The sequence below is a fragment of the Silurus aristotelis genome (assembly GCF_946808225.1).
Source record: "Silurus aristotelis genome assembly, chromosome: 24".
NCBI lineage: Eukaryota > Metazoa > Chordata > Actinopteri > Siluriformes > Siluridae > Silurus > Silurus aristotelis.
In genome coordinates, this window is record NC_139597.1 from 4,469,583 (window position 1) to 4,613,761 (window position 144,179).

The 144,179-nt window shown below is 39.9% G+C and overlaps 6 protein-coding genes and 1 long non-coding RNA gene across 13 annotated transcripts in view; 3 read left to right on the plus strand and 4 right to left on the minus strand.

Annotated features, from left to right (window-relative positions):
- The window catches only part of nup37 (nucleoporin 37), a 25,728-nt gene extending 8,915 nt beyond the window's left edge, over positions 1-16,813 (minus strand). The window contains exons 1-5 of one of the 2 annotated variants that reach the window (XM_083527748.1): positions 16,666-16,813; positions 15,146-15,345; positions 13,072-13,196; positions 12,234-12,306; positions 8,971-9,065 (exon numbers count right to left, since the gene is read on the minus strand). In XM_083527748.1, the coding sequence (XP_083383874.1) occupies positions 8,971-9,065; positions 12,234-12,306; positions 13,072-13,196; positions 15,146-15,304 (452 nt within the window). In that variant the 5' untranslated portion in view covers positions 15,305-15,345; positions 16,666-16,813. Of the gene's footprint in view, positions 1-8,970; positions 9,066-12,233; positions 12,307-13,071; positions 13,197-15,145; positions 15,346-16,662 lie in introns of both variants that reach the window. The other variant, XM_083527747.1, reaches the window with a different exon arrangement.
- A 508-nt stretch (positions 16,814-17,321) lies between these two features.
- Positions 17,322-34,585, plus strand: parpbp (PARP1 binding protein). 2 transcript variants are annotated; one of them, XM_083527992.1, is made up of 11 exons: positions 17,322-17,471; positions 17,576-17,741; positions 21,142-21,375; positions 21,471-21,581; positions 23,275-23,445; positions 24,473-24,627; positions 28,603-28,780; positions 29,077-29,258; positions 30,312-30,393; positions 33,298-33,496; positions 34,016-34,585. In XM_083527992.1, exons 1-11 carry the CDS (start codon positions 17,359-17,361, stop codon positions 34,336-34,338), a joined length of 1,914 nt encoding a protein of 637 aa, XP_083384118.1. In that variant the 5' UTR covers positions 17,322-17,358; the 3' UTR covers positions 34,339-34,585. The 2 variants fall into 2 exon arrangements, with proteins under 2 accessions (XP_083384118.1, XP_083384119.1); XM_083527993.1 differs by lacking the exons at positions 17,322-17,471; positions 17,576-17,741 and adding an exon at positions 19,597-19,748.
- Positions 34,553-38,460, minus strand: LOC310718925. Its single transcript, XR_014531309.1, has 3 exons — positions 38,356-38,460; positions 36,077-36,248; positions 34,553-34,726 (listed from the first exon to the last, which is right to left on the minus strand). It is a non-coding gene; the product is annotated as an uncharacterized lncRNA (long non-coding RNA).
- Positions 38,461-48,376: 9,916 nt separating this feature from the next.
- igf1 (insulin-like growth factor 1) lies at positions 48,377-74,730 on the minus strand. 5 transcript variants are annotated; one of them, XR_014531304.1, is made up of 6 exons: positions 74,370-74,725; positions 73,213-73,381; positions 59,158-59,339; positions 58,774-58,809; positions 53,456-54,086; positions 48,377-52,294 (listed from the first exon to the last, which is right to left on the minus strand). XR_014531304.1 is itself a non-coding variant. In XM_083528059.1 (6 exons), the coding sequence occupies exons 1-6, from the start codon at positions 74,397-74,399 to the stop codon at positions 54,023-54,025; spliced, it is 492 nt and encodes a 163-aa protein (XP_083384185.1). In that variant the 5' UTR covers positions 74,400-74,730; the 3' UTR covers positions 53,146-54,022. The 5 variants fall into 5 exon arrangements, 4 of the variants coding, with proteins under 4 accessions (XP_083384185.1, XP_083384184.1, XP_083384187.1 ...); XM_083528059.1 differs by lacking the exon at positions 48,377-52,294 and adding an exon at positions 55,320-55,372 and having other exon boundaries at positions 53,146-54,086; positions 59,200-59,339; positions 74,370-74,730; XM_083528058.1 differs by lacking the exon at positions 48,377-52,294 and adding an exon at positions 55,320-55,372 and having other exon boundaries at positions 53,146-54,086; positions 74,370-74,727.
- A 12,971-nt stretch (positions 74,731-87,701) lies between these two features.
- On the plus strand, positions 87,702-103,836 carry dnai7 (dynein axonemal intermediate chain 7). Its single transcript, XM_083527988.1, has 15 exons — positions 87,702-87,751; positions 89,038-89,125; positions 91,153-91,244; positions 91,343-91,447; positions 92,579-92,716; positions 92,811-92,945; positions 95,926-96,029; positions 96,177-96,486; positions 96,577-96,694; positions 98,407-98,558; positions 98,648-98,825; positions 99,679-99,893; positions 100,512-100,670; positions 100,773-100,886; positions 103,389-103,836. Exons 1-15 carry the CDS (start codon positions 87,749-87,751, stop codon positions 103,662-103,664), a joined length of 2,187 nt encoding a protein of 728 aa, XP_083384114.1. The 5' UTR covers positions 87,702-87,748; the 3' UTR covers positions 103,665-103,836.
- A 3,642-nt stretch (positions 103,837-107,478) lies between these two features.
- On the minus strand, positions 107,479-139,884 carry lrmp (lymphoid-restricted membrane protein). The gene is made up of 37 exons (XM_083527926.1): positions 139,744-139,884; positions 138,345-138,981; positions 137,927-138,037; positions 136,250-136,430; positions 136,024-136,082; positions 135,820-135,895; positions 134,876-135,034; positions 134,523-134,640; positions 134,121-134,171; positions 133,516-133,593; positions 133,369-133,425; positions 132,524-132,583; positions 132,385-132,449; positions 131,719-131,815; positions 131,322-131,456; positions 130,711-130,812; positions 127,950-128,101; positions 127,027-127,135; positions 125,554-125,872; positions 123,431-123,480; positions 122,375-122,474; positions 121,659-121,767; positions 121,185-121,251; positions 117,760-117,806; positions 117,495-117,565; positions 117,291-117,394; positions 116,238-116,322; positions 115,980-116,019; positions 115,303-115,330; positions 115,078-115,218; positions 114,107-114,241; positions 112,771-112,912; positions 112,528-112,568; positions 112,064-112,132; positions 111,936-111,973; positions 111,593-111,679; positions 107,479-108,341 (listed from the first exon to the last, which is right to left on the minus strand). The coding sequence occupies exons 2-37, from the start codon at positions 138,961-138,963 to the stop codon at positions 108,056-108,058; spliced, it is 4,188 nt and encodes a 1,395-aa protein (XP_083384052.1). The 5' UTR covers positions 138,964-138,981; positions 139,744-139,884; the 3' UTR covers positions 107,479-108,055.
- A 3,896-nt stretch (positions 139,885-143,780) lies between these two features.
- Positions 143,781-144,179, plus strand: part of bcat1 (branched chain amino-acid transaminase 1, cytosolic) — a 21,724-nt gene continuing 21,325 nt past the window's right edge. The window contains exon 1 of the mRNA XM_083528017.1: positions 143,781-144,004. Within this exon, the coding sequence (XP_083384143.1) occupies positions 143,975-144,004 (30 nt within the window). The 5' untranslated portion in view covers positions 143,781-143,974. The remainder of the gene's footprint in view (positions 144,005-144,179) is intronic.

Here is a 144,179-nt window from a genome sequence, read left to right on the forward strand (position 1 = left end):
TTCGTAACGAAGTATCCACTATGAGCGCGAATGTCAAACGCCTAATCCCAATGAAAATAAAGCTTTCGGCAATGAGTACTTCAATAAGGAAATGGAGTTCGGAGAAATAGCCAGCGGTGAATCCCGGCGTTTGAGCAGCCACGCGATTTACCTGCATGACAATACAACGACCGACAGCCTGTGACTCAAGAACGTGAGTTTATGTAGTCTGATCTTTCATGAGCCACAGCTGTCGGTAATCTTGGGAAGCAGCGTGACTGCTATCGAGGGGGGCGTGGCAGGGTGGATCTCTGACAGCTACAGACGGGGGCGTGGCAGGGTGAATCCCTGACAGCTACAGAGGGGGGCGTGGCAGGGTGAATCCCTGACAGTACCCCCCCCTCCAGGGGCGACACCTGACGCCCCAAAACCCACCTATGCCAGGCGGGCCAGGGCACTCCGAGGAAGGCCTCCTTAGACGCCTGGGAGCAACGGAGGCCTGGTGAACATCCTCTGCGGAGAGCCGGCATGGAACAACACCTTGCAGGAGGATCCGGAACGGAGCCACGCCCTCGGTGCTGACGGGAGGCTGAGTAAAGCCCCTGGCGGGGATTGAAGCCGGAGTGATATCCATAGCGGGGAACCGGAACTGGACGCCAACCATGACAATGACCGGGGAGTGGAGGACGTCCCGGGCGGAGACCAGGAACGTCGTACCACCCTCTGAGGGACCTGGAGGACCGACGTCGCCGTCAGAGGGACCTGGAGGACCGACGTCGCCGTCAGAGGGACCTGGAGGACCGACGTCGCCGTCAGAGGGACCTGGAGGACCGACGTCGCCGTCAGAGGGACCTGGAGGACCGACGTCGCCGTCAGAGGGACCTGGAGGACCGACGTCGCCATGCGGGGATCCTGTGGGCGATCCGTCGTCCTGAAGAGGACCTGTGGGCGATCCGTCGTCCTGAAGAGGACCTGGGGGCGAGACGTCGCCCTCTGTGGAGCTTGGATGCGATCCTTCGCCCTGCGTGGAGCTTGGATGCGATCCTTCGCCCTGCGTAAAGCCTGGATGCGATCCTTCGCCCTGCGTAAAGCCTGGATGCGATCCTTCGCCCTGCGTAAAGCCTGGATGCGATCCTTCGCCCTGCGTAAAGCCTGGATGCGATCCTTCGCCCTGCGTAAAGCCTGGATGCGATCCTTCGCCCTGCGTAAAGCCTGGATGCGATCCTTCGCCCTGCGTAAAGCCTGGATGCGATCCTTCGCCCTGCGTAAAGCCTGGATGCGATCCTTCGCCCTGAAGAGGACCCGGGGGCGAGCCGTCGCCTTCTGCGGAGCTTGGATGCGATCCTTCGCCCTGCGTAAAGCCTGGATGCGATCCTTCGCCCTGCGTAAAGCCTGGATGCGATCCTTCGCCCTGCGTAAAGCCTGGATGCGATCCTTCGCCCTGCGTAAAGCCTGGATGCGATCCTTCGCCCTGCGTAAAGCCTGGATGCGATCCTTCGCCCTGAAGAGGACCCGGGGGCGAGCCGTCGCCTTCTGCGGGCGCTGGAGACGAGCCGTCGCCTTCTGCGGGACTGTGGGGTGAGCCGTCGCCGTCGGTGGAACCCGGGGGCAGCCGTTCAACTTCCCTTTCGCAGTCCTGGAGCCGGGGTGAGTGCACAGGGAAACCCCTGGGCGTAGGGGCGCTCCTTGGGACCCTTAGGAGCAGATCGGAGTCTACTGGGCAGCCTGGAAATGAGGTGAAGCCTGCCTGGAGATCCACGAGCAGAGAAGGGCTCGCCTGGAGGTCCACGACATCAGTGGAGCTCTCTTTGGGACACTGAAGCGTAGACGAGCTCGTGGGGTCGCTCGGAGGCGGAGACGAGCTCTCGGGAGGAGCCTGGAGCGGAGTCGTGCCCTCTGGAGGAGCCAGGAGCTGGGCGGAGCTCTCTGGAGGGACCTGGAGCTGGGCGGAGCTCTCTGGAGGGACCTGAAGCTGGGCGGAGCTCTCTGGAGGGACCTGGAGCTGGGCGGAGCTCTCTGGAGGGACCTGGAGCTGGGCGGAGCTCTCTTGGAGATCCTGAGGCGGAGCCGAGCTTTTCGTGGGCATGTCGCCTTGGAAGGGGCTCTGGGATGTGGCGTCGTCTGGAGAGGGACTCGGAGGAGTCACTTCGCCTTCTGTGACCGGAGGTGGCGGCGCGGCGCTCTCGTGAAGACTCTGTGGCGGCGCGGCGCTCTCGTGAAGACTCTGTGGCGGCGCGGCGCTCTCGTGAAGACTCTGTGGCGGCGCGGCGCTCTCGTGAAGACTCTGTGGCGGCGCGGCGCTCTCGTGAAGACTCTGTGGCGGCGCGGCGCTCTCGTGAAGACTCTGTGGCGGCGCGGCGCTCTCGTGAAGACTCTGTGGCGGCGCGGCGCTCTCGTGAAGACTCTGTGGCGGCGCGGCGCTCTCGTGAAGACTCTGTGGCGGCGCGGCGCTCTCGTGAAGACTCTGTGGCGGCGCGGCGCTCTCGTGAAGACTCTGTGGCGGCGCGGCGCTCTCGTGAAGACTCTGTGGCGGCGCGGCGCTCTCGTGAAGACTCTGTGGCGGCGCGGCGCTCTCGTGAAGACTCTGTGGCGGGAAAGCACGCTCCTGGAGACACTGTGGCGGCGTGGCACACCCACGGGAACCTCGGAACAGAGCGGCACGCCTGTAGAAGCTCTGTGACGGCATGGTGTGCTCGCCGACGCTCGGAGATGGTGTGGTGCGTCCACGAGAACCCCGGAACACAGCGGCACGCCTGTAGAAGCTCTGTGACGGCATGGTGTGCTCGCCGACGCTCGGAGATGGTGTGCTGCGTCCACGAGAACCCCGGAACACAGCAGCACGCTGGTAGAGACCCTGAGATGAAGCAGCCCTTTCATTAAAACATTGGGGCTGAGCTGCAGGCTCATGGGAAATCCGGCACGGAGCCACGTGCTCTTGAGAACCTTGGAATGGAGCACCTTCCTCCTCAAGGGAACTGTAGTGGAGATCCACCACCTCTATCCCCAACTTCCCCAGAAGCAGCCCGCTGAATTCGGCGAGTGAGCCGAATTTGCCCCCTTTGGCGCTCCATAGTGAGCTGGCTTTGGCAAGAACTTCACCAGACAGGAGGGAAATACAGAGGGCAATCTTGGCTCATTCGGAAGGAAACCGGGAAATGTTAACAGCCACATACTCGCCGATGCCTTGCAGAAATCCGCCTAATTCGTCTTTTTTCCCCGAGTAACGAGCCGGTAATCCCCTCGCGCTCTCTGAGGGGCGTGGCGCAGCCGCGCTCTCATGATCCGGCTTCTGTGGATCTGATCCGCGAGGAGCGGCACTGAGCTTCCGGAGGAAATCCGAAGCCGGGTTCAGCTGCCGATCCATCGCGGTCGGAATCGCGGAATGGCGAATCCGCGTTCGGTATAGGTCGGTCGTTCTGTCAGGCTGCAGACGCGGAAGCAGATAAAGTCCAATCATGTTCTTTATTGCGGTGCAAAAAACAAAACACTCATACACCAATGAAAACAAAAGCAAACCCAGACATCCGCTCGTAACGAAGTATCCACTATGAGCGCGAATGTCAAACGCCTAATCCCAATGAAAATAAAGCTTTCGGCAATGAGTACTTCAATAAGGAAATGGAGTTCGGAGAAATAGCCAGCGGTGAATCCCGGCGTTTGAGCAGCCACGCGATTTACCTGCATGACAATACAACGACCGACAGCCTGTGACTCAAGAACGTGAGTTTATGTAGTCTGATCTTTCATGAGCCACAGCTGTCGGTAATCTTGGGAAGCAGCGTGACTGCTATCGAGGGGGGCGTGGCAGGGTGGATCTCTGACAGCTACAGACGGGGGCGTGGCAGGGTGAATCCCTGACAGCTACAGAGGGGGGCGTGGCAGGGTGAATCCCTGACACTAGAAGCCACCTGCACAAAAGATTTTTTATTCATTGCATTTTATTGTAATTACGTCATCATTTCTTTTGCATTTTCATTACCAAAAATTGTTTGTTATATATATATATATATATATATATATATATATATATATATATATATATATATATATATATAAATAAAAATATACAAAAATATTGGTTGCTCATTAGCCAATAAAAATACACATTCTTTTATACAACCTTATAACTGCTTTATCTCTGTAAAGCTGCTTTGAGACAATGTCCATTGTAAAAAGCGCAATAAAAAATTAATTAATGGAATTAAATAGAAGTAAAAATCCCCTCATTAGCGTTTTGTATTGCGAAACTCCAGACCACATGATTCTGTCAAGTGCCTGAATACAAAGCAGCGTAAAATTCTATTGCTAGCAAAACTTCTAAAACGTTTCTAGAAATTCTAAAAACAGATGCAAAAACTAAAATTCACTCTTTGTCTACATCAAATTAGTCTTTCTAGTGGATTCGATCAGTTTCTTCTCCGGTTTGCATTAATGCACATAAAGCTTGTCAAGCGTCATACGTCGTTGCTTTTTTATCCATATAATGGGACTTCCAGGCCATGCTCACTGGAGCTCTGACCTCCCAGCTCCTAGCTGATGATTATACGATTTGTCCACCACCGAAGTCGAAAGACTTTGTAATTTTCTGGAACGGAAAACCGGCGCCTCGTCGTGCACGCCTTTGTATCGAGCTCGCCTTCGTGGACACGCCCCCACAAGCCAATACCAACCTTTTTTTTTTTTTTTTTTTTTTATTGCTCCAGTTACTTCTAGTCTAGACACAAATACACGTCCAGGACTTTGATCAGATGACGGTATGTGAATGAAAAGTGCATTGTGGTTGCGTGGGATGAATTAAAAAGACATCTGTCCCTCGTTTCCACGCAGAATGTGTCAGAACCGAAATCTTTCTGCAGATGGAGATGTTTTCTCTGGCCGGAGAGGGACACGGAGGCACGAGGCCGCGGCTGCAGATACGTCTTCTCTCCCACGCGTCGGTTCGAAAGTTTCGCGTCTTTCCAATGCCCTCTGAGTGTTTTCCCTAAAACTGCTGACGTGCTCATCCGAGTCAGCACTAATAGCGACCTGCCCTTGATCACACGCTGAATACCAAAGCTATCAAAGTGTGCGCGTCAAGGCCGGACGAATAAATCATTCAGCGAGCTCATCAGAACGGAGAGAAGCCTTCAGAGATCAGAGACTTTTCCCCCCTAATCCGACAGCTCGTCCACATTTATTCGTATCTGCCCGCTGTGGAACGTTTGGCCCCCCGACTGTGATAAAGACTGATATTCTCCATACTCTTTCATCCCGACCTCGAATTTGAACTTGCACCAACACCAACAGGGAGGCCGCAAGCAGGAGGAGGAGGAGCACGGAGCTCCAAGAACACACACTGGGGTGATGGGTGTAGCATAACATTAGCGTAGCGCTCCGATGAGAAAGAGCGCTGTGTCTAGACACATGCTGGAGTGGACATGAAGTGGAGGAGACAAGTATCCTGAAGAGCAGAATAACAAAAACAGTCACAAGACACACTCACGCATACAGTAGAGTCGGCCGATACGGTGTACTAGCCCCTCACACACATATACACACACACACACGAAGCAGGGTGGGGAAAAAAAAAACACGAGTGCGGCAAGTGCATCCATCTTTTATTAAACTAACCCGGCACTTCCAAATCAATCACACTGAATAAAAACGATCTCGAATGCAAGAGCAATATATCTCGCTTTATTGTTCTGATAGAGAATATTACGCTTATAAAAGTTCATAAAGCACACTTGTCTCCGCGTCTTATAGCTACATAATTATAAGACATAATCTGTGCTCTGACACACATAGTTCTTCAGTAAATATAATCATTAGATTTGCTTTTGAAACATCCCCATTCCACATGTAGTTCCCATTTGCTGTTGTAAAAACCTCCACTCTCCTGGGAAGATGTTTCACTAGATTTTGGAGTGTGCCTGTGGAGATTTCTGGGATTTCATGCAGACAGGAGGGTGTTAGTAAAGTCAGGTACTGATGTAGGTGAGAAGGCCTGGGGTTCAGTCAGTGTTCACGTTCATCCCAAAGGTGATTAATAGGGATGAATTTAGAGCTATATTAATGATCTTCCATTTCAAGCCATGTAAAGCACAAGTCAGCATACAGAGAGGAGGTGCAACAGTTAACAGCCTGGTGTGGAGTTGGATGTGTGTGTTGGTTGTTGACTTCAGGAGAGCACAGAGCGACCATTCTCCACTGATCATCGATGGATCCTCCGTGGAGATCCTAGTGGAGAACTTCACCTGGTCACTCAACACCAACTACATTACCATCTCTACTTCCTAAGAATGCTGAGGAAAGCCCATCTCCCTCCCCACATCCTGACCATGTTCTACAGAGGGACCGTTGAGAGCATCCTGAGCAGCTGCATTACTGCCTGGTTTGGGAACTGCACCGTCTACAAGACCCTACAGAGGATAGTGAGGACGGCTGAGAAGATCATCGGAGTCTCTCTCTCCCCTCTATCACAGACATGTACACCACACGCTGCAGCCGCGAAGCCAAAAGCATTGCGGACGATCACACATACACACCCATCACAAAGCATTCGGGTCTCACATCCAGACTGTGCAACATTTTAAACCCTCAAGCCATCAGGTTCCTCAACACACAGGAACTCAACAGAACTGAACTGGAACTCACACACTCACTCAACTGTGTGTTACTAAGCTGCTACAAATCTTAACTCAAACACACACTCATTCTTTCACACATCCATGTCTTCAGTACCACCCATATTCTATTCTTTTAAATTAAATTCAAATTGCATGCTACCGCATCCAAAGGCTTCTTATAAAAGATCCATGAAGTTACTGAGCAACTCAAGAAGGATGGATTTTGCCACAGGTTGCATTTTAATCACTGCACACCTTAACAATGATTAAACTGTATTGAATGGACATTTGGTGCCACATAGATAAGGATGGCTTTTCTTTTGAGTCCGGTTCCTCTCAGGGTTTCTTCAGGGAGTTTTTCCTTGCCACAGCAGCCACTGGCTCGCTCATTAGGGACTAACTTAAAATTATAAGGAACAAACATATACATTCTTTTATAACCACTTCATCTGTGTAAAGCTGCTGTGAGACGATGTCCATTGTTCAAAGCGCTTAACAGATAAAAATGAATGAACAGAATACAAAATTGTGCGTCTCCATCTTTGTTGGAACAGTTCAGGGAAGAACCACATATGGCAGGAAAAGTCAGGTGTCCCAATACTAAACTAATACTTATACTACATCATATTACTTTACTATGGTCATATAACCAGTAGACAAAATAAACTGTGAGTAACCTCAGAAGCTGAGATTCATTATGCTATTAATTACATACAAAACAAATAATTGCACTTATTAATTGCATTTTGTTATTTCATTTATATATTAAAAATCAAATTTACTTTGACCAGAAACAAATTTAAATTATATGCTTTCAATATTTCAATGCAATGCTAATATCACAGTGAGGAGTTTTTTTTTTTTTGTCCACCTCAACATAATTTGCCATAATATCGATATTTTCTTCATACTGCCCTAATTACGGAGGAAAAAATATTATAACACCAGCATCCCACAGGGCTGTGTTCTGAGCCCACTACTCTACTCCCTGTTCACCCATGTCTGTGCTCCTCTGCTTAACTCCAACATCTTCATCAAGTATGCTGATGACACCACCATGGTTGGCCAGATCAGCAACGACGACGAATCTGCCTACAGGGGAGGGATGCGAAGACTGACAGCATTGTGTTCCACCAACATCCTGGCCCTCAACGTTATAAAGACTAAAGAGCTCATTGTGGACTTTCGGAAATCTAACAGCAGGTGACACTCCCTAGTCTACATCAATGTAATGAAAGGATCTCCAGCTTTAAGTTCTTGGGAGTTTACATCTCTGGGGATCTGTCCTGGCACCAGAGCACTTCAGCTCTAATTAGGAGGGCACAACAGTGCCTGTACTTCTTGAGGAGTCTAAAGAAAGCTCATCTGTACCCAGTGCCTTAGCCTTATTACTATTTACTTGTACTTTTTCAACAGTGTCTGCATATTTTTCACTGCTATAGACTTCATATTTATTCGCTGTGGTATTCTATATATTACATGCTGTACATATACTTACATAATTATCTGCACTTGTCAGTTTGCATAATTGCTACTATTTGCACTTCTGGTAGATGCTAAACTGCATTTTGTTGCTGTGAATTGACAAAGTTCTATCTATCTATCCATCCATCCATCCATCCATCCATCCATCCATCTATCCATTTAATTTAAAACTAAGCTTCCCATTACTTTCATTATTACTTAAAGTATTTAAGCAATAAAGCCATGAAATATAAAGTTGATCAAATTATCAAAATAAGCTATTAGTGACAAATCTAAAAACAACTGCTGATCTGGACTTAATATAGATTCTATTATCGTCTATGAGTTGAAATGTTGTGCAGATATTCGCTATAAATGAGTCTATTTGAAACTATATTGGAGCGTTCCAGTTACCGGCCACCTTGAAGCCATTACGGTTGCTTTCATTTCCTGGATTGCGGCTTAGGAAAGGGGGCGAAAAAAAAGTGTGCGGCGGCGTCCAGGTGTGTCGGTTACGCGTCTCTGACGTAAAAAAAAAAAAAAAAAAGGCTTCTGGAGCGCTCACTTGTGTTACCCTGAGCTGGCAAGGAAACCGCACCGTACCTCTGGGGTGCGCTGGATTCGGGCCGCTTGTTAAGTGTCACCAAGGAGACAGGAGCGTTTATAAAAAAAAAAAAAAACATATTTTGGGCTGCTGATTGGATTTCCACGTTTAACCAATCACAGAAGGAAAGTGTGGGGGTCGCACTTACGCACAGCGGCCCTGTTGTGCTTAGGGTCGGGTTTCGCACTGGAAAGCGCGGTCATGACTTTCTGGACCATTAACAGAGAACAGAACATAATAGGGCATGCTCTTTCTCACACACACACACACACACACACACACACACACACACACACACATTGCGATTCCACTAACCTGCAAGTGTGATCGTCACTGACCGATGCTATTTGATTTCCTTCTGTTGGCTCGAAGATGACATGATTGATGTAGCTGGTGTGTCCCTCCATCACCTAGGCAACATAGGAAACAGGAAAATCATATACATTTGGACGGTCGAAATATATACGCTTAAACTTCGGTTCCCACCCGGTCCCAGAAACAGAGAGCCCGCAGGTACCGCGGAGACGCCACGTCTGCCTTAGACATTGTTTTAGACTGTGTTTTTGTTAGGGGGAAAATATGATGTAAAAACCATTACCATGGTCTGACAAATATATTAGCAATTCCATTCTCTCTCTATTATATATATATAATAGAGTTCGGTTCAATTTCGGTATGGTTGGGGGGGGAATTATTATTATTAGCGCAGTTTATTATTATTCATATTTGTGACCAACATCAGAAGAGTTTAAATTTTTAAAACAATTTTAAACAAATTGCCTGCTTTGTTAAATAATATACGAAATAATACTTTATATTTTATAAAAAGAGAATAAATCAAATGAATCCAATACACTTTTCTTATTATATTGCTTAAATTGAGTAATCAATTAAATTGATCAAAAAAAAAAAAAAAAAAGGAAACAATTAAATTAAATAGTTTATCATTTGTAAGACCGCAATTGGGTAATACAGATGTTTATATAAGTGTGTGTGTGTGTGTGTGTGTGTGTGTGTGTGTGTGTGTGTGTGTGTGTGTGTGTGTGTGTGTGTTACATTTTCATTTTTCAGAGCAAGAAACCCGATGAACTCGATTCAACAAGTCTCCTTTCACTGCAGCCACAGCTGCACCGCCACATACATCATCTCTCGCAGAAGCATCGATATTACCTTCAGAAAAATTCGAGTTTGCAGTGCATTTTTCTGCATTTTTTCCAGTGCATTAAGATTCACTGGGGGATTTCAAAATAAAAGAAAATCGCAAGTTTTTGTTCAAATTCTACAAGAAAGAAAGTATAAAAAGGTTCATGTATATTGCAGCGCAGTGAAATTATTTCTTCGTGTATCCCGGCGATGTTAGGAAGCTGGGGTCAGCGACGATACACAAACTGTTAAGGGCCCTGCTCAAGGGCCCAATAGTGGCAGCTTGGAAATACTGGGGCTTTAACCCCGGCCCTTCCATTTAGTAATCCAGAGCCTTAACTGCTGAGATATAAGAACCGAGAGAAACACTATGAAATGAAAAGAATATTTAATTTAATATCAAAACAGCTTAGTGGTTAAGGCATTAACCGTTGGCTCTGAAGGTTGTGATATCAAATCCCAGCCATGCCAATCCGCCACTCTTAGCCCTGAGCAAGACCCTTAACTCCATAGCTGCATAACTTTTATTGATTATAAATTTCTGCCCTTTTCAATGTGACGTGCAAATGAACGGATAATTGGTCATTAAACATGGCTGCCCACAAATCACACTAAATTTCTTACATATTCTGGGGAGAACAAAAAAAAAAAAAAACCCTCTCTCCAAACAGAGCTGCAGTGTCACGGCCTGTTCCTTTTCAAGAAATGCCTTCCACACAGAACACCACATTCCCACTCGGAGTAATCTAATAAAAGCCCGATGGGAGCGCGCTCCAATATTTTCAAACGCATGATCACTCAGCATTTGGCCTTTATGCTAAATTCCACAAATGTCTCCAATAGACAATACTGCATATTGCTCGAATCTCCATAATGTGCAAAGCAAAACAACATTCCACCAGTTTCTGTGATGGGACACCAAACAGCCCGGGGTTTAAAACGCAATAATCATACGAAAATTATTTGGAAGGAATAAACACAGTCCACGACTGCGCTCTGAGTTTTATTTGAAGTAAAAGCGTGTTGTATATTCTGCAAAAGTCAGACAATGAAATCCTGAAGGAAGGTCAGAGTGTTCAGAGTCCTAAATGAATGTGCAGCTTATAAACAACTGTAGCCACTGGAACATACAGTTCCATTTCCATACATCTGTTTTATATATTTCCTAATGACTTTACTGAGCCAAAACAGAGGAGTTTTGATTTTTATTTATATACATGATGAATTATATAGACTGTATTACCAAAAGTACCATTTAGTCCCAATTTGCTCTTATAATTCCCTCCACTCTTCTAGGAAGATGTTCCACTAAATGTTGTGATGATTTGGTGCTCATTCAGCTACAAGTGTTGTAGTAAATTCAGGTACTGATGCAGGTGAGGCGCGAAGGCCTGGGGTGCAGTCAGTGTTCACATTCATGTTTCACTCCAATGTAAAGCATATATTAATGGAGCTGGCTTTGTGCACAGGTGCATTGTCATGCTGGAACAGGTTTTGGGTCTCCTAGTTCAAGTGAAGGCATAATTTCATGCTACTGTGTCCAAAGACGTCCTGTGCAATTGCACGCCTGCAGCTTTGCGATTACAGTGTTTGAAAGAACCACATATGACTGGAAAACTCAGGTGTCCCAATACTTTTTTCCAATATAGTGTATACGGTGAATTTTGATAAATGGGTCGCAAGAATCTGAAAAGAGGGTCGGGAAATATCACGAATAACGGCGCCAGAACCCCAAAAACCTTTAATATTATTAGAGAGCTATATTTAATATTTCAGACACGTCCTGTCTCATTTTCTCAAATGTGACTGATATGTGAATGTGAATGAAACAGCTATTTACAGTACCGTACAGTATAAACTATACAGTATATGCTGATAAAAAAAGAGAGAGAGAAGCTAGAATTGGTCTTTGAAACAAAAAAAAAACACAGAAAAATTGTACAATTGAATTGGAGTGCTGAGAGAAAGTAGGAAATCTCACGAAGCAGGAGATGCCTACATCCTGGCACAATCCCAATGCATCGTTATACGAAAATTTATATATTGTATTAAAATAAAAAAATCGCAAGTCGAATCATCGTTTCTTAAACATGACTCAATTTAATGTCATTTTTACGCTACTTCTTTATCTCTTTCTTCCAACAAGTTTTATAGAAAATCAGTGATGAATATCAAGTGTTACTTTGATCTATTTAGTCGGTTTTGCACTGCAGTCATCAATAACGGCTTTAACCTGTTGACGCTGGTAACGGCGTAGGCCATAAGGTGATAATTTACGGCTAGGTGTGAGGCATAACACCGTTTTAATGCAAGCCTTTAATTCACCGCAAGCAAATGTCATGCCTCACATTATGGATTCTCACTTATACATACAGCATGTCCACAGAAATGCACACAGATACTGACTCTACTCCTGGAGGGGAGAAATAGCTCACCGTCAGTTCATCCAGCTTCTGAAGATCTGAAGTATTGAGTCTCAGTTTTCGGTCGGCTGATGCGGTGCAGAACCTGCAACCAAAACAGCGAAGGGAGCTGGTCACATTGGGCAGTGCGGCGCACGAGAGGACTTGTGATATATGTTGCGCATCACGATACATAATTTACCGCCATCCGTCCAGTGAATCGAAATTGACGCCAAAACCAACAGCATCCATCAGCATTATATATTTACTTTTTTTAAACATTTTAAAATAAATATACTGAACAAAATTTAGAAACCCAACACTTTTGTTTTCGCCCCCATTTTTCATGAGCTGAACTCAAAGATATAAGACTTTTTCTATGTACACAAAAGGCCTATTTATCTCAAATATTGCTCACAAATCTGTCTAAACCAGCACTTGTCCTTTGCACAGATCATCCATCCACCTCACAGGTGTGGCAAATCAACATGCTGATTAGACAGCGTGATTATTGCGCAGGTGTGCCTCAGGCTGGCCACAATAAAAGGCCAAGATCTAAAATGTATATAATTCCCTCCCTCCCTCCCTCCCTCCCTCCCTCCCTCCCTCCCTCCCTCTCTCCCTCCCTCCCTCTCTCCCTCCCTCTCTCCCTCCCTCCCTCCCTCTCTCCCTCCCTCCCTCTCTCCCTCCCTCCCTCTCTCCCTCCCTCTCTCCCTCCCTCTCTCCCTCCCTCTCTCCCTCACACAGACAGACAGACAGACAGACAGACAGACAGACAGACAGACAGATTAGATAAAAAACTGAATTAGACTTTACTGAGTTCTAACCTCTGGAACTCCAACCGTGTAAAACGGGAGGGAGTGGCGTGTACCTGATCATCTGCGGCAGCTTGTCCAGTCGGGATTCTGGACTCCATGCCAGAGCGTCCACACGAACACCGTGCATGAAGACACGCAGAGCGTTAAATTCTACTCCGTCTACGTCCTTGTCCTCTTCCTGCACACGCACAAACAAGCACATGTATTGCATAATACCTAATCAAACTCCAGAATTATTGGCACCCTTTATAAAAACTAAAATGAAATATATATATATATATATATATATATATATATAAAAAAGGAGGTGATCGACATTATTGCAGTTCTTTATAGATGAAACCTAATTCAGAATAACAACAGCAAAGAGTGTGTGGAACCGCATCTTCTACACCATGCAGAACACCTTAATCTCCTTTATATATATTTTAAAGATACACTATATTAAATATACTGATATACTAATACAGTGGAACCCGGTTATCTCGCCCTCGGTTAACTCGACAACTCTATTAAGTCGACGTTTTTGAAGTGGAACCGCCAAATTCTCGCTTTTTCTCAGCATTTTTTTATCGGTTATGTCGACTTTTTTATGTCGCTGAACCCTGATATCTCGAGCACAAGGGGGGAAAAATTTGCCATTTAACGTTCAGTTATCTCGCGCTGTGCAGCCGCAGAAGAACTCGCGGAAGTGGCGGAAAAATCAAACCTTACAGCTGCTACAGGTGTTGTATTGTATACTGGTGAATCTCTGCTGTTAGTTAGTGCACACATGCCTTTTATTGTTAAATGTTATGCGATGAACAGGAGGCGAAAGTAGAAGTGCGGCGCTGAACAGCACACGGGAGAACGTGGGATGAGCAGCAAAAGCATAGAATGAACACGGGCAGGATCGGGGGGGGGGGGGGGGTAATCCGCGGTGCGCTTTGGGAAGAAAAGAGCAGCCGGTGAGAGAGTGCCGGTGGGAAGACACGTACCGGGATACGCATGCGCGATAACAACGACCGCCGTGAACTAACATATAGCAACAATAACGGACAGTGAGAGTGTGGAAGTTTAAATAGGAGCTGGTGATGATGATAAACGAGCACCATATGTGCGCGATTGAAGCCGGGAGCTTCAGAGAAAGCGGCCGAGAAAACACCTGACATGCTGAAGGGGGCTGAAGGGGGCGTGGCAGGTGGATTCATGACAGATAAACATGTACTGTATGTATTTTTATAACATGACTTCATCAAACAAATCGCGGCAACGCTGTTGTGTAAAAAAAACCCTTCAGAAACACGTGCATGCACATTCTCATTTATTAACGCACATCATGTGCATAAAGAAATTTCAAGCACGTTAATATACTGCCCCCATTTTGATTTTCGTTTATCTCGATCATCGGTTATCTCGATGCTTTTTTGGCGACCCCCTAGGACATCGACATAACCGGGTTCCACTGTACTAACCATTATACTACTGGAATTCTTATCGATTCAAACACCAATAAGTAATCAAATAAATAAAATATAATAAAAATGAACAAACAAATAAGTACATATTAATGTAAAATTGCATAATACTTGTATATATTTTTTTAAACTATTTAAATCGCAATCTTTAATATATTTAATTCTAAATGAATAATTCATACTGAATAATAATAATATATTAATTATTTATTATATATATATATATATATAGGGATGCCAATTATTTTGTCACTTGATTAAAAAATCCAATAACTAAATTAATTGTTTATACCAATTATTTATGTCTTTGTGAACCTTAAATAAATACTAATTCATCATCATCAACACATCATGATAAATCATAGATTAAGACGCACACTATTTTGCCAAAAGTATTGGGACACCCGACCTTTCCTGCTACATGTGGTTCTTTTCCAAACTTTTACCACAAATCTGAAGGCACTCAATTGTACAGGGCATCTTTAGATGCACTCTAATAAAATATACATTTAGTTTTGTAATTTGTTACGGAATAATTTGAACTCTTAATGACATAAATAGAATGGAAAAACCCTGGCACATGTTTCACGATTCAGGATTTATAGGATCAGACATGAAACTGATCTCTGATTGGACGGTGACGCTGTGCACCGTGTCCCATTGAGGTCACCTGAAAGCGGCACGTTCCCACCACCACGTGCTGGTTTTCGGCGTAGGCAAGGAGAGAGGAGGCAGAGCCGCAGTCGTACGGACTGAACTCCACCACGTTGACGCTGCCGTCGCAGGGCAGTGAGTATGTGGCCGAGTGTCCCGCCTCCTCCTGCATCATCAACACGGATACTGCTGCTCACAACGTCACTACAACTCCACCTGCAACAAGTCACAAGAACGTCTTCAGTTATTGCACTAATGCCAACATGTCAATCAGGTATGGTGGTTGGATCGCATTTACACCATTAACCAGACCCCCTCATCCAGGGTGACAAAATCGATAATTTAATAATTTATCAATAATACAACTGAGGGTTGGGGGCCTTGCTCAGGGACCCGGGAGTAGGAGCAGAGTGCAGAGTGGTCAGTCATGATACAGCACCCCTGGAACACAGAGTCAAGGGCCTTAGTCAAGGGCCCAAAAGTGGCATCTTGGCAATGCTGGGCAAAGCTTGGCAACCTTCTGAACAGTAACCCATCGAACTACCACTTCCCAAGTTTTCATTATGAAACGGGTCAGAGCGCAGGGTCAGCCATGGTACAGCACCATGCTATGGCACCCCTGGAGCAGATAGGGTTAGGAGCCGTGTTCAAGGGCCCAACATTTGATCAGTTTTACAAAGTCTTAACCAGTAAAACGCCACCTCAGCTTTCAGACCGGAACCCGTTTAAAAAAAAAAAAGAAAAGTAACGTCCTACGTACGGAAACAAATTAAAATAAAAATTCACCTTTAAATGTTGTGCAACATGTAACGTTCGTTCTTTTACTAATTACATTATAGCAGCTATAAACAATCGCTTCCCCACCAGACGTTATTTCGTACACAGATGGAGACATTCTAAAATAACATGAAATGTGCTTAAATTGTTCTGGACTTATGTGCTTGTCTATAGATAGTATGCTTTATTATCAATGTTTTTACTGAGTTTGGTCTTTTTTTGAAAATGTCATCGCATCAAGCCACGTTAAGCTTTTTTAGAATGTCCCCCTGAGATGTCCATCCATGTGAAATAAACGTCTCCTTACAGGAAACGAGATGCAAAATACAGCATCAGTCGGACAACGCAAATCACACGTGCACCCCCGCTGTAGCGTGAGCGCGCAGCACACCCGCTGTAGCGTAAAAGGCGTGCTGCCATGGAAACGATGACGTATAAGAACTTTAGGTTTTCCTTAAACCTGTGAGCTGAACCTCAAGCAAAACTGACAAAACACTTTACCTTCCTATTCTGAGTAATTTATCTGAATAAATGAATTAATAATAAATATATATATATATATATATATATATATATATATATATATATATATATATATATATATATATATATATATATAGCAAATAAACTAACAATGACCAGCAACCATGCGCGTGCGCCCAGCTCAGCGTTAACATGCTTAGCTAAAGATAACGGCGCATTAAACCAATTTAATTATTTAAAGAAAAATTACTAAATAAAACGTATATTTTATACCACCTTCTCTAATTGATCCGAGTACAGCTGTTGTTTTTATAAACCCCGAAAGTGCCCTAGTGTCATGCTTGTCAAAAAAAAAAAAAAAAAAAAACCGTCTTTCAAACTCGTTCAAAATGATTGCAATTTCTTTTATTTCCGGATTGGCCCTTTTAACTTCCGGGTTAAGGCGGAAACTGATGGCCATTGATTGCATTTATAAACTGAGTACTAATATTAATTTAGAATACATTTCTTATACTGTATAACATTTCTCATATTAGCCGGAAAATACAGCTAAAAATAGTAATTATTATTATTTTCCTATTTAGTATTTAGTTAAAAACTTTTTATGAAAAAGTAAGTTATAAAAATGTTACAAAAAACAACATTGCCTAATTTTTGACATTTTATTTGTGTAAAAATGTAAAAATTAAGACAAATAAACTAAGTTTGTTGTCAAAACGATATTTTTGTAATATTGAAACGAGTGCATATTAAACGGCCACGTGTCTAATTTGCATATTGGCAACCTAAATAAATATTTTTTTCTTATTAATTAAATAAATGATTTAACTAAAATTATATAACTAATTTTTTTATTATTTATAAATAATATATTATAAAAAATAATACTATAAAATAACTCGCCATATCAGAGAGCGCGTACTCGTGGAGGCGTGGCTTAAATGACGTATTTCAATGTGATTGGCTAAGATGTGTTTTCATGTGGATTTAAATTTTGAAGCTGGCGTTCAGGCTGGAAATCACACAGAGATTAGAGTTGAAATATTCCTGCGTATTTTTGTGAAATTTGGCTTTACTCGCAGGTTGGTTTCTGTTCCTGTTCTTATTAGATGTTTCATTTCTGTAATCTGATCCCAAAATCTGTTAGTTGATCTTGTAGATCCTAATCGTCTGCTGATTGTTCCAGGTCTAGAGGCAGAACAATGGGGATCCAGGAGATCAACCTAAAAGCACTGATTAGAGTTTTCAGGAGAGACTGTCACAGGGTTTTGGACTCTGAGAGGACCACAATGCATGGAGCAGACAGTATGCTGATGGTCCTCCAGCTGGCTGCTGCTGAGGTCCACAAGCAGGTAACAGCAACATGATGAAGCTGTGACAGCAGGTCAAAATATTCCAGTGCTGAGACCTACAGTACAGACCAAAAGTTTGGACACACCTTCTCATTCAAAGAGTTTTCTTTATTTTCATGACAATGAAAATTGTAGATTCACACTGAAGGCATCAAAACTATGAATTAACACTTGGAATTATATATGGAATTATATACATAACAAAAAAGTGTGAAACAACTAAAAAATGTCATATTCTAGGTTCTTCAAAGTAGCCACCTTTTGCTTTGATTACTGCTTTGCACACTCTTGGCATTCTCTTGATGAGCTTCAAGAGGTAGTCACCTGAAATGGTCTTCCAACAGTCTTGAAGGAGTTCCCTGAGAGATGCTTGGCACTTGTTGGCCTTTTTGCCTTCACTCTGTGGTCCAGCTCACCCCTAAACCATCTCGATTGGGTTCAGGTCCGGTGACTGGAGGCCAGGTCATCTGGCGCAGCACCCCATCACTCTACTTCTTGGTCAAATAGCCCTTGATGCCTTCAGTGTGACTCTACAATTTTCATAGTCATGAAAATAAAGAAAACTCTTTGAATGAGAAGGTGTGTCCAAACTTTTGGTCTGTAATGTATATTACAGTGTTAAGGGTTGCAGTACTGCACAGACAGTGATGTGGTTTAACTCTGGTGCTTATATTACAGCCCTGTGCCTGACTCATTACTCGTTATAGCCCTGAGCCCGACTTCATAACAGCCCTGAGCCCGACTTCATAACAGCCCTGAGCCCGACTTCATTACTTGTTACAGCCTTAAACCTGACTCGTTACAGCCCTGAGACTCAGGCTGCAAAATTGTAAAAAGTGAAGGGAGTATAAATACTTTTCTGAATATGCTGCATGTGTGTGGCAAGATATATATAAATTTCTGTGTATGTAGGGACTAAAATTCAATTACAATTTCATTTTATTTCTATACCACTTTTAACAGTTGACATTTTCCTTCCGTAAAGCTACTTTTGGACAGAGATTACTAATATATACATTTGAAATGTTTAGAATAGTCTCCAAGTTTATCACTAGGTTTATCCCTAATGACTAAGCCAGTGGAGACTGTGGCAAGGGAAAAACTCTCTCAGATGGAATGAGGAAGAAACAATTTATCAATGTCCGTCTATAACCGGGAAACGCCTTTATGAATGTGCTGGAAAACATTCATGAACTGAAAGGTCAGATTAGACTGTTGGAAAACTTTTTTAGAATTATCGGAAGAAAAGCACTTGGAGAAGGACAGGAAGTGCTGATGAGCCAAACACTGAGGCGTAAACGCTGCTTACATATATTTGGTAGAATCTCAGCCGGCGACTTATTTCTGTATAGCGTGTTCTTATAGTGAAGTTTACTAGCAGCAAAACACAGTTCATTTTACAACGATTCATTATTTGAATATTATATAGTTGAGAGTTGTTAGCCGTATATCGCATGAGAATGCTCATCCTATCTATGTAAGATGAAAATGTATAAATTCACGGTAATCTGGGGAAGCTTTTGTAAACAGCAAGGGTAATGTGATCCACCCATTGGCCATATTCACACAGTTATGGCTAATGGTGAAAAATGCTTCATTTTATTTATTTGCCCTTATCAATTACAATGATCTCATTTGTACAACTGAGCAGTTGAGAGTTAAGGGCCCTTGTGTCGAGGTCCTGGCAGTGGCAGCTTGGTGTTGCTGGGATTTGAACCCATGACCTTTATGCAGTTGTTGAACCTCTGAACGAGAGTCTATTGCATTGTATCCAAACTGTGGGGAACAATCAAATTAAAAAGACTTTGTATGCATTTATTAACTGCTGCATGTAAAAGAACATTTGCTGTATCAGATCACAGGTGACGGCACAGACAACAGCTGGCAAACTTCTGTGTGTCTCTAGATGCTCCAACTGATTTTCAAACCACTTCTCTTGAGAAATAACAGCTGATCAATAAGAGCTCTGAATGAACAATGGCTGGCAATCAGAAGTTAATTAAAGATGTACGTCATCCCAGGACGAAACTTGCGCAATCCCTGAGCATGTTTGGAAGCTTGTAGCTACCAGTTAAACATCATGTCAACCTCATGGCTAACTCAACACACATTTTTTTCACCAAAAAATAGATCCAGGTGAAACCAAGATAATTTGTGCAAGATTTATAGGAAAGGAAAGGGTATGAAGAAGGAAAGGAAGTGCTCATGATCCAAACACATAATCTGTCCAACACTGCTGCAATGTTATGACATGGGCATCTTTTGCTGGTGTTTATTTTAGATTAAATTGTCTTGGATTAGATTTGACTTGCCTATCATTGTGCAAAGTATGAGGACAATGAAATGCAGTTATCATCTAACCAGAAGTGCAAATAGGCTTTTATATAAAATGTATTCATATACATTGCTGTGTGCTAAAAATGCACACTGGACATTGGAGCACATTTGCACTCAGGGACTTTTAATTGTTTACTATAAACCTCCATCCATTCTGCTGTAATATGCACACTATACATTAGGGATAAAATGATTCCTTGTAACTCGAGTTATTTTCCTCGATGCTCTGTTTAGTCAATTTAACCACACAAGGAGAACTGTGTTTCCCCACGGACCATTATTACCAATGCACCCCCCGCTAAACTCTGGGGCGCCTTAGACAGGTAAACGCAGAAGATGCTACAGAATGAAAAATGTTGGTTATTTTTAGAATTTTCTATTGTATATTTAGTATCGCTCTTTAATAAAGAAAAAGTATGACAAATGTTTACTCTTGCTGTTTAGCTTATGCACCTCGGTCCGTTAGTAACGTCATTTTCGTTTTTTTGTATACTGCGTGTGGAAGAATGACACAACTTGATTTGAGCTTAAATAATATAGCAAATATAAATAAATAAATGTATTATGGGAGTGCAAAGGTACAATATTTTACGAATAATACTGTATAAGGTGCAAATGTGAAGTTATTCATTTATCGACGTGACTGCTGATAGAAGTAGCAGCATAAATTGTCTAAAAAAAAAAAAAAAAAACTTTTTACATGTCTGAATCGTTTACCTCACCCGGACCCACCCGAGCATGCTTTTCAATTACCGAAGACGTTTTTTGTTTAACCTTTTTATAATCCGAGCTGGAAGTCAATTTTCAATCGCATCTTGATGGTTGCATTTCAAACTGTATGCAGGGGCAGAATTACACAATTTGTGTTGTCTGAATACTTATGGACCTACTTGTAATTGAATGTCTAAGAATGAAATTTTTTGTCTTGTTGCCCTATGAATTATACGTCATATTACCAGTAGGAATTCTTTTCTTTTTTTTTAACATAAGATGTAAGATTTTCCGTTTCTTGGCCTGCAGCGTTCTTCCATATGACAAGCGCACATTTCTGGTTTTGCTCTAGGAAAGAGGAGAGTTCTGCGTGGCTTTGAGCGACGTGCTGGAGGCTTGGAAACGCTTGCTCCTGGATAAGCTCGGCCTGTCCCCTGACGCTTCTCCGCTCCCTGAGAATTATGAGCTCATCCGGAAAGAGTACGAGTGCTTTTTGAAGCGCACCAACACCGTGGACTTGATTGATGTCTATAACATGTACAAAGGGCTGAAGCGAGATAAGGACCCCGAGGATACCCTGACTGCAGTGAGTGTTTTTTTTCGCAGTCTGGGGTTCTGGTCAAATGAACTGAGCTTCCAGTTTTCCGTATTTATCTATCAGGTTTTGTTTTTCACGCTTAGATGCAGATGTTCGAGTTCCTGCTGGGCAGCACTCAGAACACAGAAGATGCCGAGATGATTTCTCCAGTTCCACCTACGCCTTCGAGCCGGGTCAGAACCTGCAGTGCACAGGTGGAGTCCTTGGGGAAAGCTTTTATTATTATTATTATTATTATTATTATTATTATTATTATTATTATTAAAGGGACATTTTAGCCAAAATCTAAAGTAGAGAAGAGGAAATCAATCAGGTGTTTTATCTTTCTTATACCTGATGAACAACAAATCATAACACTTTTGATTTCATATTTAATACAGTGCCTTTTAGCATTTTTGAGAGACATGTACTTGTTTTTTAATGCAGCAAACTAGGTGATGGTATGAAAATTGACTTTGACCAAACGGATATATAAATGAACCAGTGGAGGGTCGTGCATTTGGTACCTGGGCCTTCAGTGAGGACTTACCCGACTTAATCCACCTCTTAATACCACCACTATCATGTCACAATTATAGAAACCATCAATACAATACAAAAAACACAATATAACAACGCGTGGCATCACAGAGAGAGAGGAATTTCACATATGGAGGGTGAAAACCATTTTACTAAAGCAAGAAACCCAGTTAAGACTCCAAACCCCTATCCTACAACCACAACTGTGCACCTACATCATCTGGAGCAGTCCAGAATCAATATTTGTCTAATAACATAACGAAAACATTAAAATGTTAATAAAATACAACCTACTTAACAGAGATGCAGACTCATAATTTGCAGCGCCCCTCAGAGGCTGTAATCCAGTGGTACCGCTCGTATTCACTGGTCTGTAAATGGCTAATAAACCCTTTCCCGGGCTGAGACACGCTAGCTAGCTTCAGGGTTGGCCGACCTCCTCACGATGTCTAGCTTTTCTTCAAAATGTATTTTTATGTATGTCCGAGACCAAATTAATTTCTCTTCCTCAGTCAGCCATTATGGGCGTAAACAGAAAGTCTAACTCGGATGTTTTAATGTGTGCACATTGCTACAGATGTGTTTTGCTAGTCGATCTTGGCTGTCAGTTTAACTCTGACCAACCAATCAGAGGACGGAAAAATGCTGACACTATTCTGGGCCGTTCTGGGCGAATATGAAATCTGATTGGTTAAAGAAACAGACCCATTGCTAATAGAGACTAAGGTACATTGGCCAGCACTACTGTAAATGTAAATTCACTTCCTGATATTTTGTGTAATACAAGGCTGTCAGCCCCCAGATTTATGAGTGTCAATGCTGGGATTTGCTTCTGTAATACTGAAGCTGAAGAGGTTTACGTAGGCACGTAGGGGGGGGGGGGGGGGTGATTCCTCAGATATGTTATATGCTCATGGACTAATGCAGTCTGACACATTTCATAAAATATTAACTGACACCAACATAAAGTAACATCACTGCCTACGTTTCTGTTCCTTCACCCTAACAACACTGTGACTAAGACCGAGAGATATAATCTATCTGAAAGCTCAGACCTCAATGTGATTGCAATTCTGATGGATCTTGAGCAATTTTTTTGGCAAAACATATAGGGATCCAGATGTGCAAAGCAGAGTGAGACCTTTTTTCACAAGATTTGTGCTCTTTTATTTTTTGTAAGAATTCCTTATAAACTAATGCCTTAGTTGTTTTTTTTCCCTGGCTTTCGAGGAGAGTAGTGGTATTATTCTAATAATTCTACTTCGGGCTACACCCAAAAATCAGAATAAAATTTACAGATATTTAATGCATTGTTTCTCTCTACTAATTTGCCCAATTTCATATTCTTTCCCATTCCCCTTCCCCCAGGTGCAACGGGCAGTCCGGAGGCTCTTTTGCTCGTATCTGGGTATGCTGGTGAACACGAAGAATGACTTGGCTGTTGCACATGCTTTGAACACCCCGAACCGCTGTCTAGGACGCAGTGCATTCACTGACCTCAAACACGCAGCGCGGAAAAGCAACACATCTCTATTTCTGGTAAATGTGTCACCTAGAATTCACTGAATATATTACAATTGTAGAGTATTGTCTTTCTCATTTATTTATTTATTGTTTTATTAAAACTCAACATGTTGCATCATGCTCAACATGGCTGGTTAATCAACTAACATGACTGAATAACTTTTGAAAAAATTTTACTTATAAATAATCAAAGTTTGTATAGGTTACTTTTAACTATATTATGCTGTAGCAAAATATATAACAATATAAATGGCATCAAAATCTCTTGCCCATCAGTGTACCCATATCAATGCCAGTATCCCCCACACTGGTACCACCAAAACCACCACTCAACACCACCAATATCTACACTCACAGCAATAGCACCAATACCACTACCTGCACCAGTACACCTCAACACCCAAACCAATACAACCAGTACTAACGCCCTTCTCAAATTACACCAATTCTATCACCCACTCCATTAACACCACCCACAGCAAAACCACCAGTACCAACACCCACATCAATAACATCCACCAATACTAACACCCAATAACTTTATTACAACACCAGCACCCGCATCAATAACACCAGAAACATCAATACCAATACATGGATTTATAATCTAATTCCAGAAAACACAAATGGAAATGTTTTAGAAAAATTTATTTTCTGTAATTTTGCATATACATTTTAAATAATGTTGATGTAGCCATTTTTAAACTATGCTACAAAACGAACTTGTATGAGAACAAGGCTCAATTCCGGCTTCCAAAAAAGTTGGAAGTGGTTGTTCTTTGTTTCACTTTGATGCTTCTTAACACAATGGACGAAAAATTTGTATTTCGAATTTGACTTTTCGAGATCGTACAGTTCATACACGCTAACGAATTGTCACCCTAAATAGTACACCATACAGTAAACAAGAAATGACAACACGACGATCTTATCTGGATCCATAACAGGGCCAAACCTTTTCAGATAGATTTAATATGTCTGCCTATTCTCAGCCTGACCGTGAGCAAGGTTTTAATACCATGCTCATTTCTGGTCTCCTCAGGCAGCAACTTCGTTCATCCGGGCGATTGAGCTGGGTGGGAAAGGCTACGCCCCTCCGGAGTCTGACCCTCTGAGGAAGCACTTAAAGGGTTTGTCTCTGTTTGTCCATTTCATGGACCAACTGGATGAGATTCTGGGCGAAACCCCTAATCCCAGGTATTGCCTTTCTGTCACCATCTCCGCTAAATTTCTTTTATCATTTGACTTATCAAGCCTACTGTTATTGATTTAGAGCACTGAATAATATAGTTTTTTAGAAACACTTGTACCCCTGTTTAGTTGTGCTATTATCCAATCAAATTATTGTGTGATTTGACAGTTGAAGCTTGGAAAACATCTGATCTTTTGCAGTCCAGTTTGTGCGAATCAGGTGCAGAACTTGACGTGGTCTTCTGCTATTTGTCACCTGTTTACCCCACAGTTTGATTTGTTTTGCATTTAAGATGCTTTTCTGCTCAACATGGTTGTTGAAAGTTCTTGCATTTTAGTCAGATCATACCAGTCTGGATCCCCCACCCCATGTCTCCTGTAGGATTAGTGCTGAATTTGTGTGTGTGTGTGTGTGTGTGTGTGTGTGTGTGTGTGTGTGTGTGTGTGTGTGTGTGTGTGTGTGTGTGTGTGTGTGTGTGTGTGTGTGTGTGTGTGTGTGTGTGTGTGTGTGTGTGTGTGTGTGTGTGTGTGTGTGTGTGTGTGTGTGTGTGTGTGTGTGTGTGTGTGTGTGTGTGTGTGTGTGTCTGTGTGTGTGTGTGTCTGTGTGTGTGTGTGTCTGTGTGTGTGTCCGTGTCTGTGTGTGTGTCCGTGTCTGTGTGTGTGTCCGTGTCTGTGTGTGTGTCCGTGTCTGTGTGTGTGTCCGTGTCTGTGTGTGTGTCCGTGTCTGTGTGTGTGTCCGTGTCTGTGTGTGTGTCCGTGTCTGTGTGTGTGTCCGTGTCTGTGTGTGTGTCCGTGTCTGTGTGTGTGTCCGTGTCTGTGTGTGTGTCCGTGTCTGTGTGTGTGTCCGTGTCTGTGTGTGTGTCCGTGTCTGTGTGTGTGTCCGTGTCTGTGTGTGTGTCCGTGTCTGTGTGTGTGTCCGTGTCTGTGTGTGTGTCTGTGTGTCTGTGTGTGTGTCTGTGTGTCTGTGTGTGTGTCCGTGTCTGTGTGTGTGTCTGTGTGTGTGTCCGTGTGTGTGTGTGTGTCCGTGTGTGTGTGTGTGTCCGTGTGTGTGTGTCCGTCCGTGTGTGTCCGTCCGTGTGTGTGTGTCCAGTAGACCAATAGTATAAATTCAGATGTTTAATATGGAACATAAACTGAAGCTGCAAGATGATTGGCTGACGATATGAGCAGGTGTAAATGCGTTCCTATTAATGTGAAATGCATTAGAATTAAAAATGTATTTTTGTTTTTTCAATTGTATAATCAGAGTTCAAGTTATTTATTTATTTCCATTTGGAAATTCTTGTTCTTGCAGGGTCAGGATTTGTAACAAAATAACCTTGAAAAGGAATTTGAAACCTTGCATATGAAGGCAGGATGAAGTAGTTGCGGTAAAATCTGAAATCCTTTTGTATAATTATTGTTTTTGGATCATAATTATAATTTTTTTTCCTCTGGCCCGGTTTGCGAGATTGCGAGAGCTTGCAGAAGTGTTTTCATGCCGTGCACGCTCGAGCCTAGCACCTTCTAGTCCTATGAAACTTATTCAGCAGCACGTTTTCTGTTCCAAGGAATCGAATTGGAAACAAAAGGCATGTTGTAGGCAATCAGATCTACACACAGAAAAGCTGTAAAGCTGATCAAGGCCAGGTGCGTTTCTGGGATCGGTATTGTTCAGCTTTTAACGTACAAGTCATGAAGAACAGAAGTGAAAAGAGAGCGATTGTTGGCAGAAAAACCTGAACCTGACAACACTTGTGGAGGCTTTTTTTTTTCTTTTCTTTTCTTTTCTTTAATCTGCTTTTGAAAACAAGAAGCAGACTCAAAATGAAGAAAAAGTATTTTATACTGAATCTTCTCAATTATTTGAGAAATTAACAAACTATGTGAATGAACCAAAATTATCAGGTTATCACTAAAATTAAACTTCACTGTTAGGTAAAGAAAAGCAAAAGCAAGTTTGATTCACACTGTAGAAAGCTAAACACTTTATTACACAATACCTGAAAAAGGCTAACACTCGGAACTTGGCTCATGAATCATTCCTATCTTGATTTGGAGCCCTTATCTGCCTTTATTCATCTATGGGAACTCCTTTGTCCTGCTCAGGGTCATGGAGGATCCCGTTGTGAAAATACCTTGATTTCAAAGAGGAAGTTATTTTTCAGAACAAGGTCTGTTATCGAAAAGTAGTTTCTCTAAAGAAAATTAAAAATCGCTTTCCTTTTTTTTTTTTCTTTTTTTTTTTTTTTTAAACCCCCTACCTCCTCTCCCCTTTTCACATGCAATCCGTCCCATTCAAGCCGCCAATAATTATGCAAAAGCCCATTATATCGTATTATGTTTATTATTCGGCATCTCTGAAGGTTCTAGCACGGCATGTTTGACCTTGTCCTGTTCGCTGTAATCGGCTGATCCGTATGCCGTGAAAGCCATGACCTCACCTGACATTAACTCCATCAGGAAAGCCTTTGATTCCTTCTACAGATCTTTATTTAATCTGATCGAACTGCGAAGCCCATGTTCCCTTCACCTTATCCAAATACACCTGCAGGATTTATCTGTAAAAATCTTTGTTTCCTCCTCTTCCCATGATAACTCCACACACACACACACACACACACTACCACTTTAATGATGTCACTATTAATGATATGGCTTGAATTGCTCGAGCATGTTTATCTGTGGAATATCAAAGCCTGCTTTACTAAAAAGCAAAAGGCAATTCCGTGGTCTGATCGCTGATTAGACATTATACTTTGTTTGAAACTTTTTTTTTTTTTCTTTCTGATTGTACTTGCTTTAAAAAAAAAAAAAAAAAAACACTCCACGGGATGCTTTACCAAATACGACATAACGCGTTCACTGATCTCATGAGTGCATCAGTGTGTTAAGAAGCAAGTGCCTTGAACCTGCAGTCTCCTTTTCACAGCTTCGGGGCTTCTCCCGAAAGATGGTATGATTCGTCTCGAGCCAAAAGGGTTCTTTTCCCAGCTGCACCTCATGGAGTACTGTGTTACCACACACAAACAGCCCTTCCTGCTGGATCTGGGCCTCTCGTACGTCAAAACATCTGTTTTCCCAGATGATTCTGTTACTGTAGTTCCCTTGCACAAAAGCTGGGTCAGGGATTCGGGCCCGGCTCATTTCCCGGCTTCTCCCCAGTGTTTACATTCGCTAATACGTCCACGCAGGCATGTATGCTGCCCTGCTATAGCGCCACTTTATACTAACCTATTAGACCGGTTTTCTTTTCTTCCCATTTTTCCCACGTTACCTGCTTAAATTTTCGGTTCAACAGGTTCACTTTTTTTTTTTTTTTTTTTTTTTTTTTTTTCTTTTTTTTTTCCCCAAAAAGTTATTTTCCATACTGTTGTAGTTCTGCTGGAGTCGTCAGGGTGTTAAAGGGCTCAGTTGACGGGCACTTCTTTATAGCATCTTTGCCAAATTTTCATTTGCATAGAAGATCCGTTACAGGACTTACTTTCTGTTCAGAGGTTCGGTGTCCATGGCCCTTTCCTCTGGGTTCCTTCTACCTTCTAAAAACTAGTGGTTTGCAAAAATCAGGCGTCCCTTTTTTATTTACGAGTGGATAAAAACTTAACTGGTCAAACACGCAGCAAGCCACCAATCAGGGACGAGCGCGCGCTCTGTTTAGAACTTGTTTTGATTGGCGCTTGGTGGCATCTACTTCTCACCAACATGCAGTTCAACAGCAAGCAGAAACTTGTGAGAAGAATAAATGCTGGAAGAAACTCACCACAACACGTGGCCTTATTTATGCGATTATTTTATATATATTTTATTTTATTATTTTTTTTTTTTTTTTTTTTTTAAACACGAATTGGTCAAGTGTGTACAGGAAACACCGGATGGGTCAGAATTCCTACAGGAACAAGCCGGAATGGGATTTTTAAGATGTTTGACAAAATACCTTTTACTGTGGCTACATTTCTTAATCGGAAATACGTATTGTGAATTGATTTATTATTTTTCTTATAGTGCTGCTGGAGGCAGGATGCTGTCCACCATTAGAGCAGCCCTCCTGAAAGGTCTGAGTAGCGCAGATCTGATGTACACTACTGTTGAAGACACGGTGAAGGACCTGAACGAAAGAATCCAACAAATCCACACTCTTCGGATAGAGTCTGCTTGTGGCACAGGGATCAGTCCAGCCCGGGTAGAGTTGATTTTATTCCGCGCTTATACAGTTCAACTATCGGAGTGCAAATGTTTGTGCACCCTTAAGACAAAATAATTCGTGTCAAAATGGTATATGATGATCAGTAATGAGTAATTGACTACCACCTGCAGTACTACCATCATTTGGCAGTCTCTAGTGTGTTTGAGTGTCCACTAAACCTCCTTTGGATTGTTTGTAAATAGTCTAAACTGATCTTTACAGAAATCTTTTGTGCATTGGCATCATTTTCGGATACATCCTAATATCTAATTCCTAATTTGATTCCATTACAGCCCAAAACATACACCATCAATCATGCCACTGCCTATGCTGGCAGAGAGACCATTAAAGTCCTTATCACGATGTTGGATGAAGAAGCTCTGGCGCCGCCCTGCAGGAACAAAGCGCAACTGCTTACTGATGATCAGACCGTTCTGAATGAAGCTGAACCTGTGTGTCTCCTGTCGCTCTACAAGTACGTTCTGGCTAATTCATAATGTGCAGCACTTCTTTACTTGTGTATATCATTTATATAAAATACATACAAATAAAATTCTAAACTAATGCACTACTTTAGGTCAATGGAGTGAAAAAACAATTATATAGAAATTTAAAAATGGATCAACAGATTTAATAAAGCCAATCCGTTTACTGTATGGTATGGCCTGTATTTGTATCAGCTCTTAGACAAAAAAAAAAAAAGCTCTAAATATAAGCATATTTATATTTCAATATGTATTCTGATCCTATAAATAATAATAATTACAAATAAAAAAATTTGTATTGTATATATTGTTTTGTTTTTTTTTAGTTAATGGACATATGACTATTTTGGTATGTGATTTTTGAACATCCTGTTCTTTATTCAGACCCCAGTTACTATTATAAGACCCTCCATTTTTCTAGAAAGATGTTCCACTAGATTTTGTGGAGATTTGTGCTCATTCATCCACAAGGGTGTTTGTAAAGTCAGATACTGATGTTGGTGAGGTGAGGAGGCCTGGGGTGCAGTCAGCGTTCACATTTATCCCAAATGTGTTCAGGTTTTAGTTTAGAGCTCTATAGCAGGAGATCTTCCACTCCAACCCATGTACAGCATATATTCATGGAGCTGGTTTTGTGCACAAGGGCATTGTCATACTGGAGCAGGAACCATATATGGCTGGAAAAGTCAGGTGTCCCAATACTTTTGCCTATAGTCTGTGGACATAATTGTACTTATTTCCAATGCATTCCATATAGTTTTCCATACGTATTTAATAGAGGATTTTTCTTTAATCTCGAATTATATATATTCATAAGCTTGTTTAAAGGGGGGGGGTGAAGTGATCCAGGCATGAAGAATAAATATCGCTTGTATAAAAGGCGAGCCGATGCATAATAAACTTCTGCTGAGTCATAAAAGTCTTAAAGATGCGTCCTGTTTAAGTCTGTTTATGTTAAAAGTGAGATGCGTGGAAACTTGAGAGCTGGCGGCGCAACAATATAATCACCTCACTTCTGCTTTCTTTCATCTGTACGCCTGCAGATCTCCAGAGGTTCCCACAGGACTCTCTCCAAAGGCCTTGCGCGAGCGCGTCCAGAGCCAACAAGAACACGTTCAGTCTAAGGTAAAGAGTCGTCGGGACTGTGGAAGGAAACAAAGTACTACTTTTAATGTCCAGATTCCATATCGCCGCATAGTTCTGTTGCAACATGCTCAGCCATGCAGATATGAGTGGAATATTGATGTGATGTGTTTTTATTTTACCTTTTTGAACTTGAGCCAAAGGACAGAGCTGCAGAAATGCATTGGAGATTTTTCCCAACCATTCACTTTGTACTTTTATACCTGTTTATAGATTTGTTTGATGTTGTGTAACATACAAGTTATAAGCTATCCATATTTGCATTATAGCAGCTATAAACGCACTTTCCAGCAGCTTCTATTCTCTCGCTTTCTCTGTCTCGGATAATAAGACAAATCGAGAAAGTCCTCAAATTACAGCTTTACCTCTCAGTCTTACCCAACACCATCCATTGTGACCTTTAATGGTTAACAGCATTGCATTATAAGTAGGATAAATTAACTGTTACTATGGAAACGATAACATTAGAACAAGCGCACTATAGTCAGCGATGCCGTTCTGAAATATTTGTTCTTTGTGCCCAGACGTTTTTGTGACTTCTAAGCACCACACACTGCTAACCGAATAAAGAGGGAGAGAGCGAGAGAGAGAGAATTACAAGTTTGTTTTCAGCCCTTGGCTATTTGAATTTATTTATTTATTTTTCAGTGTCGAACTAAAGCTAACCAAATAACAATGAAACAATCCAGCAGCGTCGATTTGCTCTGTTTTTGGGTACTGCAGATTGATTCATAGGTGTGAAAGCAGATTAGGTCAGGAAGGCTTACAGTTCCCATGATCGATTCCCAGAGCTGTTACTTTTTGCATATTATGCAAATAAATAAATAAATAAATAAAAGGCTTCAATTAAAGTCTCTTAATGCATACATCTAATTTTTTTTAGTGTTTGCTAAAATGTATACATTTGACTGTTCTCTATATACGGACCATAAGGATGTAGAGATCAGCAGCACCCGAATTCTCCTCAAGTGTGCATGCTAAACACATTGTGTCAAAACAGCATCTTTATTTGATTGTGCTAGCAGATGTCACTTTAGCTGCCTCCACTCCGGCCTTCCTGTGAGTGAGCGGTAATGGTCCCTGGGTAGCTCGCTGCTTCCTGAACTCTGGGCGGGCGGAAGCTTTTCCGCATCCATTTCGCTTTGAAGATATCATATCGCTCGCGTAACCTGACTAACAAGGAGGTAACTCCGAAAGGTTATTGCTTCCTGTTGTCTGCAGAACGACTTTATCCCACTGCACAATCACGAATTCAGATCTAGGCTGACGTCAGCGAGTGCAAGCGCAAGCACAGATCTCGGCAATGCTTCTGATCCAAAGCCTGGGGATTTTGATGGATAAAACTTTAAGGATAGGGATTTACACACGTGTGTGTGTGTGTGTGTGTGTGTGTGTGTGTGTGTGTGTGTGCGCGCACTGTGTGAGCAAACAGGTCGCTTGTATATAAGCTATGTCACATAAATATAGTTTTAAATGCTGATTTTATTGTTTTAATTTGTATCATAGATTCATGAACAGTATAAATAGGGGGGGAAAAGGGATCGTTCTGGCTAAATGGTTTGCTGTGCAGTAACAGCTTACTAGATTTAAACAGATTCTGTTTACATATAATTTAATGTGTACTAGGTTTTTTTGTGTGCGCGCGCGTGGGGGGGGGGGGATACTACATTTGTCACATTCTTTAGAGTGCTATGGATATCTATCTACTGAATATATTATGTAATGTTAGGAATAAAGGACTCCCCGATTCTGTTTTAAGAACACAAAACATGTTCTTGCATTACTTTCACTTCCCTTCATTCCCTCGTACGGTTTGAGGTTGTTCTCGCTTTAGCACACCAACACGTTTAGAGGCTAATCATTAGCTTTATTACTGATGACTATACAATGTTAATAGTATGTCCTGATTGAGTTGAACGCAGTGTTAACTGCAAACCCTCTAAATGTAGGTAAGGGAAGATGCTTTTACTCGTCACGTAAACATAGACACACAATAAATTCTTTTTTTAGAAAGCTGAGGATCTGCCATGATGCATCTCCCTTGGATCAGTGTGGGTTAAGGGCCTTGATTAAGGCAGCTTGGTGGTGTTGAGGCTTTAACCACTGACCTTCCGATCAGTAACCCTGAGCAGCTACTGCCCTTTAATCTAGAACTATTGGGGGGGCACTTCCTTGTTTTTAACACAGGTGGACCCGTAGTTACAATGGTTTGATTATTTGATCTTACGATGTATATAAAAAAGATAGATAGATAGATAGATCGATAGATAGATAGATAGATAGATAGATAGATAGATAGATAGATAGATAGATAGATAGATAGATAGATAGATAGATAGATAGATAGATAGATAGATCTTCTTGCTAACAGTGATTAGCTTTTGGTGTCCATATTGTTATAGCATGAATATGTAGAATTGAGAATATTTTACTGTACTGAGAGTTAAAAAATTTGCATATGATCTGCTGCTTCAAGTGTTCAGAGTGTGCTCTATTGGCATGCGTCTTAAGGCAGTTGTGTTTCTCTCTGCTAATCCTTTAGGTTGTTTTCGGCCTTTTAAGAAATCGCTTTGAAAAATTTCTTTGATCTACTATCGCTTTCCCAGTCTCAGCCAACTTTGCTTGAAATATATGCTTTTTTTTCCCCCCTATCCTTTTGGCTACTTTTCTTTTATTGAGGGTCGTTAGCTCAGAAGACTCCCTGATCCTGCTAATCCCTAGCAGGCGTGGATCAAACGGGCACAACAGTGTTGGTTCAGCATTTCTCTAAGGCCGTCGAGATTTCAAACACAGCCCATGCTTTCTGGCTTGGCCCTGGTATCCCCAATCTCCCTCTCATCTCTCAGCTGTCTAATCTTGGAGCTCTTTTTTTTTTTGCTTTTGCAGGTAAGGGAGAGAGGCATCCGTTCACAGTTTGCCTGCACGTACACTGACGATGGTCTCCCCCTGAATCGCGTGCTAGACTTTCCCAGCACGAGCCAGCTCCCGACCTGCATTCATCCCGCTCCTAAGCTGACTGTCCCCTCAGCCGTTAACGTGCCCCCAGAGGACGAGTCTGACCCTGCAGACCAATGTGAAAAACAAGGTACGGTCTTCCAAGATGAGTTCCAGTCCTCGGGTTTTTTTTTGTGTAGTTCATAACTTTCACACATGGTTTATGAGGGTCTCGCTCACTCTCTCGCACACATACACACAAACGCACAAAGATAGGAGTGTTCCAGGTGCCTCTGACGCCACACAGTCGGCATCATGCCCAGGTTCACCTCCCGAGCCAAGGCCTCAATTTCTGCCTAATTCCTGCTCAGGGACTGGAACTTAAGATCAACCTTTTAAATGATTCCCCTTTCCATAAAATCTGGCTGGTTCGCTTGTGTTGTAAAAAAAAAAAAAAAAAGGCATTGCTCTATGCAGGAACTCGGCTGCAGTACATGACAAATGTCCTGCTTCGGCTCTATAAAATAAACATGCTCGCCTGTTAAATTGCATGGCTAACGTCAGCAATTTCACAGCAAACACCCCCTCATCTTTTTTTACCCACATTTTTTTTTCCCCAACCTCTCTCAGAAATGTTTTTTTTCTCTCCTTATTTACGCATGCTCTTCAGTTGAGGAGGATAATCGGGCGCCGATTCGGGCCTGCCGAATCTCAGGGAACAAACCGCCCCTCGAGCAACGAAGCACCAACGGCCCGAACCGAGCAGGTGTTTCAAGGAAAGGAGTGGCAGAACTCCAAATCGTCACCAAAACTTCCAAGAGGAAGCTGTCAAACAGAGGGTGTGTGGAACAAGAAGGTGATGAGAACCAGCCGCCCCAGAAGAGACCTCCTGCCAAAGCGTGTAGCTCAGGGCCAGGGAAGAAGAACGGCAACATGGCTAGAAAGAAGCTCATCGCAGGTCAGGGCAAGCTTACGAGCTTTTTCCGTCTGTGATTTTTGAAGCTTCAATAGGACGCTTTATCATCTCCTCTATAATCATGTCCTTCATCCGAGAGGGTGGTGATCAGTTAGAACTTTGAGCGTCTGCTTTTTGATTTAAGCCCCACTGTAGGTTAGTGTTTTAACTAAAAACCTTTTACATGCAGTTTGATATTATTCGACAATTTCCAATCAATTTCCCTCTTTGTCCAGTGAAACAAGTACATAATTTCTGTTTTTAATAAAGTTTTATTTGACTTTACACCTTTTTTTTGGTTCTGTGTATATATATTTAGAAGAACCTAACCAGATCAAGTCATTAGGTACATCATGGCTTGGTCTTCTTTCCATCTTCAAGCTTGCCAGCATGGCCGGTACACCCTCCCAATCATGCACCGAAGCACTAATAGAAGCAAAGAACAAATTATTCACTTCATTTCATTCACTTCATTCAATTCACAACATTTTGAATATGGTAAGTAATCCTCAATGGGTTTAAGTGCTTAAAAAATTTAATTAATTTAATTCACATTAAATTGATTTATACCCAAACTTCAAAAAAACTTGCATCCTGCAAGACACATGAAGCTGCAATAAATTTTAAATTGCGTTTCTTAATGCAAATGTAATATCCACCCTCTTTTGCATACCTGATTTCAGCACCCTCACGATTGGCTGGTGTCCTCCTGATCGATAAGCGATCTAACAATACCTTTCCTCCCACCCAATGAGAATGAGAGTGTGTAACCGGCCAGACTCCCGAAAAATATGGATATATACAGTACAGACCAAAAGTTTGGACACACCTTCTCATTCAAAGAGTTTTCTTTATTTTCATGACTATGAAAATTGTAGATTCACACTGAAGGCATCAAAACTATGAATTAACACGTGGAATTATATATGGAATTATATACATAACAAAAAAGTGTGAAACAACTGAAAAATGTCATATTCTAGGTTCTTCAAAGTAGCCACCTTTTGCTTTGATTACTGCTTTGCACACTCTTGGCATTCTCTTGATGAGCTTCAAGAGGTAGTCACCTGAAATGGTCTTCCAACAGTCTTGAAGGAGTTCCCCGAGAGATGCTTGGCACTTGTTGGCCCTTTTGCCTTCACTCTGCGGTCCAGCTCACCCCTAAACCATCTCGATTGGGTTTAGGTCCGGTGACTGTGGAGGCCAGGTCATCTGGCGCAGCACCCCATCACTCTCCTCCTTGGTCAAATAGCCCTTGATGCCTTCAGTGTGACTCTACAATTTTCATAGTCATGAAAATAAAGAAAACTCTTTGAATGAGAAGGTGTGTCCAAACTTTTGGTCTGTACTGTATATCTAAAGCATGGTCTGATTTGAACTTAATCTACTGTGCATCTTTTTCATTAATTTCAGACCGCAAATGTTTTCGTAAAGCAATGTTTCATTAAGTGCTGTAGACCACCCTGAACTATCGTGCATTCTGGGAGAATTCGTGCATGGGTTTGGCTATTGTAATCTTAATTAAGGAAAGTGAGAAACCACATTTGGATGGCTGCACGGCTTCAGGCTCTGGAAAGGATCAACGTCATGGGAACTGTCAAAACGCTGAAATCCCATCTTCTCCTTCTTTTTAATGACTCGAAATGACAGGAAAGAGACACCCGCTTGACGAAACACATCACTACATGGTGTGTGCAGCCAAGTCGGGCGATCGGCCATGTTCTAGTATTGTATTCATCAATGACACAGAACCAGAAAAGCAAAAGCTGGACCTACTCTTATTGTCCGTGTTTCTCTTGGCCATGGGAATGAGATCATCTGCATCATGCCACTCATCCTTCTGAGTTGCAGCAAGAGCGCGGTCGATTCTCCATGGTGATAGCACGGGGAAGGCTCGGCCAAAACCAGAGCTTGCGTCACTCCCAGAAGCCCCTTTTGATCCTAAATCCTGAGTGGAATAGATCATTTGACAATTACCAAGCGGCGTCTGTGGGTCGATGACCTTCTCTTCTGACCACCTTACACAAGCAGTCTCATTCACAAAACTAAACACAAACCACTGTTTCCTCTTTGGGGATCTGTTGTATGGAAGAAAGCCTGAGTCTCTCTTTCTTTTCTCTTTTCCCCCCCCATAACCCCCCCCCCTTTTCCGACCTACACCTGGAGATGTTTAAAGATAATTTGAACGGCACACACCCAAGAGCTCCTGAAGTGTTCTGATATGTAGTCTTGAGCGTGGAACCCCACATGGAAGAATTGGTTCAAATTGCACCAAAGTTTCCCATGTCTCACTTTTCCCCCCGTTTTAAAAAGATCATAGCACGTCTGTTTATTCGCAGGCTACGGTTTCCCTTCCGTGTAGCTGTAACTCCCTTCGTTTGTTCCTTCGATTACTCTCATAACTATTTCAACATGATGATTACCCGGCATTTCCAGGCAGGAACCTATTCCAGGCCACTACACACGCCTGAAAAGTTCAGCCAAAGATTCTCCGATTGGCTAAAATGTCTCCGTTTATCCACAAGGTTGTAGCTTTAATAATATTTACTATTAACACTATTTTTTAAAAAACTGAAGAAAAGCACCTGCACCTGCTGGTGCTACAGTGTCGTTTCCACCAATGGTCATTGAGGAAGTAATTTAAATTTGTTACTGATTTGAACTTGCCACAACAATTTAAATGTATTTAGTTGAAAAGTAGGTTTTGGGCTCTTGATAATTTTAATAGATATCAATTAGTTTTTGACTCATTAATATCCATACTATTAATTGTTTGGTGTGCTGGTAGTAAAAGTTGTTGAGACATCCATGTTTGCTTCCATTGAAGAAAATTAAGCCTCTTCAAAATAGTAAAGGAACCAATTATTTCCCTATGACTGTACAGTTTGTCCGCCCGTCCGTCCATCCATTCGTTTAGGGTGTATTCAGAACATACCCCCCCGGCCGTGTGGTGGGAATACACCTTGGATGGAACACCAGTCCATCATAGGCCACCGTGTGCATGCCCACTCGATTGACATAAAGGCGCAGTTTAAAGTACTTGACTCACCTGCTGCCGTGTTTTGGGGAGTTGGGATGGAAACCCATGGAATGCTACGTACATAGACAGTAGTGTAAGCTCAGGGTGGACTTGACACTGAAGCTCTAGGGTGGCTAATGTACCACCATTGTACACAATGTCCAAATTTGTGAAGGCGCATTACATTACACTGAACAATATATGACGTTAGACACCTCGGACCATGTCCACACTAATACTTTTTTTGTTTAAAAACGCATATTTTTCTCTCAACTTTTGGCCTTCGGTCCACAACAAGATTTTTAGTCACGGAAAACATATCTTTTAGAAAACGTTCTTTAAAGTGGATTAATTTGAAAAGCTAATTTTTGCATCACAGTATATACTGTTTTAAAAAAAAAAAAAAAAAAAGAAAAAATCCGAGGCTTTCAAATTGATCCTCTTTGGAGAGCCTCCGTATTCACAGTCTACACTGTGGATTTTTCAAAATCAATTTGAAAAGCCATTTTTTGCATCAGTGTGGACTGTGAAAACGGAGGCTTTCGAAAACGATGACCCATTTTTAGTCATTGCGGTTTTACAGAGCCGGAAAGTAAATTAACGGCAGGTGGAAATGGTGCAGGACGAGGCGTCTTACGTTTTGCTCATGCGTAGCACTGGGATGTAACCGTTTTTAGACATTTCAGTGTGGATGAGCAACTGTTAGGAAAAGATTGAAAAACGAAAGTGTGGACACGGAGCTGTTTTTTTTTTTTGTTTTTTTTTTTAGACGAAAACAGATTTTTCTAATTTATCTGCTTTAATCTAGACGTAGCCTCAGCTAACTCACTAAACTATAAAGAGGCCTACTGTCTTGGGTGTTAAACTTCTGTCTAGTATCCTAAAGGATTAATAATATTGGGCCTAAGTAAAGAAATCTTTAAGGTTCCATCTAAAACACTACAAAAGCTTTTATTTTAAGTGTCCACTATAAAGAGAGCTAGCAGCTTAAACACTTTAAGAAACAACTGTTCCAAGCTTTGGCACCAATACTTACTGAAAGGATGAAGATGATCTTTATCCCATCTTCATCAGCCAGCCTTTCTTCTATGAGAGGAAATCTTCTGGGAGAGAACCCACTAGGACCTGCTACGTTCATGGCATCGTCATCCATCACTGCACTAATGCTATTTTGGTTGGCTGTATCGTCTTTCATTCTATTCGCAGGCGAAGCGAATGTCGCTGAGTAATCGACCAAGTTGACCAGAAGTGCAACTGCGATAACAAGCGAGGAAAAATTGACCATGATGACTGGAGCTTCTCGATTTCCCAGCAGAAACCGCACCAGATTTGCTCTGTGCTTGCAAGCTCACCTCATCTTATATAGCTCTTGAAAAGATAAGAGAAAATCTGTCGGCCATCGTGTTTGAAAGGTGATGTTAAAGCCTGCTGCGTCTTGTGAAATGTCATTGTGCATGTCGGAGATTATATTTTTGAATGGTTCTCACTGGTTTTCATAAAATCCTATTTGCTTTTCTGAATGGTTGGATTATGTTGTTGTTTCAGTTTCTTTTGTAAAAACACAAAATGTACCTTTCCAACCATTTTCTTTTATTCCACATCACGACAATTCGTCCAGTCTCACAATGTGAGTCAGGGGGTCGTGCGGCGACGGCACCTTCTGGATAACGTCTTTAGGCGGTAATAGAAAAGACTGGTATAAACACATACTGTGAACGGAATGAGCTGCAGCACAATGTCCTCCACGGATTACAAACCTTTGGTGAAAACTGAATGGCCTGTAACTTTTATGGTTTTTAGGCTGGTTAAGTCACATCTGTGATCATCTGTGATACCCCAATGATTTAAGAACCTTCAAATGTCTAAGCAATGTAGCATCAATGTTAAAGTACTTCTCTCCTGCGCTAGTCTTTAGTGCATAGGAAAGCATAAGGGTTTTGCTTATTATTATCAATGAAGCTATTGCGTTGGGGGAAAAAAAAGAAATAGGACATGAATAATAGTTATTGAACTCCGCTGAAGTGTTTTTACTTGGAACACTCTGCCTTTATTTTGTGAGTATTTTTGTTGGAGAGCGAAGGCCTCTACTGAAGAACTAAACTGGTCTATGGAGACATTGGTGTTCCAGGAGCAGTATAACTGAGTTTGGAGCACTCTGTTATTCTAACCTCACTTTCTCTATAGCTATTCTCCTCTCCGAGGTCTCTCACTCTCCCACTGCAATATCCATAAGCATTTTCCCAGCTTCAGCATACATACTATTTGAAAAATTCTTCCATTGGTGTATAAATTGCTAATTGTATGAACTTTTAAATAGGCATTAAAATTGGTAACATTCTAAATAAATGGAATATCATAACTTTTATTTGAGAGGGGGATTCTTAGATGGGTAAGGCATCCGATTTTCTAAAGGGTTTCTTCTTGGGACCGCCTATTGAGAATAAGTCTAAATTTTTTCGGTTCCTAATTGAACCTTTTAAGGGTTATTCAGGTTAGATAAGCTGAGGAACATTGTAGAGTTCCAAATGCACCCTTGTTATCTAGTGCTAAATGATATAAGTGTGTTAAAGCACTTATATCATCACATTATCATTACAATGCAGCAATGGGAGAACACTCTGGCACCCTCACTTGCTTTTTTCTGGGGAGCTATCTTGCACATCATACCTATCTACAGTGCTTTGCTTAAAAAAAGCCTTCAGGAGGTGTGTCTGCTTGCCTGGAAGTCTTGCAATGACAATGCAATAATCCGGATACACCTTGGCGTGCTCCCAGGGTGCTTAGATATCATATCAACCAAGTCTTTTAGTGAGACAAAATGATGAAGCGCTTGTTTGACTGATGTTTTAGTATGGGTAAGGGGGGAAGCATATGAATAAAAATTCACAAAGACAAGTTTTTGCTGCTTGGGTAATATAAAATGCTTTTATTTATAAAAGTTGTATCCCAACACTCTTTGGATCTTGGTTTCTCTGAGGCTCATATTTGTCAAAAAGTGTTTTTCTCCCAATTACATACTTGCAAGCATTGCTCCATAATGTATCCACCAAATCCAAGTAAATACCACAAGTTAGTCTGCAGTCTTTACATCTCTGGACACAGTGAAAGCCTAGAAATTCTGTTAGAGTACACCATATTCTGAGTCTGTGCCTGCTCTGCATGTGGAATCAACTGAATTATGGTATACATGAACATGACCAGATATTCAATTTGGTGCCCTGGATAAACAACATACATTATAGATTTAAAGGACCACTGCTTTTCATTAAGCCCATCACTGGCTTTGAGGATATCCTCCAGGTTTATGTAGGCTGTATTGAGATCAAGAGACACAATATTTCTTTCCTTATTGGATTTGCAGGCACGTTGGAAATCCTGGATCTTGTTTCATAAACTCCGGTATTTTCAGTGCTCTACACAAGTAAGTTGGGTTACTGTCTGTATTTTTGTGCATGTTCCCACGTGAATTTCTTCTTGGATACCAGGTTTTTTCATACGAGGTGGAATCAAAAAGTTTCCAGACTAGCCGTTTACAAGAAAGTACTTGATCTACTGTTACGTTCGCCTCTAGCATACCTCGTCTAGGCCTAGGGGAGTGTAGGATCGTTTAGATAACAATAATATAGAACCTGAGGTTAGAGTGGTTATTGCTTTAAATGGTTAATTGGAATGATTGTTTACAAACAAAATGGCACACAGTTCAAGGGTGACAAGAAGACTACACTCATTGTCAGAAAAATACAAGGGGTGGCACCTGCCCTCTAACCTAGGGTGTTTAAACAATTATGAGACCATCATGGTACGTGCATGCACATCCCATTCTCTGTTCTCAAACTAAGTAAACTAGTATGTCAGTGAGCTAATATGATAGCAAATCTAGCGTAATCTTCTCGCCTTCCTCTTTCTTCCCCCTAGGACAGGTCTTTAGGTTGCTGCTTTTAGACCTTAGGTGCCGCCTCCTCTGGTCAGGTTCTTGCTCTTCATAGGTCCCCTTTTTTTCCAGCCACCACTTATACTTAACAGGTGACTCCACCTGTGACTCCAGCACAGACACGTAACACCACGTTTACACACTATTACATTCAAAATAGTCCCCTTGCACAGCAATAAAGTGCTACCAGCATTCCTGACACTTTTGGAATATGTCCTGGAAGTCTTTTTTTTGAAGCACCTTCTGCAATTCGCGCTGGAGCCCCACAATGGTGTCAAAAAGGCGTCCTTTGAGGCGGATCTTTATCTTCGGGAAGAGGGCGAAGTCTGCAGGAGCCAAATCTGGCGATGAGAGTGTGAGGAGAGCTCGGTGACAGGGGGCACACGTGGCCAGAATAGCAGACGTGGTATCGAACGTGGTCAGAATAGAACCAGTTGCGTAGCTCCTGATGTGCACAGGACGATGTCTTTCGGCACACTGACTTATGAAGGTTGGTGATCGCTGTGACTGTGCGTGCAGCCTTGTGCTGATATCTGTTTTCGTTTTACAAAACTACTCTCAAAACTTTTCGAAACCACCTTGTACTTGCCCTGAACATGCCAGTAGGTGGATTAACCTTGGGGGCAAATGTCTTTTTTACTGTGTGGTGGGTTGCAATAGGGTGAGAAATTGTAGCTGGTGGTTGAGATATTCCGACTGGAGGATGTTCAAGTCTGCCAAGTGCTCTAAATGTAATGTAATTAAGTAATTGGCCTCTATCAGACCAGCTGACATATGGCAATCTTTCAGGATTACTGAGCCTAAGGTACCTCTACTGGCAGCATTTCCACTGGTTCCAACTGTGGTTTAAAAATTTCTGACTCAAAAGTGTCGTCATCAGCGTCATCATCATCATCATCACACTGGTGTTCCACTAGGCTTTATTTTGCGGTTTCTTCTTTTTTAGTTTAAAGCTGTTTGGGATTAAGAGGAAGTGAGTGCAATGTGGCACAGGTTTAAATACCTTCAGGTACAGGTCTCTGAGGTATTCCTGCCAGTGCGCCAGAAATGGCACATGGCTCTAATTCACACATTGAGTCCTAATACACAGACCAAGCAGTTCAAATTGAATAAAACATTAATGCAGTCACTGAGTGAGCTGGTTTACCAGCTTGTCCAAGTCGTGCTGGCCAAGGTACACTTTGTGCTAGTTGGTAATGATATGCCAAAGGCCTCAGGTATTATGTTATGCTAAAAGAGGCTTCCACAATTGGTGCTGTTATTTGACTTCTTTGTCAGACATGATGTCAGTTGTCTTTTTGCTCTACCCAGACTATTAACTGTGCTGCGTTGTTTTCTTGATTAGCATCAGCCACATCGTTGTGCATAATTTCAGATCATATCAGAACTGGTATCTCGCAGGTTGTTTAGACAAGTGTAAGCAACTTTTTACTTGCGTGGGGAGTCTGATATGAAGTTCTATGGTTAATTAATGGTCAATTTTACACTTTTCTTGTAAATAGGCTCATCATTTTTAGTTAGTTTGATGTCTTTTCCTTGTGTAGCCCTTGTCTTTATGTATCGTCTTTCTCTGAAGTCTTAAATGTAAGAAGGAATGAAACAGGACACTAGTTATACATGTAACTGCTGTATGAATTTTCACTGACACCCAAGCTGTCATTCATGTTTTTTTCCAGGGGTTATTTTCTGAGTAAGTGGATTACTTGTACAATTCGCTCCATCATGTCATGTCAGTATGTGAATATTGATCCAAGGTCTCAAGTTATCCACAAAATTCTAAGTGTCCTCCAAATAACCTCATCTGGAATTCATAGAACCACGTTTAATTGAATAACTACTGTTTAGCTTTCTAACATGTTCAGTCTGTTGGTGTAAAAGAACAGCTTGACATCGCTGAATTCACAGCTAGCTTGAAAGGTGTACAATACTTATTAAAGTTAAAACAATTTATTGTTTTATCTTGTTGATATCTAACGAGAATCCACACTTTCCATTTGTTTTGTTTTTTTGTTTACAAGATGTTCCTGCTGCTTTTAGGACAAGAAGGGTTTTATGTGATTTGGCAGACTGAGGCCAATAGCGTCAACCAAGGTTTTCTTTTCTGTAGATGTATTCTGTTACCGCATCAACCAAAGTTACAGACATCCCGTAACTTAAGTGGGTTGCTCGAATGAGAAGAAAAAAAATAAAAATGTTTGTCCTCCTAATATTTTGAGTGGGATTTTTGCCTATGTTTTTTTGCTAAAGCTGTGGAATTACATGGTGAACAAAATAAATAGAAATGAAAAAGTAGAGGTTTTTTTTATTAGGGGTTTGGATGGAAGAGAAATTTCAATGTGGTGCAATTTAATGCAATTACTGATTTGGCAATAGTTAAAAACAAGTATTATGTGACTGAATATATTTCGAGGATATTAATCTAAAGTAGGCCAAGTTTCAATCTGAGCCTTTGAAGAACAAGTTAAGAAGAATTTACCCTTACAACTATTCACATGGGAAGTCATATGGGTGGTGCACAGGTTTGATAATAAGAAAAATATCTACACCTGCACATTCATGCAGCTCTCTAATCAGCAAACCGAGTGACTGGGGTTGGGGGGATACCAGTGCGGTTCTGCACCAGATGGGCTGCTTTGAGTATTTCAGAGACTGACGATCTTCAGTCTCTAAAGGTATCTGAAGTTTAAAACAGAATGGCAAATCACTGACTAAGTGACAGTTCTATAGGTGGGTCTTGTTGATAACATTTTAAAGGAAAATGACCAGATTGGTTCAAGTTACTGGGAAGCAGATAGTAACGTATATATAGTGGTGAACGAAGTGCAAAAACCATGTTCTTCAGTAGTAAAGATACCTCATCACACCTCGCACTGCACCACACTCTCTGAGATCCTTCAGCACTGCTCGACTGGTTCCACCTTCTCTCAAAATGAGAGGTAAGTATACTTCAAGGCTCTTCTCTGTTCTAGCACCGAGGTGGTGAAATGAACTTCCCCTAGATGTCCGAACAGCGGAGTCCCTGGATATCTTCAAGCGACAGTTGAAGACCCACCTCATCCTGAAACACTTAAATTAGCACTTTCCAAGTTTGCTTTGTAGAATTCGAGAGTTATATTTACATTAAGTTTGTAATCTAACATACCAGTGTATATGTATTCATTGCTAGAGACTCAAAGCATTTTTGTACGTCGTCTGGATAAGGGCGTCTGCTAAATGCCGCAAATGTAAATGTAAGATACACAAGGTAAAATATTTGTCCAGTAAAAGTGCTGCCTTTACACTTTCACTTGAGTGAAAGTAAAAAAAAAAGTATTTGCCTTTATTCAAGTATCCAAAATACCCATGAGCCCAAAACCTTCTTTTCAAAAAACAAACAAAAAAAAAACAGTGCGCAAATAAGGCCATGGGTGTTGTGGCAAGTTACATACTGAGCTGAACTGTGTGTTGGTGATAAGTAGATTCCAAAATGCGACAATCAAAACAAGTTCAAAACAGAGCGCGCCCTTGATCCTGATTGGTGGCTTGCAGTGTGCTTGTCCAGTTATGTTTTTATTCACTCATAAATAAAATGGAACGACGATTTCGCAAAATGTAGTTGAGTAAAAAGTCAGATATTTGACTTTAAAATAAAGTGAAGTTAAAGTAAAAGTCTCCAGAAAATGGAAATATTTTATTATAAGTACAGATACACAAAAAAAGCTGCTTAAGTACAGTAACTAATTACATTTACTTCCGTCCACCACTGCTCATATTCTCCCTTACTGCAATCGTGGCCAGCAGAAAAGCATCTCAACATTAAGGTAGATGCTCCAACAGCAGAAGACCACATCAGGTTATATTCCTGTCAGGCAAGAATTTGAATCTGAGGTGAACAATGTTCAGCTGTGTAGTTTGGGTGAGTAAGTAAAATTAGATGATGGCCTCAGATTCCTCTTTTTGGCTGACAGGAGTTAAACCTGATGTGGTCTTCTGTTGTTGTATATAATCCACCTAAAGGTTTGCTATTTTGTGCATGCTGAGATGCTTTTAAATCTCACCATGGTTGTAAAGAGTGATTACTTTAGTTACTGTATCCTTCCTGGCAACTCAAACCAATCTAGACATAACAGCACATCCTGTTGTGTTTTATTGCAAAACATGGTAATTACTGTTCTTACTTATGCAGCTACTGCTGAGCAGTAAGTATTCCCTCACCAGTGACTTTTTTTCTATCATAAATTGTAAATAAGTTCAACAATGTTAAACATACAGTTGCTTTTCCTCTGTTATAAAGTATTAACACTGCAGACTCCTTGGAAAAAAAATTCAATAAATGTCTCATGTTTCTGTGAGGGAATTGGTAGCTCATTGGTTAAGAAGTTGATAAGATGTTTGGGAGTCAAATCCCAGCACCACCAAGCTGGGCCCTTAAACAAAGGCCCTTAGCCATCAACTGCTCAGTTGTATAAATGAGATCATTATAAATTGCTTTGGATAAGGGAGTCTTGCGGTAAACAACTAGAAAATGAACAGAGCTTCTCAGTTTGAGGCACATTTGACGTATTTTTTAATTGTAATTATGAATACACTTTTTTACTTATTTTAGGATGAAATGCAGAAGAGATGATCCAAGATCGCTGAGATGTTCCATCCCATTACAAATGGTTAAATTCATGTTTTATGGGATTAAAGAGATTATTTAGGAATGAAGTCCCTGGTTAACTTGCTCTCTGAGTACTCCCTAAAACATGGTGGTACAACACCCTGGCTTTGACTGTTCTAACAAATCAGCGCTGAAAGGGGCATCAGGGGCCTTAAAGAGGACTTGAGGACCAGGCTGGGGTTTGATTCTCTTGTTGTCCAGAGAGCAGACCATGGTTTCCAGGAACAATGCAGCTGATGAGCTGCTCTCCAAGGAAAATATGGGTCTGACATCATGGGTTCTTAAATCTCACAGCTGAGCCAACACACTCTTGCCACAATCAGCACTCAGTGAATTTCCACTGCTGAGGGGAAAGAGGGACCGAAAAAGGGGAAAGGGGTGTGAATATTACCTTGGAACCTAATATCTAATTGTGTTATGTTGGGGGAAAAAGATCTCATATAATCTAAAATATTAATCTATAATTTCTAGTTGCAGTATAGAGGTCAGGATTTGAGGACGATTCTTATGAAGTGATATTAATGAATGTATAATTTGCAATGCATGCAATTTGTAGAAGTGCAAGTGAAGCTGTACATCTGCTCTCTGGCATTCAATAGCAATGAAAATATAACCTTGTTGGTGTAACACTAATTCTTTTCCCCTTCTAAAATGACTGTGAGGAAATGAGAGAGAGAAAGAGAAAGAGCACTGAAATAGACCACAAAGTTGTTTAAAAGACAAGAGTGCATGTAAGTAGTAGAGGCTTGGAGCTTCAGTTTCAGGGTTAGGTCCAGGAACAGTGTCCTCAAATGCACTCAATGCTCACAGTACTACCCTAGACTGCCTCTGGAGAGGAACATGGGAGGCTGTTATATGAATCCTTTGTCTCCTGTGTACACACTGCGTTGCCCAAATTGCTGCTTCTAATCAGGGTTACCTGAATTTCAAAAGCAACAAATAACCACCATGATCGATTAGTAGTGAAGCGTAGTTCAAGATACAACCACAAATACTGAATTCAATTCCAGCTTTCAGGCTGTAATTTGCCTAATTGGAGCTAATAATTGATTTAGTAATAGTCAGAGGAGAAGATGGATGAAATAAGATTCGGAATAGCTGGAGCGGGTTCCTGCCTGCTGCCTGCTCCACATTTATAAACCATTATGTCTGCTGAAACTGAGCCAGGTGGCCAATTTATCTTTTAAAAAGGCTCGGTTGTTCCACTATATATCCATTAAAAAGTGCTGACAGCATACAAGAGCTTTGACCTGTCACTGTAGCCTTTTCTCCAAGTAGCTGAACGCGCAGTTTTCTTCTTGGTAGACCCACATTCTGATTTGTTTGCTTTGGCGCAAAGCGCTCTGTTTTAGGAAGTATCACTTTGTCATGCCATGAAAGTTTGTGCATGATCACGGGATTCATAGTCAAATTAGGCGCAAAACAAACTCAGGGCTGTGTGCTTATAATGACTACATGTAGAAATGTTTAGCTCATTGTAAGTTACAGTGAGACGGAATCAGTTTACCACGATGCCTTAGAAAGCGGTTCTTGGTGCATCCCACAGTAATACAGTGCCACATTCGTTATCCGTGTTTAGCTTTCAACTCAAAAATGGTGTGGCATAAAACAGATGCTCTCAGATGAAATATAAATCGTACAATTCCCCATAGAAGCAGCAGATAACACTAGGGGGAGAAGGGGGAGAAATTTCAGCATGGTGTATAAATTTTGGCTCTGACAGTTCCTCAACCTCAGCTACATCATTTCAGTTCATGCCCAGTCACACCTAAAGATGTGGGATTTATTTTTGATTTTTTTTGCACAATTATCAATTTTTTGTTGAAAAATGTCTGCAATATTTTATACGTATTACATTTCTTCTATTTCCCAACATAAACAGATTAATTTCCCAAACAGGCAGGTACTAAAGATGAATGGGAAACACTATCAATGCACTATCACTACTCTTTCTTATTAATGTGAACATTGTGTTTGTCTTGTAAGCTTCGAATCAGAACGTTTGCTTGTATCCAGTGGCTTTTTGTTTGGTTTTTTTCTGTCAATTTAGTCAATGACTAACCCTAAACCAACTGCTAACACTAGCCTTAATACTTTAGGTGCTCTGAAACAAAATGTCTTGGGAACCAGCTTTGACATTACAATTTTTAAATGATTGGTATATTCCTGAATCCTTCATTTTGCTATAAGAGAGAGCTCTGGTTCAGTTCTTTATATGTTTAATTCAGAAAATCCTGCATACGCTGAGGAACTAGGTCAGCTTTTCAAAGTTATCTAGTTTCTAATGTAGACATGTTAATGTACAATGTAACCTGCCCTCAACTCCAACATCAAAGTAACTAACCCATTGAGAATTTTGAATATTGGCAAGTGGTTTATTCAGCAGGAATGGTGAACAATCTGTCAGTTATTTCCATATTGTCCAGATAAGACAACAAATCACCAGTCATGGAAGCGTTGCTACAAATGAAACACAAACAATTGTCAATGTGGGAAAAAAAATTTGATTTTACAAAAGTTTTAATATTAAGTGTTTCTTTTTTCCTGTGGAGTGAAACAAACTATACACACAACTATAACCTACTTACTGGTAACATGTGCAAAGTAAATTTATACACATTTATATAAACATTTGTATCAGTATATAGCAGGAGTGTTGGTGGTGGTTAGCTTAAATGTACAGAATATAGCTAACGAATAACTGGTGTGACACCCAGAAATAAATGTTTATTTTAATGTGCTCAGCTTCATTGTAGCTCTCTTGGCAGATGTGTGAAGCAAGCTAACTGTACTGGCTATGAAGACATTCACCAGAAGGAACAACAATCTCTTCACCTTTTCTTCCCAAGTTTTAAACATCCGTATACACTAAAGAAAACTCGTATGACTAATGGTAGGCAATAAGGAAGTATTTTTACAATGTACATTTTTATGTACCTGTAGTTTATCATGTTGGGGAAACTTTTACTTCAATGCTACTTTCTTTCTCCACTACACTGAACTACTTTGAATTTGAGCCAAACACATAAACAGTGTTAAATGAAAAGCTGTGGCAAGAGCACAAGCATAACCCTACGGTTTTATGTGTGGACTAAGGGTTCTTTCACTGTAAATCTGTAACTTTATAAAATAAAAAATAAAATAAAAAACCTGTGCAGGAGAATGGAACACTGAACTGCATTCATTTTTCACAGAGTTCTCATAGGTCACTATTTTCAAAAGTGTCTACTTAAGTAGAAGTTTAAGTAGCTTTTACTTTTGCCGGTTGCATATTAAAGCAAGGGATAAGTATTTTATTTTAAACTTTTATTTAAGAACAGGAGTGTTTATGTTGGTAGTGGGGTATCCAAAGGAGGTGGTAGCTCAGTGGTTAAGATGTTGGACTTTGGATCAGAAGGTTGTGAGTTTAAATCCCAGCACCACCAAACTATCATTACTGCATCCTTAAGCAAGACCCTTAAACCTCAACTGTTTAATTGTATAAATAAAATAAATGTAAGTCGCTTTGGGTTTCTGCCAAATGGTTTCTGCCTAATAATGTAAATGGTGGTTTTATTCTATTTTTAAGACTGTAAACAGGAACTAATTGTGATCTGAAGAAATTGATGCCACCATAGGATTAGTAAAAAAAATGTTCAAGCCCAACTGTCTGGATTTGTACCTAATTTGCATACAAATTGTAAAATTCTGTCACAGTGTTGCTGAAATCGCGGGTTCCGTGTCGCAAACACCCAGTGTGAACATAGGGTTACATTCTCAGCAGTTACATTATACATTTATACATCATAGTGCTGCATACAGTTCATGTGTAACTACAGTTAGTTGACACTTAATATAAAACAGGACCCAAAAACATTCCATATATCATAAAAAAAATGAAATAAAGTTTGTGAGACGTGTTAAAGCATGATGATTAAAATAACCATGTAATGTCCAAGTCCATCACTGAGAATTTTCATCTAAAATAGCAACATTAGAAGTAACATTTCATCTTATCCAAACAGCTTGAAACATTTAATCAGCTTATTTTGTTTATATATTTAACATTTAAAAAATGTGGGATGAAATTCATTTGGTAACAAACCAGGATGCACAAGATCATTCCTGGCTGTTGAAAATCTTTGGTCTTTTGTTGCTCAACACATTTTCATTGTTTGTTTTTTTCTTTTGTATGTAAGATATAGATATTGAAATAGATATTGTGATCGAGTTGAATTTTTGTGCTATGATTATTATTGGGGGAAAAAAAAAACAATGGACAAAAGAAACTAAATGTAATTTAAGTTCATACAGTTTGGTCTTTATACTAAATTATAATGGTAAGCCATTTTATTGCAAAACATTCAAAGTTCATTATTGTCAAATGTTTTCTAAAACATTTTCAAGCAGAGTTTTTAGCTTTTCCCCAAAAAATTCCCAAGCAAAATGCTGGCTGGAACCTACATTTCACTGCTTGGGTAATAAGGTTTTTATGAGCAAATAGAAACTGATTTGAGGAGATTAAAGTGAAATTCCAAAATGACGGAATTATCATTTGTTGCCATTTTTGCGAATCAGCGCCAAAGCTATTATTCCTAACCTAAGAAATGGTTTCTGAATATTTTTGTCGACTTGGTCTTGACTTATTGGGCTTCGGACCCCATTTAAACCCTGTATTTGACTAGATTTTAATCAGGATTATTGCTTACAGCCAAAAGACTACGTCTCCCATCAGCCACTGCGCCTCACCATGTCATGTGTTTGTTTTGCACCTGATTAACACTCACTAGCAATTAACACTTGTATAGCCTCATATCTCACAGTACTCTCTTTCTTAGATTCTGTCATTTAACATGGTGGAAGTGGACGCAGATGATATTTATTTAAATGGTGCAAAAGTACAAATGAAAGACATGAAAACATGAATTACAGAATGCATGAGCGAGAAAACCGGAAACAAGGGCAACCCTGGACTAAGTAAAACAAAGAGTGCAGTGAAAGTGATTATATACACCTGCCAATTACAAAGCGGTGAAGTGGTCATGTGACATCTCAGGATGTGACGTGGCTCCTGGGAACCGTAATTCAAATGCATAATTTTTTACTCATTAATTTTACTAATGACATTTAGATGACGTTTTAAAAGATGGAACTCACTGAAAAAATGTTTTTTAGTAACACAAAAGAAAAAATAGAGTTGCCTTTGAGAAAAAGTGTTTTAGCCATTACCTGATTGGGGGGGGGATTATCAGATGATGAAAATAGTGAGAAAACAGGAGCGGAAGCTACTGATTCAAAAGATTCATTTGGCATGTCTGTAACTTCGGATCAAATTGCATGCATACAAACAATGATTGTCTACAAACCAGCCCATTCTAGGATACGTTAAAAACAGTTCACCTGGAAAATCGGAGTGAACTAGTGAAAGCCTTTGCACGTAAACACAGCTGCTGTTTGGAACTTTAATAGGACCTGGAAGTTCATAGTTCACAGTGTTTTCTCTATAGTTAATTGGCATAGGGATCTCGGATTAAGTCCAAATATCAATAACTTAAAATGGTTAAAAGAAAAAAACAAAACATAATAATAATAGCAATAATAATAATAAATTGCAGGACCGCAACACGTTTTTTTCCCCCATCCATGCATTTACAGATCTCACAATGCATTACCTTGCATACAGCTTTACCTTCCATTTTAAAAGAACATTATGAAGAGATTGGTGCCCACAAGGCTGTGCAAAAAAAACAAAACAAAACAAGGAAGACCTCCACATCCAATCATCCAAAAACTTTGGTTCATATTCCATGCCCCCAAACCCAATCACTCACAGCCCCGCTCCCAAATCACTTTTTGCCACAACTCTTACACTATACTACAAAATAGCACCATTATATAGTGGGTAGACTTCTTTTTATATTGTTTTGTTATAAGACATCATCACATATGACTGTAAAGTAAAGAAAAAAAAAAAGAATGAGATGGTTAACATAAATTGAATGAGTGAATACAGAGATTGGCTACACCGAGGACAGTGTGATTGTTAAATCTTGGATTTGGAAAGTGAATCACAAAAAAAAAAAAAAAAAAAAAAAAGAATGTCAGTCCAGATTTTTTCCCCCAAAGCAGTCCATTGGATATGAAGAATGCTTCAGAAGAATGTCGGGATCCATATGGAACCAGGTGGAGAAGTGGTCTTTTTTTTTAGGGATGGACAAATCGTAGAAGTCTTTCAGTTTGCTTGTGATGAGCTTTCCAATCCCTACTTTAATGGATGTAATGGTTGAAATAATGCAATGTGGGTTTCTTGCTCATTAAATTGCATTGATATAGACTAAGAGTAACAGATTATTTTTGTCTTCGGGTGAAAGGTCAGGTGGTGCTGTAAACTTTCAGTGGGAGATCATCGGTTAAAATGGTGGACTGATCAGAAGGTTGGCAGTGGAGGGATTTGAACTCACAACCATCTGATCAATCCACCATTTTAACCGCTGAGCTCCCAATGAGAATGGCCTTTAATAAGATCATTGTTAGTCACTCTGGACAAATGCCGCAAATGTAATGCCACAAATGCCGCAAATGTAAACTGGGCCTCCTATTTATATATTGCATGTGTAAGATTTTAGTCTAACTAATGCATTTTAAATGCATGTACCAGCGATGAGAGTTAAAATGGTTTTGGGTCAATTGTTTTTTGCTACACAAACATAAAAGCTACATGACTTGTTAAACACTGTATGTAGTGCAGGTGATTTTGGCATTTGCAAGCTTGTGCTAAAGTTACAGCATTGAAGTTTGTCTAAGTAGTAACTCAGTGATTAAGATGATGGACTTATCGTTGGAAGGTAAGAAGTTAAAACCCCAACACCACCATGCTGCTGAGATCATAGTCGCGCTGGATAGGGGCATCTGCCAAATGCTGTAAATATAAATGTTGTCACATGATACACATTAAATTTAAGCATAGCTACATACCAAATATTGAGCTTTTGTGGAAAAATTACTATGGAATATAAAAAAAAAAAAAAAAAACAAGCTACAGATTTGTCCACCCCTGCATTTAGCAAAACATATTGGTTTGTGGGTAGTGTCACTGGGCTTCTCATAATTATTGTTTTTTAATATACAGTGAAAACACTTACTGTTGTATGTGGTGTACATGCTTTGGTGGTCATTTAAAAAAAAAAAAAAATATATATATATATATATATATATATATATATATATATATATATATATATATATATATATATATATATATTTTTTTTTTTTTTTAACCAATCATGCAGTCTGTTGTTATTACAATCGAAAGCAACAATGCTTCGTAAAATTGAACACATTGATCTCGTGAGCCGCCTTAATCTCAGAGATTTCAGTCTCGTAGAACTTTTGCAGAAAAACAAACTAACAAAAAAAAAGACTAAATAAGATCGTCCTATTTAGCCATGTTCTCGTTCCTTCATGTAACCGGATTCTGTCTGAAAAGGCTCCTGGCTCGCTCTGAGAAAGCAAAATTGAAAAGAAAGACGTTCCTCGCCAGTGCTTGTGTAGCGTCTTCGACTTAAGCTTCATCGGAAACAGTGCTGAAATTCTCCCGAATTGCATTTCGCACTGGATTGCAGCAATCTGGAATTAATTGCCAAAGCGTGGCTGAGTGTTTGTTTGTGTGTGTTTGTGTGTGTGTGGGAGGGACCGCTGCAACATTCACTTCACCCATGACACATAAAAACCTTCACCTCTCCTCCAGTGACCCGCTGCCTCCATCCCACCCATCAGGAAGTGGTGCATAGAAACAGTTTGGGTCAATTAAAGTTTCCAGTGGCTCTCTCTTCTACAGGAGGTTTCCCACTGCCATAATATGTAGCAGCAGCTATTATATTACCAGCTATATTAATGTTGCTGTTTGGACAGATGTTGTCCCTCCCCTGTCCAATATGGAATGGTGCAATGTCTCTAAAATAGCCAGTCGAAAGGGGTGTATGTACATAGAGATGGTCCATTATCCTTGCTTTTCTTTTATTATTATTATTATTATTCTATTACTTTTTTTTTTTGCTGTTAGAGTAAAACCCCTCCTCTTGACAACCAGGTTAAGGTTGTACAAGTTCTTGCGTCTCTTCTTGGCACTGTTCGTTAAATCCTCTTGTCCTCTTAACTACATCCGGTAGTTCCTGCCCCCGGTGTTCCCCCGGCTTGAGTTCTTCTGATGGACCTCCTGAAATGCAAAGAGACAGCAACTTAAGTAAAGGAATAAACCACTTGAGGGGAGTAGGCTCTTCTAGGAAAGTAATCAACAACGGAGTTACCGCGCTGAAATTATTTTCCTACAACGCTACCTCCCAAAGTGTTCTATTCCTCTTATACCGCACAAAATTCTCAATTTTATTTGATTAAAAACATTTTTTTGATCCATTTATAGATCCATTTCAGGTTGAAATGTAATGACACTATGGAATTACATGTGTGCCAAAAAGAATTTAGTATAACGTTTCGAAATATGAACAAGAATATACAATTAGAGAGAAGATATGCAATCAAAAACCTGATATTTTTCCCGGTCTTCAAATAAAAAGCAATCGTGGTTACATTTTTCTCCACGGGTTCTTGCACAAACCTTTGTTCTCTCATTGGCTATTCAGATTTGGATGGACTGCTTCCTGGAAACAGAGTGGCATGAAATGCAAGATAGCGGAGGGGAATGCAAGGGCAAAGTAAGAACGCTTGATTGTTATTATATAAACCGGCGAACAAATCCAAATTTGCTGATGGAATCAAAGTGTAAAACAGGCTAAGGTCAGGCACTTGGCAGTCAACAGCGCAAGGACAAAAGGAGAAACAAGAAACCGAAGATCAGAACTGTGGAATCGAGAAACGTAAACCGATGACTGAAACGTCTGTACACTGAATGGGGTACTTTGCACAACAAACACAAACTAATCAACGCAGTAGTGGGAAAGGACCAATCATTAAAGGGCATTACATGAATGAAAATACAAAAACGTGACGATCACTTATGGTACGTGAATCAAACCAGAAGAACATCGAGGAAAATTCCATATTCCATGCACATCGAGCCTCCAGTGAATTTTGCAGAACGTTCTCGATTTGGTTTATTTAATTGTCCATTCTTTAAGTAATTAATCATGAAACTCGAACATCAAATAATAATTCTAAAAATAATATAAGTATGCCATGTCCAAATACTAAATAACTAATCAGAGAACCTCATCCAGAATGTTTTCCAAAAATTCACTGAAGGCTCTACATTCCCAGGAGCTGTCCATACAAATCTCACTAGCCAATGAAAGTTAACGCGTTCCTAATCCCGGACTAATTCTTTCTTATTGTATGTTTTTGTTCAATTATTTGATGTATATTTTCAATATTTTTTTGCACAAATGTAATTCCATATGAAACCTCCACAAAGTTGGTTCCTGTTATCACTTACGTTTTAGCGGCTATAAACTGACGTTCCCTCATCATCCTCTTTCTTTTCTCTCTCTTAAAGACAAGAAAACGCAGCTTGTCATGTTACAGTTGAACCGCAAAAAAATTTAAATCTTTACAAAAGTGAAGTAAAGCAAACACTGACACTGAAGACTCCTTCCATAAATGTTCATCATTCAAATAGGCATTCTCACTTCAAAACCAGATTTTTTTTCTTAATTTTGTAGACAAAAATGATTCTGCGCTTTTTGAAATGTCAGGTTTGAGAAATGGACAGCGCCGAGCTGTCATTGACGACGCACGTTTTCATTGAAAGAGTTACAGATTGTCATTTCCTCAAGGCGGACAGGAGGAACAAAACCTAGTTCGGTATTTGATTTTGCAAACGGAGTGTCTCAGTGCTGGGAGATTAGGATGTAAAATTGATGAAGAAGAGGGAGGAGTGTGAGCCTCGGTGTACTTCCTGTTGACACACGGGAAGAGGACAGTGAGAGGTCTACCACAAAAACCACTTAGCCACGTCTCCTGCTAATGCTTTCCTTTTATATACGGAGCGCTATAAAGAAAGAACGCATTCTACATTTAAAGGGGAAAAGATTTCATTTTTTAGGAAAAGTAAGGCATCAGAATTATTCGCAATGGCAATACAATTAACCTGGGGGTATTTAATCCTTTTTCTTTGCCCCTGTGCGATTTTTTTGAATTCCATTGCAATTAGCTTAACAGTAAGCACTTTTTGGAGTTCAGTACTGGTTGATATGGTAACCAGCAGGGAAGAAGGTAGAAGTACACTCGGGATGGAAAACCAGTCCATCACAGGGACACACACATACATTTACATTCACACCAGGGGCAATTTACACTCAAAAACCTACTAGAATGTTTTATGAGCTGGAAGGAACCTAAAGAACACAAAGAAAACCAGTGAAGGTAACCCCAGAGCTGTGAGGTGGCAACGATACCACTACATGCACCACCAGACCTCTCCTAAACACTGGACCACAAATTAAATGCGTTTTCCTGAAACAAAATCTGGCTATATGTGTTTGCGAATAAATTGCATATTATGCATGTAATTTAAAACGAAAAGCCTGGAAGCTTGGATGATTTTTTCAGGATAAATAAAACACTCGAAGTACGCAGCCAATTCACCAGCACCACAAATCACACCACATCTGGAACTAACAAGGAAGGAAACAATATGTAGCACAGGGGGAAACAAACTTACGTCGCAAGAAAATGTTCCAGAGATATCGCGAGCGATCGTAAAATACTTAACATCGTGATGTGTTCTGTTTAAAGGCAGTTAATCTAAAAAAAAAAAAAAATTGTACCTTTAATATTGTAAAATGTTTGTTTATTATGTTTTGGTAGTGAAATTCTAATTTTTTAAAATATATTTTTTTTAGTTTAAAACGATTTTCTTTTTATAGACTGTGTTGGCGTAAAAGTTCTTCATAATTTCTCTATATTTATTTATTTAGTTAGTTAGTTAGTTAGTTGTTTAATTTTTTTTATCAGTTTCAGTATAAATTTGTTTATTTTTTGTAAATTTTTTATTAATAATTAAAAAAATTTATTTTATTAATGAACTTTTTATTAATAGTTTATTTATTTGTTTTCTTTAAAGTGATTTATCTGTCTATTTATCTATCCATCCATCTATACAGACTACAAACACCTGACCATAATATTTCGCTGTTTTAAAAACCTCCACTCTTCTGGGAAGATGTTCTAGATTTTGGAGTGTGCTTGTGAAGATTTGTGCTCATTTAGACACAAGGTGTAAGTAAAATCAGGTACTGATGTAGGTGAGAAGGTGAGAAGGGATAAGGTCAGAGCTCTACAGAGCAGGAGATCTTCCAATCCAATCCATGTAAACTCTCCCATCCAAGATGGAAAAGGTTTGTGTCTCAAGCTCAAGTGAAGGGAAAATGTCCAAAGATGTTCTATACAATTGTGCGCCTTTAACTTTGTGGTAACAGTTTGGGAATAACCTCATATGACTGAAAAGGTCAGGTGCCCCAGTATTTTGGTCCATATATATATATATATATATATCAATCACTTCAGCAGCTAGACGCATGCGGCTCTTTCATCCCTCTTCTGCGGCTCCCTGTGGCTTTGGAAAATAAATAATGAGTATTTAATTAAAATGTATTTTATTTTAGTTCGTTAGTTTTTAAAATGTAATTCTAAATCTGAAGATTTTGGTGATCTTGTCAAATCTAAATAAAACGTGTTAAAGTTTTTTGTCGCTCTTCATATGCGTCACAACCGCTAATGTGCGACACCCACCGGCACGCGACTTCTTAAACTTTGGTTGAGGGCACACAGAAGAGGACGGCATTTTTGGTTTGCTGCCAGTGGATCATTTATGTTCGGTGTTCTTTTCATAAATACAAGAAGGACTCAAATAGACATTGAGTATTTTACTTGAAAGTAACCTTTAACCCAATGTCTTTTTTTGCAGAAATGTAATTTCATTCTCTCTGCAGTTCATTGATTTCATAAATGCAACACATTATGGTTTGATTATACATAGCATAAAGGCAAAAAAAAAAAACGTTACATGTAGTGTTATTTCAATTTAAATGTCAAAAGGGTTTTGTGGCTCCCAGTGTTTTATTTTCTGTGGGAAACAGGTCCAAATAGCTCTTTGTTTGGTGAAGGTTGCCGACACCTGAGCTAGACAAAGAGAGAGCAAATTTTTTTTTTATGAATGCTAGCTACTGAATGCTAGTTTCAAACTCCCTGTTTAGCTGAAGCCCAGTGAGGAGGCTAAAATTTACATAGAGTGAGGTACAATCAATGATGAAGAAAAAGACTTTCACACTGCACATAAGAATGGGAGTTTCCAAATCAAAATTAATTCTATGACCAATGTCAGCTGTAATAAATGTGAAAGCAGTTCAATTCTACATCTTGCTACAATTTTTGGTAGCCCTCTACGATATTAGCTATTCTTAGCTTTATTTTACATTGTCAAATATACATTTACAATATTTAGGCTTTTGCCATACATGAGATTTTAGGACACACTAAACACACTAAAAGTAGTGATTTGTCGAAAGATAAAACCGAAATCAATACTATTTCTTTTGTTGATAAAACTAATGGAGTAAACTAGAAATCGTAACCGAAAATAAACCAGTAATATAAAACTAGTCATATTTAAAAACTAACTATAGTAACATTTTAAAACTATAACAATCCTGAAGGAGAATGAAAGATTCAATAAATACATTTTAATAATAATCATAATAAATAATAAAAAAAAAAAATGCTGAAGTCACATAGATCTTCACTGGTTGGACACTAAATTGAAAATAAAAAAGTGTGTTAAAAAGTTAATTAATTTTGTTTTAAATTGCACTTTAATGTATATCAATGTATAACCCTGCAATTTTTAACATCATAAATTATAAATAATAAATAAAACAAAACCAACATACCTTACAAGATGTATGGCTGTGACCAGCTACAGGTTTCTGTGAAAAGCAAAGAAAATCACAAACATCTGGAACCAGTGACATCATCAAAACCTTTGATTTCATGATATGGAGTTTATAGTGAGCTAGCTAGACAGGGTGTATTGATCCTGAAGGTGTGTGTACTGCATGTATATGTATATATAAGATATACACATATATATATATATATATATATATACATATACATGCAGTACACACACCTTCAGGATCAATACATAAACAGTTTTCCAGCAACTGCATAGCTAAAAAAAAAAAAAAAACATAAGCTAGCAGAAAATTGGTCATGTGACTTGTCATTTAATGAGCGAACCCCCGATTCCTGGAACCGGTAGAACTAAAGCTCACCTTTGGCGTTTTGGGCGTGTCTGTGTGCCGTTGCTCTCGTACCGATCGGGGTGCTTTGCCAGATTTGACTGGAGCGCAGTACATCTCGAGTCGTTTCAGCTCGCAGCTCTGGAAGCAGCATTCGTCTACGATGCCACGGTTGTGAGCGCGCCGTGAGTTGGGGCCGTAGCCTGTTGGCTTGCCTGTGGGGCAGAAAACAAATAAATATACAAATGAGTACATTTACAGCGTTTAGAAGACGCCCTTATACAGAGCAATGAACAACTGAGCAGCTGAGCATTGCTTGAGGGCCCAGCAGTGGCAGCTTGCTGGTGCTGAGATTTGAACTTGTGACCTTTCAATCCAAAGTCCAATGCTTTTTTCTCTAAACCATCACAGAATGACCCTGAATCAAACAAGATGAACATCCTATTCACCAATAGCCTTGATAATGTATCGTATACTCTAAATCAGTTGCAGATGTAAGTTAATGGACAGGGGTTCGTTCTCCAGATTTTCATGGTGCGAAATTGGAGCGTCACGTGACGTGTTCTATGAGCCAGACAATAACAATCAGCATGACTGCAGCAGCAGTTCCTATGAGATTAGATATGAAGCTGGAAGGTCACAGTAAACGACCGAGTCGCTACAAGTTTCTCAGCCAGGTTTTGCAAAAGGTCATAGGCGCAACAAGACGGCAGCCTGATTTGAGACAAGTAGTGCCCTGTATTCGTGCATTTTGATGAGTGAATCTGATCTAACAATGATCGGTCTGAGGATCAGATGCTACTCGATGCTAATGATACACTCATACAATGCAAGAGCTTAGTCGTTAAATATTCATGGTTATCAAATTGACAAGGGAATAGAATTTACGAGCGCAGCCAACATGTTAAGTGATTGTGAACATCAGCTTGTGCTGCTAAGGACCGCCCAAAGATGCTCAAAGATACCTCAGATGACTGGGCATGGTAATCACTTAGAAACCATGAGGACGGCTTTACGGACAGTTGATACAAACAGTTTTGCTTTCAAGTCTCCATTATTTGTTGTGCATTGTATATACATATGTATATTTATGTTATTAGATTTATTTATTTATATCAGTGTGCTGAGAGTCACATTAGAATCTTTTCACATAAACAAAATAATAAGAACATTATAGCCATAGTAAATCATAGTACTTTGGATACTTTAGTGTTTATAGGACGGTGGTGAGACCTGCGATGTTGTATAGTTTAGAGACAGTGGCATTGAGTAAAAGACAGGAGGTGGAGCTGGAGGTAGCAGAGCTGAAGATGTTGAGGTTTTCGTTGGGAGTAAAGACGATGGACAGGATTAGAAATTAGTTTATTAGAGGGACATGGGGTATATCGGTAGGAGAATGGACATGTGCAGAGGAGGGACATGGGGTATATCGGTAGGAGAATGCTGAGGATGGAGCCGCCAGGAACGAGGAAAAAGAGGAAGACCAAGGAGGAGGTTTATGGATGTGGTGAGGGAAGACATGCAGGTAGTTTGTTTGAAAGAGGCAGATGTAGAGGACAGGGAGTATGGAGACGGATGATCCGCTGTGGCGCCCCCTAATGGGAGAAGCTGAAAGAAGAAGAAGACAAGACTTTGGATACATTAGTACATTTAAAGACAAATACTTTTGTACTTTGACTCATGTGCAAGTTTACAGTTAGCGCTTTTACTTGAGTAATATTTTACAGTGTGTATCTCTGAAATACATGGTCCACCACTGTCCATCACTGTCCACAATCTAATAATATCAGGACTTGATGAACTATAATGAATTTGCAGGATATGCAATTAGCACCGCATACTACACAGTTGTAGAGGGGAATTATTTACAATCTGCTGTCTACATGAGGATGGGCTTGTTCCTCTCCAGGTTTCCTCCTGGGAGTTTTTCCTCACCACCGTCACCACTGGCTTGCTCATTAGGGATCAGTGTATTCATTTAAAACCTATATATCCTGGTAGTTCTAATAAGCTGCTTTATGACAAGGTCCATCTGTCTTGAACTGAATTGAGAGACAGAATTGTGCAGACTATGTAGAAATGGTAGCAAAAGAAAGAGAATCTTTTTAATTACTGTTATGTATGAGGTCCCGTAAGGCATCTGAGTGACGCAGGAGCTATTTCTTCTCCGGTCGTCTCTTTCCAAGACACACACTCACACTCACACACACACACTCTGTATCCCAATCTCCCCCTTCCGGTGGCCTTTATAAAGTCTCCCAGTCTCCACTAACTATTCCTTGCTCACATAGAGCAAGGCAGCTCTGATAGGCTTTTTCCCTGTTACCAAATAAAATAATAATAATTTAATATGGCATTTACAAGAAGGAAATGCCTTTCCCTTTCAGAGTTAATAGCTCTTGGCTCGCCGGGGTTGCCAGTGCTGACAGAGTGCATTAACTTCTGCTCTGGATTTGCTCCACACTGACAATGGTGCTTTGGGGAAGAGAGGGGGGCTCTCATTAGGAAACACGTGTGTCCCTGAAGATCTCCGAGCCCACGGGTACACCAACATTGCGTCCACGATGAATCAGAGGATGAAAAAAATTGTTCGGGGAGAAAAATTAAAAACATAAAGACAAAATCCATGTGGTTTATCATTAACTTGTAGTTGAACGCAAAGGTTATACGCCCTTGCTGTTAAAAAAAATGTAAATGTCCTAGAAAAATGTATAAAAGTTTGTTTTCTGAATATGATTTAAATGTGTAATAATGCTGCTCAATTCTGATTGGGCAGAAGGTGTTCATTCGTTTGCTGACAGTCGTGCAGCTTCAAATCACAGGGTATATGAATATATACAGACCCTTCCCACTTTATGAACATTCACTTTCCGCAGATACGAACAAACCTGTCCTCAAAGTGAAATTTGTTTGGATTCGAAAAAAAAAAAAAAAAAAAAAAGGAAAGCTTTATTCGTTTTTTTTTATTGCTTAATACAAAATATTATATAGAGTATTTTGATTATTTAGATTTGTTTTAGTATATTTTGTTTATTTTATAGTATTTATAGCTCTTACATCGGAGATATGCGTAGTCAATAACAAACACAGTAACAACTTAAAAACAAATTCATGGTACGAACGGTCGTTCGGAACGTAACTCGTTCGTAAGGTGGGGGGAGTGTCTGTATTAAGTTCAAGAGAAAGTCAAAGATGATCATTTTCTAGCTGCTGTAATGTAAGTGACAATAGGAACTAACTTAAAATGTAGTTATAAATGGATAAAAAAAAAAGCTCTTATGTCCAACTTCAATAAATAAAAATGATAGTACCAAGTAAATTACAGTGAAATTTAAAAATAAATAAATAAATAAATGTAACTGCAACTTTGTTGTTGATTATTTTCCTATAAAAACTCGACCCCACATTCTTTATCCCTTACGTATTTGTAGTGAAATGTGCAAAATATTGATCTTCCGATTTACTCGGAAAAACAGCAGGGACGCAAACTTTTGTACTCAATGCTCCTAGCTCATCCTCTTTCATTGGTCCTCTGCCCTGGCTCCACCCCCCTGCTGCTTGTAGTCATATTCGTTTGCGTATGTGTTTACTTGCAGCGCGTAGCTACGTTTCCGTTCCCCTGAAAGACTAAAGCGACTGAGGTCATAAAAATTGTATAACCGTTCGCCGTACCGCCCCAAATGTCCCAATGCGTCAGACGTGTTTTTACACTAGCGTACGCTCGGGGATTACAAATAAAAGTTCTCTGTTCTTGCTGAAGATGCCGTTCGCGTGCGAAAGAAAGAGACTTTAAGCCCAAGTTTGTGATTACACATTTGCCCAGGTTGTCAGAAGACAGCGGATTTGCTTTCTGGATGATTTTCCAAACATTAAAAAAAGAAAAAAAAAAAAAGAAAAAGAAAAAAAAAAAGAAATGAAGGCCTCCCAAATTAACATCCGCTGTTTTTCCCTGCCATTGCCTAAGCATCATAAACAAAAACGAGTAAACAACCTTTTATGCTTATAATCATAGTCAATTGTAGTAATGACACACAGTATGGTTGGATGGAGCTGTTTTGATGTTTTTCTTGTTTTCAGTTGCCGACATGTGGCCCACATTAGACTTCTTTTTGTGTGTTCCTTTCACTTGTGTTTTTCTTTTTTTTTCTTTTTTTTTTTTTTTTTATTGACCCAAGATTAAAATTTCTTTTTAGGTGGATCCTCGTATGGATTGCATGCTGCTTGATTGTATAAGTCTGGGACATAAACTTGGCTGTACATGAAATCAGTTGTTCTGTAAACCCTAAGTTAAGGTAGAACATATACTCTAAGAAAACAAGAAGGTTCTTCAAAAGGTTATACGGGTTCACTGAATACTTTAAGGTTCTACTATAAAATGCTAACACCTTTACTGTTTTTCTATATTCTCTTAAATTTTCATACCCAGCAGTTAAGGGTTCTTGAGTTGTTTCATTGAGGAACCACCTCCAGACATGTCTTTGGCTGCTAAGAACCACTAATTATACATTAAACCCTTCAAGAACCCTTGAAAAGTGTAGACATTAAAAGAAAAAGTTTTTAGATAGGAGATAAAAACTCCAAAGTCTTCCATTCTACAACACTTAGAATCTGTTTAAGAAGCTAATCCATGTATGTACTATGATGATCTCTTTAAAAGTTCTTGAAAGATTCACCAGATAATCCTAATAAACACATACTATAGTGTTTTCCTGTTAAAAATCAAGCAGCAAGTCTTTTTTGAAGCTAAAATCTAAGAATTGTCCATTAATCCTATATTGAACCCTTAAAAACCATTGTGGCATGTGGTAGAAAGGGCAAGTTATTGCTAATTACTTTCTTCTTATTACTCTATCTCTTGGTTTTGGTCGTTGGAACTTTTCCTGTCAGAAAGCAAGCAGCGATTCCAAAACCTTTGAGGAACAACTGCGGTACATGGAAGAAATGCTAAGTTGTTGCTAATTACTTTCTTTTTCATAATGTATCTTCTGATCTTGGACCTCTTGGTACGTTCTTCAGAGACTCTTCAAAAGTTAATGGGTTCAAGACACTAAAAGGGTTTTACCTGGACATAGAGATAAGGAAACATTTTGTTTTGTGGTTTTGTCTAGAATTCTTAAAAGTATAGAAGGATAGAAGAACCCTCATAATAGTAACATAGTTAAGCTGTTAAACTAAATGGTTTCAACATCTGGTCAGAGGTTCTACGTGTTACAAAGAAAGAAATAGTGATCATTTAAATAATAAACACTTTGTACCACCCGGTTCATACATGCACTGTTAATATTCGTTATATTTAGCTAACTGTCTTAGTACTTGGTGCACTTTCCAAGGGTTCTTTTTTCAGATCCTGAACAAGCCGTAGCATCCTAAAGGTTGACCAAGAAGGACAACCAATGCACCCTTAAGATTATACTGGCTAGGACTAGTTCTAACTGTTCAAAAGTTATTTTGTTATAGCAACAGCTCTGACTGCAGTAAAGCTACAAAACACAAGTGCTCGTTCTAATTTGTTATTGTTACTATAGTAACAACCTTTTTAAAGGGGCTACTGCATAAACTTGTATAATCCGCATTAGGTGGCTAACTGATTCCTTCTCCTGTTCCGATTAGTTAGATTATTCAGTTTAGTTTTTAGCATCCAGCATAGTAAAACTGGCTTTCTTGTCATTTGTGCCTTGAAACTTTTCAACATTTGATCATTGAGATCATTGAGGTTCAATCGTGGTCCAGGATGACCATCGCCTTACACACTCTTGTTTAACTCATCCGATCTAATCTTCTTAAAATTAGCTGAATCAGTAAGCTGGGATCAAGAAAAACACCACAGTGTGAGACTGCTGTAGATGAAACCCTTCTGCATAAGAGAGCTGGAACGCCACAACTGGGATCCACACCAGAGTTCCAGATGTGTTGTATGGCGTCAGGTTTGCTGATTCATTGTAACCAGTGTAGCAGCCAATCAAGGGCATCTGTTACTGAGGCGGTTTGTGTTCCACTCCAAGAACACAGAGCAGTTCGAGGAGACATGTGCAGCCTTTCAGTCTTCCAGATTTGCGGTGCTCGCGTGCAGCCGACCTACAACGGCATTTAGCTTCGGGGTGACCTCGGCAGTATGATTTGTGAAATTCGCTCCAACGCCAAAACATTTCATACGATCGCTTTCCTGGTCGAGTCATTTCACGCTCCTAACATGGCTGGTGGCCACCGTGCAGTAGCCTTAGCGTTCAGCTGACTGTGCATAACTCCCTCTGCTCCAGGGGGCCGGCAAAGAGCAGCGTCTTCCAGAGTGGCACGTTTGGGACCTGACTTTTACTGCCTCACTGTGGTTATTAATAATAATAAGGAGAACAACATTCTAGACTCCAGAAAAAGTCATGAGCACAGTGATTGAGTAGTGTCAGAGTGTTTACGGAGCACTGGGGACCACAAAAAGCAGCTCAAACCCTGGAAACAACCTCTTCACCAGCATGACAAATGCTCGCAGCCAAACCAAATTCTTTACACTTTCTGTTGGCTGAGCTTTCCTTATGCAATTCAGAGCTTAGACACGCTTAAAGAACCACTCAGCACGTGAAGCAGAGAAGACGTGTAGCTTTCCGAGAAAAGCCAAGAATACCACTGAATGGTGATTGTCCTATCTGTAAAGTAGCAAAGACATTAGCCGAAATTTGCCTCTGTAGGTTGACGTATTTCCCCTGAAAAAGGGGGGTTCACTAGATGAAGAGTGGAAATTTTTCACTGATACCACACCAACCAATCTAAAACACAACAGGAGTTTAGCTATCTAGTTAAATATGGAGAACAACAGAGATTAATGAACACCTGTCGACTAAGGCATGCCTCCATGGGTTAGACTTATACACTCTAAAGAGCATTTAATTGGACAATTACAAGTAATAACACTAAAGAAACAAGTACCAAAACCATTAGTGACTTTAGTGGCTTGGTTTATTGTTATTCAACTACTATCTTCTACAACCTGGGTACAATTTGGTGCTTGAGTCAAGTCTGATGACCCGTGTGTTCGCTATTCATTTTGTTCATTACTGAAAAACCAACAGCTTTCATCATGGCACTGAAATACACCCAGGAGGCCTTTATGTGCGCATTTGGCATGGGTCCAGTGAGGGAGAACATCCTAATCATCCTGTAATCCCTCGTAATCCTTTGCTGCTCTGGGATCAGATCTGTGTGTGTGTGTGTGTGTGTGTGTGTGTGTGTGTGTGTGTGTGTGTGTGTGTGTGTGTGTGTGACAACTGTGTTGATTTGGTACTGCTACAGCTGCTTCCAACAATTAGCATGCAAGCTTAAAGAAATGATGTGTATTCGCATCTCAACAATAGCATAGCTCAGTGGTGATTATTATGAATGGGGGGGATGCATCATTAGCCATGTACAATAAGATCAGTAAGGGAAATATCATGGATGTATTATGCATTATGAATCATTTTCCTTTCGGAGGAAATATTTCATACTTGGAAATGCAAAATGGACTTTCGGCGCTTGCTTCATTATTATTGTCTTGGCAATAGACACGAACACCCTGGAGCATTTGTCTAGCACTCACAGTCTCTAACTTATGCTAATCTAACCTTGTTTTTGTCCCATTTTTGTGTACATTTTGCCATTACTAATTTCAGACTATATACTTTTTAAAAGTTAGAAAGCATCCATGACAGCGTTGTTTGCAAAACTAAATGGGTTTTGTGGAAGCTGGGAATTCTCATTAAACCTTCGTGGAGGTGTGTAAAATTTAGAACGTGTAAATTGTTTAAAGAGCTAAATGGCCTTAGTACTTAATACTCTCTTCACTGGTTCTGCAAAGGTTTACTGAATAATGCTAAAATACCCATATGAAATGGTGTCCTGTCAAAAAATGAGCAATTATCCAATGCCCCCCCCTTATAGAACCCTTAAACCACGATTGCTAATTACTATTTTTTTGTCTGTTCTGGTCTTGGGTTTGTAGGTTCAAGGCTTCTTGGTCCCCTAAAAGTGTTCTGAATAAAGAGTTTACATGTTTTGGGGTTCTACTGTACATAGTACTTTTAAGGGTTTCTGCAGGCCATTACCACCAATGTGGTTGCCTTCTTAATAGCTGTGAATTGAGACTAAGGCTAATCTGATTAACCAAGTGGTATAAGGTGGAAGATCCTGTAGCCACACCAGTCCTTTGTGGATAAAATAAAAGACCCATGATTTAAGGGTTTGCCCAGAGGGAACCTTTGAATTGTGAACCAAATACGAATATCATTCATACACAATTTAAACTACTGACAGGTATTAGTTAAAAAAAAATGAAAATAGTATTAATAATTTGGAGTGGAGTTCTGTACCACAAATGCTTAACGGATATCTAGGCGTCTTGGTATTTGGCGCACTCTTGAAGGGTTCTTGCATTTACGGCATTTGGCAGATAACATTATCCAGGGCAACTTACAATTATCTTATTTATTCAACTGGCAAATGAGGGTTATTGGCCTTGCTCAAGGACCCAGCAGTGGCAGCTTGGCAGAGCTGGGATTTAAACTCATGACTATTGGTTCAGAGTCTTAACCACTGAGCAACCACTTCCCTTCTTCAAGCTTCTTAAAAGGTTTACTAGATAAAGGGCTCTTAGCCTCTGGAAATGGTTGTAACGAAGGTGGTGAGTTTACACCCTGGGCACATCAAGCTGCCCCCTCCTGGGCCCCTGAGCAAGGACCATAAGCTGCTCCGTTGTATGAATGACATCAATGTAAGTCACTTGGATTAGAACGTCTTCCAAATGCTGTAAATGTAAATGTTGCCATGTTGTCAAGCTAAAGACATCTTCACAATTGCTTAATTGATGGCTGGCTCATTATCGCAGATTTGATTTGCTTTTGCAACGTCGTGTGACTTCATTGTGCTGTCCAGACAGCACATAACTTTTACACTGTTTGCAGCTTGCACCATGGTCTGTTTATAGCGAGCCCCAAACCAGCATTTTGAAAAGAAACAGGGTTCGGTTCTCTGGACTACTCTTGGGCTAGAAAGTAGCTTTTACACTTCATCAAACAAATCCAATTCATACGCAAATTTGAAAAAATGACAGGAAACTCAACTCTGGATGAGAACATTTAGTTTTAGAGATCCTAACTGTAACAAAAACAAGAAAAAGATCTGATAATGCGAGTCGTTAGCGGCGACGTGGCACAACTATATAAGCTGGCTGATTATTTGTTGAGATAGCTGTGGTAACTCCGTGGTTATGGCTCTGTGGTAGTGACCAGAAGGTTATGAGTTCAGAGCCCACCATTGCCAAAAATTCTCTGTCGGTTCACTTTGGGTAAAGGCACCTGATGAAAGAAAAACGAAGTCTACTGTATAATCTAACATCCAGATTAGCTGATTACTAAAATAATCTTCCCTGTGTAATAAAAGTGGACATGCAGTGTCCTAATAATTTCCACTTAACAACTCAAACCTCTGAGTATATATGCACTGTACCCGGCCAGTCCTATTCCACTTTCAGCATGCGGTAATGATGCAACAGTTTCACAGAAAGTTCATATTACCGTAAATGTGTTTGCTTTGGACTCGGTTCAGAGAAAAAACAAACCCTCGGTCACCAAAAGGCCATAAAGGATCTGGCCAACTCCTCTCTTTTTGACCACTGAACAGCCTCGTGGCTGTTGACAGGAAAAGTAACTTTCCGTCTCAGTTTGAGCTTCATTCAGGTTCGACTTACTTTTTACACAACGTGTGTGAAATGAATCTTTTCAGTGCCATCATACATCCACTCGTCAGAGCTCAAAGCCTTATGTCAGTGCGGGCAGCCCAAGACGTTCACACCTCCTTGAATCATTCAGCGAAGAAATTTCTCATCAGTACTGAACGACTTTTCTGGAAAACGTTAGCATTTGTTTTTTCTTATTACCAAGCTAACTGAGAGGCTTTAAGGCTTCAGGTTTTGTTCAGTTTGTGAAATATTTGCTCAAACAAAGATCAGCTTCGAAAGTGTTTACTAGCAAGCTATCAAACTCCTTCACGGTATTATTTACTTTGATTTTTTAACGAACTCAATCTATGGGATTAACTGCATTGCAAATTACGAAAATGACAAAAATGAATATGCAAATTGCATTTGGAAAAACTTCAACAACAAAATAATGTATAGGGAGCATTATTTCATTTTCTAAAACTTACTTGGTGCAGTACATGCACAGAAAATTCTTCACCTTCTGAGATTTCAACCTCCTAGAACATTGCTCCTAGCGAGTGATAAGGTTCTCCTCTTATTTGTTGTTTCTCAGTTGTGGGTGTGGCCTGCGTAGTGTTGATGTTCAGCTAAGTAGTTTGTGTGATTTACATGTATGCAATGTAGGATCACCAGAGGTACCACCGATCTCTTGTATTTTTTGTTTGGTCTGAGGAATCACTCAAGTGAGTTGTTTGGATTTTTCACTGAATTTGCATTGTACTGAGAAAAGGCAGATTAATAATCGTTGTTATATTGTTTTACATTGCTGTAATCACAGCTCTGACAGTAAATCGTTGTTTAGTGTTTCGCTGCTTGCTAACGTTGATTTCACTATGTTGACTTCCCTGCTAAAAAAAAAAAAAAAAAAACTCTTTCACTCATTGAAACCATTTCCGAATGGTTTTCGTTGCTAAGTGTGTTTGTATCAGTCATTAAATCATTATCATTAAAACAAAGAAGCCATTGTAGAAACTTTTGGGGGGCCTTCTAACGGTCCTTAACGGTGCCTTCTAGTAAATAACAAAAGTTGATCAAGTTGCCAAAGTTGATCTATTAATCAGTATTACTATCTTGAGCTTTTACTAAAGTAATCCTAACTTGTCACTTTCGCTGCAAATCATGATTAGATTTCCTGTAGTCTGTTAGAAAGTGTTATTTAACGTCAGAACGCAGCTTTCGCATCTCTTCACAACACAAATTATTTATTGCCGTCTTACTTTATGAGGCTCTCAAGGCTGCAGAGTATCTCTTTTAACAGGAGAACACCTTGTGCCTGAGCGCTTGCGGGGTTCATTTCAGCGCATGATTTAAGTATCACAGGGGAAGGAAAAAACGGATTTACTAGGGTGCTCCGTGTTCTCAATCAGAAAAATGTTCAGCACTATGGTGGTTTCCTCTGTCCTTTCTCTTTCACTAAACTGCAGCCAAACTCTGGAGCGATGTCGTACTGTAAACGGATCAGGGATGCACTTCATTTCTCTGTCAGCATTCATCTCTGCTCCTGATAGATCGTCCAGACCACTGGAGCTCGAGTTTCTCCAGAGCGCTGTGGTGTCCGGTTAGCTTGACATGCTCACACAAAGGTCAGCACTTTTTCAATAAGACAATAAGATTACATTGAGCTCATTCACACATTTGCTTGTTCACATGCTCATTCACACATTCATTCCTTCATACACTCATTTACTTGCTCATTGATTTAACACTTATTCACACACTCATTTAATCACTCATTTACACATTCACAGATTATCATTCATTTACACGCTCTTTCACACGTTCACTCAATCACACCATTGTTTACACGCTCATTCATTCACACAGTCATTTCCATGCTTATTCGCATTCTCATTCATTCATTCATTCATCCATTCATTCACAAACTCAATTACATGGTCTTTTATTTACACAGTCATTCCCAAACTCATTCTTTCACACACTCATTCAGTCAAACACTCGTTGACATGCCCATTATTCACACATTCATTAATTCACATTGATTTACCCACTCATTCATTCACACACTTATTCCCCTACTCATTTACATGGTCAATATTTACACACACACTAATTAATTCTTGGGCTGAAACGATTCCTTTGGAAACTCGAATAATTCGAATACAAAAATGCATCGATTCAGATTATTTCCCTCAAAGCTTCGTTTAGTCTATTTAACTACACGCAGAGAACTGTTTCCCCACGGACTATTATTACTGACGCACCATCTGCTTCAATTCTAGAGCGCTCTGGACAGGTAAACACTACGCAAGCCCATTTCCGCCACATAAAAAAAGGTTTGCCTAATTCTGATTTTATTTCTCGCAATTCCGACAATATTTCAATGAAAAATGGTGGAACGCGGAGAAAACAGCGAGAGGCGAGGAGAAGATTCAGGTAAAAGAAGAAAAGTTTCCAAATTTCAGGATCATTTCGAACTGGAACATAACGAAATCTCTGTAAAGAGCGTTTAACCGTATAAAAAGTATATTTTTATTTAGGGATTTTTTTGTATTTATATATGTTTGTATTTACTTTGACTTGTTGTAATATGGCAATTAAATGCACTAAATAGTTTAGTTTTCACAGATATTCTTGTGTGCAATTTCAGCAATAGAAATGTAAATTCTTTTTAAAAAGGAACTAAATTACTTATTCAATTTTAGTGACTTGTCTTATTTTCTCTCGTATATTTAGTGTTGCTCTTTAATAAAGAAAAAAGTGCTTCTTACCTGATTATTTGATTAATCGATGGAATAATCGGTAGAAAACTTGATTACTAAAACACGCCCTAATTCATTAAAATCCTAATTTATTTAAAGTCATTTACATGCTCATTATTTACACATTCATTCACAGTCATTCATTCACACACTTATTCACTCGTGTGCATGCTCATTCATCTACAATTAATTCTTCTCTCTCTCTCTCTCTCTCTCATTCAAATTCACACACTGATTTATTCACACACATTCACATGCCTATTTATAGACATTCTTCAACTCATTTATTCACTCGTTTGCATGCTCATTATACACACACACGTTTTCACACTCATTCATTCATACTTATTTATTCAAACGCTCATTTGCATGATCATTATTCACACACTCATTCATACACTCATTTATAACCACACTCATTCCCACTTTCATTCACATGCTCATGAATACATACATTCGCACACTTATTCACATACACTCATGCATTCATTTATTCATTCATTCATTTATTCAACACGTTCATATACACATGCGCATCCATTTACGCACTCCTGTATTGCTCATTTATATGCTTATTCATTCACACTTGTTCACACAATTATTCAAACATTTATTCACACACTCATTCATATGACTTTCACATTATCATTCATTCACACTTTCATTCACACACACATTCACATTTATTTACATCCATGTGCTCATTCACACACTTATTTACACATTCATTCACATACCTATTCACACACACACACAAACACACACACACACACACACACTCATTCACACACTTATTTACATATTCATTCACATACCTATTCACACACACACACACACACTCATTCACACACTTATTTACACATTCATTCACATACCTATTCACACACACACACACACACACACACACACATTCACACACTTATTCACATGCTCATTAGTTCACCCACTCATGCACGTGCTTATTCACACACTCATTTGTTCACACACACACTCACTCATTCACATTCATGTGCTCATTCACACACTCATTGATAAACATTTATTTACACACTCATGCACACTCTCACTCACACACTGGTTTGTTCACACACTCATTCATACACTCATTTATTTACACACTCATGTACACTCACTCACACACTGGTTTGTTCACACACTCATTCACAAATTAATTCATACATTTACATATTCAAATAAATTCACATCCATGTACTCATTCACACACTCATTTACAAATGTAGTGTTTTTTCGGGAGACTGGAGAAAACTGGAGATCCAGAGATAAAACCTGGACAGAAATTCATCTTTGTGACCTTCTACCTCTCATTTATTTAATAAATAAATAAATGAATGAACAATTCACTTATTTTGTTTGTTTGTTTATTTATTTGTAGCTATTATTATCGGAGTATCGGAGTCGGAGTCCTACAATAGTATCGAACCAGCCCTACACACAACACACGTCCCATAGAGCATTTGAAGTGAACTGAAAGAGAAGCTTGTGCGTTTTCTTTTTTTTTTTTCTTTTTTTATTCATTTATTTATGAGGAGCACATTAGCACTTTCTTCTGTCAGCAATGTGAAAGAAAGAAGAGCAGCCGCAGCAAAGGAAGGCTTTATGAATAAATCAAAAAGTTGCACTTACTGAAATAAAAGCCGCGGTCCCCGCACACAAACTGCAGCGTGTCCACCAGCTCCGCCCCGCACAGGGTCTCCGCCCCCGCCCTCGCCGTCACCGGCGTCAACGCGAACGCGCACAGCAGCAGCAGCAGCCGGGCGAGCGCGCGGCCGCGGTAAACACAGCGCATGGTCCACTGCATCCGGGGGGGGAGAGAGAGAGAGAGAGAGAGAGAGAGAGAGAGAAGAGAGAGAGAGAGAGAGAGAGAGAGAGAGAGAGAGAGAGAGAGAGAGAGAGAGAGAGCATTCAAAGTGAAACCGATCCCGAGACTGCACGCGTTTTATCACTTCATTATCACATGCAAGACATCTACCTCCATCCGGGGCTCGTGCGTCCTAACAAGTGGAATGATGTCATAAATTACAGAAAACTTTTATTTGCTGGTTTCTTTATCCATCCATTCATCAATCCATCCATTCATTTATTCATTCATGTGCCCCACATTAAAACCGCTGGACCGCGCGTGCACTGGGACCAGTAGCAAAAATTGCATCTTTTTTTTTTTTTTTTATCTTAGTATTAAACACGATCTCTGAAATCTGAATGTAAAACCCTGATCGTGTCTCTTCCATGATTCTTTCTGTCTTCCCTTTCTGTCCTTCCTTTCATTTGTTTTATTTGATCTACCAGCGATGGAGATCCGCGCCCGGATACAATGCAAACAAACAAACAAACAAACAAACAAACAAAAAGACACAGGAAAACTGAAAATGAACTCAAGTTGGGGTCTGGTGTTGAGCTGCGTCTTCCAGACATGTGCGCACTCAGCAATACGGGATTCCCGCACAACTTGCGCGCTCGAGCGGAGCGATGCGCGTTCCGTGCGTTTTTGCGCGTGTCTGCGCCTTTTTACAACACTTTAAATCTAATCCCAAATAACGATTAAATAAAATGTAAAAAAAAAAAAAAAAATGTGCACAAAGTTTGTCAGGACGCAAGGTTGGATAAATGATGCAAAAAGCAAGAAGGATCACAGTGAATTAATGAAGCATCTTTTTCACATCCAATGAAACAGATGCATGTTTTGAAGTTCAATTTGAAGGATGCAAAATATTTTTGTTGTTGTTTAAAAATAAACAAATAAACAAATAAATACAACTTATGTATAAAAGATGAGAAGTTACCTTTAGGACATCACCCAAATGTCTAGACATCCCAGCGTCTGTCCGGTGAAAACACTCGTTCCAAAGTCATTAAAATATTGAGAGAAAAAAAAAATAGAAATAATAATATTAATAGTAATAATAATAAATTAAATGAAAGAAGCCGTGAGGAGGAAATGCACACAGTGCCGATGTCACGTCTCGATATTCCGACTTTGTTCCATTGCGCAGGCTCGGTTCGGACGCGGAGACGTGTGGTTTCGCGGACAGGAGACGGTTTTCAGTGGAGAAAATCCCTCACATTTATCTACATTACGAAGACATTTTCAACAGGAAACAGCTGGGGCACCACTCGCACCGCTACCTCGTGTGCGCTAAATTATTCGCTGAGGATTTTTGGGCCCGAGTTCAAATTACGTCATCCCTCCCACCAAACCACCCTCCTCTCTTCCAATCCCTCGTTTTCTTAGAACATGACTGAATTTTGATCTGTCCTCTGCGTGGAAGAATATTTATGCGACGTGCGCTTTTACGCGTCCTTTTTCTCTCCAGCCTGGTTTACGCACTTTATATATCATTCAGCACTTTCTTATTGTCTAATTCGCATTAAGACTCGTGGGCATTTTCACTGCTAAGAAATAAAACTGATATTAATATTTGAAATATATTTGTCGTTTTATGTATCCTTGTTCATGTGCCATGCACCTTCTGTACACCTGGTAGTATCCATGATTACACCTTTTTTGGTACCTAAATGTATCTCTGATGTATCTTTAAATCTTCACAGATATCTAAGATCCATATCAGCACCTCAGATCCTACAGAAGAAGTACAGTCTGGTACCTTGGAGTGTACTGGTGAGAACAATGTAGGTGTTACCTTCATCACAGGTGTTAATGTGATGGTGGAGACAGAGATGCTTCTCTTCTGTGCATGTAACCTGGATGAAAAGGAAAGAGAGAGAGAGAGAGAGAGAGAGAGAGAGAGAGAGAGAGAGAGAGAGAGAGAGAGAGAGAGAGAGAGAGAGAGAGAGAGAGAAAGAGAAAAAAAGAGAGAGAGAGAGGGAGAGAGAGAGAGAGAGAGAGAGAGGATTTATTTGCATGGGATCATCTGCTCGTGAGTGATGGATGCTTTGTCTGGCTGCACTACTGACTTTTGTTCATGTCGGTCTGGCTGACCGTGGTGGAATGAGCTCTCTCTTTTTTTGTCTCTCTCTTTTTCTCGGCTCTCTCACGAAACACACAGCACATTCAGGAGAGCTAGAGATGGTTCCTAGAAAGGTTTTGCTCCGCTGGCGCACACTGGAGTGGAGTGAGGCATGACTCAAAGCCACAGCGAGGGGAAAAAGGGCCACCGTGTACATTTCATAGATGAGTGAGAGAGAGAGAGAGAGAGAGAGAGAGAGAGAGAGAGAGAGAGAGAGAGAGGTGGTCAGGCTTTGAGTCATGAATACATATTACATTTACTCACAGTTTACTCTCTCTGAAGAAAACATCAACCTGTTTCAAATAAACCACTAATTAAAAACAAATTTTAAACAAACTGCAACACATTTACCCACTCCAACTCACTGTAAATGCCCCCATCTCACTGTAACTGCACCCCATATAAACATAACTGTACCTCATCTCACTGTAAATGTGACCTATTTCACTGTGATGGCATCTCATCTCTATGTAACTGCACCACATCTTACTAAACTGCACCTCATTTCACTGTAACTGCACCTCATTTCACTGTACTGCACCTCGGCTCACGGTAACTGCACCTCTGCCCACAATAACTGCACCTCAGCTCACTGTAACTGCCCCAATTTACTGTAATGGCGACACATCTAACTGTAACAGCCCATATCTCACTGTAACTGACCCCATATCACTATACAGTAACTGCACCTTATGTCACTATAACTGGAAATTATCTTACTGTATCTGCACCAAAGTTTACAGTAACTTCCACATCTTGCTGTAACTGCACCCCATCTCACTGTAACTGCACACAAATCACTGTAACTGCACCCCATCTCACTGTAACTGCACCCAAACCACTGTAACTGCATCTCATCTCACTGTACCTGCCCCATTACACTGTAACATGCTTCTAATTTCACTTTAACCGCACCCCAGCTGACTATAACTGCATGCCATCTTACTGTAAATGTGACTCATCACCATGTAACTGCCCCATTTCACTCCATCCCACTGTAATTGCACCCCATCTGACGATAACTGCCCAATTTTCACGAAACTGCACCCATCTCACTGTACCTTCATCCATCCCACTGTAATTGCACCCCATCTGACTATAACTGCCTCACTCACCTTAACTACCCCATCTAACTGTAATTGCACTTATATCACTATAACTGCACCTCATCTTTCTATAACTGCACCTCATCTCACTGTAACTGTATCATTTCACCATAACTGCACCCTTCCTCACTGTAAAGGTGACTCATCTAAAAGCAACTGCCCCCATTTCACTGTACCAGCACTACATCCAAATGTAACTGCACTTAAATGACTATAACTGTCCCCATCTCACTATAACCGCATATTATCTCACTGTAACTGCCCCATTTCACAATAACTGCACCTGTTCTCATCATACTGTAACTGAACCTTATATCACTGTAACTGCACCTTATATCAGTGTAACTGCCCCATCTGACTGTTACTGCACCTCATCTTATTATAACTACAGAAGAACCCTTTGAAGAACCCTTGATTTTTTTGCTATTTTTCTGAGAATGTAGGCAAATGTTATATTCTTTTAGGAAAACTGGTTCAAGCTTTGTAACGAGACCTTAGCCACCGCTGTACGGTTTGGAATATTCCAGCAGGAAGTTGCGTCATCATCAAAATTTACAGAAAATTCTGAGAATATCAGAATGAGTTCTCTGATCGTTCTTTCTCTCTTTTTCAATTATGTTGTGATGCTGATCTTGAAAGTGACAATATTTTGGAGATTTTTTTATTAGAGGAGTCTCCAGTTTCTTTCTTTCTTTCTTTCTTTCTTTCTTTCTTTCTTTCTTTCTTTCTTTCTTTCTTTCTTTCTTTCTTTCTTTCATTCATTCATTCATTCATTCATTCATTCATTCATTCTTTCTTTCTTTCTTTCTTTCTTTCTTTCTTTCTTTCTTTCTTTCTTTCTTTCTTTCATCTTGCTGTCCTTTCCTTTTTACCTTAACACAGTCTTGCCATTCCTGCTTTCTTCCTATTTCTTTAAAAAAAAAAATCTAAAAATAAACAGACAAACAAGAAGAACAAACAAACAGACGAAAGACTTTAGCAGAAGTGGGTCAAGTGTGACTTTCTCTCCTTCAGCACATGAGAATGCGATGGATGCATGCGATGGATCTTCACAACGGTGTCAAAACGGCGACCTTTGAGCTGGATCTTCATCTTCAGGAAGAGGGTGAAGTCCACATGAGCCAAATCTGGCAAATAGGTTGGGTGTGGAAGTGAGATCATGTGGATTAAGCTCAGGGGTAGAGCTCGCTGAAGGTCTTCCTGATCTCCCATCATCTTCCAGTAATGTTATTCCGCTCTTGCGTGCGTGACACTCAAAACACAACTCAACTCATTGCAATTGCAGCATCGCTGTATATCAAACATATGTCATGTCAAACGTCTCTGTGGCGTTTTGCCCAGTTTCACGCAGAGTTACACGTTTGCTCTTTGCTCTAACATGCTGTCCATGAAGAAATCGCAAACGCGGTCAGAACAGCACCAGTTAGCACTATTAGTCTCTTCATGTATTTGTACTTTCAGTGGTACTTTTTCTTAAGTTGATATGAAAAAGGAGTCATATATAAGCTGGGGATAAGTACTTTTCCTCGAGTACAGGAAGTACTTTGTGCACCATTGGTATTATGATATTGAGATGCAGTCTTGCTGCAGTATTTTCCTTATGAATTTAAAGCGGTAGCAGATTCTCAGGTTCTTACAGGTGCCTGGCGCCCGAAGCGTGCATTAAATCCGGGCAGTAGTCTAGTCGGCGACTTGAGTCGAGTGTCTGTCTGTGTTCGATCGACATGTGTGACCTGACCTTCCTTGCTCCGCTGTGCGCTAGCTGTCTCTCTGCCAGCAATGTGTTCTCCCTCCCACGGGAGGCTCTCGCTGACCGCTGTGAACCCACTGACCAGGAGGAGAGGCTGCTCTCTCTCTCTCTCTCTCTCTCTCTCTCTCTCTCTCTCTCTCTCTCTCTCTCTCTCTCTCTCTTTCCCTCTCTTTCCAGAAGCCAGACAGGCAAGACTAGACTGCTGAGCACAGGGTGAGGCTGAGGGTGAGGGTAAGCCAGAGGTTCTTGCATCATTTCAGACCTTGTGATATGCTTCAGTGTGAAATCTTTCCAGTGAGAGCCTGTAACAAATCGCCCCCCACCCCCACCCCAAACACGCCAGACACACACATGTCAGTTTATGGTGAACTATAATTGCTCACGTTCTCCTCACATCACAATACAAAACCAGTGACTTCTACAGGGGTAGCTTCCAGACCGTTCTTTCCTCTTCATAAATCTTGCATAGACATTTGAAACCCATTAAACACATGTTTAATATCGGACACTGTACTGAGCTCCTCACGTCGATACTGCACGAACACTTAGTTTTCCGGTGCAAATCCGGGAATCGGAAGCTTTAACTTGCGTGCTTGTGTGATTCGTCTCAAGTCGCTGTCGCTTAACTGGAAATTGGTAAAAGAGTAGGTTACATTAGACACACAAACTCCGGATCCCATTTCAGTGTCTGTATTGTGTGTTGCTGAGGCACCAGCCAGATCCTGGTGCAAAAGGTTCATCCAGGGTTCATTTTATTGCGATTCTTGCATCAATAAACAGCTAATAATTCCTCTAGAATTTTTTATTTTTTTTGAAAGAAACATACAGGTTCAAGGCCAAAAGATTTATACATTTTATGGATATAAGTACTTCCTTCCCCACCACAAAGTTGAAGCAGACAACTGTATAGGATGTCTTTGGTTGTGCTTGCATTATATTTTCCCTTCACTTAAACTAGGAGAACCAAACCTGTTCCAGCATGACAATGCTCCGATACACAAAACCAGCTCCATGATCTTCAGCAACCTGCTTTAGAGCTTTGACCTCACCTCTATCAAACACCTTCGGGATGAATAGGAATGGTGATTGCAACTCATCTCTCCTCACCTTACATCAGAACCCACAATTTTCTCTGAAATCACTTGAAACAGACAAGGAATCGCCATTCATCCTTGTTTATTCCATACTTAATAAAAGCCAGACTTTGCTTTTGATTTTTGATTCAACAGAATATTTGAAATAATTAAACAAATGAAAAGGGCAAGAGAGAGGTATTTAGAGCTCAGTGAGAGCTACAGAAAATGCTTGTTTGCAGTGATTGCCTCTAAAGGTTTCATCCATGCCATTTTCATTTGTTTTATTATTTAAAATATTCTGTTGAATCAAAAAGAAAAAGCAAAGTCAGATTTTTTTGCAGATATGGAATAAACAGTGATGGATGCCACTTTTCCTCAGTTTAAAGTTATTTCAGAGAAAACTGTGGAGGGGTACTAGTGTATATATACATATATATACAATATTACGCGTTAACGCAAATTAATTTTAACAGCACTCATTTTATTGACGCATGATTATTGTATCGCTCATTTCTGTTGAAATGACCATTAAAAAAAATTATATAAACAAATAAATACATTTAAATGAGGCAAAAGAAAACCTTCAACACAACACATATTTATTGCTTTCTTTACTCAGATAAAAATGAAGGAAAAAAATTATATTTCCACCATAATGCACACATCCGGTAATTAACCCTCTGGGGTTGACAAACGGCGTGTTTTGTGGCATTTTCTCCTCATAATACAAAAACAAACATAAATTACTCTGGTTTTTTAAAATCATACAGATAAGAACAATACATCATTTGAATCTGTAAAGGGTCTCCTTTTATATTTGTATAAACTCATAATTAACAACAAAATGCTGTGCTATTGTAAAATAAAGAAAACCCACATGGTGCGCTTTCTGCAGTCTCTGTCATCTCTCTTCACAGACATAAAAAAACAACCTGAATCTCAGTGAATACTTACAGTAGTCGAATCTTGAAATGACAAGAGACTGAAAGAGCACCTGGGCAGCCTGTGTGGACAGAAATAGTTGAATTCTTCGGATGTTGTAAAGAAGAAATCGACAAGAACAAGCCACATTAGTGACATGTGGGAAGAAGGTCAGTTCATTGTCCAAAATTACCCCAAGGTTACGAGCAGTGGCTGAAGGGGAGAGCAGAGAGTCATGTAGTGTTATTTGGAGATCTTGACCTGGAGATGAATCACCTGGGATGACCAGCAGTTCTGTTTTGCTAGGGTTACGTTTTAGTTGGTGAGCACTCATCCAGGAAGATATGTCTGTCAAGCATGCCATAATCCGAGCAGATGCCGTGGTATCTGATGGAGGGAAAGAAAAGATTAGTTGAGTGTCATCTGCATAGCAGTGGAAAGAAAACCCATTTGAGGATATGACTTCACCAATGGAGTGGGTATAGAGGGAGAAATGGTTCTTGGGCGAAAAGAAATGTACGCTTTTCAGTTTTTCCGATGAGCTAGTGTTGCAGTAGTTTCATTGTAGTACAGGACATAAGTGGCCTATGTGGTCTATTTGGCTATTATGATTTTTTTAAATAGCTCAGTATATCTTCTATATAGACATTGATAAAAGAGTTGAGCATGTCTTTCAGGGATTGCCGGCAGGAAAGACCCAAAGCAGGACGCCACCGGAAGAACAAAACCAGGTCAGAAAGGGCAGCACAGGCAGGAAAGATAGAATGCTTGAATACTTATGAGCACTCTGTTGCAGCACTTATGGGGAGCGCGAATCAGGGGGCGGATCTGAGGGAGGACAGGTCTGAGGAGGGAAACATGGAAGGTCGGATGGATGTGTAAAACTCTGGGGAGCTTGCCGCGGGGTTTATGACCTGGAAATAGGGAATGGGCCCATGAAACGCGGGGCAAGCTACTTGCACATGGCCTTGAGGGGCAGGTCACGAGTTGAAAACCTGACCTGCTGGCCAATCCGATACCGAGGGGCAGGTTGGAGTCTGCGATTGGCCCAACGCTCGCAACTCCGGAAGAACTTGAGGAGAGCTGCCAGGGACATCATCCACCCTCGCCAACAATGCCTGAACTGGGCCAGGGCAGACAGAAGGTCTCGGGCTCTTGGGTGGTAAACAGTGGGGGTTGGTAGCCGAACCCTAACCCTAAAAAGTCGAGAGACCTGTGGCAGCGGTGGAAAGAGTATTATGAGCATATTTAGTGCCAGGGAGTAACAGTGGCAGGGAGTATAGAATCAGGTGGTGGCTCTTTCTCATCAGGGAGAAGTTGCATCGTCCAAAGAACAGTCCCCAACGTCAACAGTAGGTGAAGGTGGGCCGTGATGGAACTATAGCCCCTGATGAACCGCCGATAGAAATTGCCAAACCCCAAGACCCTTTACGGGTGGTGGGTTGGGGCCAGTCCTTTACTGCCTGAATCCTGGCTTGGTCCATCTGAATGTTACCAGCTGAAAGGATACATGGAATTCGCATTTCTCCGCTTTTACATATAATCCATTCCAGAGGAGCCACCCAAGTAACGAACACACGTGCTGGACATGTTCTTCAACCGAGCATGAGAACACGACTGCTGGTGCATTGGTGAGGTCAAACGGCATGATCAAGTCCCTGACTTGTCTCCCTCCCGGATACAGACAAGGTGGTAGGCATTATGGAGGTCCAGTTTGGAAAAGATCATGGAGCCCTGGAGCAAGTCGAATCTGGAAAACATCAGGGGCAATGGGTACTGGTTCTTGATTGTTATGGCATTTAAACCCCAATAGATGATGCAAGGATAGAGGCTCTTGTCCTTCTTTTTCACAAAGGCCACCCGAAGTCCTGAGTACTGGAACGGCTGTGGATCCTGAATAATTGTTTGGAAGAGACTGATAAAGTGCGGCTCACCGTGGCCCCTTTCCTCAAAGAGCCCGCCATTTTGATAGACTTGAAGCAGCAGGTGCAACATCCTGTCGAGGGGTGGATGAACCAAAGACCTTGGGGCGTTCCTCAGAGAAGGTATTGAAGGAAGAGCAATGCGAAGACTGATTCTCATAATGCAAGGCCTGTCCGAAGAGCAAGGAGATGACATAGGCCACTTTAGCCTGCTCAGTGAAAAAAGAGGATGGTTGGACACTAAAAATCAGACTACACTGCGCCAGAAAGGACAAAGTTTGGGTTCTCCCGAGAAGCGAGCCAAAACGCTGGGTGCGGGCTTGGCCTGGGGTAGCATCGGCGGAGCCGTTAGAGTTTGAGGTGTTGAATAAGCTGCTTAAGGCCCGTAGTTTAGAGTGATAGAGTGTCCGAATACTTATTAGCACTCTGTCGTGGCACACGGTGAATGCTAAACGTCCAAACGTCCGGAAGCGCGAAGCAGGGGACGGATCTGAGGGAGGAAAGCGAGTCCAATCTGGCACCGAAGCGGAAGCGGATGTCGTGACCACGGAAATGTTTCTGCGACTGGCTGACAATGTCATTCGTGAATGCCTGAAACACTGCTGGCGCTTTGGTGAAGCCATAAAGTATTTATTACCCACTTATCATAGTGCCCCCAGTGGTGTGGAAGGCTGTTTTCCACTCGTCACTAGTCCCTCGCTTTGATACTGATACATGCTTCCCGGAACTGTTCAAGAGCAGACAGCACCAGAGGGACTGGGTATGGGTATGGCACAATGATGGCGTTCAAGCCTCGGTAGTCAATACATGGTTGACCTCCACACTTTTTTACCACAAAGAGAAATCCTGCAGCTGCAGATGACATGATAAACAGATAAAGCCTTCTGCTAGCACAGTGAGATAATTTTAAATAATTGTCTGGAAATGTCCAGCCCCCCTGCTGTGCACTTGAATACTGCCGGATACCCAAATAAAATTTATTATGCTTCCTAATGCTAGATTCGTTTTTTTTTTTGTTATGCAATGACAAAATACAGACAAATAAGCATTACTTTTCAAGAGATATGTCACTTATTTAAGAGCATTATTACTATCGTAATGACGTTTTTCCATATTCATTGCTATTGAAATCAAAACATTTACATTTGCGTTAAATGTAAATTATTTTGGTACATTAGGTTGAATGTACCTTTCTCTAACAAATAATTAGGCTATATTAATAGTTAAGAGTCATTTTTATTTTAACTTTATCAAATACAGATATGATATGAGTAAAACATATTTAAAATGACATTTTCAACATATGTCGATGGCATTGTTCTGAGAGCGGGCGGCCATATTCTGGTCATAGTTTGGGGACCCCTGATCTGGACTATTTTAAAATAGAGTGGCAGACTGGGACCAATTGTTTACTTAGATTTTGTTGCTAGCTGAGATTAAACAAATAAATAAATAATTTGATGAACATTACTGGACTGTGTTCAAATCGAATGGCTAATCACACAAATATAATGCAAGTATAGACAGAGTAGTTTTAAGTACTTCATTTAGCTTTTCAGGTGCCAATCATGCCTTGTTCCATTACTTTTCAGCTTAGCTACATGTAACAAAAAATCTACTGATCCACATGGGCAATAACTAATCAGCCTTTAGGGGGCCAAGCATTTCAATAGCCAAAGGTGTACTCAGATGGAAGCACTCAAGATATGCTATGACTCATATTACTAGAGAGCGAGTTTGCGTGTTAATATTCAATGTTGCCCCAGTAACAGTGGGACAATACAGTAAGCAAACACACACAAAGACACCCGCTCCTGATTGATGATCATGCTTGCTTTCCGCATTAGAAGGTCGCCAAATTAACTTGGTCCTGATTCATCCTAATGAAGCCTGACTGGAAACTGGTGTAAGAGTTACATAAGAGACACAAAGACTGACTGTGGATCCCATTTTGGTGAATCACGGTGTTAAATAGTTTCAAGACCCCAAGGCTAAACTGCAGTTATGTTCTAAACAGCTGCCTGCTTCTTTTATCGGCAATCTTGAAGACCAGAGTTAAAGCCAGGAGATAAATAATGTAGTTTGAGATTCGAAATAAAAAAATCTAACAGCTTGACCCGTTTACAGAGACCGAGGCAATGCCAATGTCAACTTGTTTGGCCCAAAAAAGGATTTAAGCAGGCTTTCGCTGGGGTATTACAAATATCTTATGAGAAATTATTGTTTCCAATTGCTGTATGTATGGAAAACTGAAAAGAGAGAGGAACATTTGGGAATTCTGACCTGCTAGAAGTGCAAATAACAGATGAATCAAGGCTTTGTGTGAAAGGTTGGGCTAAAACTGATTTGTGGCAACAGTGGATGCTAAATGTCAAAGTGACACAAATGAAGTTAAAGCAACAAATGTGCAGAATAGAACCGTAGCGTTGAGATGCTAAGATGCCAAAGCATGTGCCTCAATTGTGTTTCGAATTTTTAAATAAAATAACAAGGATCATAAAAATGTCAGGACTGGCTAGTACTGTGCACGTCGCCATGTTAGCATAACCACCGCATCTTCAGCCACATTAGCGTTTGAAGTTCAGTCATTTCCAAAGCCGGTGATGGGATCGGGGGTTCTTCTCCCCGCTGCCTGGCACGAGGTAAGTGGGTGGGGTGCCTCTTTCTACCCACTGTCTGGCTGTGTCCAAGGAGCCACGCTTTTGCCAGGCCTCAATTATGGGGGAGTCATCCAGAACACGCTGAAGCAATTACGGCCCCATATAAATCAATAAACTGCTGCTGCTGCTTTAAAAACGTGATCCGATCCCTGCACGAGTAGAATTCAGCCACATTCAGGTTCAGATTTGATTTCTTTTCTCTCCCTTTTTTCTTGGGGTGAATTTGCAAAGTTCGTAATTATATTTATTACCTGCATTATTACATAAAGTCAAAATATATCTTTTAATAATCATTTTACGTAACGAAGCATACGTTGATTACAGACAAATATAACTCAAAGACTACAGGCTGAAGTAGGTGAAATTCAATTTGTTTTTTAAGCCTCCAATTTGAAGTCTATTGAAAGGCTAAAAGAACATGGAAATCAGAATCGGTTCAGCAGTAAAGAAGGAGCTTCAATCCTTTATAAGGATAAGTAAAAACAAGTTTACAAGTTTATTTAAAAAAAATACATAATTGTTCATTTTAGAGGAGATTACAGATAGCTAGGAAAATGCCGGAGTGATTGCATTCATTTATAACATTTTCACCTCATATTTGTTGTCCTTAACTAAAAGAAAGACCTATATGCTTCATATATATATATATATATATATATATATATATATATATATATATATATATATATATATATATATATATATATATACACACACACACACACACACACACACACACACACACACACACACACACACACACTTTAAAAAGTGCATTCATGTGGATACTACTCTGACACATATCACCTACCAAAAAATTATTAAAAATGGTTGCAGACCAGTTTACACCTGTCATGGCAGTGGATGTGAAGGAAGCTTTCAGCAGGTTGATGCTCCCTTTTCACATCCACCCTGTAATATTGTTCAGAAAGAATTTGAGGAGCAAAAATATTAACTTGACCTTTAAATTCCTTGCATCTCAATTCGGTTAAACATCAGTATGATGTGCTGGACAGATAAGTCCAACCCATATTGTAGTACTTAAAGGATAAGCTGCTGACATCTTTGTTGCCAGACACCACATCACATCTTCAGAAATCTTGTGGAATTAAGGCCTCAAAGGGTCAGAGCTGATTTGGTGCCGCAAACTGGAATCTACACAATATTAGGCAGGTTGATTTAATGTCTAGCCTTCACAATTTGGCTCTCACAATCCTCACACTTGCCCATTTTCCACTCATATCAACTTCAAAAACTGCTGTTCACTTGCTGTGCAATACATCCCACCTCTTGACAGATAGCTAGATAATTAGTGGCATTCATTTCACATGGTAGTGGATGTATTGTCATGGCAGATGAGTTTATGTTTCAATCGCATGCTTCATATTACAAACTTGAGGACTGGGTTTAAAGCACACTGATGAGAATGTAAAGAAGCTTCACAATGCCTTTAAGGAAGAACAGACCGCAATTTTCTACAAGCATAAGTTAATCACGAGAATTGATGTATGGTAACAAAAGTTGTGTAATAATACTCAATTAAATTGAATTTAAATTTATTTGTATAGCTCTTTTACCAATAAGAATAGTACCAAAGAAGCTTTACAGAAATAAATAGATTACAATTAGACATTTGAATCCGACTTTTATCCCAATGAGTGTGCCAATGGCGAAAGTGGCAAGGAAAACTTTCCTGAGACAGTATGAGGACAAAATCTTGAAAGAAACCGGGCTCAGAATAGAACCCATCCTTCTCTGGCTGACAGCGAACACCTATTTATATGAGTTTTATCAATGTTAAGGGGAAATTAATGGTTTATTTATAAAGACTTGAGTGTGAAACTCCTAATGGTGTTTGCAGTCATATGCTATTGTAGCAATCTGTTTATATTAATTACAGTCCAAATCTATCTTCTTGTTTAAACATTATGGTTAATAGCACATGCACATGCAGATTTAAATAACATTGGTAGGACCATAGGTTAGGTAGTGCTGATGTCCTACAGAATCAGAAGTTTGTGTAAAGCTTTGCATGTTCTCTCGGTGTTAATGAGGGTTTCCAAAACATCTCATAAGTGGACTGGATGCACTGAGCAGATACAATAAGTGGACTAAAGACACCAAAGTGCCCTTTGTGTGTCTGATGGATTCATTTCCAGGACCTAGATGAGACGTTGACTGAAGATAAACAATGAAGCAAATGAAGCGGTCTATCTCATCTCCCTTCACCTACTACACAGTGCATGATCATGCATTAACTATTAGACGTCGCCATCTTGTGTTTAAAACAAAATAATGCCAGAGCACTATGCATGTTGCCAGATGCAATAAATTCCCAATCTTTCAATTTTGCATTGGTGCTCAAATAACGTACGGTTGAAAATGTGGCACAAATTTGAGTATTATATTTATAAATAAATTAAAACAAATTACTAAATTGCCAGTTAAACAATTCATTATTTTTTTTTGGCAATCGACAAGTTTTCAACATAATAGAATTAAGTAATGTCCAAGAATGCATTAAATGAAGCAAAATAAAATGATACAAAACCAATAGAGTAATGAAGGAAAGTACAGGATGATAAAAAAAAAACAGAGTGAAAAACAATTTAATAAGTACAGAAAATGAACGCGTCTTATGTTCGCAAGGGAAGATTCGAAAATACCAACCTGGCAACCCTGACGAGTGGGCGTTTACTGCGCCGTGATGTTCCCATAGCAACAAGACGCAAACTTCGACCGACGCTGTATTCGGAAACATGGTAAGGAAGTAAGGCTAGTAAATATAATGAAATAAATTTAGATTATTGTTGATAATTCATGAAGTTAAATTAGCAGTTATGCCACAGAGTAAAATAATTATTTTTTTTAACTTCTTTTTTGTAGGTCACAATTTTATATTTGTACAAAAGAAATGAGCCAAATAAAACATAAAAAAATAATCAATAAATAAATAACTACAAATAATAATAACAATAATAATAATAATAATAATAATAATAATAACAATAATAATAATCATAATCATCATCAAACAAAAAAAAATGTTAAAACAATCCATCAAAAATTATCAGGGAACAAATATTAGGCAACATTTAAATTAAATTAAATACATTTTTATTTGTATTGCGCTTTTAACAATAAGCATTGTTTTAAAGCAGCTTTACACAGATAATGTGGTGATAAAGAATAAATAAGACGTTCTTTATAAGTGTAAGTTTGTCTCTGATGAGTGAGCCGGTGGCGACTATGGCAAGGAAAAACTCCCCGAGATGGCATAAGGAAGAAACCTTGTGAGGAACCAGATTCAAAAGGAAACCCATCCTCATCTGGGTTGCACCGAATGTCCATTTATTACAGATAAACGATGTTGCGGGGTGCAGTGATGGTGATCAGAAGCAAACTGTAGTCCTGAGTCCTGACATTAACTACAGTCCAAATCCATCCTCCTCTGTTAATCCGTAATTTCATGGATCCCCAGGGCGTTGATGAGAAACCATCCCCAGCTGCACAGAGTGGCCTCCAATCGAAGAGAACACTATCCAGAGGCAGGCCTGGACGAAGTGGGAAGATCCGAGGAGGGATGAGGGGCAGGTCTGATCACTGATACCTCAGGAGCATGTTTAACTGGAGATAGAGAGAGAGAAAGAGAGAGAGAGAGGGGTGACAGGAAGAGAAGGATATATATTATTATGTGTCCTTATTGTTGTATGAAGGTTAAGGTCAATGTACAGTTGGGGACTCCTGAAAGACTCGCTATGGCAGTGTAACTAAAAGAGAGAAACATTTAAAATGACTACACACAGGGGATTCTTATCATTTCTTAATGACGAGTCCTGCATAACTGCATAACATGACTCTGAATACCGAGATTCTTATCATTTCTTAATGACGAGTCCTGCATAACTGCATAACTGCATAACTGCATAACTGCATAACTGATTTTTATCATCTGAGAATGATTTACAGATCTCCATTCATAGTATCACTGTGAACTTGTGACAAATCTGATTGTGTTTTCCTATAACATCTCCTTCTGTAAATAAAGCCTGCCAAGAAGAAACAAAGCAAGATCAGTAAAGCTGAGAAAGCGAGGTTGAAGAAAGAGGAAGAAGAACGGAGACTCAAGGAGGAAGGTATGACTGTACTTTATTGCTTCCATTTATTTTATAAAAGATACATTTTCAGGGTTCCTACGCAATTTGGAAAAGTTTGCCGATGACATACAGCAGATATTATAATGTAACATATATTACAGTTTGAATTTATCATCATCATTATTCAAGATGTTAAATATGGTCTTAAAAATCTTTAGAGAAGTCTGCACAATTAAGTCTGAGGGAAGTATGGATTTTTGAAATGATAAAATTTAAAGCAGCCTGTCAGGTCAATACAACTTAAGCTTCATTTCCAAACCAGACCTTCAAAAATGGCCATCCTGGACTACAACCTCCAATACACACTTGCACATTCACAGTCACACTCAAACGAATCATTTACACCTGTTTACTGACTAATTACAGCTACAGGAGGACTTTCAAAAGGACGTTCACTTGTTAAGATCACTGCAAAATAATACACTCAGCTGACTCAGGCTACGTCTACACTAATCCAGATAGATTTTAAAACTTGCTTTTAAAAAATGGTTTAACAGGATTCTGGAAGGTGAGAGGATGACTGAGGAATGGAGGAGGAGTGTGCGGGTACGGATTTATAAGAATAAGGGCGATGTTCAGAGCTGCAGTAACTACAGGGGAATAAAGTTGATCAGTCTCACCATGAAGTTATGGGAAAGAGTAGTGGAAGCCAGGCTGAGAGAAGAAGTGACCATCTGTGAACAACAGTATGGTTTCATGCCAAGGAAGAGCACCATGGATGCATTATTTGCTTTGAGAATGTTGATGGAGAAGTATAGAGAACGTCAAAAGGAGTTGCATTGTGTGTTTGTGGATTTAGAGAAAGCGTACGACAGGGTGGAGAGTGGAGTTGTGGTATTGTATGAGGAAGTCAGGTGTATCAGAGAAGTATGTGGGGGTGCTGCAGAACATTGAGGTCATTATGAGGAAAGTGTGACAGCAGTGAAGTGTGCAGTATGAACAACAGACTGGTTCTAGGTGAAGGTTGGACTGCGTCAAGGATCGGCCTTGAGCCCTTTTCTGTTTGCAGTGGTAATGGACAGGTTGACAGACAAGGTCAGACAAGAGTCTCCATGGACTATGATCTTTGTGGATGATATTGTGATTTGTTTTGAGAGTAGGGAGCAGGTTGAAAAGAGCCTGGAGAGGTGGAAGATTTTAGGTCACCGGGGGTCAACAGTGCAACGTAATAAAGAGTGTGTTAGAAGTGAAGAAAAGAGTGCAGGCAGGGTGGAGTGGGTGGAGAAGAGTGATAGCAGGAGTGATTTGTGATAGAAGAGTATCTGCAAGAGTGAAAGGGAAAGTTTATTGGACTGTGGTGAGACCTGCGATGTTGTATGGTTTAGAGACAGTGGCATTGACTAAAAGACAGGAGGTGGATCTGGAGGTGGAAGCTGAAGGTGCTAAGATTAATAATTATTAACATAATAAATCATACTTTTGTACTTGTACTCAAGTGAGAGTTTAAAGGGAGCATGTTTGCTTACCCTTTCACCTAGTAACGCTCTGCTCAACTCAATTACCTGTTTTTTGTGCTTGTGTACCGTGTACCACTGATTAGGGTGAAGATGGACTTAGTTCTCTTCTTGTTCTTATATCTCGTTTTGGCTCCACAGCCTCGTTCGCATACATTCCTGTTTTGCCCAGTTTATGCTGCCTGCTGATCGATTGACCCATGCCTCTTCTATGTTAATGGCTTTGGATAAAGATTTGGATTTATCGGCCTGTTTATTTAATAAACGTCAACTTAATCTGCATTTGCATCCCCTTCCTGCTTCATTCACACAGCTCAATATCTCTGGATCAACTTTCCCATCTTTTTGCCCATTCAGGAAAACTGTAATATGATATTCTGCAGTGGTAGCTTGTGCAAGACGATCCAAAATCAAAACAAACCCCTTTCCCCTTGTTAGCTCATATTCTTGATAAATAAATTATCCATACACTAGGGACTCTATATATACCAGATAGAACATTTAATGTCCATCTTTGATGCATGTTAATCAATGTATGTATCCGTGTGGCAGAGGAAGCTCGGCTGATTGCTGAGAAAGAAAATCAGGAGAGGCTGGAGAGAGAACAAAGGGAAGAGGAAGAACGACTGAGGCTCGAATTAAAGGTCTGGTTATGTTGTCAAATTTTATTAGTGAAAAACAAAACTGCAAAGCTTTAGATCATGGTATGGGATAACTAAGTTAATGTATTTATCTGTAACAGGACAGGGAGCGCAGAGAAGATGAGTTGAATGAACTGCGCCACATACTGGAAAGAAACCAGAAGAAAGTGAACATGTGGAAAGATGCAGTCAGGGAGAAAGTAGAAGTATGATGGTTTTCTTAAATGTTTGTTTTATTTACCACATTGAGAATTACTGTGGTGGGCCCACTCTTAGTTTTATTTCCTCAAAAAAAAAAAAATTAGGTTCTTCCAATTTAAGGAGTTAGGAACAACTTTCAGCCTGAAAGGCACCACCATGCTACCTTTCCTGTAATTCTGTAAAATATGACAAAGCAATAATATTTGAACTAACAAGCCCCGCCTCATCCCAAACATTTCTAATATTTCTATTTGTTCATATAATAGATATAACATGATAAAGTGCCCTCTAGGCTGTCTGTATGGTAGACATAATATGCCCTTTAGGGTCTCCCAGTCATAAACATAATGCGACAAAGTGTCCTTTAAGGTGTCTCAAAGATATGTATTATGTGATAAAGAGCCCTCTAGGGTGACTCTGTGATAAACATAATGTGATATAGTGCCCTTTAGCGTGACCCTGTGATAGATAATGTGATAATATGCTCTCCTTAGAGTGCCCTAATGGTAAAAATGTCTTTTAGACCAGCGGTCCCCAACCATTTTTGCGCCACAGACCGGTTTAATGTCAGACAATATTTTCACGGACCGGCCTTTAAGGTGTGGCGGATAAATACAACAAAATAAAATGATACGACCGGCATAAAAACTGGTATTGCATGGGGGTTTGAATTTAGCGGTAATGTATTATGTGTTAGCGGCCGGAGGAACCCCTTTAAGAAGGTAGCGGATGGAGGTGAGACATGTGACTGAGGCATCATGACATGCATCAAGACTGAGAATCCAGTAATTTTCCAAATAAAAAACGTTCAGAATCAGAGAATAAATAAAACGGGAATAATGTAAGTTATGTATTCTTTCTGTGCGGCCCAGGACCAATTGACCCACGGACCGGTGACCCCCCGGTCCCCCACTGCTTTAGACTGCCACTGAAGTGCTTGTGCAATGCCCTATAAGCTTCTTGTATGTGTGAGGAAACATGATGAAGTGCCATAAGACGTGCCTTTCACTGGAGATATCAAGATGCTGTGCACTATAGGCTTCCCATGTCTAATTGTTTTGTTCCTATTTTCAGTCTCTTTTTGTCATCTAAACAGTGTTAGACATTTGACAAACACCAGCTCTTTATCTCTGTAGTGGGAACGGTACATGATTTGCGATGGCAGTCCAAACCCTGCAGTTCAACCAGAGCTCAATACCTTCATCACTCTGTGGAAAGAGGACCCAGAAGTGGACATTCAGGTCGTCTTTGAACAATGCGCTTTGGCCTTGCGAGTATGAACTATGACCATTTGGCTTGAGACAAAGTACACTATACTGGGGGTGGAGTGGGGTGGGGGTCTGGTATATATTTAATTTCTGTGTTTAGCTTACAGAAGATCTGGAGCTTCTTTTGAGCATTGTGACCGAACCTGAGGTTATAAAGGTGTATCAGGATATACTCCAGTCTCTGCAGAGTCTCATGCACGCCAAACACCAGATGGCTGCTGAAGAGATCCTAAGGGTAAAAGTGCAGTATTCAATAATAATAATTATAATAATTATATATATATATCAGTGGAACCGGGTATGTCGATGTCCTAGGGGGTCGCCAAAAAGCATTGAGGTAACCGATGATCGAGATCGAAACGAAAATCAAAATGGGGGCAGTATATTAACGTGCTTGAAATTTCTTTATGCACATGATGTGCGTTAATAAATGAGAATGTGCATGCACGTGTTTCTGAAGGTTTTTTTTTACACAACAGCGTTGCCGCGATTTGTTTGATGAAGGCATGTTATAAAAATACATACAGTACATGTTTATCTGTCAGGAATCCACCTGCCACGCCCCCTTCAGCCCCCTTCAGCATGTCAGGTGTTTTCTCGGCCGCTTTCTCTGAAGCTCCCGGCTTCAATCGCGCACATATGGTGCTCGTTTATCATCATCACCAGCTCCTATTTAAACTTCCACACTCTCACTGTCCGTTATTGTTGCTATATGTTAGTTCACGGCGGTCGTTGTTATCGCGCATGCGTATCCCGGTACGTGTCTTCCCACCGGCACTCTCTCACCGGCTGCTCTTTTCTTCCCAAAGCGCACCGCGGATTCCCCCCCCCCCCCCCCCCGATCCTGCCCGTGTTCATTCTATGCTTTTGCTGCTCATCCCATGTTCCGCGCCGCCAAGCGCGGCTTTCGGCTCCCGTTCATCGCATAACATTTAACAATAAAAGGCATGTGTGCACTAACTAACAGCAGAGATTCACCAGTATACAATACAACACCTGTAGCAGCTGTAAGGTTTGATTTTTCCGCCACTTCCGCGAGTTCTTCTGCGGCTGCACAGCGCGAGATAACTGACGTTAAATGGCAAATTTTTCCCCCCTTGTGCTCGAGATATCAGGGTTCAGCGACATAAAAAAGTCGACATAAGCGATAAAAAATGCTGAGAAAAAGCGAGAATTTGGCGATTCCACTTCAAAAACGTCGACTTAATAGAGTTGTTCGAGTTAACCGAGGGCGAGATAACCGGGTTCCACTGTATATATTAAATAATATTTAATAAAAAATAAAAAAGAATAAATCTAATTCATGCAATACACTTTTTATTATACTAATTGAATTTAGTAATCAATTAAAATGGGTCAAATTAAATAAATTGAAAAATTTTATTATATAGTTTACATTTGTTAGACCTCGTTTGGGTAATACAGCTGTGTATATAAGTGTGTGTGTGCTTTACATTTAATATTACATTTTCTAAGATATGATCTAAACTGTTCTACTTATTTCACCATACTTGGATACTATGGATTCTGCTGGCTGTAAAACAAATTGCCCCTCGGGGATAATAAAGTTGACCTAACCTAACCTAACCTAACCTAACCTAACCTACTTAAACAAATGTCTTCATTTTTTCCATCCTTCATTCATTCACTCCCTCGACATGTGGAGTTGTCAGGAGTTTATTCTTTTAAGAGAAAACAACAAATGAAAAGGAAATAGTGCTAGCGTTAGCCGCTTTCTGGTTAGCAGCTAGCGCAATGGATTTGTAAGCATTTATATGCATGCGCAAAACAAATCTTATTTCCAGTATGGAGTGAGTAGCCACAGTGTCACTGTACTAACTCTAGTTTTTTTTTATACCCCTGGCATTGTTCTGCATGATTTCAAGTTTAATAATAAACAAATTGCACACAAAGTACGAGTCTGAAACTAAACAAACTTGCAATCCGCCACTTAATATGTTCATGAGGGAATTCAGATTTTAACTATGTTCCGCAGGTAATTGCATTCGGTAAACGTGTATGGTACATTTTGGTACAAGATTTTTCGGTACAGGCCTTCGGTTCGATCCTTTTTACATATTACTTTTTGCATTTTTTTCCATACTAGATATAAAATCTGTGGCTAGCGGCTAATAGATTATGGATTCGTTCAAGTTTTATGTCCAGCTTCAAGAATTTCTCTTTAAAGGAGAAAATCCTGACAATTCCAAATATTGAGAAAGTGATTGAATGGAGGAAGAAAGGAATGAAGACATTTCTGATGTCTTCTCATTCTCATATGCTGAAATAAGATCATGTATTAAGAAATGTAAAAATCACACACCTACATACACATCTGTATGACCCAAATGGGGTCTCACAAATGTAAACGATTTAATTTCTTTAAATTTGTTACATTTTATTAAAACAATTTAATTTGTGCTAATTTAATTAATTTCCTAATTGAATCTATATAATAAAAAGTGTATTGAATGAATTGTATTTATTTTATTTGATCTTTTATTTAAATATTATAAAATCTTATTTTACATATTATTTATATGTAAGTAGGCATTTTATTTAAAATATTTGTAAATTTTTAAAACTATTTTAAATAAAACAAAAAAAAAAAAAAAATATATATATATATATATATATATATATATATATATATATATATATATATATATATATATATATATATACAGTACAGACCAAAAGTTTGGACACACCTGCTCATTCAAAGAGTTTTCTTTATTTTCATGACTATGAAAATTGTAGATTCACACTGAAGGCATCAAAACTATGAATTAACACTTGTGGAATTATATATGGAATTATATACATAACAAAAAAGTTAACTGAAAATATGTCATATTGTAGGTTCTTCAAAGTAGCCACCAAGAGAATGCCAAGAGTGTGCAAAGCAGTAATCTAAGCAAAAGGTGGCTACTTTGAAGAACCTAGAATATGACATATTTTCAGTTGTTTCACACATTTTTGTTATGTATATAATTCCATATATAATTCCACATGTGTTAATTCATAGTTTTGATGCCTTCAGTGTGAATCTACAATTTTCATAGTCATGAAAATAAAGAAAAATCTTTGAATGAGAAGTTGTGTCCAAACTTTTGGTCTGTACTGTATATCATTATTATTATTATTATTATTATTATTATTATTATTATTATTATTATTATTATTATTATTTATTTGTGTATGTATGTTTTCAGTCCGCTAAGAAATGTGCAGACATCGACACAGGGAACATGCAGATGATAAAACGAGATGATAACATCACACTGTGCTTGTGGGCCAACCTTAACAAAAATCCCAGGTTAGTGTGTCTTTGCTTCTAATTGATTTTATTTATTTCATTTTCTTACATTTTTGTCTTTCTAAACGTGATTGTGAAAATGTGCAAGATGTTTGGCTTCTTTTCTTGTGCTTGAGTGTGTATTCCAAGTGTTGATTTTCATTGTAGATTTAAAGGCTTCCATTTCGAAGAGGTGGGGATGAGCTTCGAGCTTCCTAAACAGCTGGCTTTGAGTAACATTAGTGTGTGGATCCTTCATACCCGCTACGACCACCTGAGCCACCTGAGCCTCCGGACGCAAACTCAGAATAAAAGACGTGCCGCAGCTGAAGAAGCTGAAGCGGCCGCTAAGGCTTTAATTGAGATGAAGGATAGAGAGGTGGAGGATGAGGAGCTGAAAAAAGAAGACGATGGGGGAGAAAGCGCACAGCAAGAAAAGGAGGATCTCCAGTCACATAAATCATCTGAAGGCAAGAAGGTGAGGAGATAATGACGTACTTAAGGACCTTTACTGGAAAGTTGTTGATACTGATATTAGTGTGTATGTGCTTGCATGTGTGTGTTTAAGAGAAGGGTTAGTGTGCGTTCAGCTAAAAAGCGGAAGCAAAGATCCTTAATGAAGACGGAGCTAGGGGATCATTCAGAAAGCCATTTGGAAGGAGTGATCTCGTCTGAAGAAGCAGAAGGTCAGAAATTTACCGAATTGTTCAAAAAGACAAACAATCTTTTGGTTTTTGCTTATTTTATATCAATTTAAAAAAAATGCACAAGGTTATTTTTGGATTAAAATGCTACCCTCATGATGTTGGGGATGTTTTCATACTTCAAGATACAAGGAGATCCCAGGTCTTGTTTGGGGCTTAAGGTACCCCTTCTTTCAAAAAAGGTATTTTAAGTGTGGTATGTTTTGAAACTAGTTCTGTTTACAAGAAAGTACTTTGCGGCAGTGGAATGGATGATTGGGCAACTACTGCAGAAGTGATAAGGGAGACAGCTAGAAAGGTTCTTGGTGTGACATCTGGAAATAGAAGGAAAGACAATGAGATGTGGTGGTGGTGGAATGAGGAAGTGCAGGAAAGCATAAGGAGAAAGAGGTTGGCAAAACAGAAGTGGGATAGACAGAGTGATGAGAAAAGTAGGCAGGAGTACAAGGAGATGCGGCAGCAGGTAAAGAGGGATGTGGCGAACGCCAAGGAAAAGGCATATGAGGAGCTGTATGAGAGGTTGGACACTAAGGAAGGAGAAAAGGATTTACACTGATTGGCCAGGCAGAGGGACCGAGCTGGGAAGGATGTGCTGCAAGTTAGAGCAATAAAGGATGGAACTGGAAATTAGTTGACTAGTGAGGAGAGTGTGTTGAGAAGATGGAGGGAGCATTTTGAGCAGCTGATGAATGAGGAAAATGAGAGAGAGAGAAGGTTGGATGATGTGGAGATGGTGAAGCAGGAAGTGGATAGGATTAGTAAGGAGGAAGTGGGAGCAGCGATTAAGAGGATGAAGAGTGGAAAGTCGGTGATGACATACCGGTAGAAGCACGGAGATGTTTAACTTCCTGATCTCTTGTCGTCTTCCAGTGATGTTCTTCCGTTCTTGAAGCAGGTGTGCTACTCGAACCACCTCAAACGACTCATTGCAGCATCGCAATATGTCAAATGTATGTCATGTCAAACTCTTTGAGGCAGATTTGGCCAGTTTCACACAGAATTTCACGTTTGCTCTTTGTTCTAACTTGCTGTCCATGATGAAATCACAGATGTGGTAACAATTAGTTTCGAAACGTTTCGTTTCCACAATAACAATACAAGCATGAAAATTCCATAATTTGCTTTTCTTCTGTATTACTTTTATTTATTATTTTTTATAGAATTAATCTATGATCTTTTTTTGTATCTTTGGCATCTATATTTTATGCATAAAGTTTGTGGACACCTGACCATACGAACATCGTATTACACATTGACTCCCAAATTGCTCTTATAAAAACCTCCACTCCTTTGGGAAGATGTTTCACTAGATTTTGGAGTGTGCTTGTGGAGATTTTTGTTCATTCAGACACAATGGTGTTAGCAAAGTCAGTAACTGATGTAGGTAAGGTGAGAAGGGTTTAGGTGCAGTCAGTCTATCCCTAAGCTGTTCAACAGGGTTGAGCTCTAGAGCTGGCCACTCAAGATTTTCCACTTCAACCCATGTAAAGCAGATCTTCATAGAGCTGGCTTTGTGCACAGGGGCATTGTCATCCTAGAGCAGGTTTGGGTCTCTGAGTTTAAATGAAGGGAATTTTTAATCCTACTGCATCCAAAGACATCCTATACATACTCTAAAAAAAAATCTGTTGTACCAATATTTTTGTCCATATAATGTACATTAAAAACTTATACTACAATATTCTCTCTAAAAGATCTTGACACCAAATCTGCTGTAGAGGAGCCATCGGCCGAAAGCTACATCGTGGATCTGCATCAGTACACACCCCTGGGTGGAGTCTACTACTTTGACGTGTTCCGACTAACACCCCAGTCTCTTACCATCAATGGCTGGGAGTTGACAGAGGTGACAGATGTTCAAAATGACCTCCTTGAACATATAAGACATCCGGGAAATACATTTGTTTATCTGTTTGTGTGCTTGTGTTGTCACAGATTTTGGATACAGGTCTCCAGGACTTCCCGTATACCTCAGAACAGCCTAAGAGCTCTGAGTCAGACAAGCAGGAGGACACCAGTACATACTCTTCCCCTCCAGTAGGGGTCACTGTGGTTTTGCCCGAGTCTGTGAACTTCATTCAAGAGCCACAGGTGGCACGATGGGACCCAGTTGGTAATTTGATACTACACATAATTAAACCGCTCTTGAATTCTGATTGGTCAGAAGGTGTTGATTGAAGAGCCACTCTAACAAGTTCGAAAACTCTAGCATTTTCGTTAATAACAACTTACACAGGGACTTCATGATAAATGATAATGTATGGAAGGAGGTTTCAGTGTCTGTACTTTTTTTTATTTATAGGATAGAGAATAAGAAACTCTTGTACAAGAATTAATATTTAAAACTGCTATAACATGAGCGAAGGAAATAACTTGTTTTACAACATTAAGTGAAACCATATACAGGTCAAAAGTATGATGCATTGCTACTTAATGAATGTTGGCAAAATCTCTATAAAATCTGTTGTAGGAAAATAATTATTTACAGATTGGTAAAAAAATAACTCCTGCCCCCAAGTGTTTCAATTTTGTGTAAGGATTGAGTTTGATTTACTGTACATACAGAAATCCAACAGTGTTCTGAATAATCACTTTTAATACTGCATTTGTTCACGCTGACTGAAAATGTCTGATAGATCAATTATAACATTCACATTTATGCCGTTTACATTTACGACATTCAGCAGACGCACTTATCCAGAGTGACGTACAACAGTGTTTCAAATCTCTGTCAATAAATAAATGAAGATATGGCATTTTCCAGACTCCAGAGCAACTTACAGTTATCTCATTTATACAACTGAGCAATTGAGAGCTTTGCTCAAGTGCCGTGGCAGTTTGGTGGTGGATTTCAACTCATCACCTTCTGAGCCAAAGTCTAACACTTTACCAATATTCAACAACATATTTATTTCTCTTAAATACATATTTCTTACTTGCTACTCCATCATGTAATCTGGTCACAGAGCAGCACTGGAGGACAGACTGCATCACAGAGACTTTATATAACAGTGAGACTCGCAGCATCTCCATCAAGATGGACTCTTTCTATGCATTCACTCTGCTACAGGAGACACACCTCCATATGCCGTTTCAGTCCTGGGAGCTTCGACCTCGGGGTTTGGACTCAGCAACGCTCACTATCACTACACCGTTCAGTCAAGTCAGCATCAGTGTTCAGGTAAGTGTGCAGGGATTGGCTACATCAGTGGTCCTCAACCCCCGGGCCGCAAAATATATATAAATATATTTAAAATACAGTCTGTTTTAAAATGATGGCCATCTTTCAAGATTAGAGGTAATTTGAGTAACACGTTTAAAAATTTCCTTCAAACGACTGAAAATGACTAAACAATAAAAAAAAAAAAAACACTAATAAAATATAATAAATATATACTAAAAATATCAATTTCTTTCGGCTTCTAAAAATAAAAGTATAAAAATTATCTAATGTTAAAACCAATAAAAAACTAACAATGTGACAAAAATGTTTTCATTAAAATTAAAACAATTATATTAAGGATATGTAGCAAAATTATTGGCACCCTGTAAAAATACAATGCAAATAAATTGATAAAATGTATGGATATCATAAAAATAGATGAATAATTGTTGAGTCCTGATGCTGATGGTCATGTAGCAAAAAAATGCATTTAAAATGTATTTTAAAAACATATTTGTATTGGTGTATATTGCATTTTTTTTATAACTGGTGCCAATACTTCTGGAGTTGCTAATATCCTTTAATAACATTTGTGTTTAGCTTGTGAGTGAGTGAGATGGGGATATTTTGTTTCAGGGGAATCTGTGTATGCTTCATATGGACCAGACTCCTGGCCTGAACCATGTGCTGGATAAATGGATAAGTCTTCCTGTGCTACAGATTGCCATGAGACGTGCTGGGGTTAACATATTTGTTAACGAGTATTCTGATAAGTACGTCGCAGTCAGTGCCAAGGTAAAGACACTAACTTGTTTGTATTCACAAATATGTTCCTGTACTGAAAGTCCAGTCATGAAGAAATCCTGTGATGGTACTGAGAGGGTTTGATTTGTTTAGGACCCGCTGTTAGAGCATGCAGTGTACGAGCAGATGGCCTTGGTGTCCTCAACTTTTGCTTTTTCTCAAAGTCAGTGGAACGCTAAGTGCGGAGAGGAGCATATCGTCTTTCAGGTATATACACACACTAAAGAAGATTTTTAGAAGACATGTATGAGGTGGTATCAAAAAGTTTTGAGACTAGCTCTGTTTACAGGAAACTACTTAATTTACATATATTTACACACGATCACCTTTAAAATAGTCCCCTTGCACAGCACTACAGTGCTCCCAGCCTTCCTGCCACTTCTGTAATATGTCCTGGAAGTCTTTTTTCTAAGCGTGTCAAACTCCTTTTGTGATTCGCTCTGGATCACTGCATTGGTGTCAAAACAGCAACCTTTAAAGTTCATCTTCGAGAAGAGGGTGATGTCGGCAGGAATCAAATCTGGCGAGTAGGGCAGGTGCGGAAGTGAGATTATGTGGATTGTTTTCTCCGACGATCATCATGCACAAGTTGTCGAAGGTCTTCCTGATCGCTCATCATCCTCCAGTGATGTTCTTCCGCTCTTGAAGCATGCGTGCCGTTAATAACACCTCGAACGACTCATTGCATTATCGCCGTATATCAAACATCTCTGTGGTAGATTTGCCCAGTTTCACACAGAATTTTTACATTTGCTTTTTGTTCTAACTTGCTGTCCATGATGAAATCGCAGCATGAATAGCACCAGTTAGCACCATTAGTCTCCAAAATTTTTGATACCACCTCATAATCAGCACATAAGTCCCTTTTATACCTGAGAAAAGTTTAAAATTCAGTGATTGATTGTTGGGAAAATCTCCTCCTGTATGATATTGTTATCCAGCTAGTTCACATGGTCATGTTGGAATTTAGGAGGTTTCTGAAAGCCCTGATTTCCAAATCCAAACCAAGAAGTGAGGCGAATGTGTACATAAGCTTGGTCTCAGTAGAATAGTATCTACAGGTAAAAAATTATTCAACTAATACTAACACTATCTACTATTAAGCAAAGATCGTAAAGTGGTAATGTTCAACAGGAACACTGCTAATGCTAGTTAATGATGGATTTGAAAAAAACGTCAACGTGATAGTCATGATTGTAACTGAACCATGGCATATTGGCTAGAAATTTACTGGCAGCAGAGGTAAAATTCCTGCAAGTAGGACATGAAAACTATTATTATTAGCTAATAGATGCTAATGTTAGCTTGTTAGCTGAAAGAATAAACGTTCTTTGAAGCCACTTGCCTGTGAATCGGCCTCCTAGATACATTAGATCATCTCTAGATTACCGTATCTTTCGGACTATAAGCCGCTACTTTTTTCCCATGTTTTGAACCCCGCGGCTTAAACAACAAAGCGGCTTATTTATGAATTTTTCCTGGGTTTTTCCCTGTTTCACAAACTTCAAGCCAAAAAATTAAACCCCATAACATTAGACCAATGAAATTTCGGCACGGAAATGAAAAAAACGCACCTCACCTGTGTTCTGAGCTGCACGATGCCGAAAGATGAACTCCCGAGAGAAATAGTTGTGAAAGTAAGGAGAAAGACAGTGAACAATGACATACTTGGTCAGCTACTGTTTAGATACAAGTCGTTGTAATGTGTTGAGTCTGGGTGAAGGGAGAGCTCGCTAACTCCAGTTGCAACAGAAAACATATAAGCACAGACAGGTTTCCAAAACTCGTGTTTTTTTATTTTACTTTGCAACAGCGTTAAGGGTTAGACAAAGAAACTTAGAAATTAGCATCAGAAAATAATGACATATTCCTTGGTCTCCACACATGCAGTAATACTGGAAAAATGCTGTGCCGGTCTTTTCCCAAAATACCGCTATGCTCCTGAAGGAAGTGCAACATATTTCACCGGTTACACCGTGTGTAACGTGTCTTTCGTTAAAGCCTGTGTAAAGTTCATTAGTTTTAGTGTAGACACCTGCAGCTTGTAGACAGGTGCGGTTTATTTATGTTCAAAATACAAATATTTGTAAAATTCAGTGGGTGCGGCTTATATATGAGTGAACTTTATAGTCTGGAAATTACGGTACACTGATTTGCTTGTATAACTAGCCACTAATATAGTCTTAGTGCTTATAATTTTAAATACATTTGCGACTGCCATGACATCTTTTCATGCTAGTGCTTGAAAATAACTACTTCTGAGTGACTCGTCAAGCATGGCTGTACAAGGCCAGGTATTTAAGTTGCTTAGTAATTGAGTAATAGGGAGTAACCAATGTTTTTTTCTCTGCTCCACAAATAAGATCGCTTAGATCAGAAGTGTCCAACCTTTTTTACAAAGTGCCAGTGTGGGTGCAGGTTTTCCAAACAATCAAGGGCCACATTTGATTTGAGTCATTGAAAATGTAAATCATTAGATGTAAACAGGTAGAATTTGGTGTGGACTTGCTTGGATGGAAAGAAAACCTACACCCACACCGGCCCTTCCTGCAAAAGATTGGCCACCCCACATGGGAAATGCTTCCTCCACCAATCTTTCTGAAGCTTTGTCTTTAACCCATACACACCATCCATTTTAAGATGACTTCTGTCCAAAGTGAATTAGTGAGGACTCTACAGCAATACTAACATGTATTTCCTCATTCATAGGCATGTGAACACCGGGAGGAGGGGCCCGTGCCGGAGGAGGCGTGGTCTCTGTACTTGCTTGGTGCTCAGAGGAGCCAGCGTTTGAAAATGAACGAAACAAGTGAGACATTTTCACCAGAGCTGGCCGAGAATTCGGAGTTCCACTCCACTTTTCTGCACATGCTCAGAGACGTAGTCAGCCCGGCAGGAAAGGCCAGACTAGACCACGAACACTACCTTCTTGCTGATACAGTGCAGACACTGCTGTGTTCCACCCGCTTACTAACATTCTCCTGATCTCACACATATAGTTTACTGAATTGATCACACATCTATTTATTTATTTTTAGCGTAATCATTGTTGAGTAATTTTCCAACTAGTTTGTGAGACTTCTTCCTATTATCTTTCCCTGCATACTGTAATCATGTTGCAACTGTCAAATCTTTATGAAAGATGCCTACGTATGTACAGAGAACTGTACAAAAAACAGTACAGCCCCCCACGGTCTCATAGTCGTCACGGAGGTCTATACATGCAGTCTATCTGTCCAATAAATCTTTCATGCACCTCTTGGTGTCTATGTGATTAATATCTCCAGGCCTGCAATAGTAAGATTGACTAAGAACGAGTGAAACAAGACTTTAAACTGGTGCTAACTCAGCGATCCGAACAGTTATTTACAGTAAATATTAAATAAGAAAGGCGCTGGGTTGCCGATCGGAAGGTCTGGGATTCAAGCCCCGGTATCGCCAAGTTGCCACTCTTGGGCCCTTGAGCAAGGCCCTTAACCCTCTATGCTCCGGGGGTCCCTTACGAGGGAAATATCAAGGTCCGTGACGTCGGAGTGACGTGGGGCCGCCTTCCCGTCGGCTCACCACCTGCAGGAGGGACCGTAAGGGACGGTGCTGTGAGGATTGGGCAGCAGTCGAAGGCGGGGCCCTGCTTAGACTGCTGCCCCCACGACCCGAATTACGGATAAGCGGGAGAAAATGAATGAATGAATGAATGAATGAATGAATGAATATACACATACATACATACGTACGTACACACATTATATACAGTGAGGAAAATAAGTATTTGAACACCCTGCTATTTTGCAAGTTCTTCCACTTAGAAATCATGGAGGGGTCTGAAATTGTCATCGTAGGTGCATGTCCACTGTGAGAGACATAATCTAAAAAAAAAAAAAATCCAGAAATCACAATGTATGATTTTTTTAAGATTTATTTGTATGATACAGCTGCAAATAAGTATTTGAACACCTGAGAAAGTCAATGTTAATATTTGGTAAAGTAGCCTTTGTTTGCAATTACAGAGGTCAAACGTTTCCTGTAGTTTTTCACCAGGTTTGCACACACTGCAGGAGGAATTTTGGCCCACTCCTCCACACAGATCTTCTCTAGATCAGTCAGGTTTCTGGCCTGTCACTGAGAAACACGGAGTTTGAGCTCCCTCCAAAGATTCTCTATTGGGTTTAGGTCTGGAGACTGGCTAGGCCACGCCAGAACCTTGATATGCTTCTTACAAAGGCACTCCTTGGTTATCCTGGTTGTGTGCTTCGGGTCATTGTCATGTTGAAAGACCCAGCCTCGACCCATCTTCAATGCTCTAACTGAGGGAAGGAGGTTGTTCCCCAAAATCTCGCAATACATGGACCCGGTCATCCTCTCCTTAATACAGTGCAGTCGCCATGTCCCATGTGCAGAAAACACCCCCAAAGCATGATGCTACCACCCCCATGCTTCACAGTAGGGATGGTGTTCTTGGGATGGTACTCATCATTCTTCTTCCTTCAAACACGTTTAGTGGAATTATGACCCAAAAGTTCTATTTTGGTCTCATCTGACCACATGACTTTCTTCCATGACTCCTCTGGATCATCCAAATGGTCATTGGCAAACTTAAGACATGCCTGGACATGTGCTGGTTTAAGCAGGGGAACCTTCCGTGCCATGCATGATTTCAAACCATGACGTCTTAGTGTATTACCAACAGTAACCTTGGAAACGGTGGTCCCAGCTCTTTTCAGGTCATTGACCAGCTCCTCCCGTGTAGTTCTGGGCTGATTTCTCACCTTCCTTAGGATCATTGAGACCCCAAGAGGTGAGATCTTGCATATAGCCCCACTCCGAGGGAGATTGACAGTCATGTTTAGCTTCTTCCATTTTCTAATGATTGCTCCAACAGTGGACCTTTTTTTACCAAGCTGCTTGGCAATTTCCCCGTAGCCCTTTCCAGCCTTGTGGAGGTGTACAATTTTGTCTCTAGTGTCTTTGGACAGCTCTTTGGTCTTGGCCATGTTAGTAGTTGGATTCTTACTGATTGTATGGGGTGGACAGGTGTCTTTATGCAGCTAACGACCTCAAACAGGTGCATCTAATTTAGGATAATAAATGTAGTGGAGGTGGACATTTTAAAAGCAGACTAACAGGTCTTTGAGGGTCAAAATTCTAGCTGATAGGTGTTTAAATACTTATTTGCAGCTGTATCATACAAATAAATAGTTTTAAAAAATCATACATTGTGATTTCTGGATATTTTTTTTTAGATTATGTCTCTCACAGTGGACATGCACCTACGATACAATTTCAGACCCCACCATGATTTCTAAGTGGGAGAACTTGCAAAATAGCAGCGTGTTCAAATACTTATTTTCCTCACTGTGTAATATTATATATATATATATATATATATATATATATATATATATATATATATATATATATATATATATGAATGACACACACACACACACAGCCCTGTAACCTGACAAAGCTCAACATTTCACGGTGGCGCACAAGCAAGGGGGGTTTTACAGGTGTGTTTATACTAAATAGGTACAGGACAGAGTTAAAAACAGCTACAGAGCTCCTAAACAAATGAAAAGGATACACTATTTAATAATGAAATTATTTGCATTTCCTTAAAACCTTACTTCAAACGCTAACAATTTTAAATTGCATGTATGGCTCATCATGCCAATATAAAGTGGTATCAAAAAGGTTTCAAAACTAGTTTTGTAACATGCCAATAGATGGCAGCACAAGGCTGCACGCACAGTCAAAGGGAGCACAGACTCCCATTAATCAGCGTGTCAAAAGACATCGTCCTGTGCACATCGGGAGCTGCGCAACTAGTGCTATTGCGACAACGTGCGTTACCACATGACATTCTCACCACAATATTCTGGTCACCGAGTTCTCCTCACACGGGAGTTTCTCCCCGGAAACAACATGATCTCATTTCCACACCCACCCTACTTAACAGATATGGCTCCTGTAAACTTTGCCCTCTTCCCGAAAATGAAGATCTGACATGTGTGAGGGAGATAGTTTTGACAACATTGTGGAGATCCGGTGCGAATTGCAGAAGGAGCTTGACACGCTTCGAAAAGTAGATGTCCAGAAGTGGCGGTTTATTAACACTCCTTCAATCAAAAATCACTTTTTTGGCAAACAGCTAATTTGCTTGACTTGTTTTTAATCCCTCCTGAAAGATACTAGCGAGTGCAAAAATGTACATCCCTCCAATACTTCTGTTTTCTCAGAAATATAAACCTCAATGTAATATGGGCGCCTCCTGCAACATATGTAGTACGTAGGAAGCATAATCTGAAAATAGTCATTAAAAGAAAACAAGGTAAAGCATTTAGATTAGCATCAGAGAAGATTTTTTTTTTTATAATTATTGTCACTTGTGATAATCTAGAAAACATGAACGTAAACTTAATTAGTCTTTGATCTTAAGGGTGTGCAAACTTCTGCACTCAAGCAAACGTTTCCTTGTAAAAACAATTTTGAAGCTAAAAATATAAAAATATATATATTTTACACAAATCTCTCATAGTTAGGAACATTGCTACTCGTAATATTGAAACATTAGAACTGAAGAAATTGGGATAATTTAATTTAAGATCCCTCACCATCCAGGTTTAAACACACATCTGGATTAAACTGAGGAACTTGGTCCAATTTTAGGCTCAGAAAAATTCAAATTTACCCCGAAAACAAAAACACTGAGTAAATAGAAAGAAACGTGTAGCTGAAAAAGGAAGGAAAAGTAACAACAAAATCCAGTACATATAATATTCCCAGTTGAAGATGTGATAGCAATCGGGTTAGTAACTTTATTGTGTCAAAGCTCGTTTTCCCTCCCAATCTTTGGAACATCTGAAAGTGTATAAATCCATAACAGTGCACACAAAATGTAATATTATTAAAAAAAAAAAAAAAACGTGTCTGAAACTCTAATGATGAATAAAAACCTATCTGCTTGGATAGTATTTACACCCCACACTCAGGCTAAAGCAATGAACATTAAAATAATAAGTTATAATTTCATACGTGTCTTTAAAATGAAAAATGGCTGTTCGTTATTCCTTCACATATCAGTAAAATCATGAAAATCATCAGGCTGTTAAAAACAAAGCCGCTTCAATCTGCGTCCAGAGACTCTGCACTGAAAGCCGGATGTAAAGCAGAGTTTGATGTCCCGTTTAATTAAAAACAGAACAATTGTGTTCGAGGTTTCAATAAAAAATTAAAAAAGTGTACTTGGTCATACCATTCCTCAATGCTGTTTGTTTGAAGAAAAAAAAATGGAAATAAAAAAAAAAAAAAAAAAAAAAAAGTGCTTCATAATCTCGGATTGCTGCGCCCAGCTTTCCCACCCCTAGGGGGCGAACTCAAACAGGAGGCTGTCCGTTGTGCCGAAGCCCAGTGTAGGGCCACAGAATCTGCTGGATGGACATCCAGGAGTCCCCGGTACCCACAGGGGCCGCGTCTGCAGCTGGTTGTATCAGCATCTTGCCCAGCACCGCTACGAAGGCGGCCAGCACCACCATCAACGCCGCCCAGGTGCAGACGCCCTTAGGAGCTTCAGGGAGCTCAGAGGGTTGTGCTTTCGCTGCAAAGGGTGAAGCCAGTTCTGTCGTAGGACTCGTATTGTTGCTTGGTGTGGGACTTGGATTGCTGTTTTGGAAATAAATAAATGGTGTTAACAAGAAATTCTATTATTTACGCTGTTTCTTTATAACCACCCGCATGATGTTCAGTGTTCATCCCAACAGTATTTGCTCTATTCAGTCTTCACTCTAATGCAATGTACTAATACCTTATCAACAGCTGATTCAAGAAATGTTCAGTATATCTTAAAATACAATTTACTTCTGACTACAATTCTTTTTTGTGGGTGTGTCAGAACAGGTAGTGATTGACAATAGTTTTTCCCCCCAAGCGACAAACAACTGATGCAATGCTAGTGCTGGAAAAGATTGCGCCTCTTAGGGGAGGAGCCACCCGCATATTTGCAGCAGCGGCCCCTTGGCCCCGCCCAATTCTCACGTTTTTGCTATGGGTCGTCCTCGAGTTACGATGGTTCAACTTAAAATCTTACGATGACTATAGTTGTTAGGAAGGTTTCCTATCTAGCTTGAAGGACTAATTGTAAGGGATTTCACTATCAGTAAAAACACGGTAGCATTTGCAGATGTTTCAAGTGTGTACGAGAAACTTTTGGGAAAAGATTGAAAACAAGTGTGGAGGCGGAGCATCTTAAAAAAAAAAAAAAAAGTTTTCCAAATTCATCCATAATAGTGTAGACATAGCCTAAAACACAGAATTACAACTTCTGAAAGAAGTTTAAACACACAGGAACACTAGTACAGTAAAAGTGTAAATCCTCTCCGGTCTCTTTCAATGAATATCTCACAATATACAATGACGTCTACATTTGTGCTGTTGAAGAAATTCAGCCTAGTGCATTTCCGCCGAACGCACTGTTGTCTACTGAACAACATACTGCTACTGTGAGAACTAAACAGCGTGCTTTTTGAAAATAGTTAAAGCTGTTGGTCATTAAAACACAAATATATCAAAATTAACTACAATACATAATATCGTTGTACATGTATATTTATACAAATGCTTCGATTAATTAAAAGAGCCTAAAAGAGTCATTTGTGATCAGACTGGTTGCATTCTATGTGTTTGAGTCACTAAAACGAAATGAATCACCCCTGTATAATCTGGCAAATGCTACAGGAGCGTGTCAGGAACCACGGTCACACCAGCAGCATCAAGAAAGGTTTCTTTCCATCAGCCCTCAGCCTACTAAAATCCAAAACCAGACACTGATGAGTACCTAATCATCATGAGACTATACTTTCCACTCCGTCCTATGTTAAAAAAAAATACAAATACTATAAATGAATGCTGTTGGCACTACTGTCATATACATACATACAGTACATAAACATGCACACACGTGCAAACAGTGCTTTGGAAAAAAAGTTTCAAAACCAATTATCATGAATTAAATTGCACGATAATTGTTCAGTATTCTATTTTAAGAACACTGGGACTCAAAATCAGTTTCTGTAAGGTGACTTTTGTCTGGCAATGTATGTTCCAAATAAAAAGATTGCACAAGTATTTAACCCGCACACAAATTTGGTTGAACCACCTTTTACTGATCAAAAGCTGGGACTGTTATTGTGTTTGTTTATTAAGCTTTCACATCATGTTAGCTTCAAGGCGATAAACATGATAGACATGGGTAATCATTATATCCATTACATTTGAACTGGTTCTTCTGCTGTCTTTTGGGGTGCATATGAAAACGCTTTACACAGAAGGGTAAAGGGAATTCTGGCCCATTCTTTTCTGTAAAAAAACATAACTGATTGAACTGATTGAGTTCCAGTGTTTTAAAAAGAAATGCTGAACAGAAGGACATTTTCAAGCACCATTTTTAATTCTGTAAAAACAAGACAATTGATCAGGGTTCTGAAAACCTTTGCAGGGCACTGTATATGCTTGTGTGGGTGTGTGAGAGACGATGTGAGATGAATGTATTGAAGCATTTTGGAAGGTGATCGGGTTCAGCAGAGTGTACAGATGAGGAAGTGAGAGAGCTGGAAAGACTAGAGCGATGCTGCTGTGTTCTCTGTATGGATAGAGCTGAAGGTGACTGTGAGATCCCACAGCACCACAGAAGGAAGTCAAATGGCAATAAAATGAATGTAAGAAATCAATGGAAATCACATTTTTAAATATAAATACAGATTTGCAAGCTGTTCAGGATGAATTTTTGCTCAAACACACAAATATAAGGGCTCTGTAGTGTTTCTGTGGCCTTCAAGTGTTTTTACATGTAGCATCCTGCAGGGGGTGCCAACACTTCCAATATATACTGTAATACATTTTTTTTTAATCATTAGTAGTAGTAGTAGTAGTATTAGTAGTTGTAGTAGTAGTAGTAGTAGTTGTTTGGAGAAGAAACACATGGCTTAAAAAGCCAGGTGTCCCAATACTCACTCTGTATAGTGTATGTTACATATCAGCAATCAGGCATAACATTATAATAGGTGATTGAATAACACTGCTTATCTCTTCATCATGGCACCTGCTAGTGGTTGAGATATATTAAGCAGCAACAGTTTGTCCTCCAAGTTGATGTGTTAGATGCAGGAAAAATGGGGTTTGAGGGCCAAATTGTGACGCTAGATGACTGGATCAGAGCATCTCCAAAACTGCAGCGCTTGTTGGATGTTCCTGGTCTGCTGTGCTTAGTATCTATCAAAAGTGTTCAGGGTCATGGGCAGCCAAGGTTCATTGATGCATGTGGGGAGCGAAAGCCGGTCTGACCCAACAGACGAGCTCCTGTAGATCAAATTGCTAAAGATTAAACTGTAAATGCTTGACTTGTCAGGACTGTTTTGACAACAAAAGTGGGAGCAGCACGATATTAGGCAGGTGTTTATAATATGCCTGATCGGTGCATATGTATACATATATATGGAAACTAATGTATACTACAGTGTTAATATAAAGTGAAAATTCAACAGCAGTGTGATATAATAAACTTAAAACGGTGTGATAAGTATTGCATTTCTTAAGGTAAAAGACTCCATTACATAACACTTGAAAGTCACATATCCACAGATTAACAACACGTTCCTGTGTTTTCATTTCATTCTATGTTGATTGGTTTTCCCTTAAAGTTGGCAGAACGTTTTAGAAGCGAAGCGTAATTAAAGACAGAGTTTGTGTCCTGCTTGTACCTGCGTGCAGGTCAAAACAAAACCCAAGGCTCTGTTAGTTCGATGATTCAAAACCAATGCATTTCCAAGAAAAAATTTCTCAAAAACACCAGCAATTTGAAGATGAATTCTCTCACGACTGCGGAGGAGACGGCGGAGACGTGCCGGGGCCTTTCTTACCTATTCCTAAGAGCAGAAGCCTCTGTCTCAGTGCAACTAATAAAACGCTTTAGAGGCGCCCGCTGTGTGCTCTTTCCAAGCATGTTCCTGTGAAGCATCACACACATATACACACACACATTCGGTCTCAAAGTGCTTAGATGAAACACAGAGTGTATGTAAGTCGGATAAGCGTTTCCATTCTTCAAAGAAAAGCCATAAACCTGAAATTAGTCTAGCGCCAGATGTTCCTCTGGTCACACATCGTCTGCAGAGATGGTCTTACTGATAACTACGTTTTGTTCACTTCCTGAAACATAAAGCATTAGAACCCTACAGAGCCACATTCCTGCCTGCTACATACCTGGATAACTTGTGCCCCACCTCTGTGACTTCTTTAGCCTGTGCAGTTAAAACACACTGGTTACTTTCACTTTCATTTCAGCTGGATGTTTTCTTAAAGCGATTTAAATCGCACGCAAGATTTCTCACCTTGTCCCCGTGTGCTGATGCTCCAACGCTCCGAGGGATGGCGGCTATGCTGACACGACGGGCCGCAACCTAGACACACACCATGCAGAACACAGCTTTATTATCCTTGTAAAAGTTCAACTATAGATTTTGGGATTTTGAATGTTCGACTGGTATATTTTGTTGAGCACAGAAGCATCTGTATTCATTCCCATAGTAAAGGTGCTTGTCACATGTATGACACACACACACACACACACACGAGGCTCATACTGTATGGCGGTGCTCTGTTTAAAAATATATGTACACACACACACACACACACACACCTGTCTGAACTTCTGTCGAATCAAAACAAAGAATTTAACACCAATTTTTGAAAATGAAATGCAATTGGGTTCATTATACTGCAGGGGAGAGTAAAATCTTTTTCAGGACCGTACATTTATTTAGTGTGCTGCTACGCCATGCTTTCTGCCACCCACCTTGTAGAATTCAGCGCTGGTCTTTATCTTCCTAATTTCATCTACAGAGAAAATCAGAAACAAAGATATGATTATTTAGAAGGAGAAAAACCAGAGGCACAGCCATTTTATTTAGCAGGAGCAAATCTATAAGAGCAGCCAGAAGAAAGGCTGTGTGGTGGATACGAGGCTATGAAACATGCAAGTGAACACACCTTTTAAACATAAGCATGCACATAGTGTGTGTGTGTGTGTGTGCGTTACCCGTGCGGGAGGTGAAGGACCTGTCTTTTTGCAAATGGTTCTCTCTGAGCTCTAGCAGCTCAGTGTGCTCTTTAGTGTAGGTCCTCCTCAAGTTCTCGACATGCTGAATCATCACCTCCACCGCTTTCCCCATGCGAGACTCCTACACACACAGGCAGCATGAGTAATCCGTAAGTTAACAAAGCTGGGCCTGAAGAACGCATCCGTTACTGCTTCACCGCTACCAAGTAAAGAAGAACGCTGAGGATTTTGAGGATTTGATAGTCACGCACGAAGTCTCAAATTTCTAAACATTTAAACGTTATAGGTTTTATAACCCCGTGACTGGGAAAACCTGCCGGAAGTCAGATGAAAAATCTGATTTTCGTTTTTCTAATTTACATATGCAAATATATATTGTTTAAACATTGTAGAAACAAATGTATTCCGGTTATTTATTTATTTATTTATTTATTTATTTATTTATTTATTTATTTATTTATTTATTTTTAACCTCCATTCAACAAAATGGTTTACCAAGCAGCAGTAAATTCTGCCAAACCAGAAGTCATGTTTAGAGAGATCGGATCAGGTGTCAAATAATTATGTACGAAATTGAAACTGTTGAGTGTGTAATCAGATTACAGCCGGAATATTGTTTGTAGAAATGTCACGTCTTCATCAAAGCAGAGCATCAGAATGTTTCATGAAATACCTTAATAGTAAACAAAATAATTAGTACAGGTGAGCAAATTTTCCAACGACAATAAGCCTCGGGTCAAAAAATCGTGACTCTGATCCTTCGAGGCATGGAATCCACTAGAGTGCTGGAGGTGGGTTAGTGGTCTGTGGCACCACGCAGCACATGCGTTCAAGTAGTGAAATAAGTGGCAAGGTGAAGCTTTAAACGATGGGACTAATTTGTGCAGCACGTCCCCACTGACACTCGATCAGATTGAGATCTGGGGAATTTGGAGGAAGAGTCAAAACCTGTGTCAAGTTCCTCAAACTGTTTCTGAACACTTTCTGTCACAAAGTGCAAGAGGTCACTGTTATGAGGAGACACTGTTACAATGAAGGAGTATAACTTGTTTAGAGAACATCTCCATGAAAGCCAGAACCTCCCCCACTGATCACTGATGTAGATGATGTGAGGAGGCCTGGGGGTGCAGTCAGCATTCACATTCATCTTAAATGTGCTCAACAGGGTTGAGGTCAGAGTTCTATAGCAGGTAATCGTCCACTCCAACCCATGTAAAGCATGTCTTTATGATTTTGGAAGCATTATTATAAAGCAACTTCACAGACACAGTGGGACTGAATGACCCGGTTATTGGACACTGCGATACACACAGACCTGGTGAATGGAGCCGAGCATTTCGGAGCGACTGGCCACCCGGGTCACGGACTGGAGCAGGATCTCCAGGTTCTTCTGCAGCCGCTGGATGATCTCCAGGGATGGGTTATCATCTCCACACAGAGGGATCAGAGCCTGAAGAAATAACGCCACCAAGCAAATTCAAACACAGTGTATCTACTCGTTCCCTTCTTCCTTCCGTCATCCTTTCATTATTCCTTATTTCATTCCGTGAGTCACTTTTCTCCCACATTCTTACAACCTTATTTTCTTTCTCAGTACTTCCTTTTCCCCCCTTTCTCATTTTTTATTCTTAGTGCCTTCTTTCCTTCTGCCCTTTGTCCCTCATTCTCTTCATTTTCACTGAATGCCTCTCTTCTTTCACTTTAAGTTTTTTTTCTCTCACTCCATTTCTTCTTTCACACTACTTTTTTACCTTTTCACTTTCCTTGCTCCCTTCTTTCTGAAAAGAAAAAAAAAAAAGCCCCCCCCCCCCACAAATACTCTTCTTTCCTTCCTTCCCTCATTTCTTCCTACACATCTTTTTCCTTCCTTCCTGCTCATTCCTCAAAAGAATTGGGATTATTTGATGGTCATGATGCCGAAAAAACAAACAAACATACAACCGAACCTCCTTCCTTTCTTTTCACTTTCTTTCTTCTCAATTCATTCTGCAGAACTGACTTTATTCTACTTTTCGGAATTCATTCCTCATTTATTTTGTTTTCTCCTTTCTTTCTCACCATTTCTTCCTAATCCTTGCATCCATTTCCTTTCGTCATTCTTTTTTTGCCCTCATTTTCCTTACTTATTTAATTCTTCCTTCAATATTCTTTATCCTTTTCCCTTCATTTGGCTCTCTTACTTTTTTCTTTGCCTTCGAGTTCCTTCTTTAAAATTTTTTTTTCCTTTTTATTAATCCAGTTTTAAGTTTTTGACTTAAAAAAAAAAATTAGAAATAGATTACACACCTGGAGCAGACCCTGACAGCTGGACACTTCTCGGCGTACGTTCTCCTCAGCAAGGTTCCGAGATCTCTCCTCCAGACGAAGTCTCTTGTCCAAAGTGAACAGGTCACAGCGGTGACTCAATGAGAGACGGAGGAACTCGGACTGTTACCAAACACACTGTTATAAAACACTCCATTCTTCAGCTCTGAGATGAGCAGCTGTACTGCAGTACTGAATGAAACTCACCTCAATGTCTTTTTCACTCTGAGTCAGTCTGAATGGAGGACAGAAGAAAACGCGCCCTTTATTAACCATCTTTGCATCTGCTAAGAAGTTTATACACCCTGACTACAAATTTAAATTTGAGCTCAATTCAATTAAATTTTTTGGCTTTTTTTTTTTTTATAATAATTGTATTACTCATACTTTTTTTCCCTTTTCCAGTTTCTTATATTTAATCATTCCTTTTTGCAGATTACCTTTGTCTCTCCTTTACTTTCCCTCAGGTTTACACTTCCTGTCCACACTTTTCAGTCTCCCATTACCCTGTTTTTTAATTAATCCTTTTCACAAATCTTCATTTTCACACATTACATATCCACCATTTCCCACTTTTTCTCCTTTTTCCAACTTTATCTCTTTCCTTTTATCAGAACCTTCCTTTCCCACATTTTCCACACATTTACTTCCTCACACACCTTTCTTCTCTTTTCCCACTTCCCCTCTTTCCTTTTTTTCATACCCTTTCCTTCATACATGTTCCACACATTTCCTCCATCACTGTTTTTTCCTCCAGGAAATAGAAATCTAGTTCAATCTGTTGAATCATGGACAATAAACAGCTGGAACCAATTTACTTAGCAAATAAAACTGATTGTAATTCTGTTTAATTCTAATACAGTCAGCATTCACATAAAACTCACCCATCTTCCCTTACTGTTTCACCCTCTTCAGAAATGCCTCCTGAAAGAGAGAGAGACAGAATAAAAAAAAATAAAAAAAAGATATTACCACATTTAATATGCCAATGATAATTGTGCAGTGACATGCTAACTTCAGACCTTACATGCTAGCTAGCTTTAAAGCAAATGCTGGTGAAGCATTAAAAAAAATGGCTAGAGGGAACAAATCATTTTCAGCAAGCTTATTTATTATTTAGCTTCATTATATAACAGGTTTACCATTTTTATCTGAATTTACTGAAGCTTCACTGTCTTCCTGGGATCTCTGCTCTCCAATGGCCTCCATACTGCTGCTGGGTGTCTCCTGAGGGGCATCCATGATTAAGACAAGAGAAAAAACAAAATTTTACCAATTGAGACAGTCAGCCTTATAAAGAGAGACAGTTAGAATGACTGCCAGCTGAGAGAGGGAGAGAGAAAGAGAGAGAAAGAGGAGGACAGCTAAGGTGATTCAAAATATGGACAGTGCAAAAGTTAGCAAGTAAAGTGAAAGATGCTGCAGGAAAGGAAGCAAGCAAGCAAAACAAAGGTAGATGGATACACTAAATTGCCAAAAGTATTGGGTCACTTGGTACGGTATGAGACTTTTTGAGCATTACGTTCCACATTTAGTCCCAATTTGCTTTTATAATTCCCTTCACTCTTCTGGGAAGATGTTCCACTAGATTCTGGAGTATACTTATGAATATTCTTGTTCATCAGCCAAAAGAGTGTTATGAAAGGCAGGTACTGATGTAGGTGAGGAGGCCTGGGGTGCAGTCAGCGTTTACATTCATCCCAAAGATGTTCAGTAGGGATGAGATCAGAGCTCTTTACTAGGAGAGTATAGATCTGAAGATCAGGATCTTCCTCTCCAAAGCATGTAAACCAGATCTTCAAGGAGCTCACTTTGTGCACAATTTTATTATATTGCCTCTAATGTACAATTTAGCGCCTCCAGCTTGAAAAAGAACCACATATAGCAAGAAAAGGTCAGGTGACCCAATACTTTTGGCAATATAGTGTCGATAGATAGACAGACAGACAGGACTATGAAGAAAGAAAGAGCTTGAAAGGCAGAAGACCGGTTTATAAAAAAAACAGTAGCTATTGAGCAAGATGAGTACTGAAAAAGTTGGACAATGAGAAATCTGCTGAAGTCTGATATTAAAACTTCTTTCCTTCAGAAATTAGTCATATTGACTACTCTAGAGAGAGGAAGAAAACTGCATCAACACTATACTTAATAGATCTACAGTTCCACTTTCAGAAACCTGAATCACTAGAGCTCACCAGGTCTTTTTTAATTCTACTCCTAATGTTTGAAGGAGAGACAGACGGGGCGCTCTCCTTCACCACACTCGGCCCTGTGGCTCCGGTCCCCACCTTGGAATTAACTAAAGAAAAGAAAGTAAAAAAAAAGAAAATTACACACAAAGCACACAAAAAGGAGTAAAAAATAAATAAATTAGCAAATTCACGTCGATAATATCCGACCTGTCGTGGCACCCTTCTGACTCGCGTCAGACATCGGTTCCTCTTTCTCAGCTATGGGTAACAGACCGCTCCTGAGCATGTGCAGGACAATATCATTAATAAAAGAAAGCTAAAATCAAAATAAAACTTCCCACTTCTCAGATCAGGGTGAGTGATGTAAATGCCTGGAATGATGGGAATGCAGTCCTGCACTCACTGAGAACTTCACAGACCAGATTCTTATAAAATACCAGAGAAATCAGATAATTTCAGAGACGCGTCTTACCTCTCCAGTACAGTAGGCACGTTACAAATCTGCTCCTGTGTCAGCTTCTGTAAGAGGGAAGTAACAGCATGAATGACCAGCTGATGCAGTCAACCACACAGACACACGTCTGCCTCACGTCTGACACATGGCTTTCGGTCGAGTCCAGTCACACGAGAATTTGTAATGTGCTGATACACTACAATCTTCTGCCTCAGAGAGACTGAGAGAAGCAAACATTTCTTACATAATGTTAATAGAAGCTACTGCTCAGAGAGAGAGAGAGAGAGAGGTGTGGGAGGGAGATAGCAGCAGAATGAGTCAGAGTAGGTAGAAAAAAAAAAAAGATGGATAAGGAAAGGTGTGAAACTTAAGAAAGCAAGAGAGACCATTAAGGAATCGAGAGAGACGGACAAAAAAAAGATAAAGAGTTAAAGGAAAGAAGCAGGGGACACAACAGAAAGTAAGAAAAAGGTAAAGAAAGGAGAGATACAGCTAAAGCAAGAAGAGAGGCAGCTAAGGAAAGGAGAGACACGTCTGAGGCAAGGAGAGAGACCGCTAAGGCAATAACAGAGGCAGCTAAAACAAGAAGAGAGACAGTTGAGGAAACGCCAGAGACTGCTACGGCAAGGAGAGAGACTTAATAAGAAATAAAGTTGATTAGAAAAAGAGACAGACAGCTAAAGAGAGACATCTCAAGAGACAGATAACTAGAGCGAGACAAACAGAGATTTCGTGTTTGTAATCATGTAAAGACATGATCATATTTTTAGTTTGAACTGTTGGCATGAGCCAACCACAATCATATTTTTGTACAATTGTGATGTACATTTCTAGTAAGAAAAAAAATAAATCATATACTGTAAGTACAACTATTTTCCTCTATTCCAGAAACCATCCTTGCAGAGGAAGCCCTCCACACTGACAGTGATGCATAAACAAGTAGTTTTATCTATCAACACCCACTCACTCACTTTTTTTTGTTATTTTTAGGCTGACTCAGTGAAAAGCCAGGAACATTGGACATTTCTACAGTTTATTATTTACATAAAAAGTCCTAAGAAAGCCATGAGTCAGAACATTACCATACAGAGGAAAGCGCTTCCGGCTCCTTGTTGCCATTCAAGAGCATAAAGTGCAGTGTAAAGTGCAGGAGAACCTAATCTGCTGAAAACAGACCAACAGACATCTTATACCTGCTGCCTATAGAAACTACAGCGATAAACTACAGAAACTGTCACATGTACCCAAAACTATGGCAATAAGGTAAGCTCTGACTGCAACCCTAAGGTTAATATATTAAAAGCCAAAAGTCCAATTGTGATTCTGAAGAATCAGAAACACCACAGTTTGGCGATTTTCCAGCTCGAAACACACCTGAGGGGCATTTCCAGGTCATTAGGCATGTTAGAGCAGGCAAATCACTAACCTGTGCCTGGGTCTGGCAATCACCGAAGAGTAAAAATAACACTAATGCTAACTCAAAGAGCGGCGAAGTCAAACCTCACACTACTATACACTAAAAGTGGACAGACAGACGTCAACCAAGCAGGCAAAAGCTGATGGATGGACAGACACTGAGACAGAAAGAACCAGACAGACTAAGAGAAAGAAGAAAAAGAAAAAAAGAATCAAGACAGAAACAGCCACACCAGACAGATACATCCAGACATGACATAAAACAAACACAACCAGACAGTCAGACATAACCAAAAAGAACCACACAGACTTGACAGACAAAACCAGAATCACAGTAAACGATCACCACCAGGTAGCAAGACCAGGCAAACAGACACTACAAAATCAACCAGAAAGACCACTATTTGGAGACCATAAGACAAAGAGAGACAGCAATATACAACCCCAACTCTAAAGAAGTTGGGACACAGTTTAAAATGTAAATAAAAAAAGAATGTGTTGATTTGCAAATCTCATATCCAAATTATATTCAAAATAAAAAACTAAATAGGAGCATATATGCCATTTTAAATAAAAAAAATATGGTAGTTTTTAATTTGATGGCTGCAACAAATCTTTAAAAAGTTGGGACACGGTCATGTTTACCACTGTGTAGCATCAGGTCTTCTGTTTGTATACATCTGGGAACTGAAGAGACCAGTTGCTGAAGTTTTGTGAGAGGAATGTTGTCCCATATGTGTCTGATACAGGATTCTAGCTGCTCAACAGTTCTGGGTGTTCTTTGTTGTATTTTTCATTTTATGATGTGCCAAACGTTTTTAAATAGTGAAAGGTCTAGACTGCAGGCAGGCCGGTTCAGCAGCAGGACACTTCTACTACTAAGTCATGCTATTGCAATAGATGCAGTATGCATTTAGCACCGTCTTGCAAGGGCTTTCCTGAAAAAGACGTCTAAAACTGTAAATACGTTTCAGAATTGATCGTCTTTTTTTTTTTTTAAATGTGCAAGCTACTCATTCCACAGGCACTAACAACTGTTTTATTTTCTTTTTGTTGCCCCCGTCCCAAATTTTGAGACACGCGTTGCAGCCATCATGTAAAAAAAATTTCCTTATTTTTTCCTTAAAATGGTCAAATTCCTTAGTTCCAAAAGCTGCTATGTTTTCTATGTTCTATTGGGATAAAATATGGGATTTAGAATTTTGCAAATCATTGCATTCTGTTTTTATGTACAATTTACACAGTGTCCCAACTTTTTTTTTGGAATTAGGATTGTTGACAATCATAAATAGAAACACTGCTAGCTGAAGAAAAAACAAAAAACGCATACTCGGCATAACCCAATGGACCTGATAGAGACAGACAGCAGCCGCGTGAACATACGCAATCATCATTATGTAAATACAGAGATAGACAGACAGATAGAAAGGACAGACAGAGGGTTAGCTCTCTATTATATGGCAAAAAAGGGGGAAAGAGACTGGCAGCTAAAGATCCAAACAGGTAAACAGACAGACAGAGACAGAGATCAAGGATGTACTCATGATTGCAATGCTATAAATTAGTGAAGGGAAATAGTTCATCAAACTCTCTGCGAAATTCTGTACCTATATTATAGAGCAACGCTAGCAAAGGGGAAATTCAATGACATAATTAATACTGAAGTAAAAAAATATAAATAAATGTATAATACATTATAATATTATAAAATGTTATAATCACCCTTCATTCATAAATATATCTGCTTATACAGATACATCCACATACATACAAACCTAAAAAAAAAAAAAGCACAGCTAATTTTGCTCACCAATAAGTGTCAAACACAGCCCATGTTTTTTTTTTTAAACAGCTCAGCTAGACTAAAAGATATCAGCATTCTCTACAGAACCACTGAAGCAAATCACTAAGTTAATGACAGGAAGTTTTAAGCTACAAAATAATGAAAAGGAAAAAAGAGGAAGTAGTGAAAGTTTAAAAAAAAATAATAATAATTCTTTGTAGTTAATAAGTTTTCTTTAACTGACCTGCAAACTGCTCATGCTATCTAAGATGTCCTGTGTTCCTTCAGGTCCTGGTTCTTCCTCAGAAGAGCTGAAACAGGACAGAAGGGGTGGAATGTAGAAATCAAAGAAGATGAAAACTCATTTGTGAGTTTTTAAAAAAAACTATTTTTGTCAGAGCTCTGCGAATCAGTCAGGATGCAGCTGGTCCTATTAAACTATGGTGTGTGTGTGTGTTTTAACCGCCTGACACACAGGTGCATGGTGGCCATGCAAAGCGAGGCTACAGCCACCAGTGACTAACCACTTAGTCCGAATGAAGATACCATACACAGGCAGGAAAGAGAAAAAAAAATATTTTGCATAGCAAATGAGCGCTTAGGGTGTGGAAACAGTCTCTCTACAGGCATCCAACTCAGGCGCTTATGGTGCTTAAAGAAAGTTTGTCTCACATACACAATCAATAACATTAGTGAACATGTAAATGAAATGTCTCACCTGGGGGTTACAGGGAAAGGCTCCCAAACTGCAGGCCTGTCAGCTGGCAAAGATCCCAGGTCAGTGGTGTGAGGGGGAGAGAGCTCAGAATGGCTCAGAGGCTCTTTATCTGGAGGTCAGAAATGCATGTTATTTTATCATGTGGGTATGAAATAAGGCCCATAGAACTGCACACGAGCATATTTTCTGTATTTAATAGGAAACAGAGAATGAACAGACCACAACTCTGACCAAGGAGGAAGAACAGAATTTATTTTGGTTGTGGTATATGAGAGAGAGAGAGAGAGAGAGAGAGAGAGAGAGAGAGAGAGAGAGAGAGAGAGAGAGAGAGAGAGAGAGAGAGAGAGAGAGAGAGAGAGAGAGAGAGAGAGAGAGAGAGAGAGAGAGAGAGAGAGAGAGAGAGAGAGAGAGAGAGAGAGAGAGAGAGAGAGAGAGAGAGAGACAGACCAACAAAATGGCCAACAGACAGATGAGAAACAAGTGGAGAAAGAGGGCAAAAACAAACAAGATATACAGACAGAGAGGGAGAAGTTAAATTAGATAGATAGATAGATAGATAGATAGATAGATAGATAGATAGATAGATAGATAGATAGATAGATAGATAGATAGATAGATAGATAGAGAACATGCACTGTGGAGTACTTTCTCTTTAGTGCAAGTGACAATGATATTTATGAATTCATGAAAAAGAGAGAGCGCGAGAGATATCTCACCAGTACACTGAGGGTGGGAGTGTGAAAGAGAAGCACTGCAGCACACAGCTTGCTCGTGGGTGTCCTCTGGTTCAGTGCATGCTGGGAATCTGGCTTCCTGCTTTAGGGGTCAGAGAAAGAACAAGTGAGATATCGTTTATTTTCGACAATGTGCTTCGGCTAGCCAGGAGTTCACACTTCATGTGATTCATCAGAGGTCTCGGTATTACTTGGATTACTTTATAAGAGCATCTGAATCATCCTGTATTAATGTCTGAATTAACGGGAAGATCATGAACTAAGGGCGATTTAACACTTACTATTCGGCTAACCTTAACTACAGCTCGAGTCATGATGATTTACACCGATCAGGCACAACATTATGACCACCTGCCTATCTGTTGGATTAGAATAACCTTCTGAAAAAGGCTCTCAATCTTGATCTTGAGGTGGTCTGGGGTTCAGTCTGTGTTCCATTTCATAAAAGAGGTGTTAATAGGGTTGAGGTCGAGGCTCGGTGGACACTCATGTTCATCCACTCCAACCTTAATACATTATGTTCATGGAGCTTGCTTTGCATACTGAGGAATTTTAATGCCAGAATAGATTAAATAGTTTGATCAAATCTTTTTAATCTTGTTTAAAAAAATATTTGAAATGAAATAAAAGTGTTGGCACCGTAGAGCCCGTGGTGGCTCAGTGTTCTATTTCTTTAATAAAGGTCACACTTTTCTGCTTTGTTTGTTTTAACTTATTTTTGACTAATTAATAGGTTTGCTATACTTCCAAACACTTGCAACAAAAGTTGATCCCACTTATCGAAGCTATAAACGGAAATACCAAAAAATAATAATAAAATAAAAGCTTTGTGCACCATTCATGCAGAAATAATGTTTGTGTCTCTTGAAATTCAAACAATACATTATACAAAGATTTTCTATAAAACCGTGTGCTTCTACAGTACCTTTGCAGCAAAACCACATATCCAGTCAAATGGATGCGATGCTCAGGGGTGCACATATTTAAGGCCATATAGTGTAACTCTGGTATTTAAAAACAGTGTACACAATAGAATACCTGTTGTGGTTGAGAGAGATCCTTGAATCGATTCTCATCAAGTAGAGTTTCTGAAATGTAAAAGGATTAAAAAAAAGTTATATGATCATTTATGTGCAGACAAACACATGCGACCCCTAGTGCAGTGATAGAAACATTAACTGATTAAAGCTGCACAATGCACGTCTGATAGTTGTGTTGTGAAGACACGTTAAAGTCCTTCAGGACCCTAAACCTAAAGCCTGGTATACATTGTTCTATTCTTGGCTGTTCCAGAGAGAAGATGGTGATTTTATTGGTCAAGGCTCTGAAATGGAAGTCCTACATTGTACCGTGAGAGGAGCAGTTCAAAGAAGACTGTTGTTACAGTCATGCAACTAAAAGATAATCTAGATAGCGTGTGAGAAATTTAAAACACAGTGTGTTTGCTGCTACAAACTACATTGACTGGCTAGCTAATAAAAATGCTACATGAAAAAAACACGACACGGTGCTACAACTTGAATAACATAGAAGCGAAAAGAGCTCAAGGAATAACTGGTATGTGGCATTCTAATTCCAAAAATATAGAAAATCTCGTGGAGGTCTTGCTTGCACGCCGTGTTCTCTCGCCGTTACCATGACCACGTTAACGAGGACATTGCATGGAAGTGAACAGGATGAATTGCAGCGGGGAGAAGCAAACAAACTTCAAATATACCATAAGTGTTCTAATAGAGAACAGTACAGTATATTACATTTAATCCAGATAGACAGATACATGCATCACCTGTTCTCCATCAGAACTCTGGAAAGAAGTTGTGTAGAGGATGTGAGATGACTAATGATTAGGGGTGTAACGGTACATGTATACGTACCGAAATTTTTCTAATTCTATTTTGCGTGCGGAACACAGTTAAAATCGGAGTTCTCTCAGGAACGCATTAAGTTGGCGGACCGTGATTTTGTTTAGTCTGCACCTTGCACTTTGACTTTTAATTATTATTAAACTCAAGGTCCAAGAATTTCCCCTAAAATGAATCTATTAAAGTGAATTGAATTAATTGGATTTATTCCATTTAATTTTTATAAAATATCAAAATATTTTATATTATTCATAAAAGCAGACATTTTATTTAAAATTGTTTTAAATATGTAAACGGTTTAAATGTTAATAAAAAACGACAAACAATTTTATTTGCTGCATTCTTTCCCCCCGAACTATAACGAAATTGGACCGAACCGTAACTTAAAAACCAAAATACGTACCAAACCGTGAATTTTGTTTAACGTTACACCCCTATTAATGATGTATGTAAACATCTGATTTACGTTTAATTGTGCATTCTCACCATGTCTCGTGAAACTATATAAACATCTGGTTTGGTCACAAGCTGACATGCATGCAAACTTATACAGACTTTAAAAATGTCCTTTTTGACTGATTTAATTGTTAGTATAACTGTGTTACACACTAACTTACACACCACACGAAGTTTTAAACATAAATGTATGTAATATTTATGTGATTCACGCAAATACTCGCCAAGATGGACATTTCTGGACATTATTTTGTCTGCAGGATTGAGGAAATGTACCAGTGTGCATGTGTTCTGATGATAGTGCAGAATAGAAAATTCTAATGAAATGGCATTAATTCTGGTTGTTTTAACCCAGGATTATTAATAAGTTTTCTAGTCTGCAATTTTGCAAATTCTCAGTTTATTCCCATTAATTGCCATGGAAAGATTCCAGTCTTAAAAATTCCCATAATTTTGCAGCCCAATGCAAAACACAATTTGCCTTTATTTCAAAACCCCAGGAAAAACATAATTCACAGGGGGAAAAAAATCCACAGGGTAATTTTATGAGGGTAATATTGATGCTTCTGCAGGCAGTGCAGCATTTGACTTGTTGAATTGGGTGTCTTGATTTAGTAATTGCATTCATTCTCGCTGTTCGATTTTCCTGTCTGTGATGCAGTTATACTGTGCTTCTGTAGAATATTAAAGGTTCCTATAGATGTTGCATTATAATGACGTTATTAAGAGGTGGACTGATTCAGGTAGGACACTGTTAAAGACCTAGGTGTCAAAAAAAAACATGGCCTGCCATTGATATATACTACAGACACACATTTGACACGCGTGAGATTCTTTACTCACCGGAAGTTCCACCATCCTTGATGTCCTCTGGCTGACTCTCCTGGGACACTGTGTAACCTCCAAGCTCCTCGACCTCAACATCAGTATCATGTGTTGTCTCTCTCCGTGTATTCAGGTCCTGTTTCCCGTGCTCTCCACAATGCATCTCCTGCAAGATCTCGGGTTTGCTCAGGTCTTCCTGTAAATCTTCATCAGCAGCATTAGGAACTTCAGGTTGATCGTCCTCCCGCGAGTTTGTCACCAACTCATCTTCAGAAGGAGAGTCGAGAAGTGGATAAATTCTGTCCCACTCCGGGGATGAGTTCTCATCATCTACAGCCTGCACACACACACACACACACACACACACACACTTACTTTACTGAAACCAACTACATATGAGTAAAATCAAGAAAAAAGAGGTATACTAGAAATTAGATCTAAGATAAAGATAAGATCTGCATTTCATGCTCGCTGTCGGAATATACCATCCCCTGAGATACCAGTGATCTGCACCTCTTCTGCTCTCCAGACCTGCCTGTTGGAGTTCTCATTAGTTGGAAACCACACGTTGATTTTGGGATTTCTTTATTTAACTTTTAAGGATGGAACCTCCAGCATTAGCAGTAAAGCTCTAACTGTTTCACTTGAGTCTTTTAGTTTACACATTATGGTTTCTCTGGTACGTGACAAACAGCATTATTCTGTGCATACGCATAGCTGCTCTGCAGATATTGCTTTGAGGATGTTCCTCAATGTTAAATGCAGTGGTGGATGAAGTCGACTGCTCCTGTACAAAGTGGTATTGAAAAGTTGCGAGACTTGTGGTGTGTAACACACAGTCACAGGGAGCACCAAGCTGCATAAATCAGTGTGCCAGAAGACATCATCCGGTCATCTTGAGCTGTGCAACTGGTGCTATTCTGACCACGTGCACACCCTTTCGTTGAGCTCTCCTTACACGCGAGTATCTCGCCGGAAACAACACTATCTCAGTTCTGCACCTGCCCTAATCACCAGATTTGGCTCCTGTAACTTCGCCCTCTACCAGAAGATGAACATCCGGTTTAAAGGTCGCAGTTTTGACATTACTGCGGAGATCCGGCGCAAATCGCAAAAGGAGGATCTTGACACGCTGGACATATTGTAGAAGTGTCAGGAACGCTGGGAACGCTCTACTGCTGTGCAAGGGGACTATTTTGAAGGTGATAGTGTGTAAATGTAGATAAATAAAGTACTGAACTTTATGGTAAACAGAGCTCATCTTGAAACTTTTTGATACCACCTTGTATTTGGGTAAAGGTTTTAATCCCATGGCCTAATAGACCAACAAATATATTCAACAAGGAATAAGAAAAAAATTAAAAATCACTTCACACACATGCTTTTAAAGACAAAGCATCTACTTCCATGTGCTAAGAGTAAGTGAGCTTGTTGATAATAATCCTAAAACCTATTTTCCCAGGGTCGGGTAGTTCGGGTTGCATAGCCTACCTGTGGCAGGTCAGTCTGAGTGCTGGCGTCCCTGTGGTCCTGACGAATCTTTAGCTGGTGGTCCAGCTCCTCACGTAACAGCAGCTTGTGATTTTCCTGTTCCTGCAGCCTACAAAAGACACACACACGTTTTGAATTCACACACAAACATCTATATTGTTTAATAAACTAGTAAGTTTTTCGTCACATCTCAGAAACCCACCACTCACTATGAATTTGCTGACCAGCTTCTACAACTCATCCAACTACCTGCTGAGGTTTAGCCCTTGCACATTAGTTCTAACTAAACTGAGCAGATTAGTAGCACCTTAATGCTGAAAAGCTGCATTGCATTCTGGGACTTTTGAACTGGAAACATCCAGACCTCCATCAGTTCTCTTCTATTAATGCAAACAAACACCTTTTCGGATGATACATCTCCACCCAGCACACGGCAGGCACCAGAATCACTAAACCCCACACAAATATTTTAGTATAAACAAATTTTTGTGTGTTTCAGGGTGGAGTTAAAATGGAAGTTCTCACTCTAATGACAGTAACAGTCTCCACCTGGCTTTATCTCCAGGTCTGCTTTTTTTTTTTTTACTGTAAACATTTCGTATGTGTCTCAACTGCCATGAACTCTAAATGAACTAAAAACTCCCTGAATAGAAATAGGATGGAGAATCAGAGGAAAGGGGGCAACTAGTAAATTTAAATGTGCACATGGAGCTCTGACCTATGAAGGAAGACCATCACTATAGAGCAGAATTAACTGAATCAAGCAGCTCTTTACACCACGACATGATTGAAGATCCTGCAGAACAATACGTCAAATAAAAATCTTGATCCTTTGAACCTTATATAAAAGAAAACATGTTCTGATAAACCGTTTCCCCACCATGACCACACCGTTTTCTCACTATCTGGAGAATTCCACTTACCTGACAGAGAGGTGCAGGATCTCGGTGCGTGAGCGCCTCATGTTGCTGGACATCTTCAGCAGCTCCTTCTCCAGCGAGCCTGTGTACTGCTTCAGCTGCTCGAGGCCGTGAGTCCACTCGCTACGCCTCTGCTCCAGCTGAACCCGCAGGCCCTGTGACCCCGAGTGACCCCGAGTTTCATTAATACAAACCCAAAATCAAATAAATCATTAAACAAACAAAACCAGATTCAGATGTTCGCTTACTGCAGCATCAGTGACTCAGAATGAAGTGAGGGAGATGGAGCTGTATGATTAAGATCAGTGTGAACGTGTGCGAGTGTGTCCGAGTGCGTGTGTGTGTGTGTGCGCTCGCACACATGCGTAGGCTGGTTCTGATACGTAATGTGAAGGAGAGCAGCATCGGAGCGTTGGGAGTTTGGAAGTTCAACAAAACTTGGCTTCATTAACTATGTATTCAGGTTTGTGCAATTCCTACACAAAGAAATCTCTATACATGGTGGATCAAAGTGAGGTACAATTAAATATCAAAAAATTGAGAGATAAAATTAAAAGTAATAAAAAAACACACAAGCATAGAAAAACATTTTTGGAGACAGGTACAAAAATTAGAGTGGGAAAAAAAAATTATTGGTAATTAAAGACTAAACCTGTAAAAAACAATTGACTGAATTTTTAACGTTAGAATTGTAGATTTTTTTTATTTAATACTTGTTAATTTGTATGCAAATTAAAAAAAAAAAAAAAATGTATTGCTTTACTTTTACTAGAACATAACTTAAAAACTTTCTTTCCTACAAAAAAAGTAACAGTAAAAAAAAAAAAAAAAAAAAAAAAAAAGGGTTTAGAATAAATAAGTTTTTTTTTATTTTATTGGAGCACCTACCTTTTTATTAATCATCTAATTCTATCGGCACATTAAGGCATTATCTGAAATGTTGTATCTTTTTCACACAATTGTATAGGATTTGTATAGTCTAAAGATGAGATAGAATAAAATCTTGCGTTCACTTGAACCTCCTCCATCATTGCAATGCCCCAGTGCACAAAGTGAGCTCCTTTAAGATATGGTTTGCATGATTTGGAGAAAAAGATCTCAAATGGCCTGCTATAGCGCTCTAATCTTAGCCTACATAAGTACCTGACTTCACTAACACCCTTGTGGCTAATGAACACAAATGCCTGCAAGCACACTCCAAAATCTAGTGGATCTTCTCATAAGAGTGGAGGGAATTACAAGAGCAAATTGGGAATAAATGTGGAAGGCGATGCTCTAAGCAGTGTCTTAAACCTGATGCAGGAGGTTAAAGATTTTATGCGAGATGCAATGGAACCGATTAAATGACTTGTGAAGCATGGTGGTGGAGGCACACAGGTTTTATATCCTTCTTAATAATTTTCCTTTCCTGCAATCAACTCCTCTGTGAATGAAATCTAATTTCATATCACAGCACTGTTGGGTTCTCGCCGAACACAGATTTTGAATTCTAAATATTAATTACTCATGCGCTATAAAATGTTATTTCTAATTTGCATTACATGCTTAAAAACATTTTGCATCCTTCAATATTTATGCATTTATACAGTAACAGATACATGATATTTTAGATTACATTTTCTTTCAATCATCAGAAAAAGATTTTTTTTCTTAATATTTTATTCTTATTTTTAAGTCACACTGTAAAGCATGGTAAACTACATAAAAAAAAAAATATTTAAAAAAAAAAGTTTTTAAATATTAAATAAAACAACGTACAATACGATAAAACAATATAATATAATATAAACTAGGCCTTTTTTAGGTCATTTAGCTTTAGAATAATGGATTGTACATTTATATTATGTGATGTTATGATTGATATGTGCTGCCCTATAGGGCTCATATAACAAAGTTTAACATGCAAATATGTAGCGAAAATAACTCAATTTGAACTTTAAAAAGATAGACATCAAGGTGGCCTCCGTTTCGGCACTAAAAATTAAACATGGATGAGGAGAAACACTGGCTTCAGTCGAATCAATACAACGTTTATATGACGACGACACTGCACTGCACCTCTGACTCGTGGGAATTTGACCATGAGCTGTGTGGGCGACTTCAGGACAAGATTGTTAACTAGTAGGAAAAAAATTTTCATGTCGTTCCGCTCCATGTTTCCTTTTTTTCCACACACACTCGAGCCGGGCAAGCACTCAGTTACGTAATGTCGTCAGAGAGGAAAGCGGAGAGAATGGCGATCTTATATAATCTTCAAAGCGTTTTCTATCCTTCTCCTGGTTTTTTGTCCATTAAAAGATTTTTTAATTAATCCTAGTTATATACAATGCATTAGGATGTGCTTATTGTTACTATAGTAACAGCTTTTTCACACACACTTGGAAGTACTGGGAGGATCAGCAGCGGTGGTTCATTTTTATTTTTTATAAACTTGCACATTATTAATGCTGTTTGCACTCTGTTGTCTCTTGTTGATTGCAAGGTTTCTTGTCCTAACCTTCATTATCTGTGCACACACCTTCATATTTAGGCACTGTTTACTTGCACTGAACTGGTCTCTACTCTCTCATCTACACTTTTTATGGAACTCAAAGTTAAATCTGATCTACTCTAATCCATCAATTCATCATGCTTTATAGATTTTTTCCAGTTCATCTGCAGCAGTAATACATTTGAACAAACTGACTACTACCCCTTTAAAGTGTAAGGAATGATAAAGTCTCCATAAACTAAACAAGGTTTTCATACAGATTATTGTGCTCACCTGGAGCCTGGGGTCAGTGTTAGTGTCCTGTTCTTCTTGATTCTTCTGAAAGTCTGGAAGTGCCGTGAGAACCTCCAGCATGTGCTCTTTTATCTCTTGGCTCTGAAACACCACACACAAACATTTATTTAGCATTCTGTATTCTCCAAACTATTTTGCATCATTATTTGCAATAATACTGAGGATAGTTAATCGAATCTTGAAATGCAATCTAGAACCAGGTAGGATAGGAAATGTAGTTACAGTGTGAATGTTGCACTTTTTTTACCCTAAAATAAGTGAAAAAGTGTGAAAGGGTTTGGCCAAATTGGAGATTCAAGAATGCTAGAATTACTACTAAATAGATGAGAGAAGAACATCTGTTACACTTTCAGACTTGTACTAAATACTGCAAAATATAGATATAAAAAAATCACTGATATTGTAAATGATATGTATGGTAGTGAAGCATGGTGGTGGGTGCTTTGTGTTAACACACAGCCACATTCTACACATTATTTCACAACATATTTGATGACCATCTGGGAAATCTTTCAACATCAACACCGACAGTTCCGGAACTTTTTTTTTTTTATCTGTGTATTACTGCATCTTGACATACAAAACATTACCAGTCTGTCTGTCAGCATCTTAAACTCCACAGACATCTGCTCAGGTGTTGGACCCTGCAGAAGGAGAAGAACCTCACGGTCCAAAGTCTCGTCTAGGGGTGAGGCCATGCAGATGGAGGATAAATGCTCTGCCCCCTACATATGCAGGTTGTAAATGAAAAGAAAATTGCCCCATAAATGATCAATACACTTTTTAAAGAAGGGACTGCATTAACATTTATAAAAAAAAAAAAAAAGTGATGTTGGTATTAATCATGCTTTTCATCCGTGCTCAGTATTCAATAGATGTTTTAATTGTGCTGTTTTGGGAGCAGATGGAGATTAAGTGTGTGTGGGAGTTGAGTGTGTTTCAGCCACTCAAATTAACAGACAGATAATCTTTTGTTTGCTCACACACCTCGGGTAGATTCTGTTGCGCCAGGGCCAGCTCGGTCTCCAGGGAACCTGAACTCATCTGATTCAGTCTGTATGCCACCGAGAGGGACAGACCAGGACTACACACACACACACACACACACACACACACACACACACACACACACACACACACACACACACACACACACACACACACACGCACTTTGACCACCGATCAGTTCTTTAAAACTAAGCAAATCGCACTTGTGGGTCCAAGAGCACCTCGGCAATGGTGTCTTGCTTTACCTAAGAATGAGCAACTATCAGAAAGTGAATCGACATCTACATCGACTCCACAACAAAAATGTGGGTTTTTTTATGTTAGATTTAATAAAAATGTGTGAAGGAAGAAATTATTTCATTGTTCACACAATTAAAGCAGAAAAAATTTGAAGAATTTCTTTTGAAGATTATTTGGTGTATCTGAGTTTATCTGTTCTTCACAGCCTGAATAGTTTGTTTTTATGGCAAGTCATCCTAAAGGTAATCATCATCTTCAGAGGCCAATAATAAAGCTATTCAAGAGCCAATCATTTTGAAACCCGTGTTTTCGGCAGGTTCGGAATAAACCCGTCCTGCCCCCCAACCCGTACACAATGCTCTCTAATAGACGAATGCGTTTTCTTCACCGTGTGTATGCTCTTACATGGCCATGTCTGGCTGCAGCAGCTGCATCTGTCTCTCCAGCTTGTTCTTCTCTGCTCTCAGTAACTAAAAGAAGAACCCATGAATTTAACAATTAATTTACACAAGACAATCACAATGTGTGTGTGTGTGTGTTTTACTTCAGTGACTGATGAATACTCCATAACTGCAGCCTTCAGCTCCTCAATCTGCCTCATTTTCTGGAAAGTACAAGACAAGTACAAGAAGCTGTGATGTCCAGAATAGCAAATATCTGATATTAGCAACCGGTTTATTAGGAAAACCTGCTAATTTAAGATCATTATTCAAAATCAGCCAACCATGTGGCAACTGGGCACATCATAAAATCACAAAAATACACTTCTTGGATACGAAAGGCAAAATAACATCCAGTTTTTGCCAGACACAAACACCCTGCTGAAAAGAGAGACCAGACAAGGACACTTAGACTAGTTCAAGTCAACAGCTAAATTTGGTGTGCAATGAGCAGATAGCATCTCAACATGTCATACCCTGAAGTAGATGATCCAATACAGCAGAATACCATATCAGGTATCACTCCTAAAGCTACACTGGGCACAGACTAGGCCATACTGGAGTGAGAATTTGTCATGTTTATCCAGTTTAGGTAAATCTGTGCTTATTTCAGCCTTGGATTAAAAAAATTTACACAAACACTAATTTCCTGTATACAAATTAAGAAGTAAAGATGAAGGGAGACTGACATTAAATAAATGTTTGTTTACAAATTTGTTCATTAAAATAATGGCTATTCTGCCATTTATTTTAATGGAGTAAAATTTGTGGCCTAGTGGTCATTAGAGGTACTGCATCCATTATTCATCATACTATGGAGGGAAAAAAAGATTACGTGAATCCTGCTGGTCCAAACCAAGACACAAGATGGATGAATGCACGGATAGAAAAAAAAAAAGTAAAAACAAACAAAACAAGAATAAAGAAACAATCCTAGGAGCAGACTGACCTCCTGAATTAAGGTGTGCTTCTCACTCATGGCAGCGTCAAAGGAATGAGTCTGGGCCTGAGAAACACACACAGACTTAGTGTTCTTACCATATAAAAGTGAATAGACAGAATAAGCTAAAGTGATATATCAGTGAATGAAAAGCACCTGCAAGTCAGCATTGAGCTCAAAAAGCATCTTTATCTTCTTCTGAAGCTCATCCAACTCCACAGACACCTTCATGTTCTTATTACCAAGGGATGAAAGCGAAGGAAAGCATCTGAATCTTGTATTTTGTACAGAACGATAAGAAAATGACCCATTCTCTAACGAAATAATACTTATAAAAAATGTTTCAAAATATAATTTTATCTTAATTATTAATAAGAAAGATTGAAATAGTTTTGTCCTAAAAATATGCTAGCATTATGTAGCATTTGTCAAAAATTTATTTTTTAAATATGGCAAGCTAATGAATGTAAAACAAAGTATGAATAAGAGTAATCATTATCGTAATGCGATTTATTTTGGTGATAAACAACAGGAGGAACAACTTAACCTTTTTTGATTTAAAAAATATTTAATTATTCTAGTTACATACACACATATCTTCTGACTTCAACTCTCTCTCTCAGTCCATAAGAGGGTGCCCATAATTTTGAAATCTGAACTTTATACCAAAACATCACCACATAATGAGTTAATTTTAGTACAGGGATTAAAAACATTTTAGCTCAAGTTAAAGATTTTTTGGTTTACTCGAGAGACTTTACCTCATCCTGCAGAGAAGCAATCTTCAAGATCAGAGTTAAGTTCTCTCGCTCCTGCAAACAAACATACATACTCACACGTGTGTGTGTGTGTGTGTGTGTATATATATATACACACACACAAATTTAAAGCTTAATTTAAACTGGAGACTCCTTCCATAAATGTTACAGAAACAAAACACAGAAAAAAAAAGAAACTTGCTAAATAACACAAAAACACTGCTTATTCTGTGAAGGAGTGGTTGCTATAGAAACAGCTTTAGAATAAGAGCATTAATGGAAACCTGTGATTGGGCAAGAAAATAAAGCAGCACCTTCTGACCAATCAGTAGCTGAAAATCAGACTGTGGAATCCACTGCTGACTGTGGGTTTTTTTATATTCTAAAATTATGTGTGACTCTCACCATCTGTTTACTCTGAGCCGAGGCTCGAGCTCGATTCTCCTCTGAAGAGCTTATTGTCAGCTTCATCTCCTCCACTTCCTCCTTCAGCATGCGCTCCTTCTGTAGAAGCTGCTGCCCCCTGCAGGGGGAAAATCCCCAATGCACACAAACAACAAATGCACCACATCAACAAGAGCACAGCAAGCATAACACACATACACCCAGTACCACATCAACATACACACAACAAAACACACTTCCCCCAACATATCACCACAACACCGATACACACCAAGACTCACACGCCTACACACAAGCAATAAAAAAAGAAACGCGAGACAATGACAGAGGGGATATAATGTGAAGAGTTGTACATTTTAGCCTGAGTCTTCAGCTCCTTATTTTCCTCAATGAGTCTCTGGTTGGTTTCTTCTATTGCCTCTGCTGCCTGCTTTAGCTTCCGAACTTCCTCCTGAAGTTTCTGGTTATTAAACTGCAAATCGGCAACGCAGAACACCAAATCTGACGTCTCTCTGCACAACAACAGCGCACAGGATTATATCCTCCAAACAAAGCACAATAAGCTGAGAATCAATAAGCTGGTGCTTTAGTGACATTTATAGATCCTGTAACAAAAGCAAATACAGGAACTAACTGGTTTTTGGTGTCACATTTGTTTTTTGGGACAAACAAACAAAAACATTACATTACATTGTCATTTAAAAAAAAAAAATTTTTACAATTTCTGTGGAACAAAAGCAATAAAACACGTTGCGATGTCCATCTATTGATTCACCATGTTCTTTCCCCAAACTGTTATCAATAAGTTTGATGTCTTTGGATGTGGCAACATTAAATGGCTCCTTAACCTAGGAGACCCAAACCTGTTCCAGCATGACAATACTCCTGTGCACAAAGCCAGCTCCATGTGGTTATGCCTTACATGGGTTGGAGTGGAAGATCTCCTTGCTATAGAGCTCTGACCCTTTTGGGATGAATAAACACCGACTGCACCCCAGGCCTCCTCACCTCACATACAACAATACCTGACTTCACGAAAGCCCTTGTGTCTAAATGAGCCTAAATCTCCATACACACACTCCAAAATCTAATGGAACATCTTCCCAGAAAAGTGGAGATTTTAATAACAGCAACTTGTTTGGGGATCAACACCTCTTTCAGGTGCCCACAAACTTTTTTTTCCATACACGTACACATATATAAATAAATACATAAATAAAACACACATTACATATACTTCTACTTTTCTATTGCCCACCCCTGTATAGTGAGAGAGACAGAGAGAGAACACACATACAGCTCAGCTCTGGAAGCTTCTCCTCCAAAAGCCTCCAGGCTTCCTGAAGTCATATTCAGCATAAATGATCTCTTAGCTACAAAAAGAAAGAAAAGAAACACATACACAAAATATTAAATGAGCACACTGAGAAGAGAAAAAAAAAAAAAAGTAATTATTTCATCAAATATAAAAATTCATTGGAAACTCTGAGATCTGAGTTACCAGCAAAACTATCTGGCAGTTTGACTGATTCCTGATTGACATCATCTTTACTGTTCTTCCTGAGAGAAAGGAACGGAAATCACGTGAAAAAAAAAAAGGCGCACAGACACACACACTATCACAACCAACACACACACACACACAGTCATACCCGATACAGTCTCCAATAAAAAAAAAGAAAAGTATGACCGTTTCTCCTCGTGCTATGTGAGGAATTCGTACGTACACCTGGTTGCGGCAGTCTTCAATCCACTCCTTCATAATAGCATGGTAGGTGTCCAGGTCAATGGAGATGTCCTTGTGTTCAGGGTCCAGCATGTTACACAGCTCCTCCAGGCCGCTGTCCTCAGAACTACGACTCGTTGTGTGTCTCAGATAGTCCACGATGTGAGACACGTACACTTTACCTACAAACAAAATAATATAAACGTCTAAAGCATGTCAATGACCTACCAAAAGGTATTATTTAAGCCTAACAGGCTAACATAGATTTCATAGCATGGCCAGGAAACAAAAAGTTATAAGCATAAAGAAAATGCTCAGGTTTTATTCAGTATAATGCATCTGAGTGCAGTATAAACCATGTGCTTTTATTTATTTTTTTGCTTTATTATTTAGTAGTTTAGAAAAAGGATCTCAAAACTGTCTGAAATGATGCTAGCTACTTAGCTAAACCTACGCTAGCTAATCAGTTTGCAAGAAATGAGATTTATACACTCATAGCAGAAGCCCGGTGGTGTAACGTATTTGAGTAGTGTTTATTGCTTACTTTCCAGTTTCATCAAAGATATAAGCAACTTTTCCTCTCTACTCAACTACATTTATAATTCAACACAAGTACATTTTACTCCACTATATTTGGATTGACAATGAATGTTACCAATTACATTTTGCACCTCATAAAGAAGTCATTAAGGCTTAACACTCCCCTGTACAAATCTGCTGCCCATGAGCGACTTTTTTTAACGCAGACGACCTCATTTTTAGTCTAAAAAGAGCTTGAATTAATTCTAAAAACTTTGAGAGCCAGCTTTTGTTAAAGTTGAATACAAAATATTGTCTCTCTCTGAGACTGAGAGTGGCACTAAATAAGTCAGAGCAGCATATCTGATTTTACTTTAATATTATTCACTTTCATTTTACTTTTCCATTGAATTCTAATTGTTTGTGACATGATATTATTTGATTTGTTTTTCATTTGAAGATCCATATTTTGGAAGATTGCATTGCTACGCTCGCTTTTTTTTTTTTTTTTTTTTTTTCTGAGCGACTTGTTTGTTCTTTGTTTCATCCTGGCATTTCGAGGAGATGATCTTGGTTTATGCAGCTTTAAAGGTGTACAATTTGATACGTAATTTAGGAAATAAAATCTCACAAACCCTTGGCTTTTCACTAATATGTCTTGGTATCGAGGACTAATGCATCTTTGAGCCTACGTTCAATATGAGTCAGAAACTCAAATACTGTTCAAATCAGACACATTAAGACTTTTATTCAAGTCATATTGGAATCGAAGTCTTTAAACTTGTGATGGAGTACGTTTTGCAGTAAGGTATCTGTACTTTTACTCAAGTAGGATTTTCAGGTATTCTGTACTCAGGTACACCTCTGGAGAAGTCACCTATCAACACCACTTGGTTTTTTAGCAACAGCACCAAGTTAAAATATTTCAGCATTTATTGTCATGCAAAAAATAAAATATAAAGACATTGTTCAGAACTGCAAAGGGTCTTTTTATTCCCATCCACTTACATTATATAAACAAAATGTGATTTTCTAAATTTTAGAAAACAGGGTGTACTTTACACAACCTCCAGCTGTGTGAACTTTTATCTGGAAAGAAGGAGTTTTAAAGCTGTGGCAAGAGGCAGAAATAGTGTGTGTGTGTGTGTGTGTGTGATACCTCTGCACTGGGTATCGCAGGCCTGGAAAATGGTATCGAGCAGATCCTCTTCACAAATCAGACTCACTTCAGCCAAACTCTCTTTCTTGGATTCATATGGCAAAGCAGCACCTGATGAAACACAAACCACCAAGCCAACAATCACGACTTAATCAAGACACATCAGTAAGGATTACTTCAGCAAATCTTAAAAGTAGTACTTTAGGGATTACAAACCTATCCACATCAACAGTAGAGCAGCGGTTACAGGTTTTGATCTTCTACACATTTGCTTGGAATTAGCACAAAGAAAACCTCACATATTAAAAAGTCTAAGTGGGCAGATGTTGAGGCACTAGTAAAGGCGTATGTATATGCATCACGTAAATAAGGTGGAGGAACCACCTTATTTTCATTTTTTTTATATTAGCTTACATACCATCTCCCATTGAGAGTCTCTTGACCACCAGGGCTGGATAAGGCAGCTCGCAGTCTAAGATGGTGGACGCATCTGAGGAGCAAAAGTTGAGGTTATAGGAGAGCAGGCCATGCGCCGGGGCTGTGTTCCTGTCCTTGTCTCTGGGGGTTGGAGTGAAGCTAAAGCGAGTATCACTGTTCTGGGTTGCAGGTGTGAAGCTGAAGCGAGCATCACCGCTCTGTATTGCTGGTGTAGAGCAGCTAAGATGCCAGGCTCGGCTGTGCCCGGGTGCTACGCTGTTGTTCTCTGCCAGCTTTCCCAAAGTACTTGTGACAGTGTAAGTTGCATTAACAGGACTGAGGGGTGTTACAGGGACACACAGGGTCCTTCCTGAGACACGGGGTGCACTAGGAGTGAGCACAAGAGGTGAGCTGTTCTGCTCAGCCTCACTTTTGCGCTTCTTCAGGATGGTGTCCAGGTTGCGTCGCAGGCCCGTGTGGGGGCTGTCGTAGCTGCTCGACTGCAGTTTGGGGATCTGGAAGGGAGAGTTGAGTTCCTGGTCACGCCGCTGAATTGTCTGCAGCTTGCGGCAGATGCTGTCGACTGGGTTGTGTCTCCTTGGGGTCACGCCGAACTCCATGATGGAAGAATCCTCGATCTAGAGCAAACACAAAGTTAGACAGATTTGATATTTCTGCATGGACCACATATGCTGTAGACCTCATTCAGATTTTTGAAGGATCTTTAAAGGTTCAAAAAAGCATCTGATAACTGGCCATCTGTCTCACATCAATGTGACTTCCTGTCCATTCTAAAGTTATAGGACACCTCTTTTAGTCCAGAATTCATCATGTGCACAACGAAAATGCCAGAAAAAGAATAATAAATGGAGTCCAGATTAAAAGAAATAACTAGCTTTTGAAGAAATACAAAACATTTATTAAACACAGGACAGAAACCATCTACAAGGACATTTCTTGGGCCACGTCATATCGAGGAGGGTCAGTCCTGGCTTTAATGCCTGTGCAAATTAAAAGGCTATAATAGAAACCACAAAAAATACAACCTACTAAACAGAATCTCATTTCTTTTCTGCATCTTGGTTAAAAAATAAATGAAATAAAACATTTTGCCTATAATATAAAAATTGGAATGGAGGAGGAAAATCTGATCTGTGTCACTCTAGAGACAGACAGGAATTTTCATGCAAACCAAAACTCCAAACCCAGGGATTTAAAAATAAATAAATAAATAAAAACAGAACCAAGCTATAAAAAGAGACCTTAAATTATAGGTAAAAGCCACTTGAGAGAAGATCAGGAAATAAAAATGCAGTTTGGATACACTACACTCAAATAAACCACTCTTCAGTCTCATGCAGCTTCAGAAGCTGAACCCAGAACGTGCTCTATGTACTTGCCTTTTCTTTTTAATGCTCTTGATGAGTCTTTATTATAAACCTCAGATCAGATATATTTAACTAATCTTAGGCCAGACATCAAACCAAAGGAGCTCAAACTCCTCCAAACAAACGCGTGCACGTATTGCACGCCATAAGAATGTCACGTGCATTTAGAAAAAAAAAAAAGAGAAACGTGTCACGACTGAAAATGATTCACAAGAGTCGGTTCTTTGTATGGAAGTGTCGTTTAGAGTGTCGACTCACCGGTGAATATATTTTTTATTATTATTAAAGTTTTATTTATGGGCATCCAGCGTAAAACATGTGCCAAATCAAATATGCGGATCACAAATGAGAATTTTATACCGGATCGGTCGAGGCCCGGGTTAACAACGACCGCCACAGGTATCGTTAGCCGACAGGGTACCGGTGGAAATTGGGCTCTGTTGGCCGAAGGAGGAGAAGGAGAGGAGGAAGGCGTCTACAGAGACGGCAGGAAAAGGAGCAGTGTAGGAGAGTAGAGGTTCGGGTTGGTACTTTAAATTTTAGTACTATGACGGGTAAAGGGAGAGAGATAGCTGAAATGATGGAGAGGAGAAAGGTAGATGTGTTGTGTGTTCAGGAGACCAAGTGGAAAGGGAGTAAGGCCAGGAACATTGGAGGTGGGTTTAAACTGTTTTATCATGGTGTGGATGGGAAGAGAAATGGTGTAGGGGTGATTCTGAAGGAAGAGTACAGTAAGAGTGTAGTGGAGGTGAAGAGAGTTTCTGATAGGGTGATGATCGTGAAGGTGGAAGTTGAAGGGATGATGATAAATGTCATCAGTGCCTATGCTCCACAAGTTGGCTGTGAGATGGAGGAGAAAGAAAGATTCTGGAGTGAATTAGATGAAGTGGTAGATGGTGTACCTAGGAAAGAACGATTGGTGATTGGGGCAGACTGTAATGGGCATGTAGGTGAAGGGAACAGAGGTGATGAGGAGGTGATGGGTAGGTATGGTTTTAAGGAGAGGAATGTGGAAGGGCAGATGGTGGTAGATTTTGCTAAAAGGATGGAAATGGCAGTGGTGAACACGTATTTTAAGAAGAAGGAGGATCATAGGGTGACGTATAAGAGTGGAGGAAGGTGCACACAGGTGGATTATCTTCTGTGTAGGAGATGCAACCTGAAGGAGATTGGAGACTGTAAGGTGTTGGCGGGGGACAGTGTAGCTAGACAGCATCGGATGGTGGTCTGTAGGATGGTTTTGGAGGCGAAGAAGAAGAGGAGGAAAGTAAGGTTTGAAAGAAGAATAAGATGGTGGAAACTGAAGGAGGAAGAGTGTAGTGTGAGGTTCAGGGAAGAGGTCAGACAGGGGCTTGGTGGTGGTGAAGAGGTGCCGGATGATTGCGCAACTACTGCAGGAGTGATGAGGGAGGCAGCTAGAAAAGTACTTGGTGTGACATCTGGAAATAGAAAGCAAGACAAGGAGACGTGGTGGTGGAATAAGGAAATGCAGGAGAGCATTAGGGAAAAGAGATTGGCAAAACAGAAGTGGGATCGACAGAGTGATGAGAAAAGTAGGCAGGAGTACAAGGAGATGCGGCAGCAGGTTAAAAGGGATGTGGCGAAAGCCAAGGAAAAGGCATATGAGGAACTGTATAAGAGGTTGGACACTAAGGAAGGAGAAAAGGATTTATACCGATTGGCCAAGCAGAGGGACCGAGCTGGGAAGGATAGAGCAATAAAGGATGGAGAGGGAAATGTGTTGACTAGTGAGGAGAGTGTGTTGAGAAGATGGAGGGAGTATTTTGAGCAGCTGATGAATGAGGAAAATCAGAGAGAGAGAAGGTTGGAGGATGTGGAGTTGGTGAAGCAGGATGTAGATAGGATTAGTAAGGAGGAAGTGAGAGCAGCGATTAAGAGGATGAAGAATGGAAAGTCGGTTGGACCAGATGACATACCGGTAGAAGCGTGGAGATGTTTAGGGGAGATGGCAGTGGAGTTTTTAACCAGATTGTTTAACAGGATTCTGGAAGGGGAGAGGATGCCTGAGGAATGGAGAAGGAGTGTGCTGGTACCGATCTTTAAGCATAAGGGAGATGTGCAGACCTGCAGTAACTACAGGGGAATTAAGTTGATCAGTCACACCATGAAGTTATGGGAAAGAGTAGTGGAAGCCAGGCTGAGAGAAGAGTTGACCATCTGTGAGCAACAGTATGGTTTCATGCCGAGGAAGAGCACCACAGATGCCTTATTTGCTTTGAGGATGTTGATGGAGAAGTATAGAGAAGGACAGAAGGAGCTGCATTGTGTATTTGTGGATTTAGAGAAAGCGTACGACAGGGTGCCGAGAGAGGAGTTGTGGTATTGTATGAGGAAGTCAGGTGTGTCAGAGAAGTATGTGAGGGTGGTGCAGGACATGTATGAGGACAGTGTGACGGCAGTAAAGTGTGCAGTAGGTACGACAGACTGGTTTAGGGTGAAGGTTGGACTGCATCAAGGATCGGCCCTGAGCCCTTTCCTGTTTGCAGTGGTGATGGACAGGTTGACGGACGAGGTCAGACAGGAGTCTCCCTGGACTATGATGTTTGCAGATGATATTGTGATTTGTGGTGAGAGTAGAGAGCAGGTTGAGAAGGGCCTGGAGAGGTGGAGATATGCGCTGGAGAGAAGGGGAATGAAAGTCAGTAGGAGTAAGACAGAGTACATGTGTGTGAATGAGAGGGAGGGCAGTGGAGTGATGCGGTTGCAGGGAGAAGAGGTGGAGAAGGTGGAGGAGTTCAGGTACCTGGGGTCAACAGTGCAAAGTAATGGAGAGTGTGTTAGGGAAGTAAAGAAAAGAGTGCAGGCAGGGTGGAGTGGGTGGAGAAGAGTGACAGGAGTGATTTGTGATAAAAGAGTATCTGCAAGAATGAAAGGGAAAGTTTATAGGACTGTGGTGAGACCTGCGATGTTGTATGGATTAGAGACAGTGGCATTGAGTAAAAAACAGGAGGTGGAGCCAGAGGTAGCAAAGCTGAAGATGTTGAGGTTTTCGTTGGGAGTGACGAGGATGGACAAGATTAGAAATGAGTTTATTAGAGGGACAGCACATGTAGGATGTTTTGGTGACAAGGTGAGGGAGGCGAGATTGAGATGGTTTGGACATGTGCAGAGAAGGGACATGAATTATATTGGTAGAAAAATGCTGAAGATGGAGCCACCAGGTAGGAGGAAAAGAGGAAGGCCAAGGAGGAGGTTCATGGATGTGGTGAGGGAAGACAAGCAGGTAGTTGGTGTAAAAGAGGCAGATATAGAGGACAGGGTGGTATGGAGACGTATGATCCGCTGTGGCGACCCCTAATGGGAGCAGCCGAAAGAAGAAGAAGAAGAAGAAGAAGATTAAAGTTTTATTTATTTCATTTTATTTCTGATATCTATCTATCTATCTATCTATCTATCTATCTATCTATCTATCTATCTATCTATCTATCTATCTATCTATCTATCTATCTATCTATCTATCACCAAGATGGAGAAGCGTGCTAGTTCATTAATGTACATAATCATATTTTATTGGCTTGCAGATGAAATTGCATAAGTGCGGCAGGTGCCCACATATAGAGCAAATGACAATAATCTCATTTATCTCATTTATACAAAGCAGTTTAGGATAAGGGCCTTGCTCAGGGACCCCAGTCTGGTGCTTAATTGCATGTAATTAAATAAATTTTAAATGGACTTTGTTACAAAGCAGTTTGGCGATGGTGAAAGTGTTTGAATTATTCATATATAAATACATTTATAAAATTGTTTTTATATATTATATATACACCCTCTGCACTTACACCCACCCCCCCACCCCCTCCAAAATTACATATTACTGTTGCAAACTGTTAGAAAAAAAAGCCATCAATATCCTTGTAGCTGTCTATCCAGAAGTTATGAGTGCATGCAGAGTGCAGGAATGGCGGATGATGCAATAGAAGTGTGTAATTGTTTGCACATGAAGGGGAAAATGCCACCTCTTTTTTTCACACAAAAAAAAGAAAAAAAAAAGGACAGTGGTGTGTGTGTGTGTGGGGGGGTTTACACGCGCTGAATAGATCCTAAAAGCCTAGGAAATACACGTCTGGTTTTAGGATTGCTTCACGTGGATGCACGACGCTCGCGTGTGTTAGAGGGAGCATACAGTAGGAGCAGTGTGTGTGTGTGTGTGTGTGTGTGTGTGTGTTAAGCGGTCCGAGCACCCGCCTCCATTGCGCTCCTAATCACCATCATCTTCATCATGGCGAGCGACTCGGCGCGATCTCCTCAGGTAAATAGTAATGATGGGGGGAACCTTCTTATTATCACCGTGCACGCCGTGCCAAACGCCTCGATCTCGCGCACGCGCCGCTGCCGCGCGCTCGCGCGTTTACAGAATAGCGGATTAGTGAGCTGCATTCCGTCTCAGTCGGAGAGCGTTTGCGCGTGCGTTAAGAGTCGGGTTT

Coding starts and splice junctions, on each gene's coding strand:
- parpbp (XM_083527992.1), top strand. CDS start 17,359: ATGTGTTTTCATGTGGATTTAAATTTTGAAGCTGGCGTTCAGGCTGGA. Junction 17,472..17,575: donor AAATTTGGCTTTACTCGCAG/GTTGGTTTCTGT, acceptor TGATTGTTCCAG/GTCTAGAGGCAGAACAATGG. Junction 21,582..23,274: donor TCAGAACCTGCAGTGCACAG/GTGGAGTCCTTG, acceptor CCCTTCCCCCAG/GTGCAACGGGCAGTCCGGAG.
- igf1 (XM_083528058.1), bottom strand. CDS start 74,399: ATGTCTAGACATTTGGGTGATGTCCTAAAG. Junction 73,382..74,369: donor ATTTGGGTGATGTCCTAAAG/GTAACTTCTCAT, acceptor CCCCGGATGCAG/TGGACCATGCGCTGTGTTTA. Junction 54,087..55,319: donor CAGTTTATAGCCGCTAAAAC/GTAAGTGATAAC, acceptor TTTGCATTTCAG/GAGGTCCATCAGAAGAACTC.
- dnai7 (XM_083527988.1), top strand. Junction 91,245..91,342: donor GACTGAGGCTCGAATTAAAG/GTCTGGTTATGT, acceptor TATCTGTAACAG/GACAGGGAGCGCAGAGAAGA. Junction 100,887..103,388: donor AGGAGCATATCGTCTTTCAG/GTATATACACAC, acceptor CCTCATTCATAG/GCATGTGAACACCGGGAGGA.
- lrmp (XM_083527926.1), bottom strand. CDS start 138,963: ATGGAGTTCGGCGTGACCCCAAGGAGACACAACCCAGTCGACAGCATC. Junction 135,896..136,023: donor ACTGCCAGATAGTTTTGCTG/GTAACTCAGATC, acceptor TTCTTTTTGTAG/CTAAGAGATCATTTATGCTG. Junction 114,242..115,077: donor GCTGTCAGGGTCTGCTCCAG/GTGTGTAATCTA, acceptor TTATTTCTTCAG/GCTCTGATCCCTCTGTGTGG.